The sequence below is a fragment of the Bufo bufo genome, chromosome 5 (assembly GCF_905171765.1).
Source record: "Bufo bufo chromosome 5, aBufBuf1.1, whole genome shotgun sequence".
NCBI lineage: Eukaryota > Metazoa > Chordata > Amphibia > Anura > Bufonidae > Bufo > Bufo bufo.
In genome coordinates, this window is record NC_053393.1 from 450,297,911 (window position 1) to 450,442,089 (window position 144,179).

The following is a 144,179-nucleotide window of genomic DNA, read 5'->3' on the forward strand; positions in this document are numbered from 1 at the left end:
ATCTGGCTTCACATCAGCAGAGAATCAGTCTCTTCATGCCATAGCAGAGAATCTGGCTTCACGTCACCCACCATTGTAACAGTCCATTGTCATATATTTAGGCCCCGGCACCCAGGCAGAGGAGAGAGGTCCCGTAACAGAGAATCTGGCTTCATGTCAGCAGAGAATCAGTCTGCATGTCCTAGCAGAGAATCAGGCTTTACGTCACCCAACACTGAACAGTCCATTGTCAGATATTTAGGCCCAGGCACCCAGACAGAGGAGAGAGGTCCCATAACAGAGATTCAGGCTTCATGTCAGCAGAGAATCAGTCTGCATGTCATAGCAGAGAATCATGCTTTACGTCACCCAACACTGGAACAGTCCATTGTCAGATATTTAGGCCCAGGCACCCAGGCAGAGGAGAGAGGTCCCGTAACAGAGAATCTGGCTTCATGTCAGCAGAGAATCAGTCTGCATGTCATAGCAGAGAATCAGGCTTCACGTCACCCACCACTGGAACAGGCCACTGTCAGATATTTTTTAGGCCCCGACACCCAGAGGAGAGAGGTCCCATAACAAAGATTCAGGCTTCATGTCAGCAGAGAATCAGTCTTCATGTCATAGCAGAGAATCAGGCTTCACGTCACCCACCACTGGAACAGGCCACTGTCAGATATTTTTTAGGCCCCGACACCCAGACAGAGGAGAGAGGTCCCATAACAAAGATTCAGGCTTCATGTCAGCAGAGAATCAGTCTGCATGTCCTAGCAGAGAATCATGCTTTACGTCACCCAACACTGGAACAGTCCATTGTCAGATATTTAGGCCCAGGCAGAGGAGAGAGGTCCCGTAACAGAGAATCTGGCTTCATGTCAGCAGAGAATCAGTCTGCATGTCATAGCAGAGAATCAGGCTTTACGTCTCCCAACACTGGAACAGTCCATTGTCAGATATTTAGGCCCAGGCACCCAGGCAGAGGAGAGAGGTCCCGTAACAGAGAATCTGGCTTCATGTCAGCAGAGAATCAGTCTGCATGTCATAGCAGAGAATCAGGCTTCATGTCACCCACCACTGGAACAGGCCACTGTCAGATATTTTTAGGCCCCGGCACCCAGACAGAGGAGAGGTTCATTCAACTTTGTGTTGCCCCGCAATATAATGGTAAAAGGAAAATAAAAATAGGATTGAATGAGGAAGTGCCCTGGAGTACAATAATATATTGTTAAGGGGAGGTAGTTAATGTCTAATCTGCACAAGGGATGGACAGGTCCTGTGGGATCCATGCCTGGTTCATTTTTATGAACGTCAGCTTGTCCACATTGGCTGTAATGACGCCCCCTGCCGTGCTGAATACACGTTCAGACAAAACGCTGGCCGCCGGGCAGGCCAGCACCTCCAAGGCATAAAAGGCTAGCTCTGGCCACGTGGACAATTTGGAGACCCAGAAGTTGAATGGGGCCGAACCATCAGTCAGTACGTGGAGGGGTGTGCACAGGTACTGTTCCACCATGTTATTGAAATGTTGCCTCCTGCTAACACGTTCCGTATCAGGTGGTGGTGCAGTTAGCTGTGGCGTGGTGACAAAACTTTTCCACATCTCTGCCATGCTAACCCTGCCCTCAGAGGAGCTGGCCGTGACACAGCTGCGTTGGCGACCTCTTGCTCCTCCTCTGCCTTCGCCTTGGGCTTCCACTTGTTCCCCTGTGACATTTGGGAATGCTCTCAGTAGTGCGTCTACCAACGTGCGCTTGTACTCGCGCATCTTACTATCACGCTCCAGTGCATGAAGTAAGGTGGGCACATTGTCTTTGTACCGTGGATCCAGCAGGGTGGCAACCCAGTAGTCCGCACACGTTAAAATGTGGGCAACTCTGCTGTCGGTGCGCAGGCACTGCAGCATGTAGTCGCTCATGTGTGCCAGGCTGCCCAGAGGTAAGGACAAGCTGTCCTCTGTGGGAGGCGTATCGTCATCGTCCTGCGTTTCCCCCCAGCCACGCACCAGTGATGGGCCCGAGCTGCGTTGGGTGCCAGCCCGCTGTGAACCTGCTTCATCCTCATCCTCCAGTAGTGGGCCCTGTCTGGCCACATTTGTACCTGGCCTCTGCTGTTGCAAAAAACCTTCCTCTGAGTCACTTCGAAGAGACTGGCCTGAAAGTGCTAAAAATGACCCCTCTTCCTCCTCCTGGGCCACCTCCTCTTCCATCATCGCCCTAAGTGTTTTCTCAAGGAGACATAGAAGTGGTATTGTAACGCTGATAACGGCGTCATCGCCACTGGCCATGTTGGTGGAGTACTCGAAACAGCGCAACAGGGCACACAGGTCTCGCATGGAGACCCAGTCATTGGTGGTGAAGTGGTGCTGTTCCGCAGTGCGACTGACCCGTGCGTGCTGCAGCTGAAACTCCACTATGGCCTGCTGCTGCTCGCACAGTCTGTCCAGCATGTGCAAGGTGGAGTTCCACCTGGTGGGCACGTCGCATATGAGGCGGTGAGCGGGAAGGCCGAAGTTAAGCTGTAGCGCAGACAGGCGAGCAGCGGCAGGATGTGAACGCCGGAAGCGCGAACAGACGGCCCGCACTTTATGCAGCAGCTCTGACATGTCGGGGTAGTTGTGAATTAACTTCTGCACCACCAAATTCAGCACATGCGCCAGGCAAGGGATGTGCGTCAAACCGGCTAGTCCCAGAGCTGCAACGAGATTTCGCCCATTATCGCACACCACCAGGCCGGGCTTGAGGCTCACCGGCAGCAACCACTCGTCGGTCTGTTGTTCTATACCCCCCCACAACTCCTGTGCGGTGTGGGGCCTGTCCCCCAAACATATGAGTTTCAGAACGGCCTGCTGACGTTTACCCCGGGCTGTGCTGAAGGTGTGTGGCTGACTGGATGAGCAGGTGGAAGAAGAGGAGGAGGAAGCTGAGTAGGAGGAGGAGGAGACAGGAGGCAAAGAATGTTGCCCTGTGATCCTTGGCGGCGGAAGGACGTGCGCCAAACATCTCTCCGCCTGGGGCCCAGCCGCCACTACATTTACCCAGTGTGCAGTTAGGGAGATATAGCGTCCCTGGCCGTGCTTACTGGTCCACGTATCTGTGGTTAGGTGGACCTTGCCACAGATGGCGTTGCGCAGTGCACACTTGATTTTATCGGATACTTGGTTGTGCAGGGAAGGCACGGCTCTCTTGGAGAAGTAGTGCCGGCTGGGAACAACATACTGTGGGACAGCAAGCGACATGAGCTGTTTGAAGCTGTCCACCAGCCTAAATGACAGCATTTCATAGGCCAGTAGTTTAGAAATGCTGGCATTCAGGGCCAGGGATCGAGGGTGGCTAGGTGGGAATTTACGCTTTCTCTCAAATGTTTGTGAGATGGAGAGCTGAACGCTGCCGTGTGACATGGTTGAGATGCTTGGTGACTCAGGTGGTGGTGTTGGTGGTACATCCCATGTTTGCTGGGCGGCAGGTGCCAACGTTCCTCCAGAGGCGGAGGAAGAGGCTGAGGCGGCGGCAGCTGCAGAAGAGGCCGAGGCGGCAGCAGCAGAAGAGGTAGCAGGGGGAGCCTGAGTGACTTCCTTGTTTTTAAGGTGTTTACTCCACTGCAGTTCATGCTTTGCAAAACAGACTTTTCAAAAATGAAATTAGTCATAAATGAGTCCTTATCAGACTGGAACGGATTACATGGAGTCCAGGAGAAATGGGACTACTTAAAAGGTGCATTATTGAAGGCAACAGAAAATTGCATTAGACTCGTCAGTAAAAGCAAAAAAAGGAGGAGACCAATGTGGTACTCAGCAGAAGTGGCCCAAATCATTAAAAATAAAAAGCTAGCATTTTGTAATTATAAAAAAACCCAGAGCAAAGAAGATAAGGAAATCTACAAGATTAGGCAGAGAGAGGCCAAGCAAGTTATAAGAACTTCTAAAGCGCAGGCAGAAGAAAAACTAGCTCAGTCTATGAAAAAAGGGGATAAGACATTCTTCAGATATATAAATGAAAAAAGGAAATTAAAACAAGGAATAACTAAATTAAAAACAAAGGACGGAAGGTATGTAGAAGAGAATAAAGGGCTAGCCGACTGCCTTAATGAATACTTCTGTTCAGTTTTTACAAAAGAAAAAGGAGAAGGACCTCCACTAGAAAGAATGACTAATAAATCGTTTGATGCATGTATCTTTACAGAGGAAGATGTTCTAAGTTTGCTGTCTAAGGTGAAGACAGATAAGTCACAGGGGCCTGATGAGATACACCCAAAATTATTAAAAGAGCTTAGTGGTGAGCTGGCAAAACCGTTAACAGATTTATTTAACCAATCATTAGTAACAGGAGTCGTCCCGGAAGATTGGAAATTGGCAAATGTCGTGCCCATTCACAAGAAAGGTAGTAGGGAGGAATCGAGCAACTATAGACCAGTGAGTCTGACATCAATAGTAGGCAAATTAATGGAAACCCTATTAAAGGATAGGATTGTGGAACATCTAAAATCCCATGGATTGCAAGATGAAAAACAACATGGGTTTACTTCAGGGAGATCATGTCAAACAAATCTTATAGATTTTTTTGACTGGGTGAATAAAATAATAGACGGTGGAGGTGCAGTAGACATCGCATATCTAGATTTTAGTAAGGCTTTTGACACTGTCCCACATAGAAGACTTATCAATAAACTGCAGTCATTGAGCATGGACTCCCATATTGTTGAGTGGATTAGGCAGTGGCTGAGTGACAGACAACAGAGGGTTGTAGTCAATGGAGAACATTCAAAACAAGGTAATGTTACCAGTGGGGTTCCACAGGGATCTGTACTGGGACCGATTTTGTTTAATATCTTCATAAGTGATATTGCAAAAGGCCTCGCTGGTAAGGTTTGTCTTTTTGCTGATGACACAAAGATATGTAACAGGGTTGATGTTCCTGGAGGGAAACGCCAAATGGAAAAGGATTTAGGAAAACTAGAAGAATGGTCAGAACTCTGGAAACTGAAATTTAATGTGGATAAGTGCAAGATAATGCACCTGGGGCGTAAAAACCCAAGGGCAGAATATAGAATATTTGACACAGTCCTGACCTCAGTATCTGAGGAAAGGGATTTAGGAGTAATTATTTCAGAAGACTTAAAGGTGGGAAGACAATGTAATAGAGCAGCACGAAATGCCAGCAGAATGCTTGGATGTATAGGGAGAGGTATAAGCAGTAGAAAGAGTGAAGTGCTTATGCCGCTGTACAGAACACTGGTGAGACCTCACTTGGAGTATTGTGCGCAGTACTGGAGGCCATATCTCCAGAAGGATATAGATACTCTAGAGAGAGTTCAGAGAAGAGCTACTAAACTAGTACATGGATTGCAGGATAAAACTTACCAGGAAAGGTTAAAGGAACTTGATATGTATAGCTTGGAAGAAAGAAGAGACAGAGGGGATATGATAGAAACTTTTAAATACATAAAGGGAATCAACTCGGTAAAGGAAGAGAGCATATTTAAAAGAAGAAAAACTACCACAAGAGGAAACAGTTTTAAATTAGAGGGGCAAAGGTTTAAAAGTAATATAAGGAAGTATTACTTTACTGAGAGAGTAGTGGATGCATGGAATAGCCTTCCTGCAGAAGTGGTAGCTGCAAATACAGTGAAGGGGTTTAAGCATGCATGGGATAGGCATAAGGCCATCCTTCATATAAGATAGGGCCGGGGGCTATCCATAGTATTCAGTATATTGGGCAGACTAGATGGGCCAAATGGTTCTTATCTGCCGACACATGTTTCTATGTCATGCAGGTTGTGCTAAGGTTCAGAACGTTAATGCCTCGCTTCAGGCTCTGATGGCACAGCGTGCAAACCACTCGGGTCTTGTCGTCAGCACATTGTTTGAAGAAGTGCCATGCCAGGGAACTCCTTGAAGCTGCCTTTGGGGTGCTCGGTCCCAGATGGCGGCGGTCAGTAGCAGGCGGAGTCTCTTGGCGGCGGGTGTTCTGCTTTTGCCCACTGCTCCCTCTTTGTCTTTTGCTACGCTGTTGGCTCGGTCTCACCACTGCCTCTTCCTCCGAACTGTGAAAGTCAGTGGCACGACCTTCATTCCATGTGGGGTCTAGGACCTCATCGTCCCCTGAATCGTCTTCCACCCAGTCTTGATCCCTGACCTCCTGTTCAGTCTGCACACTGCAGAAAGACGCAGCAGTTGGCACCTGTAATTCGTCATCATCAGAGACGTGCTGAGGTGGTATTCCCATGTCCTCATCATCAGGAAACATAAGTGGTTGTGCGTTAGTGCATTCTATCTCTTCCACCCCTGGGGAAGGGCTAGGTGGATGCCCTTGGGAAACCCTGCCAGCAGAGTCTTCAAACAGCATAAGAGACTGCTGCATAACTTGAGGCTCAGACAGTTTCCCTGATATGCATGGGGGTGATGTGACAGACTGATGGGCTTGGTTTTCATGCGCCATCTGTGCGCTTTCTGCAGAAGACTGGGTGGGAGATAATGGTATAGTAAGGACCAGCACTCGCTTCAGTAATAATTTCAAATAGATTTAATGGTCACATACAAATGATAAGTGACGCGTGCGTTTCGGCTACTGTGAGCCTTTGTCAAAACATAGTGTGTACAAGTTACAGACAATTTAAATAGCCCGCGATAGAGCAGGAAATGACATCAGGTTACCATGGCAACATTGTAAACAAAGGACACAACAATGCAGAGATAGTGATAGAACAAGTGGATGAGCAGCTGATACTAATTGCTTGATAGGGCACCAGGCTAGGCACTGCTGCAAGCTGTTAATCATATAATGCTGAGGATATAATATAACATGCTGGATGCTAGTTATTATAACAAACTAATTCAGAAGAAAAAAGAGCATAATTAATTCACAGTACACCATGCTTTACACTGCCACATTTTGCTAAACCTTGTTATATGATGCAAAATACTGAATGCAGCAGTGCTGCTATTATGCGTGGTAAACTTACGCTCTGATCAAGCACTGAATGATATATTTCCAAAGATATAATATAACATGCTGGATGCTAGTTACTATAGCAAACTAATTCAAAAGAAAAAAGAGGAAAAAGAACATAATTAATGCACAGTTCACCATGCTTTACACTGCCACATTTTGCTAAACCTTGTGATATGATGCAAAATACTGAATGCAGCGGTGCTGCTATTATGCGTGGTACACTTACACCCTGATCAAGCACTAAATGATATGGATTGGAGCTAAAACAGTAATGACAGATTTGGATGAATATAAATGGGAGGCCTATTTTTTAGGCGCTGGGTGACAGGCTGAACTTGCCCCTGATGTAGTATATGGCCAAAAAATAACCACACTATTGATGGTTAAATGCACTTGATGAAAGCTTGACCCTGATGTAGGATATAGCAAAAAATAACCACACTATTGATGGTTAAATGCACTTGGGTGACACAGGCTCAGCTTGCCCCTGATGTAGTATATGGCCAAAAAATAACCACTCTATTGATGGTTAAATGCACTTGATGACAGCTTGACCCTGATGTAGGATATAGCAAAAAATAACCACACTATTGATGGTTAAATGTACTTGGTGGCAGCTTGTGCTGGCGCACCACAAGCCACAAAATGGCCGCCGATCACCCCAGAAAAAAGTGACTGAAAAACGCTCTGGGCAGCCTAGAAACACTGAGCAATTGAATAGCAGCAGTTCAATGATCCACAGCTGTAGATCGATCACTGAATGAAGTCTTTTGGAGGAGTTAATCTGCCTAATCTCGCCCTAACGTCGCAGCTGCAACCTCTCCCTACATTTGTATCAGCAGAGTGACGTGCAGCGCTACGTGACCCAAGCTTAAATAGAGGCTGGGTCACATGCTGCACTGGCCAATCACAGCCATGCCAATAGTAGGCAAGGCTGTGATGGCCTCTTGGTGCAAATAGTATGATGCTTGTTGATTGGCTGCTTTGCAGCCTTTCAAAAAGCGCCAAGAAAGCGCCGAACACCGAACCCGGACTTTTATTAAAATGTTCGGGTCCGTGTCACGGACACCCCAAAATTCGGTACGAACCCGAACTATACAGTTCGGGTTCGCTCATCCCTAGTCTTCAACACAGAGAAGACATTTAAACTCTATACTCTGCTGTATGAGTAACCAGTGCATTTGACCAGTGCACAGGGAGAAGGCATCGATGTAGTGACAGGCACAGGGTGGAGAAGTGAGTGTAATGACGGGTACAGGGTGGAAATATCGGTGTAATGGCACTGTGTAGAGGTTAGATACACTGCCTGTCCAAAAAAAAAAGTCGCCACCTGGATTTAACTAAGCAAATAGTTATGAGTCTCCTATTGGATAATTACTGCATGGACGATTATCTTTCAGCTGGCAGCAAGTTATTTAAAGGGGTTATCCCATCATAATGATCACTGTTAAATCTGTTAATGATTTGACAGTGATCCTTTTTGTAAATATACTTGATTAACAAATTCCCACCGTTTCGGATAAAATTCATCCCCACTTACCTCATTGTTGTGACTCGGTCTCCCCCTCTCTTCTCCAGAATCACGGTGGCCGCGCTTGCGCAGAAGACTCCTTTTCTCCCGGCCGCCCGCTGTCCTGAACGCGCACGCTGCCGCGGTGACTTCTTCCCGGCCAGAATAGTACAGAGCTGCAAACGCGCACTCCGGCTCTGTACTATACTGGCCAGAAATAAGTCACCATGGCGCATGTGCGGCGGAGTGCGCGTTCAGTCCAGCGCGCGGCCCGGAGAAGACTACAATCAAGATGAAGCCCACCCCCAGCTAAAATCCAGGAAGTGAACGGCGCGGTGGCAGCAGGTAAGTATAAAAAGGTGAAGTGGGATAACCCCTTTAACTCCAACTGGTGCAATGAGTTACTTCTCATTTCTTAAACAACCATGTCGAAAGACACATCTTGTGGTCGTGGAAAAGATGTTAGTCTGTTTGAGAAGGGTCAAATCATTGGCATGCATCAAGCAAACATCTAAGGAGATTGCAGAAACTACTAAAATTGGGTTAAGAACTGTCCAATGCATTATTAAAAACTGGAAGAATAGTGGGGACCCATCGTATTTAAGGAAGAAATGTGGCGGGAAAAAAATCCTGAATGATCGTGATCGGCGATCACTTAAACGTTTGGTAAAACCAAATCGAAGAAAAACAGTAGAACTCAGGGCTATGTTTAATAGTGAAAGTAAGAGCATTTCCACACGCACAATGCGAAGGGAACTCAAGGGATTGGAACTGAACAGCTGTGTAGCTGTAAGAAAACCACTAATCAGTGATGCAAACCAGAAAAAAAGGCTTCAATTTGCTAGGGAGCATAAAGATTGGACTCTGGAGCAATGGAAGAAGGTCATGTGGTCTGACGAGTCCAGATTTACTCTGTTCCAGAGTGATGGGCGCATCAGGGTAAGAAGAGAGGCAGATGAAGTGATGCACCCATCATGCCTAGTGCCTACTATACAAGCCTGTGGGGGCAGTGCTATGATCTGGGGTTGCTGCAGTTGGTCAGGTCTAGGTTCAGCAACAGTATGTGCTCCAAGAATGAGGTCAGCTGACTACTTGAACATACTGAATGACCAGGTTATTCCATTAATGGATTTTTCTTCCCTGATGGCACAGGCATATTCCAAGATGACAATGCCAGGATTCACCGGGCTCAAATTGTGAAAGAGTGCTTCAGGGAGCATGAGACATCATTTTCACACATGGATTGGCCACCACAGAGTCCAGACCTTAACCCCATTGAGAATCTTTGGGATGTGCTGGAGAAGGCTTTGCGCAGCAGTCAGACTCTACCATCATCAATCCAAGATCTTGGTGAAAAATTAATGCAACACTGGATGGAAATAAATCTTGTGACATTGCAGAAGCTTATCGAAACAATGCCACAAACCGTGCCGTAATCAAAGCTAAAGGCAAAATATTTTTGGTGGCAACTTTTTTTTTGGACAGGCAGTGTAGATGAGCCTGGCTGCTGGATTCAGAATAGATTAGAGATGGGAGTGTTTAATGAGAGGAAGACTGATTAGTAAGGAGTTACAGTAATGAAGAGGAGAAAGGATCAGGGCAACAATAAAAGTGTTTGCTGCTTCTATTGTAAGAAATAGGTGAATTCTGGAGATGTTTTTGAGAAGAGGTCATCAATATCAGATCACTGGGGGTCCAACACCCAGGCCCCCGCTGATCAGCTGCTAGAAGAAGGCAGTGCTCCATGAGAGCTGTGGCCTCTTCCTAGGCCGTGTGATGTCATCATACATCGGTCATGTGGCCTAGTTGCAGCTCAGCCCCATTCAACTCAATAGGGCTGAGGTGCAATACTAAGCACAACCACTATATGATGTGGGGTGCTGTGCTTGGAAAGGTGCTGGAAGCCGGCAGCTCTCACCAGACCAGAGCTCCAGTGAGTGTAGCTGTCTCTCTGTAACAGCTGATCCTGGGGATTGGTCACCATTATCAATTCCTGGATAACCCCTTTAATGGCAGAGGAGGTTTGGACTTAGCAGTTATTGGGGGTCACTTGCTAACCTTGTATGCTAGCTTTTGGCGTAAAAAAAAATAAAAAAGTCAAAAGACCCCTCTTTCCGAATTTTTTAACTCTTGTGCGACAGTATTTTGTTGCATGGATGTTTTGACACTATCCTCGCCACTTGGGAGTGGCTATGACGGGGGCCAGGGGCCCGGCTGCAGCAAATGTACCATTTACATATGAAAACAGGCATAAAAGAGGAGTAAAAACGACTCTCCAGTCAGGGCTGGAGTCGTTTTTTACTCCAGGTTCACACCTCATCATAAAATGAGGCGAGTCCGCTGGCAGTTTAGGTGGGAAACAAAGGCAGGGATAAAAAGCGGTCTTTGTAAATGACCCCCATAGTGTCCATGGCTGAGGATACTAGCAGCAGATGATAGAAGTGCTAATTGTGGTAGGAGAGCTCTCCACAGGGGTCGTCCAGCTCTACAGCCGCCCATCAGTTGTGGTAATTACAGACTGAGGAGGACAAAGGGGTCCACACACAGAGCAGCTCCTTTCCCGCCTCTGGACTTCATTACCATCACCACGTGGGGCCTCGTCTCTGCGCCACCGCCCAGTTCTCAGCTACCTGACCGAGCCCGGCCGGCGTCTACAGCCCCATACTTGGGACATAAAATACGTAAAGCATTCCCGCCATTAAAAATATACAGTCCTCGAGTTATTTTCTTGTGTCCGTTGTTGGTTTGTCACTAAACAGTTTCTGACTTCAGAACGTCACGGAAGCTTTGAGAGCAGGGAAAGCCGAGCTAGCACTGTCGGCCATTTTAGTGGTCACCCAGCTTTCCCAGAAACTAGGATGGACAAGTAAACGTTTCCGAAACGCAAACTGACTGGTGGTCATTGTGTGAGGGCTAAGGAGCGCTGATCAGGTCCTGCAGTGCCCCCTCAGAACCGCTCCTCCTGTATAACGCGCCGCACAATACTGACTTTCACTACGTCATTCCCGCCAGCCGCCATCCTGCGCTCGCACGCCCCGCCCCCCGCCTTATGAACCGCGAGAAGACGACGACGACATTTTGTGAAGCGGTTGGAGGAAGACAAAAGCAGCAAGAGGAGCGGCGGTCTTATCGGACAAAGAGCGGCGAGGAGACAGACCCAGACGGCGCCGGCCTTCACTTACCTGACACTACCTGTCCCTAAGTCGTTTATCGGTGACGTTTATAGCAGCAGCCATGAGCGACGTAGAGAAGAGTCACTTCGAGAGCAGAGTAAGTAGACGTATAAGCCGCTGTGTGTGCATGAGCTTTCAGAAAACTCTTGATAAGGCATAGAGACCCATGAGATGCTGTGGTCGGTTGGGGTCTGAGTGCTGAGAAGGAGGAGAGGTGCTTCCCCCCATCTATCTCACTGTCCTGGAGATGGAGCCGGTAGAACTGCACGGGCCTAGCTCCAGTCTGTGCTCCACATGGAGGAGGGCGCCATGTACCAGCCCTTCTCTCCTCCTCCTAGTAATCCTGGGGTCTTGGACCCCCACTAGTCCAAACATTTGATATGTCTCTATGAAATACGTTTTCTTAGGCCCCTTTTCATAAGACGAGCGAGTTTTCCGCAAATGCATTGTGCCAGCGCTGAACCCGGACCGTTCATTTCAATGGGGCTGTGTACATGAGCGATGGTTTTCGTTCTATATTTCGTGTTTTCATTCAGCCCTGGCACCATAGAAGTGAAAGGGGCTGTGTGAAAAACGCATCCGCAAGCAAGTGCGGATGCGATGCGTTTTTTTTTTAAATAATGGTTGCTAAGAGATGTCTGTAAACCTTTGGTGTGTTTATTTTATTTTTTAATCAATGCGCATTTCACCCGTGCAAAAAAAACTCTGACTTGCTTGCGAAATGGTGCGAGTTTCCCTTGATCCGTATTGTTCGTGTGAAAGGGGTTCTGCATTTTATATATATTTTTTTAAATTGATGGTCTATCCTCTGGATAGATCATCAGCATCTGACCGGTGGGGGTCCGACACCTGGGACCCCCGCCGATCAGCTGTTTGAGAAGGCAGCGGCGCTGGCAGTAGTGCCGCGGCCTTCTCGCTGTTTACTGCAATGACGTCACGACTAGTATCACTGGCCTGGGCGCGGCTAGGCTCTGTTCACTTGAATGGAGCCAAGGCTACTTTCACACTCGCGTTTTGGCTTTCCGTTTCCGAGATCTATTCAGGGCTATTCAAAGCGGTCCAAAACGGATCAGTTTTGCCCTAATGCATTCTGAATGGAAAAGGATCCGTCTCTATTCCGCTTTGTAGGCGGACACCAAAACGCTGCCTGCAACGTTTTGGTGTCCGTTTGACGAAACTGAGCCAAATGGCAACACCATTGAAAGTCAATGGGGGGGACGGATCAGTTTTCACTGGCACAATAAAAGAAAACTGATCCGTCCCCCATTTGACTTTCAATAGTGTCCATGACGGATCCGTCATGGCTATATTAAAGATAATAGAAACGGATCCGTTCTGAACGGATGCATGCGGTTGTATTATCTGAACGGATGCGTTTGTGCAGATCCATGACGGATCTGCACCAAATGCGAGTGTGAAAGTAGCCTTAGCCCCGCCCAGGCCATTGATACTAGTTGTGACGTCACTGGGCCTGTGGTAATCGGCGAGAAGGACGCGGCACTACTACCAGCGCCGCTGCCTTCTCAAACAGCTGATCAGTGGGGGTCCCGGGTGTCGGATCCCTGCCGATCAGTTAAAAAAAAACTGCAGAACCCCTTTAAGGAAAAAAGCAATATTGTGTACGACGGCGGGCATGGCCATTCTGCATTAATGCTGATGGTATCATAGGCAAGTGAGGCAAAAAGACGTAGGCATAGCCTGACTGCAGGAGTAGAGGTCACCAAGTAGCCATAGTCCAGAAGGTGCTGGGGCTGATATGTGTAGAAGGAGGTGGTCTGGCAGGAGAAGCTTTTTATGTAGGGGCAGAATGTTAAAAAAAATATATTGCTCCCTGGAATGATTTGCCGCCATGCACAAAGGGGTCTGTGCTTCTGGGACCAAGCTTGAGACATAGTAAATGTCTGGAGATACCTGCTCAGCATATCACAGGTGGTCAGTGATTGAGTAGCCATCTCCTGTGGGTTGAACCAGGATGTCAGAACGGCAGGGGATCAGTGAAGTAAGTAAGGGCCCTTTTACATGTCCATGACGACAAGATGGACAGCGGTTCATCTGTGTTCGGTCTGTGCATCATCTTTTTGCTGTGTGTGTCTCATTGCTAGGCTGAAAATTGTTCTCCAGAGAATCTCCTACCAACGATCTGTGAAAACCACCAACCAAACATGGATGGCATTTGTATTGTGTCCACGGTCCATAATCGGGGACCAAAATAGGGCATTATTCTGTATTGGCACTGTACCCAAAGTCAATGCGGTCTGTGGAGACCATGGACAGCACACATCTGTGATTCACTGACTTGTAAAAGAGGCCGAATTATGGTTTTACTCTTAAAAGGCAAACCCAATTCTGCCCCAGTGTACACCTTTTTTTAATAGTTTTTTCTTGCTCTGTAACCACTTGAGGCTACTTTCACACTTGCGTTTTGGGTGGATCCGTCATGGATCTGCAAAAAACGGATATGTTACAATAATACAACTGCAGGCATCCGTCATAAACGGATCCGCTCCTATAAGGCTACTTACACACTAGCGTTCAGAACGGATCCGTCTGCATTATAGCTTAGAAAAAATTCTAAGTGTGAAAGTAGTTCAGACGGATCCGTTTGAAGAATGAGCCATACTGTGTCATCTTTAAACGGATCCGTCCCCATTGACTTACATTGTAAGTCTGGACGGATCCATTTGCCTCCACAAGGCCAGGCGGACACCCGAACGCTGCAAGCTGCGTTCGGGTGTCCGCCTGCTGAGCGTAGCGCTACGGAGGCCAAGCGGAGCCAGACTGAGGCATTCTGAGCGGATCCGCATCCACTCAGAATGCATTGGGGCAGTACGGATGCGTTCGGGGCTTGTGAGCCTTCAAACGGAGCTCACAAGCGGAACCCCGAACGCTAGTGTGAAAGTAGCCTTATCTGTAACGTAGCCATGACGGATCCGTCTTGAACACCATTGAAAGTCAATGGGAGACGGATCTGTTTTCTATTGTGTCAGTGAAAACTGATCTGTCCCCATTGACTTGCATTGTGTGCCGGGACAGATCCGTTTAGCTCAGTTTTGTCAGACGGACACCGAAACGCTGCAAGCAGCGTTTTTGGTGTCCGCCTCCAAAGCGGAATGGAGACGGAACGGAGGCAAACTGATGCATTCTAAGCGGATCCTATTCCATATAGAATAGGGTTTTTGCGGGTATCGAAATTTCTATACCCAATCGGTACTTTTTGTCCCGGTATCAATACGATACTAGGATTTCCATTCTTTTCAATACTGGGCTGCGCTGCTGTCAACGCGCTCATGTTCCCTCAGCAGCACAGGGAAGAAGGAAGCAGTCTGCCGCTGCCACCAATGAGGGGAGAGAGGGACGGGCGCACTGCGCCACCAATGATAGAAGGATTTTAAATGGGTCCGGACTTTAAAGGGAACCTGTCACCGGGATTTTGGGTATAGAACTGAGGACATGGGTTGCTAGATGGCCGCTAGCACATCTGCAATACCCAGTCCCCATAGCTCTGTGTGCTTTTATTGTGTAAAAAAACGATTTGATAAATATGCAAATTAACCTGAGACGAGTCCTGTACGTGAGATGAGTCAGGGACAGGACTCATCTCAGGTTAATTTACATATGTATCAAATTGTTTTTTTTTTTTTTACACAAAGAGCTTGGGGGGGACTGAGTATTGCGGATGTGCTAGCGGCCATCTAGCAACCCATGTCCTCAGCTCTATACACAAAATCCCGGTGACAGGTTCCCTTTAAGTTACAAGGCTACATAGAGCGGCGTCCAGGGATGTCCCTGCACTTAATATTATTCCCGGGCGCCACTCCGTTCGCCCGCTGTGCCCCCATTACTGTCTCCTGCTCCGTATGCCAATTACTACTATCTGAGCGATGGGCAGGGGACATCAGCTTCTCTCCTGGGCGTTCCTTCTCCCTGCTGCAGTGCAGAACGTCACAGCTAGGGAGAAGGAACGCCCAGGAGAGAAGCTGATGTCTCCTGCCCATCGCTCAGATAGTAGTAATTGGCATACGGAGCAGGAGACTGTAATGGGGGCACAGCGGGCGAATGAGCGGCAGCCTGCTCATGAAAGGTCGTTTAACTTTTAATACAGGAGGCAGGTGCCGGCAGCAAAATCACATAGTGGTAATCTCCCTGCTGCTGTGTGTACTATGCACAGGGCAGCAGGGGGAGAGTGAAGTCCTATTCACCCTAGTAGAGATCTATCAGGGTGAATAGGACAAGGGATTAAAAGATCCCAGGTTCTGGCCCCTAAGGTGGAAATAGTTAATAAATAAACTATAAAAAAAAAAAAAAAAATTTAAAAGGGAAAAAATACACCAAGTATAAATCACCCCCTTTCCCAATTTATATATAAAATATATAAACAATAAATAAACATATTACATATCGCCACGTCCGAAAAGTCCAAACTATTAAAATATAAAAAATATCTATGCGGTGAATGCCGAAACAGAGGAAAAAAAAAACTAACTCTGCGATTCGCCATTTTTTTTTTTTCTCCCCCCGCATGGTATAGAGTATCGCAATACTTTTTTATGGTATTGAAACCGACTCAGAATTTTGGTATCGCAACAACTCTAATTCAGAATGCACTAGGGCAAAACTGATCCATTTTAGAGCCCTGAATGGATCTCAAACGGAAAGCCAAAACGCCAGTGTGAAAGTAGCCTTAGTTGTACTTTCTGACACAGTGGGTTTAAAGTACAATGCAGTTATAGTATAGCTATTACGTTTACCTCAAGTCCAACTTAAAGGGGTATTCTGTTTGGTTAAAGTTATCCCCTATCCACAGGATAACTAGGGAGTAACTAACATATTGGTCGCAAATATGCACACCGCTCCATTAATTTCTGTGGGAGTTCTGAAGATCGGTGCGCTCTACTCAGCTCGCTCCAGAACTCCCATAGAAATGAATGGAGCGGCTGTGCGCATGTCTGTCCGGCTGCTCCGTTCCCAGCGGAGCTGCAGGGGGTACAGAGCCCCTGTTCTCTTGATCAGTAGGGGTCCCAGCTGTAGAACTGCTTCGTGTTATTGAACAGTTGTATAACACCAGTCAGACAGCTTAACAATAATTCAGAAGTCAAGAAATGAGACATCAGATCTGTATGCATTCTTTTTTCTGAATAACTTTGTAAGGGCTCTTTCACACTTGCGTTGTTCTGTTCCGGCATAGAGTTCCGTCGTCGGGGCTCTATGCCGGAAGAATCCTGATCAGGATTATCCCCATGCATTCTGAATGGAGTGAAATCCGTTCAGGATGTCTTCAGTTCCGGAACGGAACGTTTTTTGGCCGGAGAAAATACCGCAGCATGCTGCGCTTTTTGCTACGGTCAAAAATCCTGAACACTTGCCGCAAGGCCGGATCCGGAATTAATGCCCATTGAAAGGCATTAATCCGGATCCGGCCTTAAGCTAAACGTCGTTTTGGCGCATTACCGGATCCAACGTTTAGCTTTTTCTGAATGGTTACCATGGCTGCCAGGACGCTAAAGTCCTGTTTGCCATGGTAAAGTGTAGTGGGGAGCAGTATACTTACCGTCCGTGCGGCTCCCGGGGCGCTTCAGAGTGACGTCAGGGCGCCCCACGCGCATGGATGACGTGCTCGCATGGATCACGTCATCCATGCGCATGGGGCGCCCTGACGTCATTCTGGAGCGCCCCGGGAGCCACACGGACTGTAAGTATACTGCTCCCCACTACTACTATGGCAGCCAGGACTTTAATAGCGTCCTGGGTGCCATAGTAACACTGAACGCATTTTGAAGACGGATCCGTCTTCAAATGCTTTCAGTTCACTTGCGGTGTTACGGATCCGGCGGGCACTTCCGGCAAATGGAGTACACGACGGATCCGGACAACGCAAGTGTGAAAGAGGCCTAAAACTACAATATAAACAAAACATATGTGTCAGTACATTACATATAATACAGCAGCCTCACTCCATCAGTGAGAGTACTCACAGACAATTCCATCATAAGTCCAGGAATAGATCAAGAGCTCCTCTGCATGCAGCCTGCTAGATCCAGGAGCAGTCATGAAATGGAGGAAATACAGTTCCAGGTTAAAGGTTACTGCCTCTGACCACTAGATGGCAGCAACGTCAAACATAACATTTCAGTATAATCTTTACAGCACATTACATACATTTATTATGCACAAAATGGGCAGAACAGCCACTGATCTGATAGCTATAGTCTAAACTGTGGATAGGGGATAAGTTTAACCAGCCGGAATTAGGGTATCGAATTTTCGATACCCAGTCGATACTTTTGTCTGGTATCGACCTCAATACTGGGATTTGCCTTTTTTTTGATACTAGGCTCCGCTATTGCGCAGTCTAGTATCAGAGAACATGGAGCGCGCTGCTCTCAGCTTGCTCTGTGTTCTCCTCAGCAGCACAGGGAAGGAGGAGTCAATCTTCCCCACCAATGAGGAGAGAGGGGCGGGAGAACTGCGCCACCAATGAAAGTAAATGTTTAATACAAATCCAGGAGGCAGGTTCTGGGGGGGAGCTGCGATGAGCGGCAGTTAATCCCTCAGGTGCCAATCCCGCCTCCTGTATTAAATGTTAATTATCATTGGTGGCGCAGTGCTCCCTCCTCCCAGTATTAAAATCATTGGTGGCGCAGTGGCAGCTCCTGATCGGAGCCCCAGCAGTGTAATCCTGGGGCTGTGATTGGTCATCATGGCAGCCAGGACACTACTGAAGCCCTGGCTGCCATGGTAAGCTCCCTGCTGCTGTGTTTACAGGGCAGCAGGGAGTTTGAAGTCCTATTCACCTTAAGGGCTCGTGTGCTGCCCGTTGCCGTATTGCAGACCACATTTGCGGATCCGTGATGCATGGGCACCGTTCTGTGCATTCCGCATCACAGATGCGGACCCATTCACTTCAATGGGTCCGCAAATCCGGAGATGCGGAACATGACACCGCGGAAGTGCTACAGAGTGCTTTCTGGGGTTCCGTTCCGTGCCTCTGCACCGCAAAAAGATAGAGCAAGTTCTATCTTTTTGCGAAACGGACGGATCACATTCAAGTGAATGGGTTTGCGATCCCCATGCGGCTGCCCCACGGACGGTACCCATGCATTGCGGACCGCACGGGCACCAGCTTTACCTTGTCCCCCCAAAAAATAGGATCGGACTGTTCTATTATGGGCCGGACGTTCTATAAAATGCGGAATGCACGTGGCTTTTTGGGTGTGTTTTCTTTTTCTTTTTTTCGTATAGTATCGCAATACTTTTTTATGGTATTGAAACCAAATCAAAATTTTGGTATCAAAAGAACCCTAGCTGGAATACCCCTTTAATAGTCAGAAAAATGTCTGTAGACTGCCCCCAGATTCCTGAACAGGCTATAGGGAATACCGCCGAGCTGTGTGAATGGGCTGGCGGAGCGATAGGTTTTCTGTGTGTGCTCTCAGTGAGTGACTGTTCTATGGACTGTAAATTGAGCAAGCCGGAGACTATAAAACTGTCTTGCTTGGCTTTTACTTGTAGCATATCTGAAATATTCAGCCAAAATCAACAAGTTATTGAATAGAAGTTATGTGCTGTATTGTCCAAGTTTAACTATTGAAGCAGTGATTATAATCCACAGTCCCATCTACCGCTCCTCTGCCCTGATCCCCTCCGTCTGTTTGGTTTCCTGACTGCAGCAATGACGTTCTGTGCGAACAGCGTCGCCGCTACAGCCAATCCCTGGCTTTAAAGAGGACCTTTCACCGATTATTACGCTATGAACTAACTATACAGACATGTAGAGCGGTGCCCAGGGATCTCACTACACTTACTATTATCCCCGGGCGCCGCTCCGTTCTCCCGCTATGCCCTCCGGTATCTCCGCTCACTAAGTTATAGTAGGCGGAGATTCCAGTCACTAAGTTATGGTAGGCGGAGTCTGCCCTTGTTCTGCTCTAGCGCTGGCCAATCGCAGCGCAGAGCTCACAGCCTGGGAGGTTATTTTCTCCCAGGCTGTGAGCTCTGCAATGCGATTGGCCAGCGCTACAGAAGAACAAGGGCAGACTCCGCCTACCATAACTTAGGGAACGGAGATACCGGAGGGCATAGCAGGAGAACGGAGCGGCGCCCGGGGATAATAGTAAGTGCAGTGAGATCCCCGGGCGCCGCTCTACATGTCTGTATAGTTAGTTCACAGTGTCATAATAGGTGAAAGGTCCTCTTTAAGTCACACGCTGTACACTGCTGAGGCCAGTGTTTGGCGACACAGTGATGGGGTTGTGCACAAGATTTCACTGTTGCAGCCAGGAAGATGACCGCAGCATTGCAGGACCGGAGAGCAGAAGTGACTAGTGAAAAGAATGGTAAGTGTGACTCGGCTTGTATTATATGTTCAGTGAAGAAGCAGCACTCAAGATCTTTAAAAACTCAGTGATTTATGTCCCCTAGGAACAGCAACTGTTCAGTCCCTTTGCAGAACCTTTTTATCACTGTGCTGCTGGGGAAGCATTCGGTTTGGGCTACTTTCACAACAGCATTTGTGCTGGATCCGTCATAGATCTTAAAGGCTTTCGTCACGATAATACAGCCGTCTGCATCTGTTATGAACGGATCCAGTTGTATTATCTTTAACATAGCCAAGACGGATGCGTCATGAACTCCATTGAAAGTCAGTGGGGACGGATCCATTTTCTATTGTGTCAGTGAAAACGGATTTGTCCCCATTGACTTACATTGTGAGTCATGTCGGATCCGTCTTGCTCCGCACCACATCGCAGACCAAAAAAAACACTGCTTTCAGTGTTATTCTGTCCGCGATGGACGCAACCAAACGTAACGGAATGCATTTGCTTTTGTTCAGTTTTGTCCCCGTTGACGATAAAATGGAAAGTGTGAAAGTAGCCTTACTGGGACCGCTTCTTTAATGCATGGATATGGAGCATTGGCTTCATTTTATTATTTAAAGAGGACCTTTCACCGATTCTTACCCTATGAACTAAGTATACAGACATGTGGAGCGGCGCCCGGGGATCTCTCTGCACTTACTATTATCCCCGGGCGCCGCTCCGTTCTCCTGCTATGCCCTCCGGTATCTCCGCTCCCTAAGTTATGGTAGGCGGAGTCTGCCCTAGCGCTGGCCAATCGCATTGCAGAGCTCACAGCCTGGGAGAAAATAACCTCCCAGGCTGTGAGCTCTGCGCTGCGATTGGCCAGCGCTAGGGCAGACTCCGCCTACCATAACTTAGTGAGCGGAGATACCGGAGGGCATAACGGGAGAACGGAGCGGCGCCCGGGGATAATTGTAAGTGCAGTGAGATCCCCGGGCGCCGCTCTCCATGTCTGTATAGTTAGTTCATAGGGTAAGAATCGGTGAAAGGTCCTCTTTAACTTGGAAATTAATGTTATTGGTACATTACAGGAAGTAATCTTACCTCCATGGGGTTGTTTTTTTTTTTTAGGAACATGTCTACTATCCTGCTGTCTGGCAAACTTTTATTGAAGAGGACGGGTGTATCCACTGGTCCGCCAGCTTAATGGCTTAAAGAGAACCTGTCACCACTCCTGACATGACTGTTAATAGCTCCATGCATTCCCCATGTAATAATTCTGGAGCCTCTATTGTTATGACTTTGTTACGCGATTCCTTTATTATTTCTACTAGAAGTTATAAATGAATTGCTATTAGTCTTCAGTAAGGGTACAGAGGGGAGGTAACCAGTTGGGGGGGTGTCCCTGCACAGACTGACTCTATCCAATCAGTGCTGTCATTTTCAGACTGTGCAGGGAAGGGACATCCCCCCCCCCCCCCCGACTGGTTACCTCCCCTCTGTACCCTTACTGAAGGCTAATGGCAATTCATTCATAACTTCTAGTAGAGATAATAAAGGAATGGCACAACATACAGACATAAGACGATGCTCCAGAATTATTACGTGGGGAATGCATGAAGCTATTAACACAGGAATGTCAGGAGCGGTGACAGGTCCTCTTTAAGAATAACTGGAGCCAGGATTAGTCAAGGGGATGGGACTTAAAGGGATTCTCTGACAATGGGAACCTTATATTAGATGGCAAGTTTCTTTAGGGGTTCCCTGGGATGGGCCCTGCCCTTCATTGTTTTAATAGGTGGTGGGCTCAGTACCACAAAATGACAGGGTGTCGGTGTTGTTGTCCCAGAGAACCCCTTGAAGCAATTGCAGCACACGTGTGTGAAGTGGGGATGGACAGTAGCTCCTTGGTTTGGTCTGTTGTTGCCTTGCACAGATGCTTCTTTTAATGGAAGTCTGTGCCAAATGTTTTCTGTGATGAGTAAAATACAGTGCTGCCACCTGCAGGCCTGTATTAGTATATACCAGTGATGGGTATTGTAGCATGCTTGAGACTTTGAGCCATCACAGGCATATAATGGCTTTCCTGATTTCAGCTGATGAATGCTGTTACAGGCACCAGAGCTCATGGCTCCCGCGTCTTCACCGTTCAGATTTCGTGGTCACATTTGACCACGGCATCTAGGGGGTTAAATGTATGTGATCTGGCTGATGGAGCAACTTCCCCTTTTTGTCTCTGCTGTTTGAAACAGCTGAAACCTAGTGGCTATGGCACCCGCTGCACACACGAGTGGGCGGAGGTCACAATAACGCCTGTACAAGCGTCATAGACGCCTGTCCAGGCTATTTTACGCCCTGAAAAGACTCATGCGTATTTTTACACATGGTCTTTTTCTAGTCAGGAGCGCTGTATCAGAAGCTGCAGGTCTGACACACAGGAAGCCCCGCCCCTCATACATCTCTCACCAGGAGCAGCTCCAGAGAACGCACGAAGCACTACATTGTGGCTACAGGACCTGCGGTGATGTCAGTCATGTGATCAGCCATGTGTGTGGGAGGAGTTAGGGAAACACAGGCTCTGTGTAGGACTGTGCTGGTGGAGAATGCAGAGGTACTTTATGTATGGAAGGTGTGTATAAAGCAGGGCACACAGTTCTATTTATGTAATGGACATGTAGCAGAGCTGTGTATAGGTTGTGTGTGTATATAGTTAAGCTAACGTTAATGATGTAGTAGAGCTGTGTATGTTAGGCTACTTTCACATTAGAGTTTTTCTTTTCCGGCATAGAGTTCCGTCACAGGGGCTCTATACCAGAAATGAACTGATCAGTTTTATCCCCATGCATTCTGAATGGAGAGTAATCCGTTCAGGATGTCTTCAGTTCAGTCATTTTGACTGATCAGGCAAAAGAGAAAACCGTAGCATGCTACGGTTTTATCTCCGGCGAAAAAAACTGAAGACTTGCCTGAATGCCGGATCCAGCATTTTTTTCCATAGGAATGTATTAGTGCCGGATCAGGCATTCAAAATACCGGAATGTCTGATCCGTCCTTCGGTCTGCGCATGCGCAGACCTTTAAAAATTAGAAAAATAAATAAATACCTGATCTGTTTTGCCTGATGACATCGGAAAACGGATCCGGTATTGCAATGCATTTTTCAGACTGATCAGGATCCTGATCAGTCTGAAAAATCCCTGATCAGTCAGAATAAATGACATACGTTTGCCTGATCAGGCAGGCAGTTCAGACAACGGAACTGCCTGCTGGAACAGGGTTTTCCCAGTTGGACAACCCTTGTCCTTACCCTCTGAAAAAGCATCTCCTGCTGTGGCAGACCAAGCATGTCCTTGCACGACATCCGGAATCTGCAACCTCCGGCACCGAAACTACAAGTCCCAGAATCTTCCTGTCACTTCTGTGGGAGTTAGAAGAACAGCTGAGTCAGTGTGCATGCTGGGAGTTGTAGATACAGTAGCTGTAGTGCCGAAGGTTGCCGATCGCTGCAGGGGAAATATTTGTATGCTGTGAGTGAGAGATTCTGGATCTGCAACAATCGACTGATTGCAAAGCCAGCTGCTTTTATAAAAAACGGGTGTCTTTATGAAAAATACTGTTTAAGACAGTGCTCCCAACTCGTGACTCAAGTGACAATTATCTTTGAGGAAGAATGTTGTCTGTACTATAGGTAGTAAGACTCATTGCAGTGTAAAATTATAGCAAGAGAAGAACTCCTGTTAGTGTAGAAGCTCCACCTATTTTCAAGTCTGCAGAACTTAAGGGTCCATTCACACGTCCATATGTGTTTTGCGGACCGCACATCGCTGGCACTCTCATAGAAAATGCCTGTCGGAAGTGCGGATGCGGACAGCACATTCCGGCCCCATTGAAAATGAATGGGTCCGCACCTGTTCTGCAAAATTGCTGACCCATTTTGCGGACGTGTGAATGGACCCTTAAACTGCTATTGCAGGGCCCAAATGCTGATTGGTTTCCAACTTGGTTCTAATATGTTTTTAGAACCGATCTTGTTTTAGTTTGCTGTAATCAATGTATGGAGTAAAGAGAGTAGTGGGTGCTCAGGTGACTGACGGGCTAGGTAATGTAAGTAGGCCTTGTGTTGAGGAGCATTACTATGGCCGATGTCCTAGGAGATTGTGAAAAGGTGCTGCAGGGAGATCCTGCCAGATTCTATGTATACTCTCTACCTGCTGGCTTTTTGTAATTTTAGTGCCACAGAAGAGTATCTAGCCCAGGTTTTCGTAATATACTAAATGTTGTTTTTCCATTAAGGTTAATGTTCGTGAAGAAATTGAAGAGTTTATTCCAAGAATGTTGAAGAGAAAGCAAGATAAAAGAAGGCTAATGAAAAGTTGTAAAGCTCAGAAAATGTCAATTGAATGGGGGAAAAAATAATCAGAAGACTGTTCAGATAGAAGCACTTGAATATGTTTTAAGGCTTTAATGAATTGGTTGAATTGGGGGAAGAATACACGAAGTTGAAAAATGAAAAAAAAAAAAAAAAAATGTATAAAATAAGATGAAGAATGAAGAAAAGTTTAACTCAAGAGTGTCATAGAATTAAAAGAATCTGGAAGAATGAATGGGTCCTAGGTTAAGTAAATGTATGGTTTACGTTCCAGTGTCTGTATGATCAAATTAATGACTCTGCATGATTTTAGTTAAAAGAAAATTTGGGTTTGGTCATCTGGATCAAATAGGGTATTCATAGAGACCAGTATCTTTATGGGCTATATGCAGTCAGATGGAGGGCAGAGTAATCTGTAACATAACCTTTGTTTTCCAGGTTTTATATAATTCTTGTTTTGTATTAAGGTAGGAATTTCTTAACACTGCTGCATTTTTAATGTACTTTTTTTCTGTTAGGAGTCACGATCTCGTTCCAAGTCGGCGGCGGAAAGTGCTCCACGTGCAAAATCTGACAGTCGGTCTCGCTCTCGTAGTGTATCAAGAGGTTCCAAGCGGTCCCGTTCTCGCTCCAGGTCAAAATCTCGGTAAGTGGTAACTTTGTTCGGAGTTGATGGTGCTCTTAATAAAAAATTAAAAATAAAAATACATTTATTATAGCAGTAAAGATGAGTTGCGTTAGGCTACTTTTACACTGGCGTTTTGGCTTTCCGTTTGTGAGATACGTTCAGGGCTCTCGCAAGCGGTCCAAAACTGATCAGTTTGGCCCTAATGCATTCTGAATGGAAAAGGGTCCGCTTAGAATGCATCAGTTTGCCTCCGTTCTGTCTCCAGTCTGCTTTGCAGGCGGACACCAAAACGCTGCTTGCACCGTTTTGGTGTCCGTCTGACGAAACTGAGCCAAACTGATCCGTCCTGACACACAATGTAAGTCAATGGGGACGGATCCGTTTTCACTGACCCAATCTGGCACAATAGAAAACTGAACAACCGAATCCGTTCTGAACTGATGCAGATGTTTGTATTATCTGAACGGATCCGTCTGTGCAGATCCATGACGGATCCGCACCAAACGAGAGTGTGAAAGTAGCCTAACTCGTTAACTCTATGGCTTTAAAGGTGTAGTTTCAAGAAAAAATCTGCATGTAGTAAAGAATAGTTAATTACTTATCTGACAGATCCCACACCGTAGTACCAGTTTCTCTCCCTGGCATGGCTGTTTTCCTGGCTGCAGTGGTGACACCACGTAGACAACACCTTATGGTGTTATTGCCACTCAAGTGGCTAATGATTGGCTGCAGTTCTACTTGTGACTGTTCAGTGAATGTCATTATACCCAGTAAAATTTGTTCTTAACCCCTTCAGGACCTTAGACGAGAATGCTTGTCCTAACTTGCAGGTACTTAACGCACTAGGATGAGCATTCGCGTCCTAGTGTTAACGTGCTGCCGCGATCAGCAGCAGGGGCCCAGCTGATGCCGGGCCCCTGCTGTATCTGCCAGCATCGGTGAAAACACCGATGCCAGTGGATTAACCCCCTGTATGCCGCGGTCCGCAGCATACAGGGGGTTTGTGGCAGCTTGTACATCCCCCATCGGGTCCCCGTGCTGCGGTGACGGGGAACCTAGGGTTGCTGTGGCAGCCCCGGTGCCTTGAACAGGCATCGGGACTGCCAGCTACGGAAGCGAAGGAGATCCAGCCCCAGGGCTGTGTCTCCTAGGCAACTGTTGGCATCTTACAGTGTAAGACACTGACAGTTCAATACAGCACAATACAGATGTATTGTGCTGTATTGAAACAGGGATCAGACCCTGTCCCATAGTGGGACAAAAAAATAACTAAAAAATTATGAAAAGTTTTAAAGGGAACCTGTCACTGGGATTTGATGTATAGAGCTGAGGACATGGGTTGCTAGATGGTCGCTAGCACAGCCGTAATACCCAGTCCCTCTAGCTCTGTGTGCTTTTAGTGTGGGGAAAAAAACTGATTTGATCCAAATGCAAATTACCCTGAGATGTGTCCTGTACGCGAGATGAGTCCAGCGTGAAGGAGCGCAGCACCGCCCCGCATCATCAGAATCTCCTCCTTGCTCCCCGACGTCAGACAGCCAGAGCGCTGTAACCTCGCGATGCGTGAGCTAGCGCATGCGCAGTGTCCTCAGTGTTCCTTCCCTGTGCTGGCATCAGCCTCAGGGAAGGAACAGTGCATGTGCTAGCTCGCGCATCGCGAGATTTCGGCGCTCTGGCTGTCTGACGTCGGGGAGCAAGGAGGAGATTCTGAGGATGCGGGGCGGTGCTGCGCTCCTTCACGCTGGACTCCTCTCAGGGTAATTTGCATATGGATCAAATAGTTTTTGTTTCCACAATAAAAGCACAGTTATGGGGACTGGGTATTGCAGATGTGCTAGCGGCCATCTAGCAACCATGTCCTCAGCTCTATACATCAAATCCCGGTGACAGGTTCCCTTTAAGTAAAAAAAATTAATAAAAATAATTTTCCCAAAATAAAGTACAAAAAATATATATAGATTTGTAAAAAATGGGGAAAAAAAGAAAAGTAGACATTGGGTATTGCCGCGTCCGTAATAACCTGCTCTATAAAAATATCACATGACCTAACCCCTCAGGTAAAAGCCGTAAAATAAAAACTGTGTAAAAAAAAAAGCCTTTTTTTTTTGTCACCTTACATCACATAGTGTAATAGCAAGCGATCAAAAAGTCACGCCCCAAAATAGTCCCAATCAAACCAAAAATCGTACCCTACCTAAGATAATCGCCCAAAAACTGAAAAAACTATGGCTCTCAGACTATGGAGACACTGAAACATAATTTTTTTTTGTTTCAAAAATCATTGTGTAAAACTTAGATAAATAATTAAAAAAAAAAGGTAGTCATATTTGATATTGTTGCGTCCGTGACAACCTGCTCTATAAAAATACCACATGATCTAACCTGTCAGATGAATGTTGTAAATAACAAAAAATAAAAACTGTGCCAAAACAGCTATTTCTTGTTACCTTGCCTCACAAAAAGTGTAATATAGAGCAACCAAAAATCATATGTACACTAAAATAGTACCATCAAGACTGCCACCCTATCCCGTAGTTTCCAAAATGGGGTCACTTTTTTTTTTTTTTTTTGAGTTTCTACTCTAGGGGTGCATCAGGGGGGGCTTCAAATGGGACATGGTGTCAAAAAAAACAGTCCAGCAAAATCGGCCTTCCAAAAACCGTATGGCATTCCTTTCCTTCTGCGCCCTGCCGTGTGCCCGTACAGCAGTTTACGACCACATATGGGGTGTTTCTGTAAACTACAGAATCAGAGCCATAAATATTGAGTTTTGTTTGGCTGTTAACCCTTGCTTTGTAACTGGAAAAAAATGGATTCAAATGGAAAATCTACCAAAAAAGTGATATTTATCTCTTTTCCATTTATTCTTGTGGAACACCTAAAGGGTTAACAAATTTTTAAAAATCTGTTTTGAATACCTTTTTTGAGGGGTGTAGTTTGTAAAATGGGGTCATTTTTTTTGGGTGGTTTCTATTATGTACGCCTCACAAAGATTTACTTCTAAGCCTTCTAACGTCCCCAAAAAATAAAATGGCATTCCCAAAATTAGCCAAACATGAAGTAGACATATGGGGAATGTAAAGTAATACGGTAACTATATTTTTGGAGGTATTACTAATGTATTATAAAAGTAGAGAAATTGAAGTTTTGCAAATTTTTTTTTTCTTCTAATTTTTGTTAAAATTTTTTTTTTTTTTTTTTTTTAAACCACTGTCATGAAGTAAAATGTGACGAGAAAACAGTCTCAGAATGGCCTGGATGAGTAAAGGCGTTTTTAAAGTGATCACCACATAAAGTGACAGATTTTCTAAAAATGGCCTGGTCCTAAGGCCTTATTCACATGTCCGTTGTTTCTTTCCTGATCTGCTGAACAGATCTGGACCCATTCATTTTCAATGGGTCCTGAAAAAAAACGGACAGCTCAATGTCTGATTTTTTTTTTTTTTTCAGGACCCATTGAAAATGAATGGGTCCAGATCTGTTCAGCAAAAAATGGAACAGATCAGGAAAGAAACAACGGACGTGTGAATGGACCCTTAAGGTGGGGAATGGCAGGGTCCTTAAGGGGTTGTCCGGGTTGTTTAAATTCCTCCCCACCCAGCAGGACCTTTTTGAAGAGATCTATACTTTCCTGCTCCCTGCCAGCTGTTCCAGCTCTGTGGTTGTTTTGTTTTTACTAGACTTCCAGTCCACACCTGTCAACGTTCACACCGACTGTGTGATATTCACCACTACAGCCAAAGATTGGCCTAAGTGGTATACCCAAGCAGCACGTGATCCAGCAGTGACATGCTGCCCTGTTTTTAAAAATGCAGGAAGTTCACTGGGGGAGAAGGGGATTAAATAAAAATACTTAGACAATCCCTTCAAGGGCTACAAAAAAATATGAAAACGTTTTGAGTCAGAATACGGCAATGCAAAGAGAAAATAATTTTAAATGTTTTTTATATATATATATATATATATATTTATATATATATATATATATTTATAATTTTTGTATTAAAATTTGATATTGTAATCAACCCACTGAATGAAGTTAACAATTCAGTTTTACTTCATAAATGATGCTGTAAAAACAAAACCTGGTGGAATTGCGTTTTTTTTTTTTGTTGTTTTTTCCCCAGTTTCACCCTATATGGATTTTTATTTCCCCCCCCAGCTTCCCACTGCATTGTATAAAATATTAAATGGTCCCATAAAAAACAAACCCTCATACAGCTTTGTGAACAGAAAAATAAGTTATGGCTCCAGGAAGGCAGGAAATAGAAAATAAAAATAAATCACTGCAACATGTTTCAGTTAAAGGGTAACTGTCACATTTAGACCCTAATTTCAATTTTCATATATGTAGTTACTAATAACATGATATTCCAGAATCGGTTACTATTAGACTGACTGACCCCATATTTAATAAGATTCAGCCCTTAGCAACCAGTCTGCATAAAACTGCAATTTCACTATTCAGTTAAGATGGCCGCCACTGCCCTCACCCTGAGACTAATCCCGCCTGCCCTCACTAGCCAGTAACAATAGCCCCCCAAAAGTGTCAGTAACCAGAGCCCTCCCCCTAAAGGGTTAATCTCCTGCAGCACAAAGGGGTCTTCTTACCACATGTTGCTTTCATTTATACACTGAGCAGACGGCAGATCTCCCTTCCCTTGTCTGCGCTGCTTCAACTCTGCATTCTCCAGCTCTGCTGAGTGAGGGAGCGACTGCCAAGCGCAGGGACAGGGAGAAGTGCACACAGCCCAGGCACTGTTATCAGCTGCTGGGGAGGACCTGGCTTTAATCATTTACTTACTGTCCCTGGCTGTCTGTAATGTGAGCCTGCACGCTGCGTGCTCCGTCTATCGGACCATGCCTAGCAACCCTATTTTAAGCACAGGTAAAAGTAGGCAGTACAAGGGACAAAACTGTGGAATTAAGGGGTAATGAATACACAGTGAAAAGTTGAAATAGGGCCACTAAGGAGATATTAATCACCACAATCCAATACTCCAAAAAAATTTAAAAAAAATAAAATAAAATATACTACAGTTATCCTTTAAGGCTACATTCACACGACTGTGTTTAGCGGTCTGAAAAAAAAAATCCACAAGGATTATGATCCTGAATACAGATAAGATCTTTAGCTGAATCTCTGTGGGAATGGAGTTCATGAGCAGATGTGGCTAATGAGCAGCAGCACTTGTATGCAGTCTCCATTCCCACAGTCTGTCCTGTCCATCCTCTCTGTACTTCATGTCTTCTGATGAGATCCATTTCCACAAGGATTCAGCTAAATATCATATTAAACTGTATTCAGTATCATTATCTATGACAAGCATAGCAGAGAGGAGGATGAGGCAGCTCTTTACCTCAGTCTTGTGAAGTAACTTATCCTGTGTGATTAGCACAGGTTTTGCCTATACTAACAGGGCAGCCATTTTGTTCTAATAATTGCTCCCCAGACAAAACGAGCCATTATAACTAGGGATCGACTGATTATCAGTTTTACCGATATTATCGGCTGATATTCAGTATTTTGACAGTTATCGGCATCTATTTTGCCGATATTCCGATAACTTATTGGGAACAAGGATCGCGCTGCTGACAGCGCTCTCCGTGTTCCCTCAGCAGCACAGGGGAGAAGGAAGCAGTGTCTCCCTCCCCCCTGTGCTGCCGCTGCCGCAAATGAGAGGAAGGAGGACAAGAGAAGGGGAGGGGCTGTGGCCGCTGCACCACCACTGAAGATACCTCTCTCATTCATTCATATACAGGAGGCGGGAGCTGGCTGCAGAATCACATAGCCGGCTCCCGACCTCTATGAGCAATAGCTGCGATCTGCAGTAGTTAACCCCTCAGGTGCCGCGGATCACAGCTACCGCTCATAGAGGTCGGGAGCTGGCTATGTGATTCTGCAGCCAGCTCCTGCCTCCTGTATATCAATTAATGAGGGATTTCTTTTCATTGGTGGCGCAGTGTGCCATTGGCCCCAACCCCCATCCCAGTATTAAAAACATTTAAACCCTTTTTAATCATTGGTGGCAGTGGCCACAGGATCCCCTGCTCCTCCGATCGGAGCCCCAGCAGTGTAATCCCGGGGCTCCGATCGGTTACCATGGCAGCCAGGACGCTATTGAAGCTCTGGCTGCCATGATAAGCTCCATGCTGCTGTGTGCACAAAGCACAGAGCAGCAGGGACAGTGTGAGCTCCTATTCACCCTGATAGAGATCTATCAGGGTGAATAGGACAAGGGTTCTAGTCCCTAAGGGGGCTAAAAGTTAGAAAAAAAAACCACACCAAAATATTAAGTATAAATGAAAGAAAGATTTAAAAAAAAATACACGTTAACAATAAACATATCAATTTTCAGCAGATTTGTCTAGGAATTTTTTATTTTTAAAAAAATTAAAATTACCAGAATATCGGTATAAATTATTGGCTATCGGCCTGAAAGTTCACAAATTATCGGTATCTGCCCTAAAAAAAAAAATCTATCGGTCGATCCCTAATTATAACTAATGAAAGGTATCTGGGAATATATTTATAATAAAGTAATATTTGCGTATTTTAATTTTCTTAATTCCCGGCTAAACCCTTTTTAATGTAGTAGGTCCACTTGAAAGCCAGCCATTCTGAGCTGAGCTGGATGCGGGGCACTAAGGAATGCTAACTCCTTCCCTGGGTGCTAAGACTGAAGCCAGTTGGTGTGCGTCAGCAGAGGGATAGATTCAGGGCCTTGTGTGCCATGGAGTAAAAGGGGATAAGGCTACCAAACTGGAAGCAGTGTATCCGCATGTGCCTCCAACATCATAGTAACATAGTACAAAAAGACATTTGTCCATCCAGTTCGGCCTGTCATCCTGCAAGTTGATCCAGAGGAAGGCAAAAAAAGGTAGACGCCAATTTTCCCCACTTTAGGGGAATAAAAAATTCCTTCCCGACTCCAATCAGGCAATCAGAATAACTCCCTGGATCAACGACCCCTCTCTAGTAGCTATATCCTGTAATATTATTACACTCCAGAAATACATCCAGGCCGCTCCTGAACTCTTTTAGTGAATTCACCATCACCACCTCCTCAGGCAGAGAGCTCCATAGTCTCACTGCTCTAACAGTAAAGAATCCTTCTATGTTTGTGTACAAACCTTCTTTCCTCCAGACGCAGAGGATGTCACAGTCCTGGGGATAAATAGATGATGGGATAGATCTCTGTACTGACCCCTGATATATTTATACATAGTAATTACATCTCCCCTCAGTCGGGAGACACCAATGCTGTGGCAACACATTGGCGTCCCACAGATGTGTTTGCAGGGGGCCAGTGATGAAAGGCACCACTGAACCTAGGGAGCTAAGCAGCCAGTATCAGTTATTTCCGATGCTGGAGTACAGTCAGTACTGGACTCCTGCAGCGATCTGCTGCTCTTTACCAGTACAGTCTGTGTGAGGTCTCTTCAGTCTTTGCAGCCTAGGACAGGATTAATGGCCTTGGTGGCAGGGACTGAAGAGTATACAGGCTGTGCTGATACAGTGCCCCAGAAGAGGAAAGAAAAAAAAACTTTTCAACACTATTATTGTGCACTAAAATTTAATTAATTTGATTAATCACGCAGCCCTAGTTCACACGTATTAAACACACTGGAGCTGAAATGTATTCAGAAAGTCTGCAGTGTTTGAGTAAAAGCAAATTAAATGAGATTTTACTTAAGGTGTACCTAATAACAATTTGATATTGATGACCAATCCTGACAAGAGTGTTAGGCCTCATGCACACGACCGTTGTTCTGGTCCGCATCCGTTGCTCCGTTCCGTGGCCCCGCAAAAAAATATATAACATGTCCTATTCTTGTCCGTTTTGCGGACAAGAATAGGCATTTCTACAATGGGCCGGCTGTTCCGTTCTGCAAATTGCGGAAGGCACACGCACGGCTTCCGTGTTTTGCGGACCGCAAAAACTGAACGGTTGTGTGCATGAGGCCTTAGGCCTCATGCACCCGGCCGTGGCCGTATTGCAGCCTGCAAACAGCGGGTCCACAATATGCGGGCACCGGCTGTGTGCTCCCCGATTTACTTGAATGGGTCCGCAATCCGGAGCTGTGGTGCGGAGCGAAGGCACAGGAGCACTACAGAATTCTTCCGTGGTGTTTCTGTGCGGACGGATCACGAACCCATTCAATATAAATGGGTTCGTGATCCGTCCCGGCCGCCGCACGGACATTGCCCATGTGTTGGGGACCACAAATTGCGGTCACCAATGCAGAGAACAGCCGTGTGCATGAGGCCTTATGGGAAACCAGACAACGGTTTGTCCTCTGCAGCCAGTAACTTTTCAGATATTGTGTAGTGTGCTCTGTCTCGTTCACAGTGAAATCTGTCAGAAGAGCTGCCCAACTGCTCCGTTTATAGTCCTTCTCTTTACACTCCTGAGACTGATTTCATCGTGGAGGAGTCGGAGCAGACTACATAATAAAAGTTGCTGGCAGTAAAGGACAAAGTGTTAGGCCCCCTTAACATGAGCGAGTTTTCCGCGCAATGCGTGACATGAACGCATAGCACCCGCACTGAATCCTCACCCATTCATATCAATGGGTCTGTGTACACGAGCATTTTTTTTTTTTATTATTTTTTTTTCATGTATCAGTTCAGCGTTGCGTGAAAAATGCAGCATATTCTATATTCCTTGTTTTTCACGCAGCCCTGGCCCCATAGAAGTGAACAGGGCTTCAGTGAAAAACTTATTGCATCCGGAAGCAAGTGCGGATGCAATGCGTTTTTCAATGGTTGCTAGGAGATGTTTGTAAGCCTTCAGTTTTTTTTTTTTATCACGTGCGTGGAAAAACGCATCAAAACGCATTGCACCCGCGTGGAAAAAACTGACTGAACTTGCTTGCAAAATGGTGCGAATTTCACTGAACGCATCCGGACCTAATCCGTCACACTTGTGTGAAAGATCATAATGATGCCGAAGATGTCCTTTTTTTAATTTAAAAAATATATAATTTTTCCCCTCTGGGAGTACAGTATTGATGACCTCTCCTCAGGAAAAGGGCTCATGCACACGACCGTATAGCCCTTATTGCGGCCCGCAAACAGTGGGGTCAGCAAAACACGGCACTCAGTGCTGCAGATGCGGGCCCACTGCCTTGAATGGGTCCATGATCCGCAAGATACAACTTGCTATAGGACTTCACCTATTTTTTGTGGACGCACAGGTCGGAAGCCCAAACCACTACAAAATCGCTTCCTTAGGCTTTCGGGTTCTTTCCTCCGCACCACAAAAAGATAGAACATGTTCTATCTTTGGCCGTATTTTGTAAATGACGGACCATTCAAGACAATGGGTCCACACTGCAATATGGAGTGCACATGGCCAGTGCCTGAGCATTAAGGACTGCGATTTGCAGAAAAGTTGGAACAGATTTTTGCCAAATCTTTGAGCTGATTATATTACGGTGAACTGTTTTGACTATAATATTCTTGCTAAAATACTCAAGTGATCCCATTGATCTTTTACAGTACTAGGTCTAGAAGACGCTCCCATAGAAGATATTCTCGCTCCAGGTCTCGATCACATTCGCGCAGAAGACGATCAAAAAGCAGATCCCACAGCCCAGAAAACAGACGCAGGAGGAGCCGAAGTCGCTCTCCAATGTCCAACAGGAGGAGGCACAATGGTAGCAGGGTATGTTGTCTGTATATGAGCTTCATTTTGAATATGGGGAAAAATTAGATCTGGACAATTTTTCAAACATTAAAATTCTTGTTTTTCACTTTATTAGGCAAATCCAGATCCAAACCTCTGCGTCGGAGTCTTTGGTCTGAGCTTGTACACAACTGAACGAGAGCTAAGAGATGTGTTCTCTCGGTATGGCCCTCTCAGTGGTGTGAAGGTGGTTTATGATCAGCGAACTGGACGGTCAAGAGGATTTGCATTTGTCTATTTTGAACGCGTAGAGGATTCCAGAGAGGTAAATGTCAGAACAAAAAGTTTTCTTTCTTGTGTATGTCTTAGGCCTCATGCACACGACCGCATGTATTTTGCGTTCTGTAAAAAAATGGATGACGTCCGTGTGCAGTCTGTATTTTGTAGAACGGAACAGCTGGCCCCTAATAGAACAGTACTATCCTTGTCCGTAATGCAGACATATATACAGTACAGACCAAAAGTTTGGACACACCTTCTCATTCATAGAGTTTTCTTTATTTTCATGACTATGAAGGCATCAAAACTATGAATTAACACATGTGGAATTATATACACAACAAACAAGTGTGAAACAACTGAAAATATGTCATATTCTAGGTTCTTCAAAGTAGCCACCTTTTGCTTTGATTACTGCTTTGCACACTCTTGGCACTCTCTTGATGAGCTTCAAGAGGTAGTCCCCTGAAATGGTCTTCCAACAGTCTTGAAGGAGTTCCCAGAGATGCTTAGCACTTGTTGGCCCTTTTGCCTTCACTCTGCGGTCCAGCTCACCCCAAACCATCTCGATTGGGTTCAGGTCCGGTCACTGTGGAGGCCAGGTCATCTGGCGCAGCACCCAATCACTCTCCTTCATGGTCAAATAGCCCTTACTTTCAAAGTTTTCCCAATTTTTCAGCTGACTGACTGACCTTCATTTCTTAAAGTAATGATGGCCACTCGTTTTTCTTTACTTAGCTGCTTTTTTCTTGCCATAATACAAATTCTAACAGTCTATTCAGTAGGACTATCGGCTGTGTATCCACCTGACTTCTCCTCAACGCAACTGATGGTCCCAACCCCATTTATAAGGCAAGAAATCCCACTTATTAAACCTGACAGGGCACACCTGTGAAGTGAAAACCATTTCAGGGGACTACCTCTTGAAGCTCATCAAGAGAATGCCAAGAGTGTGCAAAGCAGTAATCAAAGCAAAAGGTGGCTACTTTGAAGAACCTAGAATATGACATATTTTCAGTTGTTTCACACTTGTTTGTTATGTATATAATTCCACATGTGTTAATTCATAGTTTTGATGCCTTCAGTGTGAATCTACAATTTTCATAGTCATGAAAATAAAGAAAACTCTTTGAATGAGAAGGTGTGTCCAAACTTTTGGTCTGTACTGTATATATTATAAAAAATCTCTTTGCGGAACAGAACAGGTAGAAAAGTGCGCTGATCTGTTCTGGCCTGGGATCAGTAACTTTAACGCTGAGCTTGTTTTACAGATGTTACTACTTTGTACACTTGTACAACCTGCCTGTTACACAGCTTGAACTAACAAATTTGAGACCATTGCATATCTCATTCTAAGAATGCAAAGAGTGAGGTTATTGCCTAAATGGATGATACCTTGATTTAGGTTTCATGTGGCGTGTATTTTGGCGGGCTGTTCCAGCAGAGAACAGCCTACTGGTATTCTCCAGATCTGGCACTGCTGTATGCAAACGGAATGATCGCCGGCCCCATGAAATATAATTGGGTCCAGTGGCGATCCGGCCGTGTTGTCGCAAAAATGCCAAGAATTGGCCAAACACAAACCACTGCCGCTGTTTGTGGCATTCTCTACTGGATTGCAGTGCCACAGATGTGAAAGTAGCCTTAGTTAGTAAAATTAAGTAATCCTTCATCTACACTTTTTGTAGTGCTGCAAAGATGATTTTAACTATTAAAGGGATTTTCTGGGCTCAGGGCTGGACCCCACCTCTTCTGTGTGCCCTTCCTATGTATGAGAGGAGCATCGGAGAATTTCCTTGCTCCAATGATCCCGTTTGCTTGGCTGCAGCGTGAGCCAGTTTGTTTTGAGCCGTTGACGTATTGGGCTTCCTAACCCTATGCTAAGTGTAGGCTTCAACCTACCAGTGAGCCCGGTGACATCACTGGCACAAATGGTCAGTGTATAACGCTGCCCTAGGATGTTTTAGAGGTAGGTACTAGTGGTAGTACCAAGCAAAGAGGAGCATTTGAGCAAGGAAATGCTCAGCTCATATAATGAAGGGATATCCGGGTTCAGCCCTAAACCCGGACAACTGCCATAATATAGCCTCAGCGTAACTTGTGCCAACAGTCTGCCATTTAATTGTCTAAAAACTGGGACTGTCTGTTTTTACATTCACCCCTGGGGTCTAATATAAGCTGGTAACTGATCTGCCAAATTAGGTAAAAGGTGAGGCATTAAGAGGTTTTCCACTGGAAAATGTCAAATGGCTATGAAATGGTTAAAAAAAAAAAAACTTTGATTTTTCTCCTGTCTTGACATGGCTGGGCATGCTGCAGCCAGTCATTGGTTGAGCAACATTTCCTGCCGTGGTGAGTCGGGAGCACAATGGGGACTGGTGAGACGAGTACAAGCTAATTGGGGCAAGGAGGGGGATTAACAATTTACTGGCCATCCAATATTTTTTATTTTGTATTTATTTATTTTTTGTACCACTTCACATCCCGGCCATTTGCCCCCTTCCTGACCAGGCCTAATTTTGCTAATCTGATGTATCTCACTTTATGTGGTAATCACTTTGGAACACTTTTACTTATTCAAGCCATTCACAGATTGTTTTCTCGTGACACATTGTACTTCATGACAGTCATAAATTTGAGTCGATATATTTCACCTTTTTTATTTATGAAAAAATCCCAAATTTAGCAAAAATCTTAAAATTCGCAATTTTCAAAATTTCTATTTCTCTGCTTTTAAAACAGTGATACCTCATAAAATATTTATTACTTAACATTCCCCATATGTCTACTTTATGTTGGCATCATTTTGGAAATGCCATTTTATTTTTTTTAGGCTTAATTTTTTAGAAGGCTTAGAATTTTAGAAGCAATTCTTAAGAAAATTGCCAAAACCCACTTTTTAAGGACCAGTTAAAGTCTGAAGTCACTTTGTGGGGCTTACATAGTGGATACCCCCATAAAATTGTATAAGCTACACCCAAGTTACTTAAAACTGATTTTACAAGCTTTGTTAACCCTTTAGGCGTTCCACAAGAATTAAAGGAAAATGGAGATAAAATTTTCAAATTCACTTTTTTTGGCAGATTTTCTTCTTTTTTTTTAACACATTGAGGGTTAACAGCCAAACAAAACTCTATTTATTACCCTGGTTCTGTGGTTTACAGAAACACCCCACATGTGGTCATAAACTGCTGTATGGGCACACGGCAGGGCGCAGAAGAAAAGGAGCGCCACACTGTTTTTGGCCCCCTTGATGCACCATTATAGTAGAAACTCCCAAAAAATGACCCCGTTTTGGAAACTAGGGGATAAGGTGCCAGTTTTATTGGTCCTATTTTTGGGTACATATGACTTTTTTGATCATTCATTATAACACTTTATGGGGCAAGGTGACCAAAAAAATGGTGGTTTTAGCAGTTTTTATTTAGGTCATGTGAGATTTTTATAGAGCAGATCGTTACGGACGTGGCAATACCTAATGTATACTTTGTCTTATTTATTATAGTAGCCCCAGTTACAGGAGAAATACACCCCCCAGAGAGGCTGTACAACGCAATACAGCCTCAGCGCAGGGCTGATCGAGGTCTGTGAAAGACCCGACAGCTCCTGCACTCTCCGGCCCCGGCGGTCACATGACCGCCGGGCCGGAACAGGAAGCGCATAGCGCTTTGTGCTCTGTATATACAGCGCTCGGTGAGTGCTGTGTATACAGCTATCTAGAAGGCAGGGACACCTGGGAACTGTCCCTGCCTTCTCTAAGGGTTGCCCTGCTGTCACTGACAGCGGGCAACCCGATCTGCAGCTGCACTATTAGCGTGCAGCTGCAGTCTCTGAATAGACGTTCAGGAACGCCCATTCAGAGATAGAGAACCACCTCCCGAACGGTTTTAGTCTATGGGCGGACGGGAGGTGGTTAAACTGCAAAGCTTGAAGTGTACCTAAACCTTTTATATATTCTTTATTTATTAAACTGTTGTAAATGCTGTGAAATACATTTTTCTAATATGCTGTATATTTTCCCAGTGCAATAGGCACCTGAAATGCAGGTGCCTATTGCACTTTAGGATCTGTACTCCCATACAGCGCTGTGTTTGGGAGTATGGAGAGCTGTACAGGCCGGAGCGTCGCTGCTTCTGCCTGTATGAGCCTGGCACAGATTGTCAGGCGTTAGCAGAGCAGACACAGGCAGAAGAGTGATTGTCTTATGTCTGCTCCTCTGTCCGCTCTGCTAAAGCCTGACCTAGACAATCGAGCTAAGCTGCGAGTGGGTGCATGGCATTCAAAAGTGAACTACCACGGCAGAAGAGTATTTGGCCGCCGGATTGAAGTTGTATGGGAAAGATTGCACAGAAGAGTAAGCGTTCCGTTGTTTGCAGGCTTGGTTGAAGTGCACCTTCTAGCTGTGTAAAGCACGTGATCACTTGTAATTCAGGAATGTGGTTAACACAGGGCCTACGTGGCACTCAGCCCCACAGATATATATATACATTGGGTTGTACAGTATGTGAGACTTTGTATCTATCTGACAAGTTTGTAGTGGATTGTGTGAAGCGCACTCCCCTTCATTTTGGTGAATAGTAAGACCTCATGCACACAAATGTATTTTCTTTCAGTGTCCGTTCAGGTTTTTTTTTGTGGACTGTATGCGGAACCATTAATTTCAATGGGTCCGCAAAAAAAGGACGTTACTCCGTGTGTTTTCCATTCCGCCAAAAAAAATAGAACATGTCCTATTATTGTCCGTATTACGGACAAGGATAGTACTGCTCTATTCGGGGCCAGCTGTTCCGTTCCACAAAATATGAAATGCACACGGATGTTATCTTTATTTTTTTTGCGGATCGCAAAATACATACGGTCGTGTGCACGGGTGCTGACAGCCATGTGAAGATATATCCAGATGGAACTCGGGCTTTGGGTTTCCTGTTGATTCGCATTCCCTGCTTCTACTTAAAAGGAACCGGTCACCTGTTATTAGAGCAGGAGAAGCGGAGATAGTTTTGTGGGAAAAGATTCAGTCGAATGTGTAATTCAACTAAGTCTCTGCTCTTTCTTAGGGCTCATTCAGACGGCCGTATGCTGTCCGCAAAAATACTGAATGCTATCCGTTTTTTTTGCGGATCCGCCAAAAAAATGAAACATGTCCTATACTTGTCCGTGAAAATCAGGACATGGCCCCATTGAAGTCTATGGGTCAGCAAAAATACTGAATGCTATCCGTTTTTTTGCGGATCCGTTTTTCTGCGGATCCGCAAAAAAACGGATAGCATTCAGTATTTTTGCGGACAGCATACGGCCGTCTGAATGAGCCCTTAAAGGGATTCTGTCTAGAGGTTTCACCCCTGTCAGCTAAACATATGCTGATGTGATCCGTAGCCTTATTTTGCTAAAAAAAAACAGGTTTTACTAACCTGTCACTCAAAGAAATAAGGTGCCCAAGGGGATGTCAAGGGATGCAAGGTGCCGGCCGCACCCAGTGCCGCCTTTCCAGACTTCTGCACCGCCTCCTAATCCTTTGTGCCGCCTCTCGCTCTCCCTCCATCCCCCCCCTCCTCCTGCTGTAAGATCTCACGCGTGCACACAGGGCTCTGCCTGATGCGCCAGTGCGGACTTCTCGATTTGGCTTCTTGAAGCGAAGTGCGCATGCGCCGGCACTTCGCTCAACCCAGGTATGACCTGCACTCTGGCGCCAGCCTCTCAGAGCCCTGTGTGCACACGCGATATCTGACAGCAGCAGGAGGAGGGAGAGCGAGCGAGCGAGAGTTGGCACAGAGGATTAGGAGGCGGTGCAGAAGGGTGGGTGCGGCGGGCACCTTGCATCCCTTGACATCCCCTTGGGCACCTTATTTCTTTGAGTGACAGGTTAGTAAAACCTGTTTTTTTTTTTAGCAAAATAAGGCTACGGATCACATTTAGAAGCCCACATTAGGAATCCTGATGAGGCCCTGAACATCAGCATATGTTTAGCTGACGGGTGAAACCTGGTGACAGAATCCCTTTAACTAACTAGGTGTGGACAAGAGTAGTGTTGAGCGAACTTCTTGTTCGGTTATAAAGTTCGGTGTAGAAGGTTTGGGTTATCCAGAATTCAGCGATGATCGGATGGATGCTCGGTATGAGATTGCATTGCTTTCCTACAACTGTGCTATGAAATGTCCCTACCCCGTCGTTGTGCGCCTGCGCGGCACACCTCCTTCCAAAGCTGGTAACGTCATGTCCGGTGCGGCCGGATGTGGCGACAGTGGAGAAACTTTATAGAACAGTGGCAACACCCCCGTTGCTCCTAGAGGATCGTTTGTATATATTAAAACTTTGTTTTGCCTTCAGCTGCCAAGCACACATGTGACAGGTCAGCAGGATTCATAGGTACAAATCTGCTGACAGATGCCCTTTAACCAGTTCAAGAACAGGCCATTTATCACCCATCCACACAGGATGTCAGAGGGGGTCTGAGCAGTTACACATTATGACGAGCGTTCTCTGGGTGAATAGGGACATAGTGCACATGGGCATGATGGGGGCAGGGACCCCTCTGATCATACACTTGTGGGTGGGGTGATGAAACGACTGTGATGCATTGATGAACGCTGCATGCCTCCAAGTGTAGCAGAAGTAGATCCAGGGGTGCTGTGTGGATCTGGTGGTGGTGTGCCCCTCAGACATTTCCTGCAGATGTCACTTTACCGGCCGTTTATTAGAGATGAGCACACTAGCTATGCATCGCCAGCCGCTAGGTGGCAGCAGTGGATGCGTCATGCTGCCGAGCTCCACTGTGTACCCGCGTGGCCTCGGTTCCGTGCTGCTCGGCAGTTGTGCAGGCCGGGGGATCTATGCAGTGCTGACTGACCGGCCGTCGTCTCGGCCGCACTCCACCTCCGCTTGGCTTTCGGCGCCTTCTTTACAGTCTGAGGCACAATGACTAAAGTCTGTGAGGCGTAGTATAGCGACCTGCGGACGTATCGCCATTGCTTGTGTGGTTCTACCTGCACCCCGCACTTTAGAAGCACTCCCTGCATTCGAAAATCTGACTACGTGAAAGGAACCTCCCCTACCTACAACAAACGGGCGCGGGGGGCGCGTGTCGCTTCTCCCCAAACACGCGAGCCATTTTGTGTTTCTCGCGCGTTACAACGTGGTGGAGCTTCCGCCAGGGTAATGGCTATACGATACTGCTGACGTCACAGCGTCACGTGGCACGCCCGGATCACGAGCTGCGCGCTTTTTCTAAGAAGTTTTTTTTTTCTTCTCGTGGAGCTCGCGAGTGTCAGCAGCGGAGTAGTGCGCAGAACCTAGTAACTTATATTGTACTGTAAAACGGGTGATGCTCGTGGTTAGGAAAATGGCGAGCTGTGTAGCACGTGTGATTTTTTTTTTTTTTTTTTTTTTTTTTTTTTTTTTTAATACTGTGAACCTGCTAGGTATGTGCGTTAAGGGATTGTACACTGAGATGGAAGACAGCTGCGTGGATGCAGAGGGAAGGGGGTATCTGGTTGTATGTGAGGGAGTGTACACGGAGATGGTGGGGGGGATGGGGCTGTTTGTATGCTGACATGGGAGGCTGTGTAGTATGGTGGTGTCTGGATTGTATTTGAAGGGGACTGTGGGATTGTACACTGAGATGGTGGTTATGGTTGAGGGCGGGGGTATATGGTTGTATGGGGGGGCCTCTGTTCTAAGGAGGTGTCTGGATTGTATATGGGGGGCTGTGTTGCATTTTATGCTGTGACGGAGGTGTGTGGGCTGTGTTAGAGCAAGGGGGCTGTTGGATTGTATGCTGAGATGGGGGGAGCTGTGTGTATGCTGAGGGGGTGTCTTGTGTGGGATTGTGTTGGTAGTGTGTGTAAAGGCTGTATTACATAATCAGATTAAACAGGCGATGAAGGAATCGCCTGCTCGCTTCCTGAGGAGACTGCTGTTACATGCAGCGATCTTGTCCACTGTATGGGGAGCAGCGATCGTTATTTGCCAGTGGCAGACTGATTAGCACGATCTGCCGTTTGCGTGTTCATCGGGTAAGGCTACTTTCACACGCGCGTTTGGTGCGGATCCGTCATGGATCTTCACAAACGCATCTGTTCAGATAATACAACTGCATGCATCCATTCAGAACTGATCCGTTTGTATTATCTTTAACATAGTTAAAACTGATCCGTCTTGAACACCATTGAAAGTTAATGGGGGACGGATCCATTTTCTATTGTCAGTGAAAACAGATCCGTCCCCATTGACTTACATTGTGTGCCAGGACGGATCCGTTTGGCTCGGTTTCGTCAGACGAGCACCAAAACGCTGCAAGCCGCCTCCAAAGCGGGATGGAGACTGAACCGATGCATTCTGAGCGGATCCTTATCCTTTTAGAATGCATTAGGGCAAAACTGATCAGTTTTGGACCGCTTGTGAGATCCCTGGATCTCGTAAACGGAAACCAAAACGCCAGTGTGAAAGTAGCCTAATACTGTATTGATATGGAAGTATTGGGATGACTTCAGCCCAGAGGTTGCAATAACGCCTGTACAAGCATCATAGATGCCTGTTCAAACTGTTTTAGGCCCCTTGCAGACGAGTGTGTCCGGATGCGTCCCGGGTGCATTGCGGCAAACCCGCGGAGTAGGTACGCAATTTCAGGCAGTTTTGACTGCGATTGCGTTCCGTTAAGGTTTTTATCGCGTGGGTGCAATGCGTTTTGCACACGCGTGATAAATAACTGAATGTGGTACCTAGACCCGAACTTCACTGAAATTCAGGTTTGGGTTCGGTGTTGTGTAGATGTAATTATTTTCCCTTATAACATGGTTGTAAGGGAAAATAGCATTCTGAATACAGAATGCTTAGTAGGTCAATTGAGGGTTAAAAAATAAATTAACTCACCTCCTCTTGATCGCGTCGTTGCCGATCTCTTCTTACTTCTGTCACCCCACTAAAGTCTTTTTTTTTGGCTACTTAAATTCCTTATACTGCGATATATCAATATTTAATGATATTACAGATTTTCGTTCTGTAGTTTCTAAAAAAAATTGACTTTTAAAATATGTAAATTACCCTCTACCAGCAAGTAGGGCGGCTACTTGCTGGTAGCAGCTGCATCCTCCTTTCATAATGACGTCCCCTCCCCATGTTGATTGACAGGGCCAGCGAACGCGCTCGTCCTCTGACTGGCCCTGTCTGCGTTCAAAATTTCGCGCCTGCGCCGTACCGGTCTTCAGTCGGCGCAGGCGCGCTGATAGGAGGACGCTCGCTCGGCCGCTCCATCCTCAACGCGCCGATGACGCCTACACCTGGCGCAGGCGCACTGAGGAAGGAGCAGCCGAGCGAGCGTCCTATAAGTGACAGAAGCCCTTTAAAGAAGTAAGAAGAGATCGGCAACTACGCGATCAAGAGGAGGTGAGTTAATTTATTTTTTTAACCCTCAATTGACCCACTAAGCATTCTGTATTAAAGAATGCTATTTCCCTTATAACCATGTTATAAGGGAAAATAATACAGTGAATAGACTGTCTTCTTAGCAACCATGCGTGAAAATCGCACCGCATCTGCACTTGCTTTTCACGCAGCCCCATTCACTTCTATGGGGCCTGCGTTGCGTGGAAAACGCACAATATAGTGGATGCTGTGATTTTTCACGCAACACACAAGTGATGCGTGAAAATCAATGCTCATGTGCACAGCCCCATAGAAATGAATGGGTCCGGATTCAGTGCGGGTGCAATGCGTTCATCTCACGCATTGCGCCCGCGCGGAAAACTCGCCCGTGTGAAAGGGGCCTTACTCTCTAAAAAAAAGTTAAGTGTACCAATACGTTGTAGACTTTTCTCTGCCCTTAATCAGCGCAGGGCGCTCTGAACAGCATGGAAGTGCATCAGTGGTGTCTGTGCCTGAAATAAGGAGCTTTGTTATTGGTTAGTTTGGGCGGTAGTGTCCTGCAGCAGAGAGAGCTGGCGGGAGCTGTAAGGAGTAAAGACAGCCGGGCATGTGTCCCAAGGACCGCGGCAAATAAGGCGGTGGTGGAGCTGAAGACTCTCCCAGACGTGCAGAACAAGGTGACAGCAGTGTGTAACCTTTGGATGTATGTGGTGCCAGTGTCATGTACACCTCATACATCACGCACTGCCCCACATGCTCCACACACTGATGTGTGTGTGTGTCATGCGTGTTGTGAATGCAGGCTATTAAAGCCAAGTGGTAAAGTACAGGGAGTATCCGCCATATTAGACTGGACTTTATCACTTCGCTATAATTACCTCATGTTATTTAAACCAGTAATGGTGTCCTGCATGTTCATACCACCGCTATTTATTTATTTTCTGCTCTGTTAGATGAGCAGAACAACAATAATAATGGAAGTTCTGGATGGAGCACGTAAATGTGATGTGAACTAGGGTTGGGCGATAGCAAAAATTTTCCCACAATAACAATATTAAGAAATTTATCGCGATAACGATATATATCGCTATAAATGCCTATTTAGAATTAAAAAAACTACTTGGGGCCACAATGAGATTATACTGTATGGGGTCAGCTGCAAGGAGACCCCCACCCAAGTGCTTCCGTGGGTTAATATATATATATATATATATATATATATATATATATTATACTGTGCATGTGTCTACAATGGCACACTATGGGGGGAATTTATCATGAGGAGAATATTTGAAGTCTGTTTTTCTTGTCTGTGTTGGAGTACTTTATTCCACATTTATCAAATGTCACAGGTTGTTTGATAAATTTATCATTGTTCTTAAACCCAACCTGTCTAGTGAAGCTCCTCCAGTTTTCCTATTCTTCCCTCCTCCTGGAGTGAGATGCCACTTTAAAATGATAAATCTAGTGAAACTCATTAACATAGCTAACCACGCCCACTTTTCCATCCATATTACAAAACTAGAGTGAGTGGGGTAAAAAAAATAGTCGCAAAAGTCCTATTTAGTGACTTTTTGATGCCAGAATTCTAGAATGAAGTTCTGCTAAATCAGGGCCTGTATATGATGTAACAGACCTACACATTAAACAGCCTTGGCGGCCTTTGCTACTAAGAAGCAGCATCTACTGCTACAAGGGGGCTCCCTGCATTGTACAATGCTTTAATTATGTGTCTCAGAAAGGAACATTCTGATGCTTACTTACCCTAGCAATGTTCCATACTGCACGATCCTTCCTAGTCCTCCTTAATAAAGTGCTGGGGCCTATATGGGGATGGTACAGTGGGGTCAAAGTGACTGCTGTCAGATCGGCGAAAATCAAGTAAAAACAAAGCCGAAACAGACGAGCCATGTCAGACAAACACATGGAACCAGCAGACACAAATCAATAACCAAATTACACCAAAGTCAATACCAGGAGAGACGCACAAGACATTTCCACTGTCACTCCTGCAGTTTCTGCCAGTGTGCCAGGCAGGGTCACAGCATCCATTTACACAGGCTGTGTCCTATCCTTGAAAATGACCTCAGGAGTCCTTCCTAGTACATAATAGATGGAAAAGGTCCTTTTGAGATATAGGACATTTCTAATTTGTTTTTTAAACAAATAATGTTAAAGGGGTTATCTGATATTGAAAATATCCCAGCCAAAGCCTGGGCCCCTTGTATGGATTATACTTACATACTCAGGGCACCTGTGTCGCTCCGGATTCCTGCATAGCCGCCGCTGCATCTTCCCATCACACAGATCAAAATATCCGGCAACTGGGAGAGTGGGCAATAGCAGGCCACGACTAGGACGAGCACGCTTGGGTCTGGTCTCCGTTGCGGCCTGCTATTGGCTGCTCCCCGGTCACTGGATGTTTTGATCCGAGTGACGGGGAGATGCAGCAGCGGCCATGCAGGAATCCGGAGCGACGCGGGTGCCACTGAGCAGGTAAGTATAATCCATACAAGGGGCATTGGCAGGGATATTTTCGATATCGGGTAACCCTTTTTTAACTTCTAGGAAAGTACAGAAACATCTGGTCTTGCAATCTCTGTAAAGTACTTTACCATGAAAATCACAGGACAGGATGTTTCTGCAGAGACAAGTGCTCAGAAGTCACTTGATAGTGTTTGTTTTTTGTGTTTTTGTTGTAAAGATTTTTCAGAAATGAACATAAAAGGCTTATTCTACAATAGTCGCCCATATAATTTTATTGTATACTATAATGCTGCATCCATGTAGAGGCAGTGTTACTGGACATAATTAATGACCAGGTCCCAATAGACAAGGGGATTTAGCCAAGTCATTGAAAAACCACTAAATCCTAACACAGTTCAGTAACTAGATCAAATGATGGTCCCTACAAATGATGGAGTCGGCTATTTCCTATTACTGGTAAGAACCAGGTCCTTATGGAGTAATAGGATTTAGCCAACTCGGCTGTATACGATTTCGGTTCAGGACCTGACCACTAGGAGGCAAAAAGGTCCTTACCAGTGATAGGAAATAGCCAGCTCACAATGAGTCGGCTATTTCCTATCACTGGTTAGGACCAGGTCCTTAGAGTATAGTATTTGGTATCAACCCTTCGGGCAGGTTAAGCCGCCATTTTAGCCTAGTGAGCAGGAGCAGTGGGGGTGGGTAGTGAGTCAGGAGATGGCAGCTGAGAGGCGGGGACCAGCGTGAAATGGCAGCCTGGTCTTGGGGAGTTTCACTTGTTCATTACTGGCGCAGGGCTGGCTGCCTGTTTCTCTGTGGTGATGGTGACGCGTGGGCACCCGTGACCGCGCACGTTCTGCTGCCGACTGTGGGTCGTCAATAATGTCCTTTGTTGTCTTACAGGCAATGGAACATGCGAATGGAATGGAGCTGGATGGTAGGCGGATTCGTGTAGACTTCTCCATCACCAAGCGGGCGCACACTCCTACTCCAGGCATTTACATGGGCAGGCCTACACAGTAAGTGCACGCTGATTTCACCGTAGGTTCTGGGGGCGGCTGGTGAAGGTACAGAGTGGTCAGCTCTGCTCACGGGAGGCCGGGCACTGTATGCTCAGAATGTCTGCCACCCCATTACTGTACACCTGCCTATGTGGTGTCTGCAGGGTTGTTTGTCATTTATGGCCAACATTCAGGGTGTATGCACACAATGCAGATTTTTCAGGTAGAAAATCTGTAGCATAATATGTCATCAGCTAATTAGATGAGATTTTGGAATCTCCTACACGGTGCTGAAATTTTTTGAACAGAAATTGACCTGCGATTTGGATTTTGAAATCTGCATCGTGTCAATTGTTTATGCAGGTTTTCAGTGTATATGTCGCCACCACAGCAATGCAAAGGGTGAGACCTGGGGCAGTTCTGCATCAAAATCTGCAAGTAAACACATTTACTGCACTTCGGTGCAGAAATGCAGTAAAAAACTCAGCAGAAAATCTGCATAAATTACGCTGCTGTGTGCATATGCCTTAAAGAGGACCTTTCACCGATTCTTACCCTATGAACTAAGTATACATACATGTGGAGCGGCGCCCGGGGATCTCTCTGCACTTACTATTATCCCCGGGCGCCGCTCTGTTCTCCTGCTATGTCCTCCGGTATCTCCGTTCCCTAAGTTATGGTAGGCGGAGTCTGCCCTAGCGCTGGCCAATCGCATTGCAGAGCTCACAGCCTGGGAGAAAATAACCTCCCAGGCTGTGAGCTCTGCGCTGCGATTGGCCAGCGCTAGGGCAGACTCCGCCTACCATAACTTAGGGACTGGCATCTCCGCCTACTATAACTTAGTGAGCGGAGATACCGGAGGGGAGAACGGAGCGGCGCCCGGGGATAATAGTAAGTGCAGCGAGATCCCCGGGCGCCGCTCTACATATCTGTATAGTTAGTTCATAGGGTAAGAATCGGTGAAAGGTCCTCTTTAAGCAGGGGTGGGGAACTTTTTTGCTGCCGAGGGCCATTTGGATATTTTGTAATCAATCGCGGGCCATACAAAATTCGGCCAAACATATAATTGACTTGAGGGTAAGTTACAAAAATTTCACTTCAATAATAAAAAAAAATAATAATCCAGAGAGCTGTATTCTTGCAGCACAAAATGGCACGTATATTATATAGTGCAGGTACCATTTTGACCAAATAGCAGTCTAATTTTTAAGTTCAGAAAATATATTTAATTCTTTCTCTTTCGTTGGCATTAATGGCAGCCAAGCTCATCCCAGAGGGGTTCACCCAGCTGTCACTGCCCCTTTTTCAGCGCCCCCAACCTACATCAGCCGCAGATCAGACCTTCCCCAGCCTCCAATCAGACCCCGCTGCCTGCACTGTCTTCAGGGCAGACCCCCAATCAGACCTCAGATAAACCTACCTCTCCAGCTTCGGATGGTGCTGCCACCAGACAGATTCACTCACTGTCCTTGGTCTTTCCGCTGTGAAGTGTGACCTGATGGGTGCACAGCATCAGATCACAGTGAGCGCCAGTATGCAATACGTCCTGACGCTCTACGTGTCGGCACACAGAGTGGGGCCCGGAAGAAAACCAGGGAAGGCGAGTACAGCCAGCACAGTGCTGTTCTCCCCTTCCTGTGCCTCCCACATGCTAATGACCAGCTCCATAAAGGGGACTATATGCTCTGGCAGGGAGTCGGGGGCCACATGAAATGATCCCGCGGGCTGTATGTTCCCCATCCCTGCTTTAAAGCGAACCTGTCACCATGATTTTGCGCATAGAGCTGGGGACATGGGCTGCTAGATGGCCACTAGCACATCTGCAGTACCCAGTCCCCACAGCTCTCTGTGCTTTTATTGTGTTAAAAAAAACGTTTTGAGTGATATGCAAATGACCTGATAAGAGTCCTGTAGCCGGAGATGAGTCAAGCGTCAAGGAGCCCAGCACCGCCCCGCGTCGTCCGAATCTCCTCCTTGCCGGCTGACGTCACAGAGCTGGAGCGCCGAAATCTCGCGATGCGCGTGCTAGCGCATGCGTAGTTCGTTCCCTGTGCTGATGCCAGCACAGGGAATGAACATGATGCCGACACTGCGCATGCGCTAGCTCGCGCATCGTGAGATTTCAGCGCTCCAGCTCTGTGACGTCAGCCGGCAAGGAGATTCGGAGGACGCGGGGCGGTGCTGGGCTCCTTGACGCTTGACTCCTCTCCGGCTACAGGACTCTTATCAGGTCATTTGCATATCACTCAAAACGTTTTTTTAACACAATAAAAGCGCAGAGAGCTGTGGGGACTGGGTATTGCAGATGTGCTAGCGGCCATCTAGCAGCCCATGTCCCCAGCTCTATGCGCAAAATCATGGTGACAGGTTCGCTTTAAAGGAAAATAAGGGCTGAAGATTGTCATTTCTGTAGCTATTAAAGGGATTGTCAGAGGGATTTACTTTTAAAAGGGTTTCCTTTTAATACGAAGGTCTACAGTAGGGATGAGTGAATGTGTTTTCAAGTTCGGCGTACAAGGTTCGGGTTATCTAAGAATTCCGTTGTGCATTCCACTACCACGGACCATAACTTATTGTCCATGGTAGCGGAATCTATAACGGAATTCTTAGATAACCTGAACCTTGTACGCCAAACTTAAAAAAACACAAGTTTGCTTAACACTAGTCCTAAGTATCTGATCATTTGGATGTCGGACCCCCACTGATGAGCTTTTTGAGAAGGCACACACACTCCTGTGAGCCTTAGGGCTCATTCAGGCGGCCGTATGAATGAGTCTGCATCCGTTCTGGAACGCATACGGACCCATTCATTTCAATGGAGCTGCAAAAGATGCAGATAGCACAGTGTGCTGTCCACATCCGTGGTTCTGTTCCGCGGAAAAGATAGAACATGTCCCATTCTTGTCTGCAATCGCAGACAATAGGCAATTTCTATTATGGTTGCGGCCATGTGTGGTCCGCAAATTGTGGAACGACTACATATACCCACCGCCCAAACCTCCCTCTGTGCCTTCACCTCCCTCAGTCTATCCTGCTAAACCTTGTACTGCCGCCAGTCACTAGCCTCAGCATCCCCTTCCTGTATATTGCCTCATTATCACAGAGGCTAAAACATTACATTGTGGCTGCAGCAGCGGAGAGGATAGGAGTAGCAAGTATTTTTTGTGATGGTGGTATAAAAAAAGTGAATAAAAAAAATAAAAAATAGCGACACACTTTTTAAAAGGTTTAGCCACTTGATGACATTTCTGGAATGGCATTAACTGACGTGTCCGGGGGTAGGAAACTCTTCCTCCTCAGTCCTTTCCGCAGCTTTCAACTTGAAGCCCCCTTGCTGCCCACAGGTCCCATATAAAAAACACTGGACATGGTGGTTGATGCATCCATAGCCCTCAAGATGGCGGCAGCCCCTTGATTTGTACACATGACTGCCTCTTAAGGTGCATCCTCCTTGGTGTATGTGCTGAACAGTCTGTGCCCTCACAAGAGGCCGTAGGATAGTTATGGCATTTTAGAAATATCAGCAGAAAGTAGCCAACTCCTTTACTGCCCGAAGAAGCTGAGAAACTGTTATTCAACATCTAAAATGACAGTCCACCCAGATGAATTTTGTGTTCGGGGCAGTGTTCACACTTGCCTTGTGGCTTCCATTCCGACCTATTGTTGGACATCTACCACCCAAGCCCATCTGGTCCCCTTGTCTGTCACTGTGGAGAGAGCATTGCATGCAGATATAACTATCGGCAACGCTGTGGCCAGTCTGAACACTGCTCAACTCTGAAAACATTAAAGTTTTTTTTTTTCCTCTTAAAGTGGAGGTGGCAGACGTCGAGAGAACTATGACAGAGGATATGACCGGGGAAATGATAGATATGAAGACTACGAGCACAAATACCAGTAAGTTGTGTGCTGTACTCCTTACTGACTGAGGAACTACTATTCACAAAGGGATCCATGCTTTATCACTCTGGTTACCAGAGGATTTCTCAGCAACTAGACATAACCTAAAGAATATTACTTCCATTCACAAGGTGCCGTTGATTTCCAGGCATGTTCCTGAACTGTGGTAGTCGGAAGACGTGATATACATATTGTGTGTTGGTGGGGAAATCTATTGCAAAAACTGCATGTACTAAGATGTATACGGCTCTTTTCGTGCCGAGTCCGTTCATTCTGTGGCGAGATGCCAGTCAGGGGGGGTTGAGGAATAGCTCTATAAAATGTGGCTGTACTTTGTGATTCCAATACTGTATATATGCGATAAGACATGTTTAAAATATTTCATATATTTGCCACAGGAGGCGATCACCTTCACCATACTACAGTCGTTACAGATCCAGGTCCAGATCCCGTTCTTACAGTCCAAGTAAGTGTACTGAAAATGTGCCATTTCCAGATCCACCTGGGTCAGTCTTTCTAATATACGTTGTTCCAATTCTTTTTTTCTATATTAAAAACTTTTAGATTTTGTAACTTCAGTCCAAATTTTTAAAAAATCATTTATTTTTAATTTTTTTACTCCTATAAATGATAATGTACAAACTAGGGTTGCACCGGGTATCGAATTATCGCTACCCAATCAATACTTTTGTACCCGGGTCGATTTTATACCGGTATTTGCCTTTTACCGATACTAGGCTGCGCTACTGCAAAGCCTAGTGTCGGAACATGGCGCGCGCTGCTCTCAGCGTGCACCATGTTCTCCTCAGCAGCACAGTGGAGAAGGGGAGGGGCTGGCGGCAGAATCACGTAGCGGCACCCGACCTCTGACAGGGAGCTGCTATCCATGGCAGTTAACCCCTTAGGTGCGTCACTTGAGGGGTTATTGTCATAGAGGTCGTTATTCTGCTGCTTTACAAATGTGGTGTTGGCCGCCGGCTATGTAATTCTGCCACCGGCACACGCCTCCTGTATTTGTATTAAACGTTATTTATCTTCATGGGGGCGCAGTGCGCCCCCCAGTAATAGTCATTGGTGGCAGTGGCCACAGGGTCCCCTCCTCATTGGTGGCAGTTCCGATCGGAGTCCCAACAGTGTAATCACGGGGCTCCGATCATTTACTATGGCAGCCAGGATGCTACTGAAGCCTTTAATGGCTGCCATGATAAGCTCCCTGCTGCTGTGTGCACAAAGCCCAGGGCAGCAGGGACAGTGTAAGATCTAGGGCTGTAACGATTAATCGACTTTATCGATAATATTCGATAACTGGATTCGTTGTCGACGAATCCAGTTATCGAATAATCGCCGATTCGTTGCTATGCGGGCGGTTTACTTTAAATCACTGCATCTTTATTTTAACTTGCAATGAAGCTCCAGTAACAGGCAGAGCGGACGGCGGCGTAACGTCACTTACTCACGTGATGCGCCTGCTCCGCCTCCTTCATTCATAAAGTGGGCGGAGCAGGTGCGTCACGTGAGTGAGTGACGTTACGCTGCCGCCCGCTCTGCTTGTTACCTGAGCTTCATTGTAAGGTAATAAAGATACGCTGAGTAAAAGTTACTGCCGGAATAGTCTGCTGTCAGCAGCGGGGCCGGGGCTGTTATGGGGAGGGGGATCTGTGTATGGCACTGTTATGGGGAGGGGGATATCTGTGCACTGTTATTGGGAAGGGGATCTGTGGATAACACATATAGCATAAGATGCTATATAGTGTCATCCACAGATCCCCCCTCCCCATAACAGTGCCACCCACAGATCCCCCCTCCCCATAACAGTGCCACCCACAATTTGTTTTAATATGGCCTTTGAACATAATTTTTTTTGTAATTTTGGTGTTTTTTCCAGATTAATCGATTAAATTATCGATTATTCAAATAATCGTTTGCTGCAGCCCTAGTAAGATCCTATTCACCCTAATAGAGCTCTATCAGGGTGAATAGGACAAGGGTTCTAGCCCCTAAGGGGGCTAATAGTTCGTGAATGAAAAGTAAAAAAAAAATCAAATCCCCAATTTTACATATAAAATATATAAACAATAAATAAACATATTACATATCGCCACGTCCGTAACGGAAAAAAAAATGGACTGCACGATTCGGCTTTTTTAATTTTTTTTAAATTTATTTTTTGACACCTTGTCCCCTCAAAAAATAGGATAGGTCTGTTCTATTATGGGCCGAATGTTCCATAAAATGCAGAATGACTGGGCTTTTTTGGTGTTGTGACAACTCTAGTAAAAACACTTCTTGTGACAATAGGGAGGAGGGGGTACTTGAATATTTGTGCTAGCATTGGCTATAGAAATAGGTAGCTGCTGGTTTCCATGTCTAACTTTTTTTTTACCTTTACAGGGCGTTACTGACACCTTGAAGCTGGAGAATTTTTAATATCTGAAGCATCCAGTTAAACCTTCTTTTTTAAGACTTTAATACAATTTTTCAATTTTGAAAGTTTTTTTTTTCTGTTGTACTGTTCTGTGAATCTCAAATCCAATGGTATTGCTGTAGCTCCAGGTTTCAGGATATCTAGTCTTCAAGATCTCTAAGCAGGAATACATGGTTTTCCTTAATCCCTATATTAGGAGGATTAATTTTTTTTTTTTTCTGTGAACAGATTATTTAATCAGCGTTCTGATTGCAATGAACTATATTTTGTGATGGAAATCTCATGTATAATAAAGCAGAAGCTTTGACAGACTTGTGTTGCTGTTGTTTTTACAACACTTTGAATGAATGAGTCGCAAGCAGGAAACTGACAAGAATGGTACATTGTGCGAGTGTCTCAGCACCGACCAAAAAATTGTTGCATTAGCTTTAGGCCTCATGCACACGACCGTATGTGTTTTGCGGGCCACAAAAAATACAGATGACGTCCGTGTGCATTCCATATTTTACGGAACAGCCACTAATAGAACAGTACTATCCTTGTCCGTAATGCGGACAATAATTGGATAATTGGACATGTTCTATTTTTTATTTTTTTTTGCGGAACGTACAAACATGGAGTACCTTTTTTTTTTTTTTTTTTTTTTTTTTTTTTTTTTTTAGATAGATATATCTCTATCCCATTGAAATGAGTGGTTCTGCATGTGGTCCGCAAAAGAAATTAAGTGTGTGCATGAGTCCTTAATGAGTTTGTGTGCGATCTAGTACAGTCCTGATGGTGCACAGAAGGCAATTACTGTTGTCTGAACTAGGTGAGTCATGCTAGCCACTCTAAGAAAAGGCTCTTTGGCTCAAACAACCTTAGGGCTCATGCGCATGAACGTATTTTCCGTTCCATATTATATATATATATATATATATTTTTTTTTTTACAAGAGCTTATACTTGGGAGTATTGTGATATAGCAATCCCCAAGAGTGTAGTTATCCCATCTCCCCCCCCCAAACATGATCCAAGACTTCATGAAGGGGTAAAGCAGGACTGTTTTTAATGAGCACAAAGGCATTTCTTATATACAAAAAACAATCAAAGGAAACCCGCGCTGCCTTACTCAATAAAACAGAATATAGTGTGAAGTACACTGAATGACACTCCAAAGAGTGTGTCGCTGCTGGTCTATAGTAGGGAGTAAATTGCCTAAACCCTAAAAAAAAGTGAATCAAATTAAAGAACAACGTAATGGACCGCGCTGACTATACAGTGTGAATTAATAATCAATATCTTAATATGTAGCACATTAGATAATGTCCGCTACTGTGTCCACCGTTACTAATTAAAGTAATGTCCGGAGTCGGTACAAGTTGGTTAATCTAATGGATGATCAATTTATATAGATGATTTATGAAAGATAGTCACTTGCTTGTAATGGGCTGACTTTCGGAATCCTTCCTGGTACTCGTACTGGAGAGTAGCTGTGATAGCTCGATCTTCAGGTTTCCTCTACAAGCGTGCGCGGTCCCGGCCGGTGACTCGTGCGCGCGAGGGAAACCCAGGCTGGTGATCCACGAGGACGTTGCTTCCGTGTGACGTCACACTAAGGATGGATGCCTTCTCGGACCAAAACAATTACCGAATTTCTTCCTCAGGGATGAGGAATTGATGTTATATGTCTCATTGGAGAGTTGCAATTTGCCAACTTGGCTAACCAACGTGCCACGGAGTCAATTCATTAGATTGAGATGCAACTGCACACTGTTAGAGCAGGCCAAGGTATTATTGAATAAATTTGAAGAGAAGGGATACAAGACTGCTGAATTGGAGAAAATAAAGTCAGAAATAACACTAATTGACAGGAAGACACTTATACATAAAAAGGACGACAAAAAAGATCAACTAGAGAATGAAAATGACTCCGCCTTTAAAATCCCAATTATAACACAATATAGCGAAAAAGAGTCTTAAAAAAAATTGTCAAACGCCATTGGGATACCCTCAAACAAAACAAAGTAATAGGGGAAAAAATATCTAAATACCCATGCTTTGTATTTAAAAAGGCCAAAAACTTGGGGAATATAATAGCCCCGTCTGTCAAAAGAACAACTGTAAAAAAGAACAATACAGAAACTATCTAATACTGGCAACACCAAAACAATAACATATAACATCAATTCTGGTTTCTTTCCCTGTAAAATTTGTAAAGCCTGCCACACAAGTCAGACCAAACCAATAAAAATCTGAGGGTGCGCAGAGGACATTTGGGATAGAGGGTCACCTCACTTGTCACACCAGTGGGGTGATCTACTTTATCAAATGTCCATGCGCAAAATTATATGTAGGCAGAACAAAAAGAACTTTACAAACCAGGATAAAAGAACACATGGCCAATATAAAGAAAAGATTTGACGGTCACCCCTTATCTCGACATTTTGCTGAAAAACATGGAGGGATTTTTAGGGGATCTATGTTCGGAGCGTTAGAACACATTAGACCTGACCAAAGAGGTGGAGATTACATCAGAGCAATGTCCAGAAATGAAACCAAGTGGATTTTTAATCTGAACACCTTGCACCAGTGGGACTGAATCAAGAGATTGAATTATTTGCTTTCCCCTAGAATACACGATCATAAAACCATTGAAAATGCATATAATAATCCAATATAACAACTATCAGGATAATATAACTTATAATTTCTTAAATATGCATTTTCATTTATAATATAGTGCATCATCTTATGAATTATAAAACATTTCCTTTAACATTTGGTCATTAGAAGCCTTCAACCCACCCTAATGGTAAAAACAGAGGCTATAGCACGTGCTGGTAAATGTGACTGGTTAACTGGTGACCATGGAGACGGACGCCTATTTACTTGCAGAGAGAACAACAAATACCCATCCCTGAGGAAGAAATTCAGAAATTTCGAAACACGTTCGAAGTGTTTTGGTCCGAGAAGGCATCTATCCTTAGTGTGATGTCACACAGAAGCAACGTCCTCGTGGATCACCAACCTGGGTTTCCCAACACTGTATAGTCAGCGCGGTCTATTACGTATTTCTTATATACAGTTTTCCCCACAAGGTTACCACCTACGCGCTCCTTGTGAAGCGCAGGACACAGTCACAGCAGCCAATAAATAGTGTTGTACAGTTAGACACTCCCAGCTAATGTACACAACCCCCGCCTGTGATTACAATTAACAAAATACAATGGGCATTGTCTGTGACGCAATCAACAAATACAGTGGGCATTGCCTGAAACACAATTAACTTAATCACTCACAGGCAGAAAACACACATTTTTCCCAACCACAGAAAACACCACATATCCCCATAAAAGTCACATCCCCTGATGGCCTTGATCTGGGTGAACAAACTATCAAAAAATCACCCAGATCGGTTCAGGAATTTCCTTTAAATTCTTATTTTTGCTCCACCATGCACATGGTCCCATGCCCAAAATAGTTCCTTACATTTGACGACAAAACACTGCTGGACAATTTAAGATGGCCGCCGCCACATGTTTGAATCTGTTCCAGTTAAAAGTCCAAGGGGCAGAAACAGTGCCTTTAAAATCCAATATGCCCAAATTGTGTCCCAGGGGCCATAGTCACGGCAAGAGGCTGGCAAACAGGCCTCTCCAAATCCCAGTGACTAAGGTGCTTTCGTCACACCGCATGTCCGTTCCGCAAAAATATAGAACATGTCCTATTGTCTGCATTACGGATAAGGATAGTAATGTTCTATTAGGGGCCGGCTGTTCCCTTCCGCAAAATACAGAATGCACACGGACGTCATCCATTTATTATTATTTTTTGCATACTGCAAAATACATGTGGTCATGTGCATGAGCCCTTAGTTTGTGATCTGTGTAGACAATGTTCTAGATATCGTACACACTTTTTTCCCTTCACCCATGACAGCACCACGAGAGAGGATCTGCCCCCACAGACAGGAAACCTGTAGAATGAAAGGGCGGACACTCTCTCCTCCCAATTCAGTGTGGTTTCCTGTCTCTGGATGCCTGCAGGTTTTTCCTTTCAGGTGGTGCTCCTATGTTGATCCTGTGGATGTGGATCTAGACCGCAAACATACCTGCTATCCCTGAGAACGTGAGGCAGTATCAGTTGGTGCGCTTGTATGGATGGGCAGATGAACAGCAGAACCCCTGAGGGGGCGATTGTGTGCTGGAGCTTGCAGTGCCTGGCAGCATCGTGGATGCGCTAGAGGCACGGACCCAGGCCTTAGTGGGAAGAGGAGGAGCTTACGGCAGAGAGAAGGCTGAGGGAAGCATTAGGAGTCGCGTGATCGGCGCGCTGATGTCATCCATGAGTGCCTATGAGTAGAGCACGCTATAGGCTACAGACTGGCGTCCTAAAGCAGCGCTCTGGTGGCCGGCAACAGAAGCATGGAGGAGGACAAACTCACTGAGGAGTCTACAGTTCCTCCAGCCTTGACTAAACCTAGGAAGGTGGTAACTAAGAAAAGAAGAATAAGGAATGTGCTTTGTGTAAAGCTGAGTTGTCTTCTGGTTAGGAAAAGAAAATGTGTCAGTCCTGTATCGATAAGACAGTGGCAGAAGAATCGCCATCATTTTATAAATGTCTCCAGGCATTAGTCAGATCGGAGGTTAATTCTCCCCTGTCTTAAAAAGTCTTGGGGGAGAAAGATGCTAGAATGAGACGCCATGAGTCTGCACAGGAACATTTTTTATCTGAGGAAGAGGAGGTACACTCCTTTATTTGGACATTCTGACAATTCATCCCTATCTTCCTCTGAAGAGGGTGAAATTAGTGGTAGACCGCGTTTTCCCATAGAAGTTACAGAATAACTCCTGAAAGCTATTCGTTCGACTATGGGCATTGAGGAGACAAAAGAGCCCCGGTCTATGCAGGATATTATTTGGTGGACTAGAATCCAGACACCACAGCACTTTCCCGGTTCATAAAAATGTTTCTGCCTTAACCACTTGCCATCTGGGCCATTTGCCCCCTTCCTGACCAGGCCTAATTTTGCAAAACTGACATATCTCACTTTATGTGGTAATAACTTTGGAACGCCTTTATTTATCCAAGTCATTCAGAGATTGTTTTCTCGTGACACATTGTACTTCATGATAATCATAAATTTGAGTCAAAATATTTCACCTTTATTTATGAAAAAATCCCAAATTTACCCAAAAATTTGAAAAATTCGCAATTTTCTGAATTTCAATTTCTCTGCTTTTAAAACAGAAAGTGATACCTCATGAAATATTTATTACTTAACATTCCCCATATGTCTACTTTATGTTGGCATCATTTTGGAAATGTCATTTTATTTTTTTAGGACGTTAGAAGGCTTAGAAGTTTAGAAGCTATTCTTAAAATTTTTAAGAAAATTGCCAAAACCCACTTTTTAAGGACCAGTTCAGGTCTGAAGTCACTTTGTGGGGCCTACATAGTGGATACCCCCATAAATGACCCCATTGTAGAAACTACACCCCTCAAGATATTCAAAACCGATTTTACAAACTTTGTTAACCCTTTAGGCGTTCCACAAGAATTAAAGGAAAATGGAGATCAAATTTTTAAATTTCACTTTTTTGGCAGATTTTCCATTTTAATCCAATTTTTTCTTTAACACATCGATGGTTAACAGCCAAACAAAACTCAATATTTATTACCCAGATTCGGCGGTTTACATAAACACCCCACATGTGGTCATAAACTGCTGTATGGGCACACGGCAGGGCGCAGAAGAAAAGGAACTCCACATGGTTTTTAGATGCCATGTCCCATTTGAAGCCCCCTGATGCACCCTTACAGTAAAAACTCCCAAGAAGTGACCACATTTTGGAAACTAGGGGATAAGGTGCCAGTTTTATTAGTACTATTTTTGGGTACATATGATTTTTTGATCATTCATTATAACACTTTATGGGGCAAGGTGACCAAAAAATTGGTTGTTTTAGCACAGTTTCTATTTATTTATTTTTACAGCGTTCACCTGAGGGGTTCAGTCAAGTGACATTTTTATAGAGCAGATTGTTACGGACGTGGCGATACCTAATATGTATACTTTTTCTCATTTATTAAAGTTTTACACAATAATAGCATTTTTGAAACAAATAAATTATGTTTTAATGTGTCCATGTTCTGAGAGCTTTAGTTTTTTTATTTTTTGAGAGATTTTCTTATGTAGGGGCTCATTTTTTGCGGGATGAGGTGACGGTTTTATTGGTACCATTTTGTGGGACATAAGCGTTTTTGATCACTTGGTGTTGCACCTTTTGTGATGCAAGGTGACAAAAATTGCTTGTTTTGACATTTTTTTTTTTTACGGTGTTCACCTGAGTGGTTAGCTCATGTGATATTTTTATAGAGCTGGTTTTTACGGATGCGGCAATACCTAATATGTATACTTTTTTTTATTTGTTTCACTTTAACACAATAATAGCATTTTTGAAACCAAAAAAATGATGTTTTAGTGTCTCCATGTTCTAAGAGCTATAGTTTTTTTTATTTTTTGAGAGATTTTCTTATGTAGGGGCTCATTTTTTGCGGGATGAGGTGACGGTTTTATTGGTACCATTTTGTGGGACATACGCGTTTTTGATCACTTGGTGTTGCACCTTTTGTGATGTAAGGTGACAAAAATTGCTTGTTTTGACACAGTTTTTTTTTTTTACGGTGTTCACCCGAGGGGTTAGGTCATGTGATATTTTTATAGAGCTGGTTTTTACAGACACCGCAATACCAAATATGTCTATTTTTATTTATTTTTAAATTATTTTTTTTACTTGGGGACTTTTTTTTTTTTTACATGTGAAACTTTTTTATTTTATTTTTTCAACCCTTTATTTTTTATTTTTTTATTTTACACTTTTGCTTCACTTTTTCTTTTTTTTTTTTCACTGTTGATTTCTCCTGTAACTGGGGCTGACATAGTAGCCCCAGTTACAGAAGAAATGCACCCCAGAGAGGCTGTACAGCATAATACTGTGCTGTACAGCCTCAGTGCAGGGCTGATCGAGGTCTGTGGATGACCTCACACAGCTATTGCACACTCCGGTCACGGCGGTCACATGACCGCCGGGCCGGAACAGGAAGCACACAGCGCTTCCTGCTCTGCATACACAGCGCTCGGTGAGCGCTGTGTATGCAGCGATTCAGAAGGCAGGGACACCTGGGAACTGTCCCTGCCTTCTCTCTGGGTTGCCCTGCTGTCACTGACAGCGGGCAACCCGATCAGCAGCTGCATGATTAGCGTGCAGCTGCGATTTCTGAAAGGACGTTTTAAAACGTGCTTTCAGAAATAGAGGTCCACCCATAGGACGTTTATATCCTATGGGCGGACGGGAGGAGGTTAATTAAAGGGGAATGGAGAAAACATAACAGGAAGGTTTACATCTCAAAAAATCTCAAGCGGAAATATCCCTTTAAAGAGGAAGATTGTGCTACATGGGATAAAGCTCCCAGGATAAATGTGGCAATATCTATAGTATCCAAAAAGACTGCCCTTCCCTTTGATGACATAGGGATATTGAAGGACCCATTAGCTAAAAAAGCCGATACCTTTTTAAAATGGGCTGGGGAGGCATCTACTTCCTCCTTCAGACCAAGTGTAGCTTCTACATGTACGACTCGGTCCCTTATAGTCTGGCTCTCTGAATTAGAAAATCGGCTAAAAAATTGATGCCCCAGGGAGGAAATATTAGCATCCCTGCCAACAATAAAAAAAAAAGCAGCTGACTTCTTGCCAGATGCCTCAGCTGATTGTCAGACTGGCGGCCAAGTCTGCCGCCTTGTCAAATTCAGCACGAAGAGCGCTTTGGTTAAAGAATTGGGTTGGAGACCTCCCGTCTAAGAACAAACTATGTGGTGTCCCCTGTGAAGGGGAGTACCTTTTTGAGCTAACACTGGACGACTTATTAGATAAGGCTGTGGATAAAAAGAAAAGATTTCCAGGGTTTCAGAGCTCTTTTCCCTCGAAGAATAGGTTTAACCGTTCCTTTCGCCCCTTCAGAAGTAATCAAGAAACAGATAAAAAGTCCAGGGAAGTCAGGTTCCGGAACCAAAGGGGAGGTAGAAGTTATTTCTTCAATCAGTCCTTTGGAGACAAAAAGAAACAGGATCAGCAATGACGCCAGAAGTCAGGTGGGGGGCAGATTAAAAAATGTCTTTCCGGCCTGGTTCCAAATTTCTTCAAGTTTATGGATTCTAGACACCATTCTCTATGGGTTAAAATTAGAATTCAGTCTGGCCCCTCCAGTAAGATTCCTAACTACAAAAGTTCAGGCCTCGGCTCTAGGAATTTCTGCCATGGAAAGCTAGGTTCTAAAATTAGTAGAAAAATCAGTTTTAGGCCTCATGCACACAACCATGGTGTGTTTTGCGGTCCGCAAAACACGGATGGCATCCGCGCGCATTCCGCAATTTGCGGAACGGCACCAACAGCCTTCACCATAAATGCCTATTCTTGTCTGCAAAGCACGGACAAGAATAGGACACGTTATATTTTAGCGGGGCAACGGAGTGCTGTCCGCATCTTTTGCGGCCCAATTGAAGTGAATGGGTCCGCATCCGAGCCGCCAAAACTACGGCTCGGATGTGGACCAAAACAACGGCCGTATGCATGAGGCCTTAGTCCCGGTAGCAGAGGAGGAAAAAGGTGAGGGGCTTTATTCCGCCCTGTTTTTAGTAAAAAAAAAATAATGGCTCATTCAGAACAATAACAAACTTAAAAAAATTCAATCTTTTCCTACAGATCAAAAAGTTCAAAATGGAAACTATAAAATCGGTCATAAACCTACTTTCTCCTCTCTTTTTCATGGCAGTACACGATCTCAAAGATGCATATTATCACGTTCCAATTTTTGCAGGGCATCAAAAATTCCTAAGGGTCCCAGTCAGAATAAGAGGTCAGTTATGGCATTTTCAGTTTCAGGCGCTCCCGTTTGGCCTGTCTATGGCCTAAATTTTTACAAAAATAATCACAGATGGCGGCTCATATAAGGAAGAGGGATTTTCTTTTCATTCCGTACCTGGACGATTTTCTGATTGTAGGGAAAACGGTATATGCCTGCGAAATAGCAATAGCTGTGGTGACAGAAATCCTGAGCAGATAAGGATGGATTATAAACCTGGAAATATCAAGACCACATCCTACCAGAAGACTGTCTTTTCTGGGATTGATATTAGATTCTTCCCGCCAGAGCTGTTTTTTGCCAGAGGAAAAAGTAATTCTCATTCAGGAAAAAATCTGACACCTGATCAAGAATCCGGTGATCACAATGAGGAAAGGAATGTCTATCCTGGGATCCCTCACATCTTGTATTCTAGCAGTACTATGGGCAAAACTCCACTCAAGGGGCCTCCAATGGGAAATCCTGTATCGCTGGGAGAAAAACGACTCCCTAGATCAGTGATGGCGAACCTATGACACGGGTGCAAGAGGCGGCACTCAGAGCCGTCTCTGTGGGCACCCGCACCCTGGAAAAAGTCTATGCTGTACCAATAAGCCTTAGACTTTAACTGTCATTCATCAGCGAAGGGCACGCTATGAACGGCACAGTGAGAGCACTGAATGTAGGCAGTTATTATAGCTAAATGATAAAGTACATGGAAGATACACTATATTGGTATTCAGGTTAAATTGCTGTGTTGGCACTTTGTGATAAATAAGTGGGTTTAGGTTGCAGTTTGGGCACTCAGTCTCTAAAAGGTTTGCCATCACTGCCCTAGATGCAAAAATAAGGATTTTGCATCAAACTCTCCAAAGCTTGACATGGGTGCTGGAGAGGGAAAATCTAATTCAGGGAGTTCCGTGGAAACTGAAAGATCTGATTTGCCTAACTACGGACGTGAGTCCCTGGGGATGGGGTGCTCACATTCAGGAGAGCTCTCTTCAGGGTCATTAGGAGAGTATCCAAAAAAGGGGGTCCTCCAACCCGAAGGAACTAATGGCTGTACGCCTAGTGATGAGTTCTGTTTTTTCAAGAATAAGAGGAAAAAATCTAAGAATTATGACGGACAATAGGACTACCAAGCGGTGATCAGCCGGCACTCCGTTCAAAGAGCGTGGTGCACGTGTCCGAGATAACAATCTCACGTATATTGTAGAAAAAGACCGGCACTCACTATATCTTCTGCAAACTCGATGCTTTAATTGGTCACATATAATATAGAGTTCTGTGACGCGTTTCGGCTCACAGCATGAACCTTTCTCAAACAAGTAATGGCATACAAACAAAATAGCATACAGTATTTAAATAGACCGCCAAAGCGAAAGTGACATCAGGTAACCTTGGTGATGAACTAAACAAAAAGACAGAAAACCGTGAAGAAACAACCCAACTGCAGCAGCATCAACAAATACAAAAATAATATGGCATGTGAGGAGTTCTCCAAGAGTGAGGACGATTTAAGGATGAGATGATGCCGTTGGGGGTTCATCACGTTTTCTGAAATAAAGAAAAGAAAAAGCAAATAAATTAAATGACAATTACGTAAATATTAAAAATAATAATGGAGCTTGGGGATTACAGGAAACTGTTGCGATCATACTCCCGGTTCAATCCCCTGGGTTCAAGTGTCTGCAATTTGTGAATCCAATAGGCTTCAAGTTTTTTTTTAACATTTTGATCCTGTCACCACCTCTGCGAGGTTGCGGTACATGTTCGATAATCTGGAAACGCAACTGTGAGACATTGTGACTGCAGCGATCAAAGTGGTAGGGAATCGGTAAGAGCAGATTCTTTTTACGTATAGAGGTCTCTCCTATATATAAGAGACCACACGGACATTTTATTAAATACACCACGTAATTGCTGTTACATGTGAAGAATCCCTTAACAGGGAATTTCTTTCCTGTATGGGGATGTAAAAAATATTCTCCTCTGATTACGCTCGAGCAGTGTATACACCCCAAGCAGGGGAATGTACCCTTTCTTGGTGTGGACAAGGTACGCTGTCGCTTCTCAGTCTGACTGCTGCCCACATCAGCCCTTACCACCATGTCGCGTATATTTTTATTGCGTTTGTAACAGATTAAAGGAGGACTCTGGAACTCCTCCACAGAGGGGTATGCCCTGGATAAAATGCTCCAATGTCGATTAAAAATAAATCTACACTTGTTTACCCATGGGTGATATTTAGCGACAAATGGTATACGTGACTTTTTTTCTTCTTTTTGTCCCAAAGAAATAGCTTTATTCCTCTCTCTGTTCAGCAGTGAGGTGGGATAACCACGATTCTTAATAGGACTAGACTCATACCTAAGTCGACAATAGGACTAGTCTCATACCTAAACAAACAGGGGCACAAGGTGAAGAACTCTAATGCAGGAAGCCCAGAGAATCCTCTTACTAGCAGAAAAAGAATGTGCGTTGATATCGGGGGTGTGGAAAACAAACAGGCAGACTTTCTCAGTCGTCACCCTCTCTCTTATGGAGTATGGACTCTAGACCAATCCATTTTCAAGAAGATAACGGCCCTCTGGGGACAACAGGATCCCCTTGTGGGATAGATGCCCTGGTACAGAAATGGAAAATTTCCCTGGCCTACGCCTTTCCTCCTCTTCCCTTGATTCCTCGTGTATTACGGAAAATCAGGGAAGAGGGGGCGAGGGTTATCCTTATTGCTCCATTTTGGCCGAAAAAAGGTCTTGGTTCACGTGGCTCCGGATCATGTCAATTTCGGATCCGCGGGTCCTTCCAGAGATCCGGGGTCTGTTGAGCCAGATTCCAGTCTTTAATCCAGACAAAAAATCTCTACCTAACTGCCTGGAACTTGAAAGGTACCTGTTAGAGAGGAAAGGATTTCCCAATGCCTTGATCTCAACTCTTCTTAAGGCTACATGCACACGACCGTTGTGTGCTTTGCGGACCGCAAATTGCGGACCACGGAACAGAGCAATGGATACGGACAGAACACTGAGTGCTGTCAGCATCTTTTGCGGCCCCATTGAAGTGAATGGGTCCGCATCCAAGCCGCAAAAACTGCGTCTCGGATACGGACCAAAACAAAGTTCGCGTGCATGAGGCCTAAGAGCAGGAAAAAAGTAACGGTAGCCATCTATGCTAGAGTGTAGCAGAAGATTTAGATTTTGGGCATATCCAGATCAATTATATTGCATCTTCTGCTCCCATCCATCTAATATTGGAGTTCCTTCAGAAGGGACTAGTTCTGGGACTTGCAGGTAATACTTTAAAAGTGCATGTCTCAGCTCTGTTGGCCCTGTTTAATCAGGACATTGCAGGTTGCCCGTGGGTATCAAGGTTCTTTAGAGCAGTAGACAGATCTACCCCGACAGCTTCAGTTAGACCTCCTCGGGATTTAAACCTAGTTTTAAAGGCCCTAACTCGTCCTCCATTTGAACCTATAGAGACCTGCTCTTTTAAATGTTTCACCTTGAAGTTATGTCTTCTAATAGCTTTAACATCTGCTTGCAGGATTAATGAGATTCAGGCCATTTCCATCAATCCTCCTTATACCACAATTTTAGAGGACAAGGTTTTGATACGTCCAGATCCGGCTTTTCTCCCAAAAAGTCGTTTCTAAATTTCATAGGTCCCAAGAAGTTATTTTTCATACCTTGTTTAAAAATCCTGGGTCAGAAGAGGAGAGATCCCTTCACTGCCTAGACGTCAGAAGGTCTTTGATTAACTATCTCTCTCGCACTAAAAATTGGCGCAGATCTTCTTCACTCTTTATACTCTTTCAAGGAGTTCTAAAAGTTCTTTTGCTAGGTGGATTGTTTCGGCTATTTCCTTGTCTTATTTTTCATCTGGGTTATCTCCTCCAACGGGTCTTAAGGCACACTCTACCAGGGCAGTGGCTGCCTCCTCGGTTTCCATAGAGGATATTTGCAGAGCAGCCACCTGGTCTTCTCCTTCAACCTTTTTTAAACACTATCGTCTTGATTTGAACTCCTCTCCTTCAGGATCTTCCTTTGGGGGAAAGGTGCTTCTTTCTACTCTCCCAGCCTGAAAATTCCTCTGGTAATTCTCTCGTGGTGCTGTCATGGGCGAAGGGTAATTTGATTTTCCAGAGCCCATGACAGCACCCTTATGTTCCCTCCCTGCTGTTTTTTTTTCTGGTTGTCTTATATTCACATGGGTGTAGCAAAAAACAACAACTGGTTAAACGGAAATTATTTTTGACTATATAACATTATGTTGGCGGCCTTCCTCCGATGCTTGGATATCACATTGAATTGGGAGGAGAGTGTCCGCCCTTTTATTCTGCAGGTTTCCTGTCTGTGGGGGCGGATCCACTCTCGTGGTGCTGTCATGGGCTCTGGAAAATCAAATTACCGGTAAGTAATCATCTTTTTTTAATTTTTTATTCTGGATTATGGTACATTCTGCTACAGGTATCCTCAGCTTGAATTGTTTCTTTTCCCCCTCCACAGGACGCCCAATATCAGGGTCCCCTGCCACTCATGAAACTGTCAGTCCTGTGTTCTCCCGTTTGAATAGAGTAGTAATTGTGTATGGCCACTGCTGGAGATGGCACAGTGCTGTACTTGGCTATTTCCAGTAGGCATGGGCACCCATTTTCATCATCATAAGTGGGAGTCCATGTATTCAGACCTCCACTGATCAAACACTTATCCTCTATCTTCTTTTTCTTGGGAAATCCCCATTAATGTATTGAGAGAAAATGCATGAAGTACATAATTGTTGATGCAATAACTCACTGCCATGGTTTTTTAGGGTGTAGTTTTTACGGCACGCACTGAATAAATATTTAATACTTTAATGGCTTTTTTTTACTTTTTTTTGAGTGACATGAATGAAGAACAGAAGGAGCCCCACCCTCTGTCTAACCTCTCAGATACTGCAGTTGCTATTAAATGCAGGATCTAAGGGGTTAAATGACGGTGTTATCTCCGATCCTGGTCATTGTGACCGAGAGTCATCTATATTGGGCCTCGTCCACGCTTCCATGTCAGTACAACATACAGTATTTGAATTAAAATGTCCTTAAATAATCTGTGAAGTATCCATGGTTGGTCCTTCTGTCAGCTTTTACTCTCCATGTGTCATCCATAATCCACAGACATTGCACAGGTGAAAATTCACTTCATGAGCATTTTCTATCTGGCTTCCATGCAAAATAACCCTCGCCCCGTTTTCCGAAAATCCATGTTATGTCCGTGATTTTCATTGACCCATAGACTTCAATGGACGTGTGCAGTCCGTGGCACGGGTTAGGGTACTTTCACACTAGCGTTATTCTTTTTCATTATTGAAATCCGGTAAAGGGTCTTAATACCGGGAAAAAAGCGCTTCCGTTTTGTTCCAATGCATTCTGAATGGAAAGTATGCATCAGGATGTCTTCCGTTCCGTCCCTTGTACGGTAAATCCCGGAACACTACCGCACTTGCCGAATCCGGCATTAATTTCCATAGAGATATATTCATGCTGGATCCGGTACTAAGTTTTCCGGAAATTGCCGCGTTGCCGGATCCGGTTTACGCCGGGATATAAGAGGAGCTATTTTTGCTTTTTATCTTTGAAAAAAATTAAATACCATACCGTTATTCTGGATGAGCCGGATCCGGTATATAACTGGATCCGGAAAAAAAAATATTTCCATTTGCATGCGGTTTGCTGGATCCGGCAGGCAGTTCCATTGCCGGAACTGCCTGTCAGATCCGAACAACGCTAGTGTAAAAGTACCCTAAAAGTAGTGCATGAATCTGTGGATTTTTTTTTGTGGACACGGACCGCAGAAAATCACAGATATGTGGACAGATATTAACGCTGTCAATAATAAAAAAAAAAAAGCGACAGCATGCATCCGTGAAAATCAAAAGTGTGGACGAGGTTTTATACAGCTTGTGAGCTGCAAACAAATACCGTACCTGTACAGTATTGTGCATTAAGATGTTTTCCAGGTTTTAACATTTATGGCCCATCCTTAGTCTGTCAATGTGTAATTGGTAGGGGGTCTGAGCTTAGAGACACCTAGTAATCAACAGAACCCAGTATCAACAGGCACGTCCGACATTTTTCTCTGGCCCTGTGACTAGGGTCTGACCACTTCTCCAGAGCAGCAGTGCAGGAGACTCGAGGTTGCTGACGTGAGTAGATTGCTTTCAAATACACAGGGACATCAAGATCTTCAACCTCCTTCTCTCTCCAGTTTACTCAGCCCCTCCTTCCTAGTTATATAATCCACCACCCATTTCTCACATGACCGCATTCTTCTGGTGTTTGCAACCCCAGTATGGACTCAAAGGCTGGGTTCACAAGTGACTAATTAGCTGTGGCTTTCCTGCAGCAGAAAATCTGCAGGATTTCTGCTTCTAATCTGCAGCAGAAAAAAAACACACCAAAGGAAGCGTTCATATGCTGCAGATTTTGTTGCAGAAAAGCTGCAGATTAGACGCAGTTTCATTCTTTGCATTGGAATGGGTGAAATTTGTAGTATAAATTGGCATGCTGCAGATTTAAAATCTGTACCACAGGTCAATTTCTGCTGCACATTTTTTTTCTGCCATGTGTGACAGAATTGCTGAAAGCTCATTCACTTTGCTGGTACTGTACAACGCTGCAGACTAGCTGCACACAAATCTGCAACAGCAAATCTGCATCTAATCAGTCACTTGTGAATCCAGCCAAAGAATATGGCATTTTGGGAATTATACAGCAGGTGGCATTACCATGCTACTCCAGTATATGGGGGAGAAAAGCAGATTCTCTTACGTCCTAACCAGTGGCACAGATGGGGTATTTCACCCCGTGGACTGGTAGAACAGGTGGAAATTTTATTGACACTTAATAATTAAATAATTACCTAGACCCTCCGACCTCCAATAAAAGAGGGGGATCACCCCCAGTCCCTTTGTGTTTTTTTCTGTCCTCCGGACAGGTTTGGTCTGGTGGAGATCCCCCTCTGGGGATCCCTGTTCTATTGAACGCGACACTTACCCCTTTGGGGTTAACTTGGCCATCTCTGGTGGTTGTTTCTCAGTCCTGCGGCTGTCCGCAGTGTAATCTCTTCCGCTCCCGTGCTGTGTATCGGGGCGGTGAGGATCTAGACGCTCCTGGAGCGCTGAGAGCTAGGAATCGGCGGCCCCACCTGTTTCCTGTGGGCACCGCCATTTTGGGAGTGTTTCCCTCCTTTATAATGTATTTTTTTCGCCAGTTTTGGCAAATTAGGCTATTAGTGGCTCCCCCCTAGCCTTGTACTTCTATTTTTCTCTCTTTTTAGTCATTTTTATTGATTATTAGATCTTAGTGCTAGCTCAGCCTCTTTTGGGTCGGAACCTATTTTTTAGCGCCAAGGTTGCTATTTAAATCCTGCACCAGTGGTCATTCGGCCTCCTGGAGCGCAAGTGTATGGGTATCCTTACTCTGTCTATCTTGGATTGGTGAAGCAATTTCCATTCTTCCAAACGTTTTTGCTTTGATCAGCTAGTGCTGTTCTCTGCTAATTACCCTTGTAGGTTTTGCTTGTAACAGGTTTCTTTTTTTCTGGGTAAAAGCCTATTTGCTTGGACTTCCTTTCCTCCTTCCAGACTTAATAGTTAATTCTGTTTGTTTCTTGCAGCCATGTCGTCTACAGGGGACGGTGATCGGGACCCGGGCAGGAAGAGTTCTGGCAAAAGACGCCATCTTCAATGCCACGACTGTCAAATTATCCTGGAGGACAATTATTTATTCTCGCGATATCCACCCTGTAGAGCTAAGCTTCTTCTCCAGCAAGAACCTACAGTTCATGATGTAGTTGACTGGGTGAAGAACTACATGGAGTCCAACATAAACCAGGTGAACTCCTCTATAGAGGAGCTGAAGCAGGCCTTTAGATCTAAGTGCCAAAGACCTTCCTCTCCTCATCGGGCCATGGAGGTATCGGGGGCTCAGGGTGCTAGAGAGGGATCTATCGCCTCTTCTTCCGAAGATGAGGATGGGTTTTCCTACTTCTGTACTCCCGAGAAGGCCCAGCGGCTGCTGAGATCCATCTGGTCGGGGGACCAGGATGTTGATCAGGGTGAAGCCTCTACCTCCGCCTCTAAGGGGCCCAGGGCCTTAAAGCGGACGATTCCCTCCTGTCATTAATGAAGACGGAGTGGAAGAAACCAGAAAAGGGTCCCGTGCTGACCAAAAGATTTAAGTCTGTCTTCCCGTTAAGAGAAGATCAATTGTCCTCTTAGGGGCCAGTAGCAAAAGTGGATATGGCCATTTCCAAGAGGACCATGGTACCATCAGACGACGGATCAAGTCTTCAGGATCCGATGGACCGCAAGGCTGATTGCGCCTTTAGGCGCATTTATTCCTCTGCTTCGGCTTCTGCCTCAGTCGCAATAGCGTCCTCTGAAGTGGCGAACTTTCTCAAGGCCAGGTTCGCCCAAGTTCAGTCTGACCTGGACCAGGGGGTCTCTAGAAATGACATCTTGGCCTCTTGTAAGATGGCCGATCTGGCCATTGATTTTTTTGTGTGACGCTGCTCCACAACAACTAAAATTGGCTTCCAAGACCATGGCGCTCTCAGCCGCGGGCAGGCGTCCGCTCTGGCTAAAACCCTGGAAGGCCGATACAACTTCCAAGCATAATCTTTGCGCCATGGCATATGAACCCGGCAAACTTTTCGGGACAGAGCTTGACCATATTATGGAGGGACTGTCGGATAAGAAGGGCAAGTCCCTCCCTCAACAGCCCTTTCATGGTCGGGGCAAAAGGTATGGGTCCAGGTCTGGACCTCAGCCCAAAGCCCAGAGAGATTGGAACTCCCGTAGAGGGAGGAAATCCTCCATGGCCTCTAAGCCCCCCAAGAAATCCTCGACGCTCTGATTGCGGGCCTCCTCGAGGCTCTTAGTACCATGCCGGTCTGACTGGTTTCTCAGAACTCCCTGCTCCCCATATTCCCATAGGCGGTCGCCTACAACACTTTCTAGAATCTTGGCAGATCCACATTCAAGACCCTTGGGTGCTTTGTATAATATCTCAGGGATACCTGGTAGACTTAGACAGTCCCCCATCGGACAAATTTGTTCAAACAAGGACTGCTTCCATCCAGCAAACAGACGATTCTAGAAGACTATATCCTGGAGTATCTTTGGAAAGGGGCCTTAGAGGAGGTGCCTCTTCAGGGTCAGAGAGCAGGTATCTATTCCTCAGTTTTCCTGGTACCCAAGGTAACTGGAGGATGATCATAGATCTGAGATATTTCAATCAATTCATCAAACGCAAGCATTTCCGGATGGAAACTATCCAGTCAGTGACCAATCTTCTATTGCCAGGAGATTTCCTGGCAACCTTGGATCTCAAGGATGCTTACCTCCATATTCCCATCCATCCTGGGTCCAGAAGATTCTTAAGGATCACGGTTCAAGTCAGGGGAGTCCTAAAACACTTTCAGTTTGTGGCCCTCCCGTTTGGAATTTCTTCGGCCCCACACACATTTAACAAAGTGGTGGTTTCCGTGGTGACAGCTCTAAGACTTCAGGGTCTGAGCATAATTCCATACCTGGACGACTGGCTCTTCAGAGCTCCTTCCCAAGCGATCCTGTTCCAACACATTCAGCGGGCTGTAGCCTTCCTCCACCAGCTAGGGATGAATAATCAACTGGGACAAGTCCCATCTCCTGCCAGCTACCTCAGTGAAGTTCCTGGAATTCGTGCTGGACTCAGTGGAAATGACTATTCATCTTACTCCCGAAAGAAGGCTATCTCTTAGTACCTCGGAAAGTAACTATCCGTACTTTGATGAGAATGTTGGGACTAATGTCATCAACCACAGGGGCGGTTCCTTGGGCATTATGGCACCTACGTCTGCTACAATCGGAGGTACTAGCAAAGTGGAATCACAGTCCGGTGGGACTAAATTCTGTGCACTCCCTGTCTTACCGTGCCCGGTCCTCCCTAAGATGGTGGACCCATCTGGAGGACGGCAAGTCCCTGATTGAACCCTTTTGGATCATACTTACCACAGATGCATCCCTAGTAGGCTGGGGAGCACATCTTCTGGACAAGACAGTTCAAGGAACCTGGACATCTCAGGAAAAGTTATTGTCATCGAATCTCCTAGAAATCAGGGCGATCAAACTAGGCAAAGCAGTGAAAGTGCAGTCAAACAGCATGACTGCTGTAATGTACATCAACAAGCAGGGAGGCACGAAGTCACAAAGTCTCCTGAGAGAGATAGGTGTGACATTGTATTGGGCGGAATTGAACCTCCCCCATTTATCAGCCGTCCACATTCGTGGAGTCCACAATATGATTGCAGATCACCTGAGCCGAGGTCTCCCAACCGGAGAATGGTCTCTCCATTCAGACGTCTTCAAGGAGATAATGCTCAGATGGGGCATGCCAGAGATCGATCTCATGGCAACGAGGTTCAACACCAAGGTGGAGAGGTATTGCTCCCTTTACAGGGAGGACAACCCGGTGGCAATAGATGCACTGTCAATCCCATGGAGGTTCAGGCTGGCCTATATCTTCCCTCCAATTTCCTTGATTCCGAGAGTATTGATAAAAATCAGGCAGGACCAAGCATCAGTCATCGCCATCATTCCATACTGGCTGAAAAGAGCTTGGTTTACCCAACTCATTTAAATAAGTTGGGGTCAATTTTGGAGGCTTCCCCCAGAGAGAGTACTGGTGTCGGGGGACACTCAGATCTCCTCAAATCTTCAAATGTTCAACCTGACAGCCTGGAGGTTGATCAGTCCCTTCCAAGAATAGAAGGGCTATCGGGGTCTGTTTTGAGAACCCTACAGCACTCCAGATCTGAGACTACTAACAGATCTTATTCAAGAATTTGGAAGATTTTTTCAAATTGGTGTTCCAGTCGTCAACCGTCATCCACAGACGCTTTCATGCCTACCATCCTACAGTTCCTGCAGTATGGTCTGGACAAGGGGTTGTCACCATCTTCCCTCAGAGTGCAAACTTCTGCTATCTCGGCCTGTCTCAACAGGTCCATTTCTCAAGAACCCCTTATTAAGAGGTTCCTGAAGAAAGCTTCAAGGTTAAAGCCTACAGTAATCAGACCTATCCCGGTATGGGATTTAATGGTCGTGCTCAGGGGGTTATCACCCCCCCCCCCTTTGAGCCTTTAAAGGAGGTGGAGTTCAAATTTCCTGCCTGGAAATTTACTTATTTATTGGCTATCACTTCTGCAAAGCGAGTTGGGGAACTCTAAGCTTTTTCTGCTTTTGAGCCGTACACCAAGTTCCTGCAAGACCGGGTACTGCTCAAGTTCTTGCCTACCTTTATTCCAAAGGTGCCTTCATTCAGCAACATCAACCAGGTAATTTCTCTTCCAGTTTTGGCTCCACTCCCATCCTCAGAAGAAATAGGGCTCCATACCCTCGATGTCTCAGGATTTACCTAGAGCGGTCCAAGGTATTTAGGAAAGATAAAAATCTCCTTATCCTTTTTTCCGGTACCCACAAGGGTAGGAAAGGCTCTAAGCCCTCCATCAGTCGGATTAAAGAGGCAATTCGGGAGTCTTATGTGTCTCAGGGTTCTGAGCCATGAGTTTGTAAAGGCCCACTCTACTCGAGCGGTGGCTACTTCCTTTGCAGAAAGAAGCTCGATTCCACTGGATGTCATCTGTAAATCAGCTTCCTGGAGTTCTCACTCCACTTTTATCTCACACTATAGAGTGGATTCTAGGATAGATAGCTATTCCTCATTTAGTCGGACAGTGTTATCCTCCGCCAGGCATGAGGGCCCTCCCTTGGGGGTTTCAACTTGCTAATCCCCATCTGTGCCACTGGTTAGGACGTAAGGAAATCGCTAATTTCTAACGATAATTTGTTTTCCCTTAGTCCTAACAGTGGCACACAAATATCCCCCCTTAGTTATTGGTTGTTAAATTGTTATACATTATGGTTGCTTATTTCTACTTATAACTACACAAGGGGACTGGGGGTGATCCCCCTCTTTTATTGGAGGTGGGATGGTCTAGGTAATTATTAAGTGTCAATAAAATTTTCACCTGTCCTACCAGTCCACGGGGGGCGAAATACCCCTCCTGTGCCACTGTTAGGACTAAGGGAAAACAAATTATCGTTAGAAATTAACGATAGTCCAAGATTTCAGACAACAATAATTGGGTTCTGGCAGGAATCCATTAGTATGTGTATGCAGCAAATCTGCACTATTTATTGCAGATTTGATGAAGTTTTGCAACAGATCTCAACCTTCCATTGAAAAGGGTGAAATCCACACAAGAAAAAAAAGCAACAACAATTGACATGCTGCAGATTTCAAAATCCACACAGCAAAAAAACTAAGTGTATGGGAGACTTGTCTAATATCATACTTTGCTGGTACTGTATTAGGCTACATGCACATGAACGTTGTTTGTTTCCGTGTCCGTTCCGTTTTGTTGCGGATAGGATGCGGACCCGTGTGCTGTCCGCATCAGTATGTCCGTTCCGTAGACCCGCAAAAAAAAATAGAACATGTCCTATTCTTGTCCGTTTTAGGCATTGTTACAATGGATCAGCAAAAAAAAAAAAACGGATGTAATCTGTTTATTTTGCGGATCCGCAATTTGCGGACCGCAAAACACATACGGTCGTGTGCATGTAGCCTTACACTGCAGTTTTTAAGCCACCTGCACACGGGTGTGGGTGAACACACACAAGATCCACACGGACATTTATATGGATCTTGTTTGTTTCTGCAGCATATCTGCACCAAAATTCACAATGTCTAATTGCTGTTTTTGGTGTGGATTTGATGTGGTTTTGCTACAGACCTCACCCTTTCATTGAAAAGGGTAAAATCTGCAGCTAAAACCACAAATATAATTGGTTTGCTATTACTATGCTTTGTTGGTACCATTATAGGCTTTTTCATATGGGAATCCGTGTGAAGAAACCACACATATTCCCTAATGTGTGCAGGGAGCCTTAGACTCTGTTCATGTCTCCTTTTTACTTGGCGTTCAACATATGGACTGTCAAAGCTCCCTGAATACTCTCCAAATGTATCCATGCATTTATATGTATGGGAGCCCCCTTTCCCCCCATGTAAAAAATACATTGGGATATCACAGACCAGCATACCGGACATTTATGGCATACCCTATCAATATGTCATAAATGTCCAGATAGGACAAACCTTATTACATGCACGGTGCTATTATCAGACGGGCACAAAAAGCTGTGCTCTCGTTAAGGACAGAAGCCTGGCAGTTACTGACGGCCAGACCCCTGCTGTATCTGCCGACATTGCGAAAAACTTGTTGATGGAATAACACCTTAGATGCTGACTCTTTGGAGTCGAAACATCGCACTGTTGGTTTTGGAAATACTGCCACTCTTGGCCCAAAAGCCGATTGTGAGAAATGGACAACCTTTCTCATAACTTTTATTATCTGTGTATGTTTTTATATCTATGTCGTGTGACTCTAGATATTTTCATGCCATTCTGCAAGATTGTCTGTATGATGCCATTTAATCTATACCAGTAGGAGCTAATGCACATTTACCTTTCATGGGATTCAAATTAGCATCCTCCTAACAAAAGTAGTGGTAACAAGGTTTCCAGGAAGGGACACTAGAGCCTTTTGGTAATACCTGACACGTCAGACGTATTGGCACTGGTGCACAGCAGACTTCCAGTAGTTTTTCAGATGGACCACCAGAAGATGAAAATATATATCATAAGCTATAACTCATCTCTGGTTCAACTCACCTACTAATTATTGTAATAATTGTATTCCGTTTAATGTGGGCATTGTAGGGAGTCCCCCCTGACTGCCAGCATTCCCACATACTGAGAAACTCTCATTCCGGGGCCTCATACAGCGGTCAGATTTGGTATCAGAATGATCAGTCTGATGGAATATGCGTGATTAAAACATGTCGGGCCCAAACATTAGCGTGGATGGGAAGACATTAATATTTTATGCTTGCCAGCCAAGGGATAGTGTTGTTACATGCACCCACAATAAAGGCCTTCCCAGAAGGCTGGGCCAAGGATGGGAGGAAGACTCCTCTCAGCTCCATCCTCTGCCAAAGGGGGCTAAAAATGTGGAATTTCGAACCTTTTATGGACACAATTTCGGGATCCAAACAACATTGGGTTGTGTTCCAGGTCCTTCTGTCCCCGGAACCAAAATTGACTCTTATCACACAATTGGTAAAGTAGTAAGAACCTTTCTGTTTTTATCCTTTTATTTTTATAACGGTTTTGTGCACGTTTATGTATGTCTCTTATTTCTTAAAATTTTTATAACTAAGTACTGTACACTTTTTAGTACCTTAAAGCACATCTTTAATAGTTTTGCCGTGTGCCCTGAATGAGCCCAGTAACTTCCATTTTTGAGTGTATGAGTGCGGTTTGCATTATCGTGTATTTTCTATAGGTGTGGTCTATGCTACTGTGAGCCTGCTTCTATAGTAGCTCCATTGCCCCTGAAGACGCCACATCTGTGGCGAAACATGTCGGGGGAGCTGCAAGTTAGGTTTTAAGCGAGTGTGTGTGCTTGGTGTTCGGCTCCCGGTGAGCTGCAGACACCGGCTGTAGCCGATACAAACAGCAACCCTCTATCCACTCAAGTTGAATAAGGGAACATAACTATATATATTAGAGTCTCTCCGGTGCAGGATTGACAGGGAGCTGTCATTTGGTTATATTTCCACCAACCCGGAGGAGGAAAGTAGATCAGGAACTATTCCTTAGGATAGAGTGGCAGCTATATGAAGAAAAAGTGACTGCAAATATAAGCAGTAAATTATCAGCAAACAAATACTGATTGCTGCCAAGCACAAGTGCACTTTAATTTTAAGACATTTCCTTTTCTTTTTTTGTCTTCCCGTATACATTTTTAAAGAATAGTAAATAAATGTTATATTTTAAAATAGACCGCAAACGGGAATCCATTAGCCATCTGGCTATCTGAATCGAAATGCTTGTGAGTGTGGCGCTGTGGGGTTCTATGAGCCCTTGCACTTTCATTTAACTGATGATCTATCCTCTGGATAGATCATCAGCTTCTGATCGGCGGGGGTCCTACACCCGGGACCCCCGCCGATCAGCTGTTTGAGAAGGCAGCGGCGCTCCAGCAGCGCCGCGACCTTCTCACTGTTTACCGCCGGCCCACTGACGTCACGACTAGTATCAACTAGCGTGGGCACGGCTAAGCTCTGTGGGCCGGCTAAGCTCAGTGGGTTGGCGGTAAACAGTGAGAAGGCTGCGGCGCTGCTGGAGCGCCGCTGCCTTCGCAAACAGCTGATCGGCAGGGTCCCGGGTGTCGGACCCTCGCCAATCAGAAGCTGATGATCTATCCAGAGGATAGATCATCAGTTAAATGAAAGTGCAGAACCCATTTAATTGGTATATTAATTTAAATGTCATAGATGGTGGCAGCTTGTTGGGGTGCATGAAAGGCTTTGTTGGGGTGTGATCTAGGTTCAATGTGAGGCCTTTGTATAGAGACATGAGAGATTGAGTGTGTGTAATAGATTGACACTTAGTAGTCACACCCAGGTTACGTGACAGGGCGGTTTCTGTACATGACGTAAATTGGTGTGCAGTGGTAGGATAGTCATTGTTTTTCTTTAACTAGGGTGTTAGTGCCTGGTTTACGCAATTATTCCTGACACTAACGGCTGGTAGGGACCTTGCGAGGTAGACTAGCACACAAGGCGAAATGCAGTACTTAATTTTTGTTCTGTAGACGTACGTCCAAAACAGTTCCCCTGCCTTTCCTGTTTTTCTTAGGCCTCATGCACACGACAGTATTTTTTCATGGTCCGCAAAACGGGGTTCCGTTGGTCCGTGATCCGTGCCCGTTTTTTCGTCCGTGGGTCTTCCTTGATTTTTGGAGGATCCACGGACATGAAAAAAAAGTCATTTTGGTGTCCGCCTGGCCATGCGGAGCCAAACGGATCCGTTTGACGTTGACACAATATGGTGCAATTGCAAACGGATCCGTCCCCCATTGACTTTCAATGTAAAGTCAGGAGTTAAGGTCAGGTCATATTTTTTTGATGGACAGGATACACGGATCACGGAGGCGGATGACAAACGGTGCATTTTCAGAGTTTTCAACGGACCCATTGAAAGTCAATGGGTCCGCAGAAAATCACGGAAAACGGAACAACGGCCACGGGTGCACACAACGGTCGTGTGCATGAGGCCTAACTCTGTCTTATTTTTTACACAATGTGTACAAAGATGGCAGCCTCTGCATACAGGTGTTATGCGAAGGATGTGCTTGCTGCACAATGTGAGGAGAGAGGAATCTCTGTTATCGGCAAGAACAGAGAGCAGATGATCAAAGCCCGGGAGAATCAAACCAAGAGAAGACTCTGAACAAGGTTGCAGTCCTGCTTCAGAAACTGGTATGGCTGTGGAGTATACCCCAGCAGATGGACTATTTTCTGAGGACTCTCACAGTTCACATACAGATGGCGCTATAGAGGCTTATCGACAAAGTGTTCTGAAATTTCTTGTTCCTGTGGATCTTGATACAAAGTTACACATCTCGTGGTTGTGGAAAAGATGTTAGTCTGTTTGAGAAGGGTCAAATCTTTGGCATGCATCAAGCAGAGAAAACATCTAAGGAGATTGCAGATACTACTAAAATTGGGTTAAGAACTGTCCAACGCATTATTAAAAACTGGAAAGATAGTTGGGACTCATCGTATTCGAGGAAGAAATGTGTCAGGGAAAAAAATCCTGAATGATCGGTGATCACTTAAACGCTTGGTGAAATCGAATCGAAGAAAAACAACAGTAGAACTCAGGGGTATGTTTAATAGTGAAAGTAAGAGCATTTTCACACGCACAATGCAAAGGGAACTCAAGGGTTTGATTCCGGCACCCGCCTCCTGTATTTGTATAAGAAACATTGGTGGCACAGTGCGCCCCCCCTCCCCCCAACACCCCAGTATAAGAAACATTGGTGGCTCAGTGGGAAGTGCCAATGAGGGTTAAAAAAATAATAAAAAAATTAACTCACCTCCTCCAGTTGATCGCATAGCTGCCGGTCTCCTGTTCTTTCTTCAGGACCTGTGGTGACGTCACTGAGCTCATCACATGGTCCATTACCATGGTGATGGATCATGTGATGAGCACAGTGATGTCACCACAGGTCCTTTGACAGGTCCTGAAGAAAGAACAGAAGACGATCAATTGGAGGAGGTGAGTTAATAATTTTTTTATTTTTTAACCCTCATTGGCACTGCCCACTGCGCCACCAATGTTTACTATATTGGGGGGGCGCACTGCGCCACCAATGTTTATTATATTGTGGGGGTGCACTGCGCCACCAATGTTTAATATATTGGGGGGGGCGCACTGCGCCAATGTTTATTATATTGGGGGGCGCACTGCGCCACCAATGTTTATTATACTGGGGTGTTGGGGGGGCGCACTGTGCCACCAATGTTTATTATATTGGGGGGGCGCACTGCGCCAATGTTTATTATATTGGGGGGGCACTGCGCCACCAATGTTTATTATACTTGGGTGTTGGGGGGGGCGCACTGCGCCACCAATGTTTATTATACTGGGGTGTTGGGGGGGTGCACTGCGCCACCAATGTTTATGATACTGGGGTGTTGGGGGGTGCACTGCGCCACCAATGTTTATTATATTGGGGGGGGCGCACTGCACCACCAATGTTTATCATACTGGGGTGTTGGGGGGGCGCACTGCGCCACCAATGTTTATTATATTGACCTTCTACTATGCATTCTGTATTAAAGAGTGCTATTATTTTCCCTTAGGCCTCTTTCACACTTGCGTTGTTGGGATCCGGCGTGCACTTCCGTTGCCGGAGGTGCCCGCCGGATCCGGAAAAACGCAAGTGTACTGAAAGCATTTGAAGACGGAACCGTCTTCCAAATGCTTTCAGTGTTACTATGGCAGCCAGGACGCTATTAAAGTCCTGGTTGCCATAGTAGGAGGGGGGAGCGGTATACTTACAGTCCGTGCGGCTCCCGGGGCGCTCCAGAATGACGTCAGAGCGCCCCATGCGCATGGATGACGTGATCCATGCGATCACATGATCCATGCGCTTGGGGCGCCCTGACGCCACTCTGAAGCGCCCCGGGAGCTGCACGGACGGTAAGTATACTGCTCCCCTGCTCCCCGCTACACTTTACCATGGCTGCCAGGACTTTAGCGTCCCGGCAGCCATGGTAACCACTCTGAAAAATCTAAATGTCGGCTCCGGCAATGCGCCGAAACGACGTTTAGCTTAAGGCCGGATCCGGATCAATGCCTTCCAATGGGCATTAATTCCGGATCCGGCCTTGCGGCAAGTGTTCCGGATTTTTGGCCGGAGCAAAAAGCGCAGCATGCTGCGGTATTTTCTCCGGCCAAAAAAACGTTCCGTTCCGGAACTGAGGACATCCTGATGCATCCTGAACGGATTTCTCTCCATTCAGAATGCATTAGGATAATCCTGATCAGGATTCTTCCGGCATAGAGCCCTCTATGCCGGAAGAAAAGAACGCAGGTGTGAAAGAGCCCTTATATGTAAAATTGGGAAAGGGGGGATTTAAACTTAATATTTTAGGGTACTTTCACACTAGCATTTTTCATCCTCCATGTCCTCCTCGGCTGACTCCTCCTTTTCCACTGCTACCGCCTCTTCCTCTGCACCCCCCAGCTCCCCAGAACTTATTCGACGTCCCAGGTGAGACGTTGCCATGCTGTGCTGCGACTGTTGTGCCTGGAAGCCAAGAGCCACACCGGTCCTGCACTGCTTTCAGCACTGCGAACACAGGCCGATCAGTGGCTAACCCAGCTCAATTTGACAGTTGGTAAAGTGGTGTGCAACAACGGTGCCAATCTGCTGAGCGCGCTGAAACAGGGAAAAATGACACATGTGCCGTGCTTGGCATGCGTCCTGAACTTAGTCGTGCAGCGATTCGTTGTCAAATACCCCGGGGTCCAGGACGTCTTGTGGCAGGCCAGGAAAATCTCTGGCCATTTTACAAGATCTTACACGGCCATGGCTCACCTTGCTGATGTTCAGCGGCGACACCACTTGCCCGTTAGACGTCTGATTTGTGACTGCTCGACGCGTTGGAACTCCACCTTGTATATGCTTGATAGGCTGCTCCAGCAGAAACGTGCCGTTAACGACTACCTGTATGAACTCTGCGGCAGGACAGGTTCTGGGGAGCTTTTTTTTTTCTCACCGCGCCAGTGGCTGCTCATGTGCGATGCATGCAGACTTTTGCGGCCATTTGATGAGATCACCAAACTAGTCAGTCGCAGCCAAGGCGCCATCAGTGACATTGTACCTTATGCCTTCTTTCTGGAGCGTGCATGGCATTGTGTCATTCATCAAGCCGTCGTGGAGCAGGAAGATAAGGAAGTCGCAATGCTGAATGAATTTCCAGGGGGGGCTACTCCACCTGAGACAAGTCAGCAGGAGTCTGAAGATGAGTCAGAGGAGGATGGTGCCTGGGGCAGGAGGGGGAGCAAGAAGAGCAGGCTTTAAACTTTTCAGGGATCCCTGGTGTTGTCCGTGGATGGAGGGAGGAGACCAAGCATGACATTCTCCTATGTGATGAGCAGGAGCCGGGGCGCTCCACCGCTTCCAATTTAGTGCAAATGTGAGGGCCTTCATGCTCCAGTGTTTGAAGAGGGACCCCAGTATAAAAAGCATAAAGGGCAAGGACCAGTATTGGGTGGCAACGTATTAGACCCCCGGTACAAACACAAATTGGCAGACATGTTACCAGCATCACAGAGGGCTGTCAGAATGCAGCATTTCCAGGCCTTGCTTCAAGAGATGCTGCATTCTGCTGTTGCGGGCACTGGCAGAGGAATTTCCACCCACAGAGAAACAGTTGCTGGTACCAATCCTACAGCGCATGCAAGAAGAGGGCGGTTTGAAGATGTGTTGGTCAATTCGGATATGAGATCATTCTTGCAGCCAACCCATCGACAGCTGCCCTCCGGATACAGCCTCAGGGAACGCCTAGACCGACAGATGTCCGACTACATCGGGGTTTACGGACGATGTGTACGCTCTGTGAAGCAAGGAACCCCTTGAATACTGGGTGTGCAGGCTTGACCTGTGGCCAGAGCTGGCACAATTTACCATGGAACTCTTGGCTTGCCCCTCGTCGAGTGTCCTGTCCGAAACGACGTTCAGCGCAGCAAGGGGGGGATCATGACCTATAAGCACACTCACCTAGCTCACGACAGTGTGGACTATCTCACATTTCTGAAAATGAATCTCGGATCACGGAGGAATTCAACACCTGACCACGTTTAATTGAATTTCCTCAGGTCAGCCCACACATATCCGCCACCACCCAGAACAAATAATGGTCCCTGTCTTATGTAAATACAGCGGCATAAAAGGCCTTTTCTGTCCGGTGAATGCCTAATGTTGGGGGCTACAGAGGAATTCAATACCTGTGATGACCACGTGATATGGAATTTCAACTGTTATCATTTGGTTTTTTTTCAAGTGGGGGGGATTTCGTTAACCATGTTTTTAATTCAATTTTATATTTTTAGTTCTCTTAAACATATGTATTTTACATGTATTTGTACTGGCCTGCAGTATAATTGATATCCAATGACCATCTAATATACCTCCAGCCACATAATCACTTGTTCTTTTCTGTCCGGTGAATGAATAATTTTTGGGGCCTGTAGTCCACTGGCCTGCAGTAAAATTGATATCCAATGACCGTTTAATATACTTCCAGCCACATAATCACTTGATCTTTTCTGAACTGTGAATGCATAATTTTTGGGGCCTGTAATCTAACTGGCCAACAGTAAAACTATTATACGGTGACCACCTAATGTACCTCCAGCCACATTATCAATTGTTCTTTTCCGTACGGTGAGTGAATAATTTTTGGGGCCTGTAGTCCACTGGCCTGCAGTAAAATCGATATCCATTGACCATCTAATATACCTCCAGCCACATAATCACTTGATCTTTTCTGTACGGTGCATGCATAATGTTTGGGGCCTATTCTCCACTGGCCTGCATTAAATTGATATCCAATGACCATTTAGAATACCTCCAGCCACATAATCACTTGATGTTTTCTGTCCAATGAATGAATGAATAATTTTTTGGGCCTGTACTCCACTGGCCTGCAGTAAAATTGATATCCATTGACCGTCTAATATACATCCAGCCACATAATCACTTGATCTTTTCTGTACAGTGAATGCATAATTTTTAGGGCCTGTAATCTAACTGGCCAACAGTAAAATTGTTATACGGTGACCGCCTAATGTACCTCCAGCCACATTATCAATTGTTCTTTTCTGTACGGTGAATGAATAATTTTTGGGGCCTGCAGTAAAATTGATATCCATTGACCGTCTAATATACCTCCAGCCACATAATCACTTGATGTTTTCTGCGGTGATTGCCTAATGTTTGGGTCTGTACTCCACTGGCCTGCAGTAAAATTGATATCCAATGACCGTCTAATATACCTCCAACCACATAATCACTTGATGTTTTCTGTCCAATGAATAAATAATTTTTGGGGCCTGTAGTCCACTGGCCTGCAGTAAAATTGATATCCATTGACCGTCTAATATACCTCCAGCCTCATAATCACTTGATCTTTTCTGTATAGTGAATGCATAATGTTTGGGGCCTGTACTCCACTGGCCTGCATTAAAATTGATATCCAATGACCGCCTAATATACCTCCAGCCACAAAATCACTTGATGTTTTCTGTCTGGTGAATGAATAAATTTTGGGGCCTGTAGTCCACTAGCCTGCAGTAAAATTTATATCCATTCACCGTCTAATATACATTCAGCCACATAATCACTTGATCTTTTCTGTACGGTGAATGCATAATTTTTGGGGCCTGTAATCTAACTGGCCAACAGGAAAATTGTTATACGGTGACCGCCTAATGTTCCTCCAGCTACATTATCAGTTGTTCTTTTCTATACGGTGAATGAATAATTTTTGGGGCCTGCAGTAAAATTGATATCCATTGACCGTCTAATATACCTCCAGCCACATAATCACTTGATGTTTCCTGCGGTGATTGCCTAATGTTTGGGGCCTGTACTCCACTGGCTTGCAGTGAAATTGATATCCAATGACCGTCTAATATACCTCAAGCCACATAATCACTTGATGTTTTTTGTCCGGTGGATGACTAATGTTTGGGGCCTGTACTCCCATGGTCTAAAATGAAAGTTTTCTAGGCTCCAGCAGGGCACATTTTTGACAGTTTCCCTTTAAGACGTATTAAAATGGCCCCTGATTAAAATACATATTCTTTTGTGGGAATTTTTGCCATTGATCCCCCTCTGGTATGTCACTCTCCATGTTGTGGGGCAATTTGTGCACTTATAGTAAGTATTTGGTGGCTGCAAATATGACTTGAAGGTTTTTCAGGTTCGCCTGCCAATAAAGTGAATAGGGCCCGCCGTGAACTTGCGGTTCGCGAACATTTGATCGTATTCGCGAATCTTCCCGGCCGATGTTCGTCCATCACTGCAGCTGATGTAATAATGTCAGGAGAAAGAAGTTGCAGAGAGGCTTGCAGAGCGGGAGGCTGCAGGGAGACAGTACCAGCTGGACTTAGCCAGTCTTCAAAGTACTGGTTCTACTTTGCCCAGGAACAGCGAGCCCAGCAGCACCACAGTGTTCAAGCCTCGTCCAGAGCACTTCTCTACTATGGACAAGGATGCCGACTTTGACACTTTCCTACGAGAATTTTAAAAGACTTGCCGGCAGTACCAGCTACCAAGGGAGAAGTGGGCCTGATACTTGACACCAGGCCTAAGAGAAAAGCCCTGGAGGTGTTTGCAGCTCCTCCTTATGACTAGGATGGTGACTGTGATGCCATAAAGTAAGCCTTGATCAGTGAATACAACCTCACCCCAGAGGTTTATCGCAAACGATTCAGGACTCTGCAACATCAACCCAATGATGGTTATTTGGATCTACTAGATGGCCTGAGGACTAACCTTCAGCAGTGGGTTTGTGGATTATCCATCAAAAATTTTAAGGAACTGCAGGATTTAATGGTAAAAGATCAGTTTTTACACATTTGCCCCTTGGAAGTGCGACAATTCATTATGGACTGGGAGCCCAAGGATGCCACCCAGGCGGCGCGACTGGCGGATAGCTATGTTGCCAACCGTGAACCAACACCACAAAAGCCTCCTGGTTTCAACTGGAAAGGGGGTAAGCCGACTGCAAGTACTTTCCATCTATAAACCAGGCCTGCAATTAATTCCTGCAAATGTTTTACCTGTGACCAAGTAGGACATTCAAGCCATAATTGCCCTCAGAATAGAAAATCTAATATGCCTATGGAACCAAGTGGATCAACTTTGACCGTCCTATTTGTCACTAGGACAGAGAGTAGGAATGTTCATCACCTGCAATCCATCACCGTCAGCAACCAGGTCACTATCAGACTGTGAGATACTGGGGCAGAAGTCACCCTAATGCGTCCGGAACTAGTACCGCCCAAGGATAAACACCCTGGACAAATGCTGGCTGTGAAAGGAGTTGGAGGGATGAACCCTGCCATACCCACGGCACAAATATTCCTGGATTGGGGTGCAGGTCATGGAGTACGGACCGTGGCAGTGACCAATGCCATTCCTACTGACGTATTGCTGGGAACTGACTTGGGGCGGATGGTATCCCAGTATCAGGGACTTGCAGGCAAGCCCCTCTCTGCGATTGTCAGCTCAGTAGATGTTATCTCTTCTGCGATGTGATACACAGCAAGGGTCTTGAGTGGTTACCTTTATGAGATGTTTCCTGATGTGGGGAAAGCGTACTTGCTTAAGATCATGGGATATCTGCTGCACTAATAAAGTTATGGTGGCTTAGAGTGGTCTACATATGATCGACTTTTGTACAAGAGGTCAGCTGATCACCACTCATAATCCCTTGAGTTGGTCAAGGGAGTATTGAGCTTGACATGCAGATGGGTGGTCAATCAGCAGAGTCCCTGTCATGGAGATATGCTTGGGAACCGACTTGTAGTCAGTTCTCGTGACACATCATAATGGGGGTAGGTGTAATAAATGGACAACCTTTCTCATAAATTTTATTATCTGTGTATGTTTTTATATTTGTCGTGTGACTCATTGTGCCCCCTTAATAGTAGTAATGTCCACTGTGCTAGTAATGCCCTCTGTGCCCCCTCCATAGTAGAAATCCCCATTGTGCCCGCGTCACAGTAATAATGCCCACTGTGTCCCCCTCACAGTAGTTATGCCCTCTCTGTGCCCCTTTCACAGTTGTAATGCCCTCTTTGTGCCCCTTCACAGTAATAATCCCCATTGTTTCCCCTTCATAGTAATAATGCCCATTGTACCCCCTTAATAGTAGTAATATCCACTGTGCTAGTAATATCCTCTGTGCCCCCTCCATAGTAGAAATCCCCATTGTGCCCCTTCACAGTAATAATGCCCTCTGTGCCCCCTTCATTGTAGTAATTCCCTCTAGCTCTGTGCCCCCTCCATAGTAGAAATGCCCATTGTGCCCTCTTCACATTAGTAATGCCCTCTGTGCCCTTTCTGTATTAAAAAAAAAAAACACAGTAACTACTCACCTTGTCCTGTTCCTGAAGCTCACAGTCCTCCCTTCCCTGCAGGCACAGATCGCACTACAGCACTGTGTGGGCGGAGCTTATGCAGATTACAGGGCTGCAGGCTGAATGGTGGAGCAGGGAGAAGTCTTTCTGCTTCACCATTCTGTGCGCCGCCAGTCTGAAGGAGGAGAGGAGCGCTGGGAGCTGAGAGGTGAGTGACAGGACTCAGCTCCCTGCGCTCCAACAAGGAGCGTTTCCATCTGTATTGATGGAAGCGCTCATTGGTTATGTCACCGTCCTGAGAGTCCGGGAGGACCGCCCTCCACGCCATCCCCTTAGTATGCCACTGGTAGGAGCTAATACACACTCACAAACACAGCAAACTTCCAGAAGCTTTTCAGATGGACTACCAGAAAATATATCATAAGCTATAACTCATCTCTGGTACAACTCACCTACTAATTATTGTAATAATTGCTTTGTGTATAATGTGGGAGTCCAAACATCCCCCCTCATCCAGATAGCCAGCATTCCCGTGTAATGAGAAACTCTCATTCCTGGACCCTTACACCGGTCATATTTGGTATCAGAATGATCAGCCTGATGAAATATGCGTGGTTAAAACATGTCAGGGCCCGAAAATCCATTAGTGTGGACGGGAAGACATGTTTTATTAATATTTTATGCTTGCCAGCCAAAGGATAGGGGTGGAGCATGCACCCATAATGAAGGCTTTCCCAAAAGGCTGGGCAAAGGATGGGAGGAAGACTCCTCTCCGCTCCCCTCTCTGCCGAAGGGGGCTAAAAATTGGGGATCCAATCAACATTGGTTTGTGTTCCAGGTCCTTTCTGTTTTTATCTTTTTGTGCATGTTTATGTATGTCTCTTATTTCTTTTAATTTTTATAACTTTTTAGTACATTAAAGCACATCTTTAATGGTCTTGCCGTGTGCCTTGAATGAGCCCAGTAACTTCCATTTTTAAGTGTATGAGTGCAGTTTGCATTAGGCCTCATGCACACGACCGTTGTGTGCATCCGTGGCCGTTGTGCCGTTTTCCGTTTTTTTTCACGGACCCATTGACTTTCAATGGGTCCGTGGAAAAATCGGAAAATGCACCGTTTTGCAGCCGAGACCGTGATCCGTGTATCCTGTCCTATTTTTTTGACGGACAACGGTTCAAGTCAATGGGTCCGTGAAAGAACACGGATGCACACAAGATTGGCATCCGTGTCCGTGATCCATGGCCGTAGGTTACTTTTTATACAGACGGATTCGAAGATCCGTCTGCATAAAAGCTTTTTCATAGCTGAGTTTTCACTTTGTGAAAACTCAGAACCGACAGTATATTCTAACACAGAGGCGTCCCCATGGTGATGGGGACGCTTCAGGTTAGAATATACTAAAAGAACTGTGTACATGACTGCCCCCTGCTGCCTGGCAGGTGCTGCCAGGCAGCAGGGGGCAGGCCCCCTTCCTGTAGTTAACACATTGGTGGCCAGTGCGGCCGGCCCCCCCTCCCCTGTAGTTAACTCATTGGTGGCCAGTGGGCCCCCCCTCCCTCCCCTGTAGTTAACTCGTTGGTGGCCACTGCGGCCGGCCCCCTCCCTCCCCTGTAGTTAACTCATTGGTGGCCAGTGGGCCCCCCCTCCCTCCCCTGTAGTTAACTCATTGGTGGCCAGTGGGCCCCCCTCCCTCCCCTGTAGTTAACTCGTTGGTGGCCAGTGGGCCCCCCCTCCCTCCCCTGTACTTAACTCGTTGGTGGCCAGTGGGCCCCCCCTCCCTCCCCTGTAGTTAACTCGTTGGTGGCCAGTGGGCCCTCTCCCCTCCTAATTAAAATCTCCCCCCCCTATCATTGGTGGCAGCGGAGAGTACCGATCGGAGTCCCAGTTTAATCGCTGGGGCTCCGATCGGTAACCATGGCAACCAGGACGCTACTGCTGTCCCGGTTGCCATGGTTACTTAGCAATTTGTAGCAGCATTATACTTACCTGCGAGCTGCGATGTCTGCGTCCGGCCGGGAGCTCCTCCTACTGGTAAGTGACAGGTCATTAAGCAATGCGCCGCACAGACCTGAAACTTACCAGTAGGAGGAGCTCCCGGCCGGACGCAGACATTGCAGCTCGCAGGTAAGTATAATGCTGCTACAAATTGCTAAGTAACCATAGCAACCGGGACAGCAGTAGCGTCCTGGTTGCCATTGTTACCGATCGGAGCCCTAGCGATTAAACTGGGACTCCGATCGGTACTCTCTGCTGCCACCGATGATAGGGGGGGAGATTTTAATTAGGAGGGGGAGGGAGGGGAGAGGGCCCACTGGCCACCAACGAGTTAATTACAGGGGAGGGAGGGGGGGCCCACTGGCCACCAACGAGTTAACTACAGGGGAGGGAGGGGGGCCCACTGGCCACCAACGAGTTAACTACAGGGGAGGGAGGGGGGGGCCCACTGGCCACCAACGAGTTAACTACAGGGGAGGGGGGGGCCCACTGGCCACCAACGAGTTAACTGCAGGGGAGGGAGGGGGGCCCACTGGCCACCAACGAGTTAACTACAGGGGAGGGAGGGGGGCCCACTGGCCACCAACGAGTTAACTACAGGGCAGCAGGGGGCAGTCATGTACACAGTTCTTTTAGTATATTCTAACCTGAAGCGTCCCCATCACCATGGGAACGCCTCTGTGTTAGAATATACTGTCGGATTTGAGTTTCACGATGTAACTCAAATCCGACGGTATATTCTAACATAGAGGCGTTCCCATGGTGATGGGGACGCTTTAAGTTAAAATATACCATCGGATTGGTATATTAACTCCTGACTTTACATTGAAAGTCAATGGGGGACGGATCCGTTTGAAATTGCACCATATTGTGTCAACGTCAAACGGATCCGTCCCCATTGACTTGCACTGTAATTCAGGACGGATCCGTTTGGCGGACACCAAAACGACTTTTTTTTCATGTCCGTGGATCCTCCAAAAATCAAGGAAGACCCACGGATCACGGAAAAACGGAACCCGTTTTTGCGGACCGCAAAAAAATACGGTCGTGTGCATGAGGCCTTACCGTGTATTTGCTATAAGTGTGGTCTGTGCTACTGTGAGCCCCTAATTAATTGGTATATTAATTTAAATATCATAGATGGTGGCAGCTTGGGTGCATGAAAGGCTTTGTCGGGGTGTGATCTGAGGCCTATGTGTAGGGGCGTCAGATGAAGTGCGTGAAATAGATCAACCCTTGGCAGCCGCACCCAGGTCACATGAAAGGGTGGTTTCTGTATGTGATCATCCATTTTTACAAGTCTGATAATTGCCCTTTAACCCATGACAGTAACGGGGGATATGTGTGCAGATAGCCTATCGCAGACCTTATATTCTCACCAAGCCAACTCACCACACGTGACTTTCTTCGTGAAGGTAGGACGTTGAAAGTAGGAAGTCATCATAATAATGTGACTCAACTGTCTATGTCAAAGCTTTGCATGAGCTACTATACCTGTTAGGGTCCATTCACACATCCATAAATGTTTTGCGGATCCGCCAAACATGGACACCGGCAATGTGCGATCGGCAATTTGCGAACCGCACATCGCCGACACTATAAAAGAAAATGCCTTTTCTGGTCCGAAATTGCGGACAAGAATAGGACATTATTATTTTTTTTTTTCGGGAACAGAATTGCGGATCCCGAAAATACGGACCCTGGAAATGCGGATCCGCATCCGTTCCAGCCCCATTGAAAGTGAATGGGTCCGCAACGGTTCCGCAAATTGCCAAATTACGGACGTGTGAATAGACCCTTAATGTTACAAAAAAAAAAATCTTTTAACTTCTTTTAGCTTATTTTTCTGATAATATAATTAGTATTATGAAATTTTGTATGACATGCGTAGAAGTATTTTAAAGGGAGTGGGCTCCATTTGGCCTAAGTACTACCAGCGCCAAATAGAGGACTTAAATAGTTGTTAAAGCACACCTTCTTCCCATGCATAGTGCTTTAATGGCATAACATTTTTTATGCAATATTCAAATGGCTCATCAAGTGCCCACTAGGCTGCCCTGAGAATGGCAAAATGCTCCGGTACTCCTCACTTAATCAAGCCCCACTCTTTCCCCCGGATAATGATTGACAACTTCATCACTTACCCAGGTCATACAGCTTGGCACAGAAATCTTGCGCTTGCATTGTCAGAACCCTGGACCATGCATAAGCAGTACATTCCCTTGTGTGGCCATTGGCATAATTCATTGAATTGCACATTGTATTGGCATATGGTGTTTATTCTGTAATGTTTTTAAGAAATTTGATCAAACATTTGATACTGGGTGGCTGCCATTAACGCTCCATCAGAAATAGCCAACCAGAGTCCTGAAAGCCAATTCTGTGTATGATGCAGGGACACAAGAACAAGGAACATACCTCAATCAGCAATTAATGTCATGACCCTATAGTTATTTTCAACTATGTAAGTACTTACTTTGCCTCTTTGGAGTGAAATCACTGCTTAATAGTTTAGTTTTGTGCTGGCAGGACGTATTTTGGACATAATTGTATGCATAATGCAACACAGTGTATGTGGGAAGACATTGGCATCACAAAACTTTTCCTCCTGCTCAGCAAGAATACAAATGGCGATCAGCAGGAAATGATCAGCAAGAGTACAGTTAACCCTGAAATATTCACATGTTTGCTTCTCTGACAAGGGAGTAATAAAACATGATGACCATGGACAATATCTGCAGGGAGTTTGTCTATTCTGTTTCCATTTCCTAAAACAAAGGAATAGTTTAAAGAAGAAGTGAATATGGCCTCAGAAAAAATAAATAAATAAATAAATATATATATATATATATATATATATATACACACCGTATGTTTTGCCCTATAAGACGCACCTGCCCATAAGACGCACTTAGGTTTTTGAGGAGGAAAATAAGAAAAAAAAAATTTTTTAACCAAAAGGTGTGCTTTTGGTGGGTTTTGAACTAATGGTGGTCTGTGGATGACACTATTATGGGGGATCTGTTGAGGACACTGTTATGGGGGATCTGTGGGTGACACTGTTATGGGGGATCTGTGGGTGACACTGTTATGGGGATCTCTGGATGGCTCTTATTGGGGTCTCTGGATGGCACTGTTATGGGGATCTGTGGATGACACATATATAGCATCTTATGCTATGTGTCATCCACAGATCCCCTCCATTACAGTGTCCCTGTAGTGTGAATGACCCCCAATACAGGGGGTGGGGGTCGCATCTGCTTTTATAATGACAGCGCCTGCGCCGCCCACTTTATGAATGAAGCAGGCGGCAAGGGGCACATGACGTAGTGACTCACGCTGCCAGCGCCGGTCCTCCCGGCCTGCCTCCTCCCTCCTCTCTGCTACTGAGCGCTTGTAAGTAATACAGGCGCTGATTATCCAGAATTTTTATACATTAACAATGCCTATAATTACAGATACGATTATATACAGTGAGCGGGCCCCGTGTAGTAGAATACAGTGACTGCACGGGCCCTGCTGTCATTATAAAAGCAGATCCCAGCCCTCAGCCCCTCCTCCCTCTCAGCTGATACATGCGCCGCGCGGCATCTCATTGAAAATTCGGCAAAATGCAGCATTCGCCCCATAAAAAGCACTGCTATTTTTCCCCCTTGGGGGGGGGGAGTGCGTCTTATTGGGACACACAAGTTTGGACACACCTTCTCATTCAAAGAATTTTCTTTATTTTCATGACTATGAAAGCATCAAAACTATGAATTAACACATGTGGAATTATATACATAACAAACAAGTGTGAAACAACTGAAAATATGTCATATTCTAGGTTCTTCAAAGTAGCCACCTTTTGCTTTGATTACTGCTTTGCACACTCTTGGCATTCTCTTGATAAACTTCAAGAGGTAGTCCCCTGAAATGGTTTTCACTTCACATGTGTGCCCTGTCAGGTTTAATAAGTGGGATTTTTTCATGGTAGGTTGAAAAAAAGTTGTGCTCTCTCCGGGCATTCCTAGTACGGGGTACAATGCTGTCCCTGCCAGACTTCACAGAGAAATTTTCCCCGCCTGTCCGGGAGCAGTTTAACGTTCGGAGAGTCTTCTCATTTCTCCACTCCTTAAAAGAAGGATCCCATAAGATTGATTATACTCCTTTTGAAAGGCTAATGTATTTCTCTCTATATAAACAGGGTCTACTGTCCCGGATTTATACTATTCTCAATGCGCCCCCAGAGGACTCCAAGCTATGTTGCATGTTGGAGTGGGAGGCTGATTTATTGGAGGAATCCAGTGTATCTAGATGGTACCAACGCTCCCAGACGCTCTCCAGGGGGTCGTGGCAAACCACCCTGGCAGAGACCTCAATCAAGATCCTCCATCGGACATACCTGGTACCGGCCAAATTACACCACATATACCCTGAGGTCCCTTCTATCTGCTTCTGGGGGTGTGGAGAGGAGGGTACGATGTTATATACTTGGTGGACTTGTCCCAAAGCCTCCAGGTTGTGGAGTCGCATTAGCGATCTACTGTCATCCCTGCTGGGGCACACCCTCCCCCCTACGCCATCGGTCTTTCTTTTAGGCGATAAGCCATCAAAGTTGATGAACGCCAAATTTAAATTGACCCAATATATTTTGCTAGCTGCCAGGATCCATATTGCCTCCCAGTGGCGTTCTCTGTCACTAAACTATCAGGCAGTACTCGATAGGATCAACAGGATTTACCAGTACGAACGTCTGACAGCTATCCGTACAGATACATTTGCCCTATTCGAGAGGGTCTGAGAGCCTTGGTCGTCCTCCCCCCCATTCCGCCAACCTTTCTCTCTGTTCCGAACTCTGATAGGACTCAGTATGTAATTTACTCAGCTAGGGGATGGGTGAGTTTGTGGGTTACCTCACTAATGTACATCACCCGAGAAGAAGCCTAGCCGACGCGTCATTGCTTGATTACCACCCCTGACACTGTTTTATTTTAATTTTTTATTTTATTTGTTCGAATTGTTTATTTGACTGGACAATTTGTCCTTTACTATGTAGACACTGTGCTCTGTACCTCTTTGCTGTGTAAAACTTTAATAAATACCTTTGAAACATAAATATGATTTTTTGCAATTTTTCAAATGGTCTTAAACTTTTGATCAGGACTGTATATATATATATATATATATATATATATACACATATATATATATATATACAGTAGCAAAAATCATATTTCGCATGGCTGGATCTTAACAAGGTTCCAAGTAGAGCTTCAACATGCAACAAGAAGAAATGGGAGTGAGACAAAACATTTTTTGAGCATTCAATTTAATGAAAACAACGAATAAACTGAAACAGGCTGTTTTTCAGCTGATCAAAAGTTTAGGACCACACCTCCAAAAAAAAACTAAACCCCCCCAAAACAGAAATCCAACTTCCAAACATGAACTCAGTAATGAGTAGCTCCGCCATTATTGTTTATCACTTCAAAAATTCGTTTCGGCATGCTTGATGCAAGCGTTTCTATGAGGCGAGTGGGAACATTTCTCCAAGTGCTGAAGACGGCCGCACGAAGGCCATCTACTGTCTGGAACTGTTGTCCATTTTTGTAAACTTCCCTTGCCATCCATCCCAAAGGTTCTCAATTGGATTTAGATCAAGGGAAAACGCAGGATGGGCCAAAAGAGTGATGTTATTCTCCTGGAAGAAGTCCCTTGTCCTGCGGGCATTGTGTACTGTAGCGTTGTCCTCTTGAAAAACCCAGTCGTTACCACACAGACGAGGGCCCTCAGTCATGAGGAATGCTCTCTGCAACATCTGGACATAGCCAGCAGCCGTTTGACGCCCCTGCACTTCCTGAAGCTCCATTGTTCCACTGAAGGAAAAAGCACCCCGGACCATTATGGCGCCCCCTCCACTGTGGCGTGTTGAAAACATCTCAGGTGGGATCTGCTTGTCATGCCAGTAACGTTGGAAACCATCAGGACCATCAAGGTTAAATTTTTTCTCATCAGAGAATAAAAATTTCTTCCACCTTTGAATGTCCCATGTTTGGTGCTCTCTTGCAAAGTCCAAACGAGCAGTTCGGTGGCGTTCAAGGAGACGAGGTCTTTGAAGACATTTTTTGTTTTTGAAGTCCTTCAGTCTTAGGTGCCGTCTGATGGTTATGGGGCTGCAGTCAGCACCAGTAAGGGCCTTAATTTGGGTTGAGGATCGTCCAGTGTCTTGACGGACAGCCAATTGGATCCTCCGGCTCAGTGCTGATGAATTTTTTTGGGTCTTCCACTTGACTTTTTTGTTCCATAACCCTCAGGATCATTTAAGAAATTCCAAATGACTGTCTTACTGCGTCCCACCTCAGCAGCGATGGCGCGCTGTGAGAGACCCTGCTTATGCAGTTCAACAACCCGACCACGTTCAAAAAGGGAGAGGTTTATTTGCCTTTGCCATCACAACGTGTGACTACCTGACAGAAAATGACAATGAATCCACATCTTTGCACAGATTTGGCCTTTTAAAGGCATGTGGTCCTAAAATTTTGATCAGCTGAAAAACAGCCTATTTCAGTTTATTCGTTGTTTTCATTAAATTGAATGCTCAAGAAATGTTTTGTCTCACTCCCATGTCTTCTTGTTGCATGTTGAAGCTCTACTTGGAACCTTGTTAAGATCCAGCCATGCTAAATATGATTTTTTTTCCATTTTTCAAGTGGTCTTAAACTTTTGATCAGGACTGTATATATATCTATATATATATATATATATATATATAGTGGGAGAGAGATATATACATACACACACAGTGTCATGCAAAAGTTTGGGCACCCCTGGTCAAAAGCAAGTTAAAGAAGTTCAAGATGAAATGATCTCCAAAAGGCATAAAGTTAAAGATGATACATTCCCTTTGTATTTTAAGCAAAAACAAGTTTTTATTTTCATCTTTTACATTTTCAAAATAACAAAAAAGGAAAAGGGCCTGAAGCAAAACTTTGAGCACCTTGCACGGTTCTTACCTAGTAGCACCCTCTTTGGCAAGTATACTAGCTTGTAAACGCTTTTTGTAGCCAAGAGTATGTAAAATCTTGCTTGGGGGATTTTCATCCATTCTTCCTTACAAAAGTCTTCTAGTTCTGTGAGATTGCTGTACAGTTTTGAATGTATTGCTCTTTTGAGGTCAATCAACAGATTTTCAATAATCTTCAGATCAGGTGACTGTGAGTGCCATTGTGAAACCTTCAGCTTGCACTTTTTGAGGTAGTCTATTGTGGATTTTTTTTAAATTACAGCTGATGTTATGTTTGCTTCCTGAATTTGCTGGAATTTCATGGAATTCATTCTTCCCTCTAGCCATGAAATGTTTCACGTGCCATTAGCTCCAACACAACCCCAAAGCTTGATTGATCCACCCCCATGCTTAGTTGTTGGAAAGCTGCTCTGTTCATGAAATTCTGTGCCCTTTTTTTCCAAGCATACCTTTGCTCATTGTGGCCAAAGAGTTCAATTTTAACCTCATCAGTCCACAGGACTTGATTCCAAAATGCATCAGGCTTGTATAGATGTTCTTCTTCAAACTTCTGACTCTGAATTTGTGGTGAGAACACAGGAGAGGTTTTCTTCTGATGACTCTTCAATATTGGCCACAGTTGTGCAGCTGTCGCTGAACAGTAGAACAATGTACCACAACTCTAGAGTCTGCTAAGTCTTCCTGAAGGTCTTTTGCAATTAAGCAAGGGTTCTGCTTTACCTTTCTAGATATCCTACAAGCAGATGTCTCTGAAATATTTCTTGGTCTTCAGAACCTTCTGTTGACCTCCACTGTTAACTGCTATTCGTTTGAAACTGAGGAAATGGCAACCTGGAAATGCTTTGCTATTTTCTTATAGCCTTTTCCTGCTTTGTGGACCTCAACCATGTTCATTTTTAGAGTGTTAGGCAGCTGCTTTAAACAACTCATGGCTGCTGTTTTTTGGAACAAGGTTAGAGGAGTCTGCTTATTTATAAAGCTTTGAAATTTGTATCACCTGGCTTTTCCTAACAATAATTTTGAACAAGCCTTAACCCTAACAGACTAGCTAAGGTTTTAGACCCTGACCATACTTTTACTAGGTAATCCTTTCCTTTTTTTTTCACTCTAAATTGTACAAGACCAAAATAATACACTGATATTGCTTAAAATGTTGAAAAGTGTGTTTCATCTTTAACTTTATGCCTTTTGGAGATCATTTCATCTTCAACTTGCTTAATTGTTCACAGTAACAGTAATTTTGAGCAGGTTTGCCCAAACCTTTGTATACCACTTGTGGGGATTTGCTCTGGTAGACAGGCTTGCGGACGCAGTATAGAGGCAATGACGTCTTTAACTTAAACAGTTCAGTGTTTTATTCACACATAAGGAAAGTGACAACAAAAAGTCAGTTTCAAGGAAAAAACTGTCACCTTGAGTCTGGTGTTTGTTCACACTTGGCAGCAACACATAAGTCCTTGGGTGAAACAGAAGTCCACGCGCTTTCATCCAAACAAGATAGCAGGCCTTAATCCCGGCCCAAACTCTCAGGCCCCAACACATAGACTGGCAAAGCTCCACTGTCAGATGGAGGATAATCCTCACCCAGGTGAGACTGCTGGCTGAGTTTTATATCCCTAACCAAAACCTGGCCTGGAACGTGGGGAACAGCCACCCGCCATGCACTTTTGCTGCTCCCAGTAAGAGTCGGCCAGGATCGGCTTTACAGCCAGACTAAGTAACCAATAGTGTCAGTCAGCACTAGCTGCCGCTGACACTTAAAATTACCGGCTCTTACCTCACCGAGGCCAGGAACCTCGGTGACACATATCTTCCGTCAATGATGGTCCCTTGCGCTTTCCTAAACACTGTACATACATTTAATTTTTTTTTCCATGTCACTGTTCTGTTCACTTTTCTGCAGTCATCTCATTATCAACAGACGCAGGAAAACAACACCATTCTAAAGATAACACAGGATCCCCCTTTCATAAAAGGTGAAGGTCACAGCTCCCCCTTCCCCCCTCATTGCACTATGACCTCTGCACAGGTTGAAGAGCATGACTAGGAAACTCTCACATAGAAATCGTACAGTCTGTTCTGTGTATGGTCATTGTGGCTGCTGTAAAATATATCTCTAAAATCTGTTAACAGCAAACAGATTAGGTAAAAAGAGTGTGTGTCACAATCTGGCTTTAATTTGTAAAACATAAATTATAGGTGATCAGGGGAAGACTGGCCATATACCCTACAGGGAAATTTCCCAGGAGCCGCCCAAACCCTCCTCACGGCCGCTGGCCGGGTACATAATGGTCTGATTCTCTCAGCAATAATTAATGCTAGGAGCAACAGGTACTTTTGCACCTGGCCAGTTGCTAGATGCCCTGTCTCCTTGTGTTGCTCCACTTTCTGACAATTTGGACTACCCTACAACATGGGGGCCACTATTACTTTTTTTTCCCAGTCTGCCCCGTAGATGCTCCAGTGAGTGCTGCGTCTTCCTCACAGCTCACCAAGCACAGCGCCGTACATCGTATAGTGGCTGTGCTTCGTATTGCATCTCAGGCCGGCCCATTCACTTCAATGGGACTAAGCTGTGTCCGGGCAATGTGACTTTGCAAAAAAATAAAAACCCCTAAAGGTCACCCCATGTTGTAGGTAAGTCCAAATTGATATAAGTCAGAGCCATTACAGGTAGAGATGGCCAGCAATACTGTTGTGCAGCGCAAAATACTGCCCCAGCAGAACCAAATACACAATGTAGCACAAAACATTGCCATCCCTGCCACAGCATTCAATTCTATCACCATCCTGAGCATGGCAATACAGTTGAATGCAGGATGGCACTTTATTCTGCTAGCCAGGTGCATAAGTACCAGGTGTATCAAGCATTAATTAATTCTGAGAGCATCAGCTCTCTATGTACTTGACTAGTGGCCGCGAGGAGGGCTTGGGCAGCCCCCTAGGCATCGTCCTGGGAAATTTCCCTCTAAAGTCTATGTCCAGTCCACCCCTGCCAGTGGCGTCACCAAGGGGGGGCCAGAGGGGGCCACGGCCCCCCTTACATCACGCTGTGCCCCCCAACTGCAATTGGGGTGCAATGCGTTCAACTCACGCATTGCACCCGCGTGGAAAACTCGCCCGTGTGAAAGGGGCCTTACATAAATAAATAAAAAAAGTATGCATATTAGGTATCGCTGCGTCCGTAATAAGTTGCTCTATAAAAATATCACATGACCTAACCCCTCAGGTGAATACCGTAAAAAAAAAAAAAAATTTAAACGGTGTAAAAAAAGCCATTTTTTGTCACCTTACATCACAAAAAGTGTAATAGCAAGCGATCAAAAAGTCATACGCACCCCAAAATAGTGCCAATCAAACCATCATCTCATCCCACAAAAAATCATACCCTATCTGCACTGAATCCGGACCCATTAATTTCTATGGGGCTGTGCACATGAGCGGTGATTTTCACGCACCACTTGTGCGCTGCGTGAAAATCGCAGCAAGCTCTATTTTGTGAGTTTTTCACGCATTGCAAGCCCCATAGAAGTGAATGGGGCTGCGTGAAAATTGCAAGCATCTGCAAGCAAGTGCGGATGCGGTGTGATTTTCACGCACGGTTGCTAGGAGACGATCGGGATGGGGACAAGATCTTTATTATTTTCCCTTATAACATGGTTATAAGGGAAAATAATAGCATTCTGAATACAGAATGCATAGTACAATAGGGTTGGAGGGGATAAAAAAAAATAAAAAAAAAATGTAACTCACCTTAATCCACTTGTTCGCCCAGCCCGGCTTCTCTTCTGTCTTCTTTCTTTAGGACCTGGGTAAAGAACCTTTAATGACGTCACTGCGCTCATCACATGGCCCGTCACATGATCCATCACCATGGTAAAAGAGCATGTGATGGACCATGTGATTAGCGCAGTGACGTCACCACAGACCCAGGTCCTGAAGAAAGAAGACAGAAGAGAAGCCGGGCTGCGCGAACAAGTGGATTAAGGTGAGTTAAATTATTTTTGTCTGTATTCAGAATGCTATTATTTTCCCTTATAACCATGTTATAAGGGAAAATAATACAATCTACAGAACACCTAACCCAAATCCGAACTTCTGTGAAGAAGTTTGGGTTTGGGTACCAAACATGCCGATTTTTCTCACGCGCGTGCAAAAAGCATTACAATGTTTTGCGCTCACGCGGAAAAATCACGCATTTTCCCGCAAAGCACCCGCATCTTATCCGGGCAAAAAACATGACGCCCGTGTGAAAGAGGCCTAAGTTTTACACAATGATTTCATTTTTAAAACAAAAAAAAATCATGTTTTAGTGTTTCCATAGTCTGAGAGGCATAGTTTTTTCAGTTTTTAGGCGATTATCTTGGGTAGGGTATGATTTTTGTGGGATGAGATGACTGTTTGATTGGCACTATTTTGTGGTGCATATGACTTTTTGATCGCTTGCTATTACACTTTTTGTGATGTAAGGTGACAAACAATTGTTTATTTAGCACAGTTTTTATTTTTTATTTTTTACGGTGTTCACCTGAGGGGTTAGGTCTTGTGATATTTTTGTAGAGCCGGTTGATACGGACGTGGAGATACCTAATATGTATACTTTTTTATTTATTTATGTAAGTTTTACACAATAATATCATTTTTGAAACAAAAAAAAAATCATGTTTTAGTGTCTCCATATTCTGAGAGCCATAGTTTTTTCAGTTTTTGGGAAATTATCTTAGGTAGGGTCTCATTTATTGCGGGATGAGATGACGGCTTGATTGGCACTATTTTGGGGTGCATATGACTTTTTGATCGCTTGCTATTACACTTTTTGTGATGTAAGGTGACAAAAAATTGTTTATTTAGCACAGTTTCTATATTTTTTTTTACGGTGTTCATCTGAGGGGTTAGGTCATGTGATATTTTATAGAGCTGGTCGATACGGACGCGGCGATACCTAACATGTATACTTTTTATTTATTTATGTAAGTTTTACACAATAACAGCTTTTTTAAAACAAAGAAAATTATGTTTTAGTGTCTCTATTTTTTGGGTGATTGTCTCAGGTAGGGGCTCATTTTTTGCGGGATGAGGTGATGGTTAGATTGGTACTATTTTTGTGGGCGTATGCCTTTTTGATCGCTTGCTGTTGTACTTTTTGTGATGTAAGATGGTTTATTTAGCACAGTTTTTTTTTTTTTTTTTTTTACGGTGTTCATCTGAGGGGTTAGGTCATGTGATATGTTTATAGAGCCGGTCGATACGGACGCGGCGATACCTAATATGTTAATTTCCCCCCCCCCCCCCTATTTTTTATCACTTTTTTTTAACTTTATTTGGGGAAAATGATGTTTTTGTTTATTTTTTACTTGAAACGTAATTTTTTGGGGGGGAAAACTTTTTTTTCACTTTATTTTTTGTCCCACTTTAGGACTTCAACTTTTGGGGGTCTAATCCTTTACAATGCATTCCAATACTTCTGTATACTTCTGCGCTAACTCACCTGAAAATTGAAAGTTAGAGTAGTGTGATGACCGAGCCAACCAATCTTTACAGTGGCGGAAGAGGCTTGCCAAGTTGTACCGTCTTATATCTGGGAAGTTCGCTCCTCCCTTTTCCACTGGTAAGGATACATTTTTTAAAGCCACTCTCGCTCTCTTATTTGACCAAATAAATTTTGCGAAGGCCCCATTTAAAATTTTGACATCTTTATGCCTTATTAATATAGGTAACGTTTTCATGGGGTATAGTAATTTAGGAAAGCTGACCATTTTTATCAAATGGCATCTACCTAAGAGTGAAAGGGGCAAGCTTTGCCACCTGTTCAAATCCTGAATAATCCGTTTTATTAGGGGCGTATAGTTCAGGTTATATAAGGAATGTGTCGAGTGCCCGATTTTGATTCCTAAGTAGGTGATGTAGTGTTTTGCTATTGCAATTGAATATCCTTGTAAGTCTTTTGGTCGTCTCGGGTCTGGGGAACCTATGTATAGTAGTTCACACTTGCTAGTATTGACTTTGAATCCTGATGACTTTCCAAAGTCCTCTATTACCTTAAATATTTTGCCTATGTCTTTTTGGGGATTAGCTAAAAATAGAATGATATCATCGGCAAAAAGAGATAATTTCACCTCCTGGGAACTAACTTTGATCCCTTCGTATATGTCAGTTTGCTCTAAGTATCTTGCAAGTGGCTCTATTGCTATATTAAACAGAAGCGGGGATAGGGGACAACCCTGCCGGGTTCCTTTAAGCAAAGGGAAGGATTGAGATAGAAATCCCGGTAATGCTATCTGTGCTTTTGGTTCCGCATATAATGCGGACAGGAATGTTCGAAACGCCCCCCTAATATTCATGGTGTCAAGAACTTTCGCCAACCACTTCCAGCTCACGTTGTCAAACGCTTTCACGGCGTCGATTGTTAACAATGCTGGAGAGCTGAAACTGGTTGGCTGCCTATTAACATAGTCTAGTACTGCCATTACCTTTCTTACGTTAAATACCGCCAACCTACCCTTAACGAATCCCACCTGCGATTGACCTATCAATTCTGGCAGCAAATTTGCTAGCCTATTGGCCATCATTTTTGAAAAAACTTTTTGGTCAACATTTATTAGGGATATTGGTCAGTATGAAGATGGCAAAAGGGGATCTTTACCGGGCTTCGGTAAGAGCCGGATGTGAGCTGTATTATTGGTTATTATATGAACCTGGCCTCCTAGTACTTTGTTGAAACCCTCCGTCAGGATGTGGGCTACTTCCTCCCTTAGCACCTTGTAGAATTCCCCAGTATACCCGTCTGGCCCAGGCGATTTTCCTGACTTAAGGGATTTTATAGTTTCAGAAACTTCCTCCACCGATATGGGCTTATTTAGTATATCCAATTGGTCATCATGGAGCCTTGGGATATTAGGGTGATCTAATAAAGCTGTCATAGGAGACTGGGACTGAGGATCTGCGTCATATAGATTCTGATAATACGCCTTAAAAATCTCTAGAACTTTTTCTGGGTCACTCTGTTTTACACCCTGTTTATCTGAAATAATGGGAATGAACGCCGGGCCTCTCCATGCTTTAGATAGTCTAGCTAGTAATCTGCCCGACTTGTTTCCGTATGTAAATAGTTTAGACTCTTTTTGCGACCTATACATTCCTTCCCATCTATTGTACCAGAGTTCGTAGTCCTTTTTGGCCACTACCCAATCTGTTTTATGCTGATCAGTGGGTGAGAGAAGAAATATTGAATACGTCCTCCTCAGTGACTCCGTTACTTTGTCTAGCTTTTTGACTGTTTTTGCTTTAAGTGAATGTACATATGATATAATTCTTCCTCTCATCACAACCTTTTCTGTATCCCATAAAAGAATAGGGTTATCAACATGTTGAGCATTATCTGCTGTAAATTCCATGTGACACCCTTTTAATAAATCTATAAAGTTCTCATTGTCCCCCAGAAATGCAGGGAAACGCCATATGTAGTCAGAACCCTTGCGGATTCTATCCCTCAAATCTAGCTGTATCGGTGAATGGTCCGAAATACCCATGTCCAATATTTTGGAGCTACTTATTTTGTTTTGCGTGCTGGCAGATATTAAGAAATAATCAATTCGAGACCATGATTCATTCGGTGCCGAGAAAAATGCGAATTCTCGCCCTTCTGGGTTATGAATTCTCCAGGAATCAATGAGATCATTGTCTCGAATTAAGTCTTCAAGTACTCTCTCCCTTCCTGATACTCCTTTTTCCGGATTTCTCACAGGTTTTCTATCCTCATTTCTTTTCATGACTGTGTTCATGTCTCCCCCTACTATGACATTACACCTTTTAATTACCCCTAGACGCGTAGTCAATGATTCAAAAAACCTAGCATTTTCACCATTGGGACCATAGACATTTACTATACAGAATTCCTCACCTGAGGACAATATTGAAACCACTTGCCACTTCCCCTCAATGTCTGATTCATGTTGCAAAATCTCAACATTCAATGATCTGTGAAATAGTATTAGCGTTCCTGCTTTCTTATTCACGGAGGCGGATCCTATCACTTTTCCTACCCACATCTTCTCCATGCGACTAAAATCTGGTTCCTCAAGATGAGTCTCTTGAAGCATTGCAATGTCTGCTTTGCATCGCCGCAGGTGCTTTAGGACCATGTTACGTTTTTCAGGGGAACAAAGCCCCTTTACATTCCAGGATATTAATCTCATTACCGACCTATCGCATGGAGCACATGTGGCCGAGATTTATGAGCATATATCCAGATGAAAACAACATCCCCCCCCAACCCCCCCCAACATCCCTCCCCCATACAGATCAGAGATTTCAAACTATTATCTAATCTACATTTAACTATCCCTCCCCTGTCTATTATACACCTCTCTAGCGGTATATTGAACTCCACTTTTTTCCCGACATGGTCGGTATATTCTTACATTGCTATATAAGACAAATACAACCTCAGTGCAAATTTTAGTTCAACTTATCAACTTATAAAGAACTATCCTGCTGTTGATTCTGCCCAAAACCAAGTGTAGACTCAGACTCTGGACAATGTTAACATGCTATGTGCACTATTATTTCTCCTATAAACTAGAAGAAGAGAAATATATTATAACATTTGAACAGTCACCAATCTTCTAGGTTCTACAGGGATGAACGTCTCGTGGTCGCTTAGTGGCTGCAGCATAAGAGACGCCTTCCTCAGTGTCGTAAGCTCCCCTGTTCCCCTTCTTGTCATGGCGTAGGTTGCGACCCAATGGCTTTTGATCTGGTAAGTCCAGGTCCAGTTGTCGTCGCGCTCATCCGACGATGTGTAAGTAGTTGCTGAGCCATCAGCATGGAAGACTTTCAGTATTGCTGGGTACAATAACGCAAAACGGGTACGTTTTTCATATAGCTCTGATCAAATATTGGAGAACTCCCGTCTCTTTTTCTGCACCTCTGCTGAATAATCTCCAAAAATTAGGATTTTCTGGTTTCTTATCTCTAGCGACAATTTTTGACGTTTGTATAAGCGCAAGATCGCTGTCTTGTCTGTAAAGTCCAAGTATTTCACTATTACTGGACGTGGTCTCCTCATGAGCGCAGTCGGTTCCTTTTGATTGCGATCCAAACCGTTTCGCAGGTCTGGGCCTATGCGATGCGCTTTTTCTACTTTACATGCGCCTTCCAGCCCCAAAGCTTTTGGGATTTCATGTTCACAAATATGCATCAATTCATGAGCCGGAATAGATTCCTGCAGACCCAGGATGCGCAAGTTATTCCTACGCGAGCGGTTTTCTAGATCGTCCACTTTCCCTTTAAGGGCTTTGGATTCACTCACTGTTTTTTTCAGCAACGTCCGGAGGTCAGAGCAGGACTCCTCAATCGCCTGAATTCTGGTCTCAGCGCTCTCTAGTCTGTTGCCATGTTCGGCCGTAGTCGCCTGCAGGGATTGCAGCGTCTGCCCGACCGTGCTAGCCAAAGATTCCTGCAAGTCAGGTAAGATCCGGTTGCCAGCCTAACATAGTCCACCTGCGGTTCTTCTCCCTGTGTGTCAAGCTCTTCTTGTGCAGGGTGATCGCACTGTTCACTCAGCTGCGCGGGCGGGAAAAGTTCCTCCTCGGCTGCCTCATGTTCCCGCGCTGCAGGCTTTCCCATCTTCTGGGATTTCGTCTTATTTCTCGTCCCCATGTTCATGATGTAGCGATCCATATGCTCTCGCCTTATCAGCAGGTAAAGTGGTCCCGGAATATACCCGGTTTGTATGGGGGATTTAGCTCGTTTCTACCGACTAGCACGGAGCCGAGATTAGCTGCGTCTCTCCATGTCGGCGCCGGAACCGGAAGTACCGTGGCATTTTATACTGGTACATTATGGGGGGCACTAGGAGGAAGGGGGGAGAGGAGCACTATGGGGGCATTTACTGGGGGCACTATATAGGGGTATTTTATACTGGCACATTATGGGGACACTATGGGGACATTAGCTCAACTGGGGGCATTACAAGGGGGTATTTTTTGCACTGTCACATTATAAGGAGAATTATTTTTTACTGGGGGGGCATTATGGTGGGCTTTTTTTACTTCCCCATGGTATGACCCTAGTAGCAGCACCAGCCTCTCCCTGCTCTGCTATCCCTCTGCCCCTTCCCAAAATCCTTATTATGAAATCTTTCTCATTAGGAAAAACACATCGGCTCCACCGAGCCCCCCAGCCAAGTGTTAAAGTGGTTTCCGAGATCCCCAAGGGCCAAGCCAAGTAATTTTAAGTTTTCATGGGAAATAAGTTTGTTATACACATATAGCATACACTGTGCCACACATTATACAGTATACCTCTACACTGTGTAGTCTGTTCTATAAGCACCATTGTTTTGTGGCGGCAGACATAAATAATCTGGAAGTGCCCCTCCAGAGACCAGGATCCGCCACTGGTCTGGACCGCTCACAGGAGTGTACATTTCTTCTAAACTGTAATCCGTATGCTCTGACCTGCAGAAATCAGCACTCGCTCAGTAACAACTAACAGGCAGTGCCTGTAGGCTGTAGCCTGGCCCTGTTACCGAAGCTAGTTGAGTGGTGTAAGGTTAAGGTACTAGTAGAGATGAGCGGCCGCTGAATCCTGATTTAAAGTTAAAGTTACTGCAGGATATGGATTACAGTTTAGAACTGTCAAATGTACACTCCTGTGAGCGGCGGGGAGGGAGATCTGTGGATGACACTGTTATAGGGAGGGGGATCTGTAAATGACACTGTTATAGGGAGGGGGATCTGTGGATGACACTGTTATAGGGAGGGGGATCTGTGGATGACACTGTTATAGGGAGGGGGATCTGTGGATGACACTGTTATGGAGGGGGATCTGTGGATGACACTGTTATAGGGAGGGGGATCTGTGGATGACACTGTCATGGGGGGGATCTGTGGATGACACATATAGCATAAGATGCTATATACGGTATGTGTCATCCACAGATCCTCCTCCATTACAGTGTCATCCACAGATCCTCCTCCATTACAGTGTCATCCACAGATCCCCCTCTATAACAGTGTCATCCACAGATCCCCCTCCATAACAGTGTCATCCACAGATCCCCCTCTCTATAACAATGGCATCCACAGGCAACTAGGACATGTTGAAATCTGAGTGATTGTTATATATTTTTTAAACCACAGACAGCAGGACTTTTCTTCCCTGTTGCGGTTTTAGGTATTGGGTAAAGTATCGCAGCATTTCTAAGCATACATGTGTAAATGTATCGTTGGTATAGCTGCCCCCCCCTACTTTTGTCCTGGCCCCCAGTGTGCCCCCCCAAAATTTGAAAGCTAGAGACGCCACTGACCCCTGCCGATGACTGGCCTAGAAAGAGGCCTCTTCAAACAGCTGATTGGAGGAGGTGCCACAATCCACTGATCTGATATTGATGAGCTGTCCTGAAGAGAGGTCATCAATATCGAACTCCTGGAAAAAAAAAAACTTTAACATATTCTATTCTGCACTGTGTGAGGGTTCACTACTTATATAGCTTATCTTCCTGTCATCTTTCTGAATTTTATATGTTTATATAAAAAAAAAATTGGGAAATACTCCTTTTATCAAATAAATAGGGACTGAGCCACAAGTACTCCTTCCTGAGTACACATGAAATGCCCACTCAGCCAATCACCCGCTCCAGTGTTGACTCCCCTCAGTCAGTGACTGGCTGAGCAGGCAAATCCTGTGTTCAAACCAGAAAGTACAGACCAGCATGAACCATGTAAGCGATGGAACGGGAACAGTAGTAGAATGCTAAAGTTTCATTTTTTAACCCACTCTAAGGCTACTTTCACACCTGTGTTTAAATTTTCCGGTATTGAGATCCGGCAGAGGATTCTCAATACTAGAAAAAAACTCTTCCGTTTTGTCCCCATTCAGTCATGGGATGCGGAGCAAAACGGATCCGGCATGACACGCAATGCAAGTCAATGGTGCCGGATCTGTTTTCTCTGACACAATAGAAAAGAGATCTGGCGCCCATTGACTTATAATGGTTTTAAAGCCGAATCAGTCATTGCTATTTTAAAGATAATACAACTGGATCTGTTCATAATGGATGCAGCCAGTTGTATTATCACAAATAGAAACGTTTTTGCTGAGCCCTGCCAGATCAGGGAAAAACGCAAGTGTGAAAGTAGCCTAAATCTTTTCCCAACAATTCTTCTTCACCGGACAACCCCTTTAAATATTGCCATGGATAGCCAATATGGGGTCCACACTGTTTTAAAACTAGAGGTGTAATTAGAAGCTCATGCACCCCAATGGAAAATCCGTAACAAGGCTCTCCAACTATCTATTGGTGCCGTCTTATGTGGCATAGGGTCCTTGTTGTGACTGCAGTTACTGCCCCTCTACCTAGAGCCAACTTACCTTTTACTAAATGTGTTCTGTTCTCTCAGCACTGCTCTGAGTGCTCTCTGTTCTGTTTACAATACAGACAATATCCTTCATTACTTGTAGAGGGTAAATATCTGTCCTTGGTCATGTGATGGACAAGAAGATGCATGGCTCAATAGAAGACAAAATTTGGATGCGCAATCTGGAACTGAAATCAATCCTGAATCCCTGACTTGGCTGAATTTTAGTCACTGGACATAAACATTGACCGTTCATATTTAATGACTGCAAGCAGAGATCTTGAAAGCTGAAAGGAATCAATAAATTATTTTGTACAACTTAGCGTTATACAGGGAATAACATTTATTTGCTGAAACCAGACTGCCTATTTAAATGAGCGAATAACATAAAAACTGTTTGATATACTTATCTTATCTACCAATGTCCATTCCCATTAGTATAAGAAACAGATATCATCTGCAGAGCAGCACTGTTATGCATGTCTTCTACATGGACACATATTATTCATGTGAATACTCAGTGATACATGTCCACTGCCTTTGGACTCTCCTATGGCCCAAGTTATGTTTAGCATTAAAGGAAACAAGGAATGCACATGTTGTATTTCTTATCGATTCAATCTCTTTTTACCTATAGCTCAAGACAGCCAGAACCTACGTGACATTTTGGTTCACAGTATGTACCAGAGTCCCAAGCAACATACCTGGCTACACAATCCTGTCTCAGGTACTTTTCCATGTGGAAATTGGAAGTTCTGTGGGTACATTAATAAAAACAAATCATTCACCGGCTATACATCTGACAGAACTTTTTTCATTAGACCATTTGTGAACTATAAAATCCACTGGTGTAGTCTATTTAATGACATGTAGGTGTGGCCTAAAATATGTCGGTAAAACGATACGCGAGCTAAGACGGCGGATTGGGGAACATATATCTGACATTAACAACTCTCAAGATACTCTGATCGCTCGTCATGTGGACGAATGCCACAGTGGCCATTCTTCAGTCATCAAATTTCAGGGTATCGACGTGGTTAAGAGAACACCGCGAGGAGGTGATTTAGACCGTATTCTCCTACAAAAGGAGGCACAATGGATCTTTAGATTGGGGACCACCAAACCTAATGGTTTGAATGATGCAATTTCTTTTGTCCCATTTATATGATATATCTAGGTTCCATTGATGTATACTGAGGTCATTTCTTGCCTCCTGTGAACACTATGTCATGATTGTCCTTGTCAGACTCAACCTATATATGTGAAGTGGTTTTCATGAGTTGTACTAGGCACAGAGGATACTGTTTTTTGGCTAATCATCATTTAGATTGGCTTGACATGCTTACTTACCTTTAGATACATGTTATCAGTATGGGATGATTTACTATCTATGGGCAAATGTACATATACATTCATCTTTGATTGACATGTACTTATCTGAGGTATGTGTATCTTCATATGGTTGTTTGCCTGCAACCTAGTTGCCACTTTCACATTTTGTCACATTTGTTTAGTCTGTTTATCTATTTTCCTTGAAATGGTTGATTATTATTTGCTTTTCGATCGCCGTTTGGCTTACTGAATACTGCTACCTGTTCATTCATAAGGCCGCCGTTGATATTCCCTGTTATATTCTTACCATTCAGCGCTTGTGCGCTGACCCCCTGGACACATCCTTATTCCTCCGTTGTTGGTAGCTAACCAGCCCATTATGAATGACTTCTGTGGCGGATTGGCTACCGATAGGTGTGTCCAAGGGGGCGTGGGGTCTTGCCCTTTAAATCACGGCGTCTGGCTGGCCGCTTAGCGGCCATTACAATGCCGATACTATGTTTGTTATAAGCAGTGCACCGTGTTCCCCACTAGGATTCGGTGTCACTCTCTAACAGCTTCATACAGTTTGCCGATTCCCAGACTAGGGTATCGGGTCAGGCAGCGAAGGTGTTTTAGCTACGCAGGCTCCTGATGAAGTGCACTGATAAGGTGCACGGAAACGCGTAGAGCCGTAGCTCAGCTTATGCGGGTGGGCTGTCTGCTGCATGTACCCTTTACAGCAGAAGCCTTCACTTGTGTTATTGACACACCTACATTGGGGATAGTGGTTGGAGCCACGGCACAATACACTGCCGCTCCCTGCACTAACCCTTACTGCCCAGCGATACCACGGTCACTGGCCAGTGTTAGATGTGTGTTGCGTGTGGTATGCTCTATATGGATGTTGAGTTATCCAACACAAATACATTTCCAGTGATCATACCACTCTTGTAGTAGTCCACCAGCACATATTACTATTGAGTGGCAGTACCACTGTATCTCATAGTAGCACATTTGATTCTGTGTGCGGTGGGTCTATACATTTTTAACATATTAGTCCGTCTATCTGTTGGTTACACCTCAGTGGGCCTCCATTATACTTTATTTGGGAGGATTCCTGCTAATACAATTATAGGTGGTACCATCTGGATAGACGGTTTTGTATACATATCCTATGATTATTGTAGGTATTCACCCCCATCCCTTTTAGCACTAATAAATTGATTATTATTTTTGCTCCTTTTTAACGTCCCTTTTCCAATATTTGATTTGTTGTTATTGAGGGACGTGCACCTCTTACACTTAGCTATAGTATTATTTTGCCTATAGCTCAAGACAGCCAGAAAGTGGAGAGAAACAGGGCACTCATGCACACAATAGTATATTTTTTCCACATCCGATACACATTTTCAGCCAGTTGGATGTGGACCTATTCACCTCAACGGGGCCGCAAAAGATGCGGACAGCACGCTGTGTGCTGTCCGCATCCATATGTCTGTTCTGCGTCACCCGCAAAAAATAAAACATGTCCTATTCTTGGCATTTTACGGACAAGTGTAGTGTACGGGGACTGTAATGCCCGTCACTACAGAAGGGTCACTTGTGTGCTGTCGTCTCCCTTATTTATGGGGAAGTTGGTATAAGTCATCTTTATAAACTGTAATGCTATGTATTTCCCTGTTACTGTGAAACTTGCATGTACAGGCCTGCTAGGGGTGTCATTCCAGCTCTTAGTCACTAGAGGGAGCTAGGGAGCCCTAGTTTATATAAGGCCCAGTCAGGGAAAGGAGGTAGGGTAGTGAAGAGAGACTTCAGACTGAGTGAGAGATCAGACTATGTCTGAGTCAAGTCCAGGCCTGAAGCCTGCAGACCAGGAGAGGGTATTGCAGCCCCTGTAACCGGGTTCCAGATTCAAAGAGAAGGTTCCCCTCCTGAGTTCACCTATGCAGAAGCAGGAACCCCTCAATTAAAGAGCCTGAGGAAGCTGAGAGAGAGACAGAGGCAAAGCTCAGAAAAGCAAGAGGTACTCAAGACAACAGAGGAGGTACTTGATAAAGATAAAACCAAGGATATACGCCAGAGCTAGGGTATTGGGCCTTGGAGAAGATTTTCTATGTTCCAGGATCAGTCAGGAATAGAGTGCAAGCTGCCTGTACTGCAAGTCCTGTGTTTAACACTCTGAAGTCACCTTGCTATACATATATTGCCTGCATCAACTGTATTGAAAATCAACTGTCTGCAAAGGAACTGCGTTTCCGTTAATGTCCCTATATGATGACTACTAAAGTTTGAGTTCTGCTTTAACATCACGTGGTTCCTCAGTTATTCCTGCTATCAGCAAACGGCGTGCCACCGTTTAATTGGCACTGGCGTCACGAACATTTCTCATCATCACCTGCCCTTGCAGAGAGTCAGCCGTCTCAGGTTAGTGTCTATTGCACTACAACACCCAGGAACATTTCTACACCTAACTTGAGTACGCTGCACAAGGATAGGACTATTCTATAGAAGCCAGGACATCCTGTTCTGCAAAATGCAGAATCTACATGGCCAATATCCATGTTTTTTCCGGACTACAAAACAAGCTACGGCCATGTGCATGAGCCCTAAGTATGTACTGCCTATAAAATGCTGGGATGATGCTCATTTATTTGTGTTGAGCTGCATTAGTCACAACACTAATAGAGAGCCTTTTTAGTCTATTGGTCAGTGCTGATGTTGGCATCTGGGTCTTCACTGTGTGGGGTGCAAACCGTCAGGAGAATAGGACCTCAAAAATACATTGGTGGGTGAAGTGACTTCGAATCCACTTAAAGAGTGACATCACTTGGTGCAAAGACACAACCCAAAGTGATAAAGGATAACTTCTTATTACTTACTATGACTCCCAAGTCAATCCACCTTAAAAGGGACACTGTCACCTGGATTTCACTTACTGAGCTATAAACATCACCACATCAGTCTCCACGGTTTACATTAAAATATACTAGTATTACTGCCCTGTGTCTTGTAATTTGTCTATAAAATCACTTTTATTAATATGCTAATTACCTCAATAAGGAGCCCAAGGGGCTGTCCCTCCGGCCGTTGGAGCCCAGCCGCACCCATTACTTCGGAGCCCGGCACCGCCCCACTGCTAATTTATTCACTCCTCTTCACCGACGTAATGTTTGCACAGTGCCCGTAATCCAGCGCATGTGCCCTGGATACACATGTCAGCACCCACGCTGTGTCCTGGCATCGGCCTCACAGAACTTATTGCGCATGAGCCAGCTTTTCTCAACTCGCTCCTGCTCCTCTGTCCTCCGCCCGCCCAGCAAGTCGTGCCACTTCGCTCTTCCTTTCCGGGTCGATCGAAGCTGGCGCATGCGCAATGAGTTCTGTGAGGCCGATGCCAGGACACCACGCGGGCGCTGACATTGTAGCTGGCCAGGTAGGACCTGTTCTAGGTTGCTAGTATAGCTTATATGTGTATACAGCTAAACCTGCCAATAGCCTTAATACAGTTCCTATGTTTATGTGTTAAAGACAAAAGCAGAGTTATTTACTGTGACATCATGTTTTGGATGTCATATTACTGGTATATTTTGTGTTCACAGAAGCAGAAAAAGATAATATGCCTTTAAGATTCATTTTGTAATGTAAGGTAAACTCAGTGACACAGCAGAAACAACAGAAAGCATAGTGTTAATCTGTTGTTACTGGGCAGAAGTCTAGACCAATCACAGCCAGAGTTTTCACCAATCACAGCCAGCCTGTCGATTCAATCACAGCCAGCTCCTGCTGCTAGACTCATTATTCACCAGAGACAGGAGCTGAAGAGACATTCACTCCACTGAGAGCTGAGTTTTATGGGAACAAGGGGCCAATATAGGTATTTAAAACAAGTTATATATTGTTCACATTGTTAGTATTGTGTTTAGAACTGTATATTGAACTAGATATATATGTGTTTACTTACAGTTCCACCAATTGCAAAGTGCAAATACAAATTGCAAATTGCAAGCGACAGTTGGAAACTGTGAACTTACAGTTCCACCAATTGCAAAGTGCAAATACAAATTGCAAATTGCAAGCTACAGTTGCAAACTGTGAACTACTACAAATGCCATACAAATTCAATTGCAAGTTTCAAATTGCAAGCATACAATTGAAAGCATTCAGATTCCATATTGCAATCCAAATTGCATACAACTACACCAGATCATACTCAACCAATCTGCAAATAGTCACTGCTAACTGCATACTGCAAGTGAACTATTAGTTAGACCTCAGATATACCTCTCAGAGAGATTGTAAAGTGCTTAAATAACTTAAAGTAAGAGTACAGATATTTAAGAGAGAAATATATCCATTTTATGTTGAATGACAAGATTAAACAGTTGAACCACCATATTATGCATACTGCCATTTTGTGATATCTTTTCAACACGTGTTTTGTACATGAACTATCTGCTGCGGAGGCGGCAGTGTTATATATGAAGAAAAGTTGAAGTTAATAAAGAAGTTAATTGAAGCATTTGGTGTGCTCTTTAATCCTACTGTTTCCATAGAACGGTGCTAGAGGAATTACAGAGTAATAGACAGTCTGGGTAGACTAAAAGTCAGAGATGGGTTAATAAAAGTTATATTTTAGCGACAACATTTGTATAGTGAAACGTAAAAGTCAGAGATATCAAAATTCTTCTAATGCCACAGCGCAAAAGGCACTTCATAGTGCTGCGCCTGCCACAGTGGAACTATAGCCCTTAAAGGGCGAAGCGATAGCGCTCCTCAACTTGCACAGTAAAGAGTGTATTAGAGCGGCAGCATATACCGCCGCGCAGCAAATGTTCCCTGAGTGAGCAAGCAAAGACACCTCAGCAGAGTTACCATAAAGGCCATAGAACGTGTGCATTAGTGAAACTGCAGCCGACTCTTAAAGTGGCAGAACGGCAAAGGCAAAATAGTCAGAGAAAGCGCGCCAACCCTCCTGCGATCCCTAGAGAGAGAAAGAGACGCATGGTGGGAGGCCAAAGTCCAGAGCTAGAGAGCCTGCACCGCTATCCACGGAGAGACCACGTACTGCAATCAGCTAGTTTCCCGCCACTAGGCCCAAAGCCTGCAGCAGCATATCCAAGCCAGTCCATCGCAAGTCATCACAAAGCATCGCAAGTCTGCACAGAGCATCGCAACTCAGCGCAGAGCATCGCATCATATCAAGAAAAAGACAAGTCTCCTTTAAGACAGACATTTGTTCCAGCAACCTTCAGATCGCAATATCCTGCTCTTCAGAATAAGGTCAGAGCTTTCCTTTATTACTTATTATTGCATATAGGCTTTGGCATGAAAGAGACATTTTTTGTGTTCAGAAATAAGAGACTTTAAATAAAAACAAAGAATAGTTTGTATTACACGGACTCTAAAGCATTTAAAGTGAAAGTCATTTAATGCCTGCATTTATCGCTGTTGTATTTAAAGTGACATTAATTTATTTCTGCATTTGTCAGTATTGCATTTAAAGTGAAAGGACTCTTAACCGCTTGCCGTCACTGTAACGCCGATAGGCGTCCGGGCGGCAGTGCTCTCAGGTCTCAGCGACGCTATTGGCGTCATCTCGTGAGACCCGAGATTTTGCGTGAATGCGCGCGCGTTCACAGCGGCGCGCAGCTCTAAAGTTAAACTACAGCCTGCCAGCGCTGATCATTCGCTGGCAGGCTGTAGATGTTTAAAAAATCGCATCAGAAAGGTATATTTGACGCTGTTTTGTTAACAGTGTCTGATATACCTGCTACCTGGTCCTCTGGTGGTCCCTTTTGCTTGGATACACCACCAGAGGACACAGACAGCTCTGTAAGTAGCACCAAGCACCACACTACACTACACTACACCCCCCTGTTACTTATTAACCCCTTATTAACCCCTGATCACCCCATATAGACTCCCTGATCACCCCCCTGTCATTGATCACCCCCCTGTAAGGCTCCATTCAGACGTCCGTATGTGTTTTGCTGATCCGCGGATCCGCAAAACACGGACACCGGCAATGTGCTTTCCGCATTTTGCGGATCCGCACATTGCCAGAACTATATAGAAAATGCCTTTTCTTGTCCGCAATTGCAGACAAGAATAGGACATGTTCTATATTTTTGCGGAACGGAAGTGCGGACCCGGAAGTGCAGATCTGCAATTCCGGATCCGAGCGGGACAAAGTCTGTCCCGATAGAAATGAATGGGTCCGCAATTCCGTTCCGCAAAATGCGGAACAGAATTGCGGACGTGTGAATGGGGCCTAAGGGTCCCATATCACCGCCAGTTAGTTAGCTACTTGTTAGGTAGTTAGCGCCCACCGCACCACAGTCACTGATTAGTCGCTGATTAGCGTCATCGCTGTCGCTAATCAGCACTAGTACTTTATAGTATCTGTAAGTGATCAAGACTGATCGCAATTAGATCTATATCAGTACATTAGGGTCACCTTAAGCTCTACAAAAAACGCAGTGTTCGCCCGATCAGGCCTGATCTGTTGCGCACACTTGCGTTCAGTCCGCCCCACCGCAGTGACAGAATAAATTTTTTTCTGATCACTGCAAAAACACTGTAAAATCGCTGCGGCGCTATAAAGATCACTTTTGAGCTTTTTGGATCTTTATTAGCGATCGCAGCTTTACTTCGCAAGCACTCCTTTTTACTAGGCAGGTGTGCTCTTTTTCCTGGGTAGTCTCAGAGGAATACCCCCTAAATTTAGTTAGCCCAAAATGTCAAAAAAAGGGGTTTTCCGCTGAAGAGTACTTTTAGGATTTCACAGGGCATTTTTACGCATTTGGATTCCAAACTACTTCTCACGCTTTAGGGTCCCTAAAATGCCAGGACAGTATAAATACCCCACAAGTGACCCCATTTTGGAAAGAAGACACCCCAAGGTATTCCGTGAGGGGCATGGCGAGTTCATAGGAGATTTTTTTTTTTGGCACAAGTTAGCGGAAATAGATTATTAACGTGTGACCAAATATTTTTTTTTACATGAACTCACCATACCCCTCACGGAATACCTTGGGGTGTCTTGTTTCTAAAATGGGGTCACTTGTGGGGTATTTATACTGCCCTGGCATTTTAGGGGCCCTAAAGCGTGAGAAGTGCCCTGTGAAATCCTAAAAGTACTCATTGGAATTTGGGCCCCTTTGCGCACCTATGCTGCAAGAAAGTGTCACACATGTGGTATCGCCGTACTCAGAAGAAGTAGGGCAATGTGTTTTGGGGTGTACAGTATTTTTACATATACCCATACTGTGTGTGAGAAATATTTCTGTAAATGACAACTTTTTAATTTTTTTTATACAAAGTTGTCAATTTACAGAGATATTTCTCTCACCCAGCATGGGTATATGTAAAAATACACCCCAAAACACATTGCCCTACTTCTTCTGAGTACGGCGATACCACATGTGTGACACTTTTTTGCAGCCTAGGTGCGTAAAGGGGCCGAAAGTCCAACGAGTACCTTTAGGCTTTACAGGGTTGCTCACAATTTAGCTCCGCCCAAAATGCCAGAACAGTAAACACACCCCACAAATGACTCCATTTTGGAGACACCCCAAGGTATTCACTGAGGGGCATAGTGAGTCTGTGGGAGATTTTTATTTTTTTTGCCAGAAGTTAGCAGAAATGGAAACTTTATTGTTATTATTTTTTCCTCAGAAAGTGTCATTTTCTGCTAACTTGTGAAAAAAAATTAAATCATACATAAACTCACAATGCCCCTCCGCGAATACTTTGGGGTGTCTTCTTTCTAAAATGGGGTCATTTGGGGGGTATTTATACTATCCTGGCATTCTAGCACCTCAAGAAACATGACAGGTGCTCAGAAAGTCAGAGCTGCTTCAAAATGCGGAAATTCACATTTTTGTACCATAGTTTGTAAACGCTATGCGCAAACCAATAAATATACACTTATTGGATTTTTTTTTATCAAAGACATGTAGCACAATAAATTCCGACACAAACGTGTATAGAAATGTAATTATATTTGAACAATTTTACCAGAAAAAGTTAAAAATATACTTTTTTGGAGAAAATTGTGGTCTATTTTGATTAATATCAGAAAAATGAAAAATCTCAGCAGCAATCAAATACCACCAAAAGAAATCTGTATTTGTGAGAAGAAAAGGAGGTAAAATTCATTTGGGTGCCAAGTTGCATGACCGAGCAATAAACCGTTAAAGTTGTGAAGTGCCGATTTGTAAAAAAGGGCCTGGTCACTAGGTGGGTATAAACCTGTGGTCCTTAAGTGGTTAATATTCGTATTGATTGTCAGTATTGCATTTAAAGTAAAATGTCTGAACCTAGTATTACCATGCCACTGTTAGAGGATACAAAGATAGAGGGGGGAAAGGCAAGAGAACCTGTCTGAGGTAGAAGAGTCTGATGCGGCATTAGTCTTGCCTCAAACAAATATAGCCCAAACAGATGAACTTCGCGTGCCAGAAAACCGACCTCAAAGATGCTGGAAAATTTGTAGCAAGAAGCAGCACTGAAAGGAAAAAAGTTCACCAGAATGTATGATAAATGTAAATTATACATTAAAGACATTCGTAAAAAGCTAAAGCAAGAAAGTAGCAAGAAAGAATAAAAGGGAACTTGAGTGATATGGTAGACACGGTAGAAGAATCTGAATCAGAGCTTATGGCAGCATATTTCAACCTGCGGTCGTTTCCAACACCTTCCCAGGATATTGTAAGGAACATGGACACATGTACTGCGGTCACTAAAGATTTAGTAAAACTCATGAGAGAACTATCATCTGCAGCAAACTATGAGGAAGTTAAAGCAAGAAGTAGAATGAACAAGCTTTTTATGAGAGACTATGCTAGATCCTTAGGGGGAACCACAATCTCAAGTGTGACTTCCTTCTCTAGCAGAAGTGCCACTCACATATCAGAGTCCTCAAATACTTCAGCCAAAAGAAAGGAATTAGCTGAACAACTTGCTGTCAAGAAAGCAGAAATTGAGATGGAAGCTGCCATCGAGGGGCAGCGTCAACGGATGGCTGAAAAGCAAGTTGAAAAGGATGCACAACGCCATCAGATGGGAGCTGAAATGGATGCACAACACCATCAGAGGGAAGCTGAAATGGAGGCACAGCGCCATCAAATGGAAGCTGAATTGAAAAGTCTGGAAAGGCAGAAAGAAGTTAAGATCATAGAAGCCAGACTCAGAGTTCATGAGGAGGATATGAGTCAGAGTAGTCATAGGTTCAAATCTGTACTGAGTGAAGAAAAAGACTACAATTTACTTCATATGCCCAGGAGAATGGAAGGAAATCTCCAGCATGTAGTGAAGAAATAAGTTATTATCCTTCCATCCCTGCTCATAAAAACAAAGAGAGGCCTAGTCCAGTGTTAGGAAAAAGGTGTGTGAATTTACCCTCTATCTCTACCAGAAAAGATAAAGATAAAGAAAAGGACTCAGGAGAGTGTTACAACTATTGTCCCAACAGGACAACAGAAAACAGTCCTCACTAGACTTCCCATGCCGGAACCCACTGTATTTTCAGGAGACATACTGAAGTTCATAGAGTGGAAGGCAAGTTTTAAAAATGATCATTGAGCATCATTGCTTCAGTCCAATCGACAAGTCATTCTACCTTCAGAGTTATGTTGGTGGGGAAGCAAAGAAAGTTCTTGAAGGTAACTTCTATAGAAAAGACGAAAGAAGCCCACAAGCAAGCTTGGGGGAAATTAAATGCAAGATATGGTCATCCTTTCTTAGTACAAAGAGCTTTTAGAGAGACATTGAATAACTGGCCTAAAATAGGTCCTAAAGAACACTTCAGACTCCAAGAGTACGGTGACTTCCTGCAAGCATGCAGCAATGCCATCCCACACATTCAAGGACTGGAAGTACTGAACAACTATCTAGAAAACCACAGGATGCTAACTAAGCTACCTGAAGAAGTGGCTTCTAGATGGAATCGCTATGTGACTAATCAGTTAGATCTAGGTAAGGACTTCCCAAGTTTTAAAGAGTTCTCTGAGTTCATCAATAAAGGAAGCATGGATAGCATGTAATCCAGTAACAGCATCTTATGTCTTAAAATCCTTAGAAGAAAGGCCTGCAAGAGAAATAAGACGTGCAAGAGCAACTAGCTTTGCAACCAACGCAGTAGCTAAAGGTCCAGATACCTACGAGAGCAAGTTTAAACTCATTACTGGGATCAGTAGAGAGACAGAATCGACAAATCTTCAGACTACCTTCAAGTGTATGTTCTGGGGAGAGAATCACTCCATACATAAGTGCCAACAATTGAAGGTGAAGTCCCTAGAAGAAAAGAAAAAATTTGTGCTGGATAACCAACTTTGTTTCGGATGCCTAAGAAAAGGCCATGTTACTAAGGAGTGTAAAAAAATGGCCACATGCGGCGTTTGCAAAGGACGCCATCCTACACCACTACATGAAGAACGTCCAAAGAAAGATAAATCCTCAATACCTAAAGATACTGAGGAAGAAAAGAAAGTATTGGTATTTTCTGGCAGAGTGAGGGAAGGAGAAAGCAATGGCACATCAATGGTTGTACCAGTGTGCATATTAAATCCTAAAAGGAGGAACAAGAAGATATACTCCTATGCGCTACTGGATGCCCAGAGTGATGTCACCTTCATTGATCAAGAAATCTGCAAGAAATTACAAGTGGCTACAAAACCAGTGAAGCTCAAACTCACCACAATGATGGGGAGAGACACATTAGTGAACAATCAAAAAGGTCAAAGGACTGAGAGTTAGAGGACTTCATTCAAACTGCACATTAGATCTACCTCCAGCTTATACAAAAGACGATATACAGCCAGGTCCATAAATATTGGGACATCAACACAATTCTAACATGTTTGGCTCTATACACCACCACAATGGATTTGAAATGAAACAAACAAGATGTGCTTTAACTGCAGACTGTCAGCTTTAATTTGAGTGTATTTACATCCAAATCAGGTGAACGGTGTAGGAATTACAACAGTTTGCATATGTGCCTCCCACTTGTTAAGGGACCAAAAGTAATGGGACAATTGTCTTCTCAGCTGTTCCATGGCCAGGTGTGTGTTATTCCCTCATTATCCCAATTACAATGAGCAAATAAAAGGTCCAGAGTTCATTTCAAGTGTGCTATTTGCATTTGGAATCTTTTGCTGTCAACTCTCAAGATGAGATCCAAAGAGCTGTCACTATCAGTGAAGCAAGCCATCATTAGGCTGAAAAAACAAAACAAACACATCAGAGAGATAGCAAAAACTTTAGGCGTGGCCAAAACAACAGTTTGGAACATTCTTATAAAGAAGGAGCGCACCGGTGAGCTCAGCAACACCAAAAGACCTGGAAGACCACGGAAAACAACTGTGGTGGATGACCGAAGAATTCTTTCCCTGGTGAAGAAAACACCCTTCACAACAGTTGGCCAGATCAAGAACACTCTCCAGGAGGTAGGTGTATGTGTGTCAAAGTCAACAATCAAGAGAAGACTTCACCAGAGTGAATACAGAGGGTTCACCACAAGATGTAAACCATTGGTAAACCTCAAAAACAGGAAGGCCAGATTACAGTTTGCCAAACGACCTTTAAAAAAGCCTTCACAGTTCTAGAACAACATCCTATGGACAGATGAGACCAAGATCAACTTGTACCAGAGTGATAGGAAGAAAAGACTATGGAGAAGGAAAGGAACTGCTCATGTTCCTGAGCATTCCACCTCATCAGGTGGTGGTAGTGTCATGGCATGGGCATGTATGGCTGCCAATGGAACTGGTTCTCTTGTATTTATTGATGATGTGACTGCTGACAAAAGCAGCAGGATGAATTCTGAAGTGTTTCGGGCAATATTATCTGCTCAGCGCTTCACAGTACAGATGGACAATGACCAAAAGCATACTGCAAAAGCAACCAAAGAGTTTTTTAAGGGAAAGAAGTGGAATGTTATGCAATGGCCAAGTCAATCACCTGACCTGAATCCGATTGAGCATGTACTTTACTTGCTGAAGACAAAACTGAAGGGAAAATGCCCCAAGAACAAGCAGGAACTGAAGACAGTTGCAGTAGAGGCCTGGCAGAGCATCACCAGGGATGAAACCCAGCGTCTGGTGATGTCTATGCGTTCCAGACTTCAGACTTTAATTGACTGCAAAGGATTTGCAACCGAGTATTAAAAAGTGAAAGTTTGATTTATGATTATTATTCTATCCCATTACTTTTGGTCCCTTAACAAGTGGGAGGCACATATGCAAACTGTTGTAATTCCTGCACCTGATTTGGATGTAAATACCCTCAAATTAAAGCTGACAGTCTGCAGTTAAATCACATCCTATTCGTTTCATTTCAAATCCATTGTGGTGGTGTATAGAGCCAAAAATGTTAGAATTGTGTCAATGTCCCAATATTTATGGACCTGACTGTACCTCTAGATCGCATACCTACCTGTGAAACAGCCAATGAATGGGAGCACCTATCTGTCATATCTCATGAAATGTCCCCGCTGAAGGAGTTTGGTGTTGGACTGTTGATAGGCCACGATTGTCCCGAAGCCTTGGTACCACGAAAGGTAATCATAGGAGGAAAGCGTGAACCCTATGCTGTTCAAATTTATCTAGGATGGGGTGTTAGAGGAAAACAGCAGATCGCAAACTCAAGACAGGTGACAGGATTGTGTCATCGAATATCTGTCCAAGAGTTACCAACTGTAAGTCCAGCAAAAGTAATCAAGATCCTTGAATCTGACTTTGCAGATATAAGTTCTAAAGAAAAGAGTGTATCTCAAGAAGACATAAAGTTCGTATACACTCTAGAAGAAAGTATTCAGCAGAATCAACAAGGTCATCTTGAAATGCCCTTACCTTTTAGGGAATGACCTCGTCTGCCAAATAACAGAAATCTTGCCCTAACAAGATTGAAATGTTTGAAGAAAAAGATGGGAAGAGATCCCAAATTCAAGCAGGATTATTTGAAATTCATGGAAGGCATCCTCGAAGATGGACATGCAGAGAAAGTTAATAACCAATCTAAAAAACGAGAAGTGTGGTACATCCCACATCAAGGTGTTTACCACTCAAAGAATCCAGATAAGATTATAGTAGTATTTGATTTCTCAGCAAAGTACAATGGTGTTGCATTGAATGATCATCTACTAAAAGGACCAGATCTTACAAACGCTCTTCCTGGAGTACTCTGTAGTTTCAGAAAGTATCCCGTAGCGGTCATGTGTGACGTTGAAAAGAAGTGCCACCAGTTTCATTTAAAAAATGAAGATAGAGACTTCCTGAGGTTTCTATGGTGGAAGGACGGAGATACAAATACAGAGCCAGCAGAATACAGAATGAAAGTACACTTGTTTGGAGCAGCATCATCTCCAGGTTGCGCCAATTACGGTATGAAGTACCTGGCCAATCAGAATGAAAAGGATTGCCCATCAGCTGCAAATTTTCGGAAGAAAAACTTTTATGTAGATGATGGTCTCATAAGTCTAGAGTCTACAGAATCTGCAATCAAACTAGTGAAAGAAAGCCAAGAGTTATGCGCAAGAGGAAACCTGAGCCTTCACAAATTCATCTCAAAAAACAGAGAGGTACTGGAATCCATCAGTGACTCTGAACGTGCAATAACAATCAAGAATGTAGATCTCAATTATGATCATCTTCCAGTTCAGAACATACTTGGATTGGGATGGAATGTAGAGAACGACAAGTTCTTCTTTGAAGTATCTATTGAAGAGAAAGTTGCAATTAGACGAACCATTCTTTCCGCAGTTGCTTCTATATTTGATCCATTGGGATTCTTGGCCCCAGTAATCCTCAGAGCAAAATAAATACTGCAAGAATTATGCAGACAGAAGTTGGGATGGGATGAGCCTATACCTGAAAATTTGAGGCCAAGGTGGGAGAGTTGGATAAAAGACTTGCAAAACTTGAGAGAAATCCGAATACCCAGATGTTTTGTACCTCATGATTTCGTAAAGTACAAGAAAATATAGCTTCAGCGCTTTTCAGATGCCAGTAGTTATGGTTATGGTCAGTGCACCTACATCAGAGTAATAGGAGAAGGAAAGATACACTGTTCCCTGGTTATGGGGGAAGGCCAGAGTTGCACCTACCAGTATTCAGACAATACCAAGACTTGAACTGACAGCAGCCGTAGTTTCAGCATCAGTAAGCAAGTTTCTGAGAGAAGAATTGGAATTGAAAATATATCAAGAATATTTTTGGACAGACTCACAAGTTGACCTAGGATACATAAACAACAAAGCTCGAAGATTCCATATCTTTGTCGCCAACAGAATTGAGATAATTCGGGAAATAACAAATCCGGAACATTGGCATCACATTGACACAAAGCATACCACAGCAGATCATGCTTCAAGATGCCAGAATGTAACAGAATTGAAAAATTCTAACTGGTTCACCGGTCCAGAGTTCCTTTGGGAAAAGGAAATCATGCCCAGTAAAGGTTACACAGAATTGTCTATGGGTGATCCAGAAGTAAAAGTTGTACAAACATTGAGCACTGCTGTCAAGTGTCAAGATGACATACTTGAAAGACTAGCCAGATGTTCAAAATGGAATACAGTCATAAACGTAGTAGCTCGAATTCAACGTTTGGCAAAGGGAATCAGAAAGAAGGAATTGTTGATTGTAGAATATAGAATGAAAGCTAAAGAAACAGTCATAAGACTCATTCAACAGAAATTCTACAGTGAAGAGTTGAAGAGACTTAGTCAAGAACCTAAAAGGCTTCCAAACAACCACCCATTGTACAAGCTTAATCTTGTTCTGCAGGATGGTATACTGAAGGTGGGAGGGAGACTGGAAAATGCATTGTTACCTAGCAGAGTGAAGCATTCAGCAATTCTACCCAAAACTCTACCTTCACAAGATTGATTATTGATCAGTACCACAACATATCCTTGCATCAAGGAAGAAGCTTTACCCAAAGCTGTTTGAGAGAAGGTGGTTACTGGATTGTGAAGGGAAGCAAAGTTATAGCAAAGTATATGGTAAATGTGTAGTCTGCAGAAAGGCACGTAGACCTACTGAAGAGCAAAGAATGGCAAATTTACCGGCAGATCGTGTAAAACCACCACCACCATTTCTTTATAGTGGAATGGATTGTTTTGGCCCATTCATCACCAAACAGAACCGCAAGGAGTATAAGAGATATGGACTAATATTTATATGTCTGAGCTCTAGAGCAATTCACCCGGAAATGTTAGAGGATATGTCAACTGACGCATTCATCAACGCCTTTAGGCCTCATGCACACGACCGTTGTGTGCATCCGTGGCCGTTGTTCCGTTGTCCGTGATTTTCTGTGGACCCATTGAGTTTCAATGGGTCTGTTGAAAACTCGGAAAATGCACCGTTGTTCATCCGCGGCCGTGATCCGTGTTTCCTGTCCGTCAAAAAAATATGACCTGTCCTATTTTTTTGACGGACAACGGTTCACGGACCCATTCAAGTCAATGGGTCCGTAAAAAAACACGGATGCACACAAGATTGGTATCTGCATCCGTGATCCGTGGCCGTCTGCAACTTTCACACAGACGGATCGCAGATCCATCTACATAAAAGCTTTTTCAGATATGAGTTTTCACTTCGTGAAAACTCATATCCGACAGTATATTCTAGCACAGAGGCGTTCCCATAGTGATGGGGACGCTTCAAGTTAGAATATACTGAGAACTATGTACATGACTGCCCCCTGCTGCCTGGCAGCACCCGATCTTTTACAGGGGGCTGTGATCCGCACAATTAACCCCTCAGGTGCCGCACCTAAAGGGTTAATTGTGCGTATCATAGCCCCCTGTAAGAGATCAGGTGCTGCAAGGCAGGAGGGGGCAGACCCCCTCCCTCCCCTGTATTACATTCATTGGTGGCCAGTGCGGCCTCCCCTCCCCCCCAGTTAAAATCAAGTTTCGAATCCCCCATCATTGGTGGCCAGTGCGGCCTCACATCTCCCCTCCCTAGTTAAAATCACGTTCCGAATCCCCCATCATTGGTGGCCAGTGCGGCCTCACATCTCCCCCCCCCTAGTTAAAATCACGCTCCGAATCCCCCATCATTGGTGGCCAGTGCGGCCTCAACTCTCCCCCCCCAGTTAAAATCACGTTCCCCCATCATTGGTGGCAGTGGAGAGTTCCGATCGGAGTCCCAGTTCAATCGCTGGGGCTCCGATCGGTAACCATGGCAACCAGGATGCTACTGCAGTCCTGGTTGCCATGGTTACTTAGCAATTTTTAGAAGCATTATACTTACCTGCGAGCTGCGATGTCTGTGACCGGCCGGGCGCTCCTCCTACTGGTAAGTGACAGGTCTGTGCTATAGGCAATGCGCCGGACAGACCTTTCACTTACCAGTAGGAGGAGCGCCCGGCCGGTCACAGACATCGCAGCTCGCAGGTAAGTATAATGCTTCTAAAAATTGCTAAGTAACCATGGCAACCAGGACTACAGTAGCGTCCTGGTTGCCATGGTTAACTGGGACTACGATCTGAACTCTCCACTGCCACCAATGATGGGGGAACGTGATTTTAACTAGGGGGGGAGCTGAGGCCGCACTGGCCACCAATGATGGGGGATTCGGAACGTGATTTTAACTAGGGGGGGGGGGAGATGTGAGGCCGCACTGGCCACCAATGATGGGGGATTCAGAACGTGATTTTAACTGGGGGGGGGGAGATGTGAGGCCGCACTGGCCACCAATGATTGGGGATTCGGAACGTGATTTCAACAAGGGGGGGGAGATGTGAGGCCGCACTGGCCACCAATGATGGGGGATTCGGAACGTGATTTTAACTGGGGGGGGGGGAGAGGGGAGGCCGCACTGGCCACCAATGAATATAATATTGGGGAGGGAGGTGGTCTGCCCCCTCCTGCCTGGCAGCACCTGATCTCTTACAGGGGGCTATGATAAGCACAATTAACCCTTTAGGTGTGGCACCTGAGGGGTTAATTGTGCGGATCACAGCCCCCTGTAAAAGATTGGGTGCTGCCAGGCAGCAGGGGGCAGTCATGTACACAGTTCGTAGGATATTCTAACTTGAAGCGTCCCCATCACTATGGGAATGCCTCTGTGTTAGAATATACTGTCGGATATGAGTTTCACGATCTAACTCAAATCCGATGGTATACTCTAACATAGAGGCGTTCCCATAGTGATGGGGACGCTTCAAGTTAAAATATACCATCGGATTGGAGAAAACTCCGATCCTATGGTATATTAACTCCTAACTTTACATTGAAAGTCAATGGGGGACGGATCCGTTTGCAATTGCACCATATTGTGTCAACGTCAAACGGATCCGTCCACATTGACTTGCATTGTAAGTCAGAACGGATCCGTTTGGCTCCGCACGGCCAGGCGGACACCAAAACGACTTTTTTTTCATGTCCGTGGATCCTCCAAAAATCAAGGAAGACCCACGGACGAAAAAACGGTCACGGATCACGGACCAACGGACCCCGTTTTGCAGACCGTGAAAAAATACTGTCGTGTGCATGAGGCCTTAGATCAGGCATCCTCAAACTGCGGCCCTCCAGCTGTTGCAAAACTACAACTCCCAGCATGCCCAAACAGCCTACAGGTATCAACCTACAGCAGGGCATTGTGGGAGTTGTAGTTTTACAACAGCTGGAGGGCCGCAGTTTGAGGATGCCTGCCTTAGATGGATAAATACTCAGGGTCAGGAGGTCAATAGTCGTTGCCCAGTGTATGATTACTCAGAGGTGTCGTTAATTTTCACTATTGAGCTGAGTTTGTCTTATTGTAGTTATTTAAAACATAACTTTTATTTCATCTAATTTTTAGAATATTGTGACACTATACAAAAACAATGCTGTTATTGCACTGCTTTATTGGAAGTGTGTCAGGTATAGCTGGCAGCTCTAGTCCCATTGGTCAGGCAGCAGTATGTCAGAGGGGTCGCTTTCAACAAGGTATTTCTGCGGATTGCTCGGCCTAGGTTCTATCCCTAAATAAGCTAGTCGTGGAGAGCTGGGAGAACCCTAACAGGCTGTATTCCGGGCATCCGCCCTTAAAAGGGCGACCCACAGCCGCTGGAACCTCGGATCTATTGCTGCTAAGCCCTAACAAAATTATTCTTCCTCAAAGATGTCCGACGTATTTCACCACAAAGAGTATTGGTTCTTCAGGGACACAGAATGAAACGCCGGGGCGCCTGGTGCAGTAAATTACACCTCAGTAAATTTACATTTACAGTGATCTGTAATACTTGAGGAGTAAAATAGACTGCCAAGTGGGCATTAGAGTATTACAACCTCACTGGCAGGCACAGGTTTTAACCCCTAAGGGGGCAGTCTCTATTCAAAGGCTTAATGCAAGCATCTAAACTTCATCACTCCCATACTTGAGTGGGGTGTTGAAGAGATCCAGGAAGGTCCAGGCAGAGAGTCTTGGGACTTAATCTGAGATTTTATGGAAATATTTATAGAAATGGCTCATATGAAATATATTCATTCAAGCCTTTCGGTATCACAGAGTTTAATCTATGTGTCCATTTTGTTTCGGCTCGCAGGATCATCTTGTCCCAATCACCACCTCTCTTTGGTTTGGGGACATGCTGTATTCCTATGAATCTAAGGCAGCTGGTATTACCTCCATGGTCTTGTACAATGTGGCGTGCCACTGATGTGTCTTTTTCATTTAAAACATCATTCACGTGTCCCTTATGCGTCTCCTGAATTCCCGTTTTGTCTTGCCCACATAATCCAGTGGGCAAGTACATTAGGCCAGGTACACCACACCAGTGGTAAGACAGTTTATAAAGTCTTTAATGGTGTATTCCTTGTTATTATGGGAGCAAATTAAGGTTTTTGTTTTTCTAATCTGACCACAAGCTGTGCAACTGTCACATTTAAAGGTTCCCATGGGTTTTCTAGAAAGCCAATTTCCAGGTCTCTCAGGTGGTTGAAAATGGCCGTTGACCAGTCTGTTCCTCAAACTACGCCCCTTTCTGAAGGTGATCTGTGGGTAAAATCCTAGAACCTTATCTAGATCTGGGTCCGCTTTTAGGATATTCCAGTGTCTAGATAAAACTCGTTTTATTGCTTGATGTCCGCTGTCAAAGGTGCCAATAACCCGAATATTATTCTGGCCCATAGTGTTTATTGATCTCTGTTTTTTAGGGATGAGTAGTTGATCCCATTTCTCATTGCACGCAATTTCGTAGCCCGTGCGTAAAATTCCATCGGGATAACCTCTCTCCCTAAACCTGACTCTCAGATCTGATGCCTGTTTTTTGAATTTTTTCATTGTAGAGCAATTCCTCCGAAGTCTAAAGTATTGGCCCTTGGGGATTCCTTTGCGTAAAGGGAATGGATGTGCACTGTCCCAATGGAGGAGACTATTTCCAGCAGTGCTCTTGCGGTATACCGAGGTGACGATGCTCTCGTTTATACCTCTTTCAATCAGCACATCAAGGAATGGTAATGCATTTTTATCGCATGTTGATGTGAAGTTGAGGACCAGGTCATTGTCATTGATGGTCATGACAAAATCCGCAAAGGATTCCTCAGTCCCCCTCCATAGAACAAACACATCATCTATGAACCTCAGCCAAAGAACTACCTTGTCTTGCCACTTTTCCAGTTCTTCAGACCAAATGTAATTGGCCTCCCACCAGCCCAGGAGTTAATTTGCGTATGACGGCGCACAAGAACTCCCCATCGCGGTACCCCTGAGCTGGTGGTAGTGGCGATCATCAAAGACAAAGTAGTTCTTTGTAAGGCTGAAGTTCAATAGATCCAGAACAAATTTATTATGTGCTGTCAATCTTTTGTCACGCATAGATAAATAATACTCCACTGCATTCAATCCCAGATCATGTCTGATAGAACTATAGAGTGCCTCGACATCTATGGATGCAAAGATCATTGAGTCATCAAGACAGATGCCATTGAGTCTCAACAGGAGATCAGAGGTATCTCGTATATAAGATGGCAAAGCTCTTACAAATGGCTGAATGATCTTGTCTACATAGATGCCTACATTTTGCCCTATACTCCCTACCCCTGATACTATCGGGCGTCCTTTGAGCCGGCTAATGCCCTTATGTATCTTGGGCAGAGAGTAGAAAGTAGCCGTGACCGGGTGTTGTGGCAGGAGGAAGTCCATTTCCGCCTCACTGATCAATTTATTACGAAATCCTTTATTGAGAATGTCTCTCAATTCAAAGAGGTACATAGGGCCAGGGTCTTTGGGTAGGAGTTCATATGACTCTCTGTTTCCCAAGATGTCTAGACACATTTGTTTATATTTCCCTATGTCCATTAGGACTAAGTTGCCCCCCTTGTCAGAGGCTTTTATTGCCACATTCCGGTCGCTTTCTAATGTTTTAAGAGCCTGATATTCATTTTTATTCAAATTGTTTCTACCACTAGTGGCTTGGATTTGCTCAATGTCTCTGGATACCAGTTTGTAAAAAATAGATATGTTTGAATCTGGTAGAGGGGGTGGCATCTGTGTGCTTTTAAGTTTTAGCTGTGTGAATGGGCCCTCAGCCCTATCCTTTTCTCCTTCCTCTAGCAGATTTACAAGTATCATGGTGGCCTCAAGTTCCTGGGTATTCATATTTAATTCATCACACTTCTTTTTATCTTGTAATGCGAAGTGCTTATGCCAGAGCAATTTCCTTACAAAGAGGGCTATATCTCAAAGGTGTCATGTGGGACTGTAGGGACAAAGGATAGGCCCTTATTTAATAGGGAGATTTCATCAGCGGATAGTTTATGGGAGGAGAGGTTGACAATTTCCATTTTATTACCTGTAATAGCTAATGCCCCCCCTACACTTTGTTACTGAGTTGGTAAGGAGCTTGCATGGGGGGTTTAGCTAAAAAAGTAGAGGATGATGCAGAGGATGAGGGGTCCGCTGGGCTGCATGTTTGATAACTTCCTTTTCTGTAGACTGCTCTTGTCTGTCCCCTACCTCCCTTGCCTCTATTTCTCTGTCCTCTCCCTCTACTTGTCCTACTTTGTTCAGCTTCTGAACCCTCAGCTTCTGATGATGATACCTCACTTTGTACCTCCCTTTGTATACTTTTATTAAGGAATAGATATGCTCTGTTTTCTTTGAATTCAGTGGAGTCTCGAAGATATTGTTGGTGTTTACGTTCCCTGACCATATACTGAAATCTATCTACGGTATTTTGAAGGTATTCCTCTTTTTTCTGAAATGGTGCCTCGTCTTTGAATTTGAGTGCTTGCTCCCTAAGGCTATTCACCTTTCTTTGTTTGGAATCAAGATTCACTTTTTCTTCTTCAAGGAGGAGGCGCATGAATCTATGTGAACTGGCTGTAGCTTCCTCTTCCCACTTTTTTTTATTAAGCTAGTATTTCTAAGTCTATTAGCTGGAGTAAGATTGATTCTGAGGCCTTTTGGTACAATATTTTCTTTTAAATAGTGTTCTAGTGATTTTATTTCCCACCAGGACACTATAAGGTCTTTGTAGGCCCCTGTCAAATCCTTGAAGACTTTTTTTATACTATTCGAAGAGGTAGTCTGAACGTACTCTGTTTCAGAGAAGACACTTTTTGCTTCTGTTGCCCATGCTTCAAAGTCTGGACTTGTTGAAAGGAAACCTGCCATTAGCGTTTCAATTTGATTATTACTAATGGATAAATACTCAGGGTCAGGAGGTCAATAGTCGTGGCCCAGTGTATGATTACTCAGAGGTGTCGTTAATTTTCACTATTGAGCTGAGTTTGCCTTATTGTAGTTATTTAAAACATAACTTTTATTTCATCTAATTTTTAGACTATTGTGACACTATACAAAAACAATGCTGTTATTGAACTGCTTTATTGGAAGTGTGTCAGGTATAGCTGGCAGCTCTAGTCCCATTGGTCAGGCGGCAGTATGTCAGAGGGGTCGCTTTCAACAAGGTATTTCTGCGGATTGCTCGGCCTAGGTTCTATCCCTAAATAAGCTAGTCGTGGAGAGCTGGGAGAACCCTAACAGGCTGTATTCCGGGCACCCGCCCTTAAAAGGGTGACCCACAGCCGCTGGAACCTCGGATCTATTGCTGCTAAGCCCTAACAAAATTATTCTTCCTCAAAGATGTCCGACGCGTTTCACCACAAAGAGTATTGGTTCTTCAGGGACACAGAATGAAACACCGGGGCGCCTGGTGCAGTAGCAGCGCTCCCGCACGTATATAAAGGCAGTGGCAACTAACTGAATCAAAGTGTCCATTTTTTATAGCGTCTCAACCCTGCCCACCTGGTTAATTAACCAATGGTTGCAGGGTGAGTGCTCTTTGAATCCCTCCCACTCATTCGTCATATCATCCAGAGCGAGGACGCACATTCATTGGGCCGTTACCTTATGTCTCGCCCAGTCAGCAGCGCTTTGCTTACAACCGGAAGTGACGTCGGTGGGGGGGGGCGTATCAGTTGTTATGGGGATCTAATACCGCATCCCCGGCAGGTCCTTGCAGGGTAAATGTAAACACACTTTATACATACGTCCACGGAGGCGAGCATAGAGATCAAGAGTCATATTTTAAAGTATTTATAGTCTGCCGAGTGCACGCATGCACTTTCTCGCAGACTTATATGCGATCTATTCCAAAATGAGTATTTTAGACTTCGAGATGTTAAACCATACAAAGTTACAGGTCCTTGCAGGTCACACATTCCTTTTGTATTTATACTCCTCAGTAAATTTACATTTACAGTGATCTGTAATACTTGAGGAGTAAAATAGACTGCCAAGTGGGCATTAGAGTATTACAACCTCACTGGCAGGCACAGGTTTTAACCCCTAAGGGGCAGTCTCTATTCAAAGGCTTAATGCAAGCATCTAAACTTCATCACTCCCATATTTGAGTGGGGTGGGGGCGGTTAGACTGTAGATTCATTGGTGGCCAGTGGGCTCCCCCCTCCCTCCCCTGTAGTACTGTAGATTCATTGGTGGCCAGTGGGCCCCCCCTCCCTCCCCTGTAGTACTGTAGATTCATTGGTGGCCAGTGAGCCCCCCCTCCCTCCCTTGTAGTTTTTGTAGTACTACAGGGGAGGGAGGGGGGCCCACTGGCCACCAATGAATCTACAGTACTACAGGGGAGGGAGGGGGGGCCCACTGGCCACCAATGAATCTACAGTACTACAGGGGAGGGAGGGGGGGCCCACTGGCCACCAATGAATCTACAGTACTACAGGGGAGGGAGGGGGGGCCGCACTGGCCACCAATGAATCTACAGTAATACTGGGGATGGAGGGGGGTGTGCCCCCTCCTGCCTGGCAGCACCTGATCTCTTACAGGGGGCTATGATACGCACAATTAACCCCTCAGGTGCAGCACCTGAGGAGTTAATTGTGCGGATTACAGCCCCCTGTAAGAGATCGGGTGCTGCCAGGCAGCAGGGGGCAGTCATGTACACAGTTCAAAGTATATTCTAACTAGAAGCGTCCCCATCACTATGGGAACGCCTCTGTGTTAGAATATACTGTCGGATCTGAGTTTTCACGAAGTGAAAACTCAGCTCTGAAAAAGCTTTTATGCAGACGGATCTGCGGATCGGTCTGTGTGAAAGTAGCCTACGGCCACGAACCATGTATGTGGATGCCAATCTTGTGTGCATCCGTGTTTTTTCACGGACCCATTGACTTGAATGGGTCCGTGAACCGTTGTCCGTCAAAGAAATAGGACAGGTCATATTTTTTTGATGGACAGGAAACACGGATCACGGATGCGGCTGCAAAATGGTGCATTTTCCGATTTTTCCACGGACCCATTGAAAGTCAATGGGTCCGCGAAAAAAAACGGAAACCGGAACAACGGCCGCGGATGCACACAACGGTCGTGTGCATGAGGCCTAATGCAGAGCTATAAATGACTGGCTAGAGAGACACCAGCCTCAATCAGAGCACAGATTAGCTAGAATTCAATATGGGGACCAGAGCAACAAAAGAACCCAAAAGAATGCGATAATATGGAAAGAGTTTTTCAAATGTAGCAACTGAAATTCAGTTGCTCATTCAAACCTAATGGGGCCATAGTTTTTAAATAATAAATCCAACGAGTCTCGCGTTGGAGAATGGCACGGTCCCAATCCCCCCCACGCCGTGGAGGAAAAACACGATCAATACCCATGACCGATATACAGGCTTTCCCATTATGGTAACTGTGAATGTGATTGGCCACAGGTGTATCTTTGGCCTTACAGATATCATTTAAATGACAGAAACATGCAATGCGACAATAAACTGCAATATAAAGTACAAAATTGCGTAATAATAACAAGTGCTACACTATAAGTGCGAGATACTTGGCAAATCGTTTTGTACAAAATTATTTGAGCCCGTCTGCCGAGCGTCAAGGCGATCTCTGTTAGACGGGTTCCTACGCTAAATTCTACCTGTTAGGTGCCATGACGGCTACCATACACTTCAGGGAGTGTAGGTTCCACGTACCTGCATTGTATACTACCTGTTAGGTGCCATGACAGCTACCATACACTTCAGGGAGTGCAGGTTACACAGCAGGCCCACTCCACGACACCACCGGCGCCAAATGGCTACCAAGGATTGCAGTGAGAGTCCACAAACTATCTCACTCCTGGTGCCATGGCTTCAGTGAGTGAGGGGGAGCAGGCCTGACTATGTACTAACACTAATTAAAATCAGCCTATAGGGCAAACAGGATGGTCAGGAGTGCAGGACTGAGGAGGCAGCCACACCTCCAGTACAAACTGCAAAGAAAAGCCAAAAAAGGGGGTCAGTCAGCACTTACCAAACCGCAGTAGCACATTGCTATGGCAGGGAACAACATTAAAAGACAGAAACATGCAATGCGACAATAAACTGCAATATAAAGTACAAAATTGCGTAATAATAACAAGTGCTACACTATAAGTGCGAGATACTTGGCAAATCGTTTTGTACAAAATTATTTGAGCCCGTCTGCCGAGCGTCAAGGCGATCTCTGTTAGACGGGTTCCTACGCTAAATTCTACCTGTTAGGTGCCATGACGGCTACCATACACTTCAGGGAGTGTAGGTTCCACGTACCTGCATTGTATACTACCTGTTAGGTGCCATGACAGCTACCATACACTTCAGGGAGTGCAGGTTACACAGCAGGCCCACTCCACGACACCACCGGCGCCAAATGGCTACCAAGGATTGCAGTGAGAGTCCACAAACTATCTCACTCCTGGTGCCATGGCTTCAGTGAGTGAGGGGGAGCAGGCCTGACTATGTACTAACACTAATTAAAATCAGCCTATAGGGCAAACAGGATGGTCAGGAGTGCAGGACTGAGGAGGCAGCCACACCTCCAGTACAAACTGCAAAGAAAAGCCAAAAAAGGGGGTCAGTCAGCACTTACCAAACCGCAGTAGCACATTGCTATGGCAGGGAACAACATTAAAAGACAGAAACATGCAATGCGACAATAAACTGCAATATAAAGTACAAAATTGCGTAATAATAACAAGTGCTACACTATAAGTGCGAGATACTTGGCAAATCGTTTTGTACAAAATTATTTGAGCCCGTCTGCCGAGCGTCAAGGCGATCTCTGTTAGACGGGTTCCTACGCTAAATTCTACCTGTTAGGTGCCATGACGGCTACCATACACTTCAGGGAGTGTAGGTTCCACGTACCTGCATTGTATACTACCTGTTAGGTGCCATGACAGCTACCATACACTTCAGGGAGTGCAGGTTACACAGCAGGCCCACTCCACGACACCACCGGCGCCAAATGGCTACCAAGGATTGCAGTGAGAGTCCACAAACTATCTCACTCCTGGTGCCATGGCTTCAGTGAGTGAGGGGGAGCAGGCCTGACTATGTACTAACACTAATTAAAATCAGCCTATAGGGCAAACAGGATGGTCAGGAGTGCAGGACTGAGGAGGCAGCCACACCTCCAGTACAAACTGCAAAGAAAAGCCAAAAAAGGGGGTCAGTCAGCACTTACCAAACCGCAGTAGCACATTGCTATGGCAGGGAACAACATTAAAAGACAGAAACATGCAATGCGACAATAAACTGCAATATAAAGTACAAAATTGCGTAATAATAACAAGTGCTACACTATAAGTGCGAGATACTTGGCAAATCGTTTTGTACAAAATTATTTGAGCCCGTCTGCCGAGCGTCAAGGCGATCTCTGTTAGACGGGTTCCTACGCTAAATTCTACCTGTTAGGTGCCATGACGGCTACCATACACTTCAGGGAGTGTAGGTTCCACGTACCTGCATTGTATACTACCTGTTAGGTGCCATGACAGCTACCATACACTTCAGGGAGTGCAGGTTACACAGCAGGCCCACTCCACGACACCACCGGCGCCAAATGGCTACCAAGGATTGCAGTGAGAGTCCACAAACTATCTCACTCCTGGTGCCATGGCTTCAGTGAGTGAGGGGGAGCAGGCCTGACTATGTACTAACACTAATTAAAATCAGCCTATAGGGCAAACAGGATGGTCAGGAGTGCAGGACTGAGGAGGCAGCCACACCTCCAGTACAAACTGCAAAGAAAAGCCAAAAAAGGGGGTCAGTCAGCACTTACCAAACCGCAGTAGCACATTGCTATGGCAGGGAACAACATTAAAAGACAGAAACATGCAATGCGACAATAAACTGCAATATAAAGTACAAAATTGCGTAATAATAACAAGTGCTACACTATAAGTGCGAGATACTTGGCAAATCGTTTTGTACAAAATTATTTGAGCCCGTCTGCCGAGCGTCAAGGCGATCTCTGTTAGACGGGTTCCTACGCTAAACTCCTGACCATCCTGTTTGCCCTATAGGCTGATTTTAATTAGTGTTAGTACATAGTCAGGCCTGCTCCCCCTCACTCACTGAAGCCATGGCACCAGGAGTGAGATAGTTTGTGGACTCTCACTGCAATCCTTGGTAGCCATTTGGCGCCGGTGGTGTCGTGGAGTGGGCCTGCTGTGTAACCTGCACTCCCTGAAGTGTATGGTAGCTGTCATGGCACCTAACAGGTAGTATACAATGCAGGTACGTGGAACCTACACTCCCTGAAGTGTATGGTAGCCGTCATGGCACCTAACAGGTAGAATTTAGCGTAGGAACCCGTCTAACAGAGATCGCCTTGACGCTCGGCAGACGGGCTCAAATAATTTTGTACAAAACGATTTGCCAAGTATCTCGCACTTATAGTGTAGCACTTGTTATTATTACGCAATTTTGTACTTTATATTGCAGTTTATTGTCGCATTGCATGTTTCTGTCTTTTAATGTTGTTCCCTGCCATAGCAATGTGCTACTGCGGTTTGGTAAGTGCTGACTGACCCCCTTTTTTGGCTTTTCTTTGCAGTTTGTACTGGAGGTGTGGCTGCCTCCTCAGTCCTGCACTCCTGACCATCCTGTTTGCCCTATAGGCTGATTTTAATTAGTGTTAGTACATAGTCAGGCCTGCTCCCCCTCACTCACTGAAGCCATGGCACCAGGAGTGAGATAGTTTGTGGACTCTCACTGCAATCCTTGGTAGCCATTTGGCGCCGGTGGTGTCGTGGAGTGGGCCTGCTGTGTAACCTGCACTCCCTGAAGTGTATGGTAGCTGTCATGGCACCTAACAGGTAGTATACAATGCAGGTACGTGGAACCTACACTCCCTGAAGTGTATGGTAGCCGTCATGGCACCTAACAGGTAGAATTTAGCGTAGGAACCCGTCTAACAGAGATCGCCTTGACGCTCGGCAGACGGGCTCAAATAATTTTGTACAAAACGATTTGCCAAGTATCTCGCACTTATAGTGTAGCACTTGTTATTATTACGCAATTTTGTACTTTATATTGCAGTTTATTGTCGCATTGCATGTTTCTGTCTTTTAATGTTGTTCCCTGCCATAGCAATGTGCTACTGCGGTTTGGTAAGTGCTGACTGACCCCCTTTTTTGGCTTTTTTTTAGATATCATTTAAATGTTCGCCGACTCTTCTGCGGAGCTCACGGATGGTCTTACCCACATATCCCCTGCCGCATTCGCATGTCAGGAGATATATCACCTCGCGGGTGTGACAGTTAATAAAATGATGAATGGAATATTCTTTGCTCGTAACAGTGCTTCCTGGTATGCAAATGTGTACAGGCAATGCAGCCGTCGCACCTATAGCAACCCTTAATATTAGATTTTAGCCATGTGGTATCAGTCTGGGTGGGCGGTATGATTTCACTGGAGACTAGCCTGTCACGGAGACTACGGCCGCGACGATAAGTGAGGTGTGGGTATTCGCCCACCACCTCTCTCAGATCAGGGTCCAGTAAAAGAATTCCCCAATTTTTTCAAAAAATCTCTCAAATTTCACCTGCAGCCCTGTTGAATGTAGTAATTGGGCGGATTAATTTAGTAGTCTGCACTTGATTGAATTTAGGAGTTAGAAGAGTCGTTCTATTCTCATAAAGTGCAGATCTAAAAGCTCTCCTCAAGACTTTATCTGGATAACCTCGCTGGCGAAACCTAACCCGTAAGTCATCTGCCTGCCTGATAAATTCGCACTTGGTGGAGCAGTTCCTCCTAAGACGGAGTTACTGTCCCTTAGGGATACCACGCTTAAGAGGAAGAGGATGACTACTCTCCCACCTAAGCAAAGTATTGGTGGATGTAGGTTTTCTATATACAGACGTTTCAAGCTTGCCACCATCTATCTTTGAAACAAGAACATCAAGAAAAGGCAACCGTTTGCAGTCTGCCTTACAGGTAAAATGTAAACCAATATTATTGTCATTGAGAAACTCCACCAGGGAGCAGAACGAATCCACGTTGCTGTTCCATATGATGAAAATGTCATCAATGTACCGTGCCCACAGCCCCACTTGGTCCATGAGTATAGATTGTTCCTCTCTAAAAACCTGGTGGTAGACCCTGCCATTAAAAGAAAACACATTACAGGTCAGCGTGAATTCTAATAACGAGAGGACAAAAAGGCTGTGGGCGCGATACTGACATCCACGGGTACTCAAAATTTTTTCAACTATTCTATTACCTAAAGAATGTGGAATACTGGAGTACAATGATTCAGCTAGCTAGCATGCTGTCATCCTCAATGTGAATCCCTTCTAACTGTTTTAACAAGTGTGTGGTGTCACGGGTATATGAGAGGAGTGCAGTAACAAAGGGAGCCAGAACCCGATCAACATAAATCCCCACATTCTGGCAGAGATTCCCCACTCCTGATTCAATGGGACGCCCCTTGAGAGGGTGCGTCCCCTTGTGTAACTTAGGAAGACAGTAAAACATTGCCATACGAGGATGGGTAGGTAGCAAAAACTTATATTCATCATCTGTAATAATCCGTGACAGCCTAGCTTCATCCAAAATGATCTTCAATTGCATTCTGTACTCCTCAGAGGGGTCACGTGCCAAAACTTCATATGTGGAAGAGTCCCTCAACAAGGACTAACACATAGTCCTATATTGACCATGGTCCATAACCACGGTATTCCCTCCTTTATCTGAGGGTTTGATAACTATCGAATGATCACTTTGTAAATCAGAAATAATAGTAACATGGGCCCGGTCAAGGTTTGAACAATGAGAAGGATGTAGATCCTCAATCTGTTGCGAAACCGTGTTGAGAAAAACATCCACACATGACAGTTCGCCAGAACTAAGTGGCATTTTATTGCTTTTAAGCTTTAGGTTAGTAAACGGACCCAAGCCCTCCTGCTGCTCAAATTCCCTATCAAGACCGTACAATAAATGCACGTCCGAAAGGATATCTAGAGGAATGCCTAGCTCGCGACTCTGTTTTTCCTCTTGTAATTTATGAAATTTGTGCCAGCAGAGCTTACGAACGAAGAGATTAAGATCCTTAATAATGTCAAACTGATTGAAATTGGGGGTCGGTACAAAAGAGAGACCAAGTTGGAGAACCTCGGTCTCAACCGTACTAAGAGGACGGGAGGAGAGGTTAACAACCTTAGGTCCTAGGGGTTTGGAGGTGGTTGGGCACGGTTTGTAATGTATAGGTCTGGGGAGGATTGGGTTGGCCCTAAAAAATGCCGGTCCCTCCCCCGTGAACCTCCTCTCTGTCGCCCACGATGGTTACCCCCCCCCCCCCCAAGGAGACAGTCTAGCTCCCTTCGGCACGCTATCAGAGTCAGAGCAATCGGTTTCAGTCAAAGATTGGTCAGTGTTGCCATCCACAATATCTCTCCTATTAGCTTTTAGATCTGCACTTTATTAGAATAGAACGACTCTTCTAACTTCTAAATCCAATCAAGTGCAGACTACTAAATTAATCCGCCCAATTACTAAATTCGACAGGGCTGCAGGTGAAATTCGAGAGATTTTTCAGAAAAATTGGGTTATTCTTTTACTGGACCCTGATCCGAGAGAGGTGGTGGGCGAATACCCACACCTCACTTATCGTCACGGCCGTAGTCTCCGTGACAGCCTAGTCTCCAGTGAATTCATACCGCCCACCCAGACTGATTCCACAGGGTTAAAATCTAATGTTAAGGGTTGCTATAGGTGCAGCGGCTGCATTGCCTGCACCCATTTGCATACCGGGAAGACATTCCGCAGCACTGTTACGGGCAAAGAATATTCCATTCATCATTTTATTAACTGTCGCTTCCGCGGGGTGATATATCTCCTGACAGGGGATATGTGGGCAAGACCATCCGTGAGCTCTGCAGAAGAGTCGGCGAACATTTAAATGATATCTCTAAGGCCAAAGATACACCTGTGGCCAATCACATTCACAGTTACCATAATGGAAAAGCCTGTATATCGGTCATGGGTATTGATCGTTTTTTTCCTCCACGGCGTGGGGGGGATTGGGACCGTGCCATTCTCCAACGCTAGACTCGTTGGATTTATTATTTAAAAACTATGGCCCCATTAGGTTTGAATGAGCAACTGAATTTCAGTTGCTACATTTGAAAAACTTTTTCGTTCCCTCTCCCTCCATATTATCGCATTGTTTTAGGTTCTTTTGTTGCTCTGGTCCCCATATTGAATTCCAGCTAATTTGTGGTCTGATTGAGGCTGGTGTCTCTCTAGCCAGCCATTTATAGCTCTGCATTATTAATATTTTAAATGAGTTACTAGAGGCTTTGTTATACTACATGCCTCAATCGCTACCTATGATGCCCGGCTTGATAGCCTGAGGCATCTGGTTTGCTATACATACAGCCCACCCCTGACTACACGTCTAACTCCCCCTACTTTGGCACGCATGTGTTTGAGGGCGCGGCTTGTTTGCGATGCTGGGCTTTTTGGTAGATTTGGTCCGATCATGTGATGCAGTCACGTGATCCGCAGCGTCACTAGACGGCATCGCGGACCTTGAGGCGCATTGTCGCGATGCGCCGCCTCACTTCCCTGCGTTCCACCGGTCACGTGACTTCCTCTACCTGGAGTCACGTGGCCGGAAGTGGGGCGGGTCAGGGATACTGGCGCGCTGGTCTATGTATTTAAAAGCGCTGATAGGTAAGCATCCTCTGCTGACAGCCGATTTGGATAGTATATATCGTGGGTCATATCTGGACTCCAGCAGGCATCACCCACTGGTGTACCTGTGTTCAAGCTACTTGTGGTTTTTGGCGGCCTTGGCTCCACTGGCCTGGCCCCTTCTATACTTTTTGGAATACTTTTATACCAGCTTTAACCACTGTTTGCTTGTTTCTACAACCCTCCCCTTCCCCCTTTTTTGGTTTTTTGGTAATGCAAGCTCCATCACTAGCTTTCTATCACTCATGTACATCTCCCCTGATGAGTTCGTGCTGAATGAAACGTGACACGTCGGGAGTTTACCTCTTATAGGGTGTACTAGGGATTCCGCCCGTTAATAGGGATAGGTATCTGGACGGGGACGCTCCTTGCGGGGAAAGTACCTCGTATAGTCAGGTAGGGTGATTTAGTCACTGCCCCTTAACCAGGGTGTACTAGGGATTTCTTGCTCCCGTCTCATGTCTTTGCTGAGGTTTATACGTTGGCATCTTTTCCGTATGGTAACACATCAATACAGTCTATCGCATGGAAGGTTGCATCTACCCAAGTGACTACACCATCCACGTCTACAGCATCTGATGGGTGAGAACGTTCCTTTCTGATTGCTTCCTACCTTATTTACCATTTAGTGTTTGTGTGTCCAGGCCCATTAGGGCTGTCTATTTGTTAGTTTGTCTGAGAGGCTCTCTGGGTTAGTGCTTCACGTTTTTAGATACATTACTAAATGTTAAGTTTTACCCCTTTGTCCCCTAGGGGTCAGTATATTTTGTTAGAATCATTATTCACCAGAGACAGGAGCTGACGAGACATTCACTCCACTGAGAGCTGAGTTTTATGGGAACAAGAGGCCAAAATAGGTATTTCAAATAAGTTATATAATGTTCACAATGTTAGTATTGTGTTTACAACTGTATACTGAAATATATATATGTTTACCTACAGTTCCACCAATTGCAAAGTGCAAATACAAATTGCAAATTGCAAGCTACAGTTGCAAACTGTGAACTACTATAAATACCATACAAATTCAATTGCAAGTTTAAAATTGCAAGCTACAATTGCAAGCATACAATTGAAAGCATTTAGATTCCATATTGCAATCCAAATTGCATACAACCATACCAGATCATACTCAACCAATCTGCAAATAGTCACTGCTAACTGCATACTGCAAGTGAACTATTAGTTAGACCTCAGATATACCTCTCAGAGAGATTGTAAAGTGCTTAAATAACTTAAAGTAAGAGTACAGATATTTAAGAGAGAAATATATCCATTTTATGTTGAATGACAAGATTGAACAGTTGAACCACCATATTATGCATACCGCCATTTTGTGATATCTTTTCAACACGTGTTTTGTACATGGACTATCTGCTGCGGAGGCGGCAGTGTTATATATAAAGAAAAGTTGAAGTTAATAAAGAAGTTATTTGAAGCATTTGGTGTGCTCTTTAAACCTACTGTTTCCATAGAACGGTGCTAGAGGAATTACAGAGTAATAGACAGTCTGGTTAGACTAAAAGTTAGAGATATCAAAATTCTTCTAATGCCACAGCGCAAAAGGCACTTCATAGTGCTGCACCTGCCACAGACATGTGTATCCAGGGCGCATGCGCGGGATTACGGGTGCTGCACAAACATTACGTCGGCAAAGAGGAGTAAATAAATTAGCAGCACTTCAATAAAAGTTCACCCTTCCGCATCATAACTGCTGGAGTTCTCTTTATTGTTATATACAGGGTGGGAACCCGACTCCGAGCATTTATTGGCAGAGTGCCACTAAGTTTTACGTTTAAATTAGCAGTGGGGCGGTGCTGGGCTCCGAAGTAATGGGCGTGGCTGGGCTCCAACGGCCGGAGGGACAGCCCCTTGGGCTCCTTATTGAGGTAGTTAGCATATTAATAAAAGAGATTTTATAGTCAAATTACAAGACACAGGGCAGTAATACTAGTATATTTTAATGTAAATCGTGGAGACTGATGTGGTGATGTTAATAGCTCAGTAAGTGAAATCCAGGTGACAGTGTCCCTTTAAGGATCAAAATCCATCAACAATTTTGAGACAAGGGAACCTTGAAGCCCTTTTTTTTTGTATGGCCCCACCCTAAATATAGGGCCCCTGTGCAGCTGTGGTGTGTGCACCCCTGCAGGAACAGTACAAAACCATAAGGGCTCACGCACATGACTGTATGCCCTCTGAGACATACGGTCCGTGAGCAGGCCATATGTCCCGGAGTGGCATACATCGTGCGAACGGGAGCGCACAGCATCATAGGTTACTATGATGCTGTGCGCATCGGGCCACCCGTGGGGCTATTGTCCCGCACTCATAATATCATATGAATGCGGGAAAATAGTCCCGCGGGCAGCCCGATGCGCACAGCATCATAGTAACTTATGATGCTGTGCGCTCCCGGGCGCACGATGTATGCCACTTCGGGATATATGGCCCACTCATGGACAGTATGTCTCGGAGGGCATACGGTCGTGTGCATGAGCCCTAAAGGTAAGTATCTTACAATTTTTGTGGTATTGATTTTTTGATATTGTAAAAGGCTTGT

At 44.8% G+C, this 144,179-nt stretch overlaps 1 protein-coding gene across 1 annotated transcript; it reads left to right on the forward strand.

Annotated features, from left to right (window-relative positions):
• The first annotated feature begins 11,475 nt into the window (after positions 1-11,475).
• Positions 11,476-54,298, forward strand: TRA2A (transformer 2 alpha homolog). The gene is made up of 8 exons (XM_040433654.1): positions 11,476-11,706; positions 24,793-24,920; positions 34,408-34,573; positions 34,671-34,859; positions 47,564-47,679; positions 51,475-51,558; positions 51,960-52,027; positions 53,953-54,298. The coding sequence occupies exons 1-8, from the start codon at positions 11,671-11,673 to the stop codon at positions 53,961-53,963; spliced, it is 798 nt and encodes a 265-aa protein (XP_040289588.1). The 5' UTR covers positions 11,476-11,670; the 3' UTR covers positions 53,964-54,298.
• Positions 54,299-144,179: the final 89,881 nt, after the last annotated feature.

Bases quoted from the DNA above. Each gene is read 5' to 3' on its own strand.
- TRA2A (XM_040433654.1), top strand. From the start codon at position 11,671: ATGAGCGACGTAGAGAAGAGTCACTTCGAGAGCAGA. The intron at 34,574-34,670 runs GTATGTTGTCTG...TCACTTTATTAG, and splicing joins GGAGGCACAATGGTAGCAGG to GCAAATCCAGATCCAAACCT. The intron at 34,860-47,563 runs GTAAATGTCAGA...GTTGTCTTACAG, and splicing joins GCGTAGAGGATTCCAGAGAG to GCAATGGAACATGCGAATGG.